This window comes from Aquila chrysaetos, chromosome 8 (assembly GCF_900496995.4).
Source record: "Aquila chrysaetos chrysaetos chromosome 8, bAquChr1.4, whole genome shotgun sequence".
Lineage (NCBI taxonomy): Eukaryota > Metazoa > Chordata > Aves > Accipitriformes > Accipitridae > Aquila > Aquila chrysaetos.
In genome coordinates, this window is record NC_044011.1 from 10,669,363 (window position 1) to 10,782,436 (window position 113,074).

At 42.6% G+C, this 113,074-nt stretch overlaps 3 protein-coding genes across 5 annotated transcripts; 2 read left to right on the forward strand and 1 right to left on the reverse strand.

Annotated features, from left to right (window-relative positions):
• The first annotated feature begins 9,330 nt into the window (after positions 1-9,330).
• On the forward strand, positions 9,331-42,889 carry LOC115344326 (plasminogen-like). Of its 3 annotated transcripts, XR_005932960.1 has the most exons (20): positions 9,331-9,461; positions 12,901-13,036; positions 13,677-13,783; positions 19,520-19,634; positions 20,721-20,884; positions 21,405-21,540; positions 21,664-21,782; positions 23,252-23,414; positions 24,307-24,437; positions 25,294-25,453; positions 26,938-27,128; positions 28,120-28,268; positions 28,981-29,074; positions 30,999-31,116; positions 32,182-32,256; positions 32,810-32,950; positions 36,328-36,434; positions 38,284-38,429; positions 39,438-39,655; positions 42,766-42,889. XR_005932960.1 is itself a non-coding variant. In XM_030021404.2 (19 exons), the coding sequence occupies exons 1-19, from the start codon at positions 9,413-9,415 to the stop codon at positions 39,594-39,596; spliced, it is 2,460 nt and encodes an 819-aa protein (XP_029877264.1). In that variant the 5' UTR covers positions 9,331-9,412; the 3' UTR covers positions 39,597-39,715. The 3 variants fall into 3 exon arrangements, 2 of the variants coding, with proteins under 2 accessions (XP_029877264.1, XP_040981174.1); XM_030021404.2 differs by lacking the exon at positions 42,766-42,889 and having other exon boundaries at positions 39,438-39,715; XM_041125240.1 differs by lacking the exons at positions 28,120-28,268; positions 28,981-29,074; positions 42,766-42,889 and having other exon boundaries at positions 39,438-39,715.
• A 6,092-nt stretch (positions 42,890-48,981) lies between these two features.
• Positions 48,982-74,439, forward strand: PLG (plasminogen). Its single transcript, XM_030021405.2, has 19 exons — positions 48,982-49,094; positions 52,386-52,521; positions 54,576-54,682; positions 59,143-59,257; positions 60,106-60,245; positions 60,840-60,960; positions 61,083-61,201; positions 62,077-62,239; positions 62,825-62,955; positions 63,701-63,866; positions 64,595-64,761; positions 65,671-65,819; positions 67,295-67,388; positions 68,902-69,022; positions 69,767-69,841; positions 70,208-70,348; positions 71,497-71,603; positions 72,496-72,641; positions 73,823-74,439. Exons 1-19 carry the CDS (start codon positions 49,046-49,048, stop codon positions 73,982-73,984), a joined length of 2,409 nt encoding a protein of 802 aa, XP_029877265.1. The 5' UTR covers positions 48,982-49,045; the 3' UTR covers positions 73,985-74,439.
• Positions 74,440-76,003: 1,564 nt separating this feature from the next.
• On the reverse strand, positions 76,004-111,969 carry SLC22A3 (solute carrier family 22 member 3). Its single transcript, XM_030021406.2, has 11 exons — positions 111,285-111,969; positions 99,331-99,434; positions 97,210-97,364; positions 94,115-94,280; positions 92,985-93,102; positions 84,892-84,989; positions 84,541-84,755; positions 81,185-81,293; positions 80,829-80,941; positions 79,311-79,410; positions 76,004-78,552 (listed from the first exon to the last, which is right to left on the reverse strand). The coding sequence occupies exons 1-11, from the start codon at positions 111,696-111,698 to the stop codon at positions 78,495-78,497; spliced, it is 1,650 nt and encodes a 549-aa protein (XP_029877266.1). The 5' UTR covers positions 111,699-111,969; the 3' UTR covers positions 76,004-78,494.
• Between the last annotated feature and the right edge of the window lie 1,105 nt (positions 111,970-113,074).

Genomic DNA, 113,074 nt, shown 5'->3' on the forward strand with positions numbered 1-113,074 from the left:
CCCAGGCAATCAATTTAGATGCTTTTTTACACAAATACCTCCTCCTAGTGTCTCTAGACAAGAAGCAGCAGAGCTAAAGATTGTATTGTTTCAGTCTCCTCCAGGAAAAAAGCATAACGTCTCAAGAAGGAAATCTGCATAACCTGACAGTCTGAAACTCCAGAAGCAGGGGAAAGGCCAGAGGAGAACCTGGGTGGCAGCTGAACAGAGGACAGAGGATCGTGGTGCTGAGAAGCTATTTGCTAACTCACCAGGGAAGAACGTAGCATGACCTCACATCAGAAAAGGGAGGAGAATAAAAATAGTTCATTACAGTATGAGTTGGCCAGTATGTCCTAATATAAAGGCCAGTAGCTTCTGCTTGTAGGAATTTAATGTCAAGTTGTTTCCAAGGAAAATAAAACTGTTATTAAAAGGGACTTTATCCAAAAACACGTATTCTAAAGTGCTTTTAGAGGTGGAACAGTTTCAGCTCTTGTGATTTCCTAAAAACACGTCCTTTACAGGAAAGAGAGTAATAGGCTTTTTTTTTTTTTTTGCTAGAAAGCCCAGTTGCCAACAATGTGAACTAAGATTTGCTGAAAAGAAGGAGCTGAGGATGTCTGAGATCGTTTTAGGCTTAATGTTACAACTGGTCAAATGATATATGGTTTTCATTTTACTGGACAAAACTAGCTCCTACCTGTGTTCTGAGCTGACTGCTGACAGTTCATTTAAATTAAATGTATGCAGTCATCAGAATTGTTTGGCATTTATTTTATGCTAGTGAATTTCGGTCACCAAAAAGTGACCTGTGACAGGATATGCAGCTGATCACTGCCATGTCTATTGGGGGAAAGGAGAGGTTTGGGTGGGAAATGTTCCCCTCAGATGAGAAGGAACAGGATTCCCTTCAAAGAGAGGCGCAGTTTAGGAGAGAAAAGTAGATTTCAACATAATACCTGAGAAATATGGAAGAAACAAGGTGAATGTAGGGCTAAATAGTCCATACATTGTGCATGTAAGATATTGTCCAGCATTATAACTTGTGGTGTTCTTATGTACGGTTTTGACATTTACTTTAAACCCAATAAAACATGTACTAATAGATGTCATAGCAGATTATTATCTCTTTGCTCAGTGAAATGCCTCCATGAAATGAGTAAGTTCTTCCCGAGGGCTGCAAGAGGCGATTGTGCCACTGCTCCTTGTGCCAGTCCAGCTCCCAGCCCTGCACCGTGCAGGAAAACTCACAGTGGACGTAAGTACGGAAAAAAATCAGGAAAAATGTCCTTATTGGTGCTACATTTGTGCATCTATGGGCGCAAATATAAGAGGCAGTCAAGTGTCCTAAAGTTTCAGTTTCTCTGCTGAAAGAAACTGCTTTTGCAGATTTTTCTCTACAGAAATGCCTCTGACCTTGGCCTCTTCCTCACAGTGCTGGATGCCAGCTTGGTCTGGAGAGAGCAGGAAGGGGTTTAAAAGACATGAAACTAAACGGGCTTCTTCTGTACACATGGCGTTGATAACAAAAGAAACTATGTGTGCAGAGGAGAGGGACTTCTTAGTTATGGCATGGGTGCAAGACAGGAAAATAAGCTCCTGTTACCTCAGTTCCCTGGCCTGTGGCTGTCAGGGCCCCAGGGGCACCGCCAGCCCCGACTGTCCCTGGCCGGCCCCCCGGGGCTCCCCCACGGCCCAGGACCCCACGTCAGCCCCGGGGCCGTCAGCCCCTGCCCCAGCGATGCCGCGGCAGGGCCGGCCTCCGGCTCCCCACAGCCCTGCTCGGCCATGGGCCCCGCCGAGCCGGGCCCACGTTCAGGCCCGGCCTCGGCCTGTCGCCATCCCCAGGGAGGTGCCCGATGCCCGGGGCTGGGGCTGCCCCGCTGCCCCTGGCTGTCCCGCTCCCGGCTGGGGTGGGACAGGCCCTGGCTGCCAGGGCCTGCCCCACCAGACCCATGGGGATTTTCTTAGGGAGCCAAACAGTTCTCTCCATGGTCCTTGCCATCAGGAAAGGGTCTGCGCCTTCCCGTTTGATCCCTTGCTCATACCTTGGTTGTCCCCAGGCAGTGATTCCCCCGGTGGGGAGGGTGACGAGTCAGAGCCTGTGCAGGAGCTGGTGCCCAAGAAGTGTCTGTCTTGTTCAGGTGGGGCGGGGGGTGACCAGCTCAGCTCTCCGGCAAAGCATCCTCCCAGCCAGCTGAGCAAGACGCTTCACAGGCTTCAGGACCTGTTGCACGCTACGTTCAACCCAGTAGTACTTACACTGTCTCCAGCCCTGCCTGAGCATGTTTCGCAGCAGGAGTAGGATAGACCCCCTCATGTGAAGTCATCCTGAGACAGGCTTTTTACTGAACTAAATTTCTGGAAGAGAGCCCTTAGCCCAAGGTTTACCATCTGCCAAGAGGGTATTTATCATCTAACATGTCAGAGAACCAGCAGGTCTAGCTTTGTCTGCAGCTACAACAAAGGTAACCTAGGACCACTTGTAGGAAAAGGATAAATATGAACAATGTGGGAAACAGCAGGGACATAGCCCCTCTTGCACTGGCTGTGTGCAAGCTTTGCTGGGATAAGGAGGAGCCTGGCTGGTACAACTGGAGCGCAACTGGAGGGGTAGAGTCTGGGGCCACATGGCACAGGGGTAGCTGTAAGACTGTGGCTCAGTAGAGGGCTATGAGACTCAGCCGTTGTCTCAATAATGTCAGCTCAGATATTTGTTCTCAAACAGCTTTTTGAGCCAGTAGTTATATGAATATGAATTAATATGTATTAGTTATACGTGTTTTACTTGAGGTGTTCTGCATGTAGTTTAAACTTAATATTGCATCCAGTTGTCTGAATGCATTTCAAAAAAGCCTGCTGTTATATTTGTTATGTAAACATAATCCATCCACACAGAGGAACTACTAGGAACTATTAGGCTTGTACTATCCTGGGTTATTTTTTACAACTCTGCTGTTCTACTTGAAGCCTTGCTAATTTCTCACATACTGTAAGATGTGAAAGAACTATACTACAGTAAAAACCTTTAAGTTAGACATCAGGAAAGCCTTAACTGTAAGGATAATTGTTAGCTGCTTTCCTGAGGAGGGTGTGGAGTTGCCATCCTGGGAGGTTTTTAATCTGTGATTGTTCAAGCAGAAGTCAGGAAGGATGTGGTAGAGTTGATTCTGTTTGAGGGAAGGGAGATGGACTAGGTGGCTTCTGGGGACCCATTTCCAGCCCTTCAATCGCTATAGTAAAGGGCACAAATTCGCACTTTGGGTATATGCAGTACATTTCAAAATAAAGTTTCAATTGTTTGTGTTCACATGCAGGAGGAGAAAATATGGGACCAAACAATTGCAGGAGGAAATGAGCTCTAGGCTTGTGCCTCAAACCTTCCTCAAAGGCAGCAAGCTATAGAGACCTTCGGTTTTGAAAGGAGTTAGGTCTAGGCAACCAGCTGTTTCTGACTATTAACAAGGACATCACTCCTCTGAGCATGCTCCATCAGAGTGCTCTGTCCTTCAGGTGAGTCTCGGTCATATACCAATATGTGCAGGTCATACAGACTAAAATGAGTATCAGTCTCTTATTTAGCAAGGTCATTCAGGTCAAGATGTTTTTCTGAAGCATTTTATTATCTGATAGTTCATTATCTGGCTATTCCAAATAAAGAGTTTTCAGCGGTGCTGGGAGCACGCTGGTAACACCCATGGTGCTGGCGCTAGAGAAGCTGGTTGGATGACAGCCTGAGGCGAGAGAGCAGCCACTGGGTGGGAGCCAGAACCCCAGTTTGGTGGGTGCCAGAAGGACACAAACTCTCCCTCACCAGCTGCAGGAGAACTGGCAGAGGCCAGGACATCAGGCCTGAACAAGTCTGACTTGCGTGTATTTCTCGACATAGCCGGGGGGCACTCCAGCTGAAAACAACTGAACTGTCAAGGTGAGGCAACTCCAGAAGTTGCAGTTATGTTGTGAAAAGCAGGGGCAAACCAACTGTGCTCAGTGTGCCCGCCCCAGGGGGAGCTGTCACTTGAGTGAAATGATGTTGCTTGTAGGTTCATACTGGAGACATTTTGAGAAAGGAGATTTCTGAGTGTTCCCAGGGTGGTTTGGAGAAGAAGACATTTTTCTTCTTTCTCTGAAGAGTTATTCTGCTCAATAAGTCTTTCTGGGGCAAGGATTCAGTGTGCTGTACTCTTCCCAAAGGAAACCAAAATGCTCTAAGAGATGACCTACAGCACTCAATTGCAGCCTACGAACCAAGCAGGGCATATAGATATAACCAAGGTGGTTAATGGGGAGAGTGGCTGTGGGAAGTTGAGTACATAAAGCTGTGGAGTCCTCAAAATGCAACATTTCCTCTTTTCATGTCTATGAGCTGTGAAAGGAGATCAGTGGAGAAGGAAGGCAGAAGGTACAAAAGCCGTACTGCAGAGGAAAGAGAAGGATTACCACCAATAGCTTGTGGAGAGTTGCAGTACAGCTGTTTTGACAAATTGTTTAGGTGTCACAAATCTAATTCACAGAATTAGAAGAAAAAGACAACAAAAAGGATTGTCTAATTCAACCATCATGGCGTAGGAACATATATAGACCCAAAATGTGTCAGACATTTATCAAACCTGTTCTTGAAACTTCCAGTCATGAAGATCCCACAACCCCCATAGGCAAAATTCCAGTGCTTCACTCACCTTCGTGTGAAAGAGATTTTTTTCTAATCTTGATTTTAAATCTCTTTTGTATATTTAAATCCATACTGCTTGCCTTATCCTCCACGTTTACGGTAAACAGACTATCTACTTTTCTTTGCAGTAATCATATATATATGCACACACATACATACATTTGTTATAATAGACATATTTATGTATCTCTATTTGAAGATTTTTCTTGTGTATTCCTCTAGTAATATAATCTCTAGCCAAAACAACCCACTCTCATTCTGTTTCCTTTCCTCTGACCCACCCCAAACAGCTTCCCAGCAAGTTCTGTCTGATTTGCAGTTCTTTAACTTGGGAGGAGTAAGATGTTTCTCTGTCAGTCAGCCTCATTTGATTTTTCAGGTGGATGGATGAGACCTCAAGTCAGTATTATTTATAAGATTTCAATACTTAGCTATAGATTTTGAACCATACCTGCCTCACAGCCTGGTAAAAGGATTATGCTTATCACTTATGCCGTCTTTTCCTTTTGACTCCAAAATAAGCCTGAATTTACTAACCTCACAGTAGAGAGGCAGTGAAGTATTTGCTGCCCCTGTTTTATAAATAGGAAACTTGCTGCAGTGTTTTGTCCAGGTGACACCGCCAATGTGGCAGGTGTTAACATGCAGGTGCCTCAGAAACAGTCCTGAGCTTCTGGTACAAGTTAAGCAGCTCCAGGTGGGGAAGGCACAAGCTTCTTGCTGCCTTCTCATCTCCTTTCTCACAGACACTCCCTATGCTAGTTAGAAACACAAGCAATAAGCTGTTGCACGTGAAGCCAAGAGCTCACATGCACCTATTTCTGAAGTGGGCAGGGCCAATGTGGTTTTCTGACCATGCCACTGCCTTGGCCATGCCATTTTATTTTTTCACCCCTTGCCTGCTACCAGAGTAATCTCTTCAGGGTTGAGAAAGTCTTATACCTCTCTTGAGCACCTAGTGCTTGGGCTCTGATTTCAGGTGGAGGCTCTGATATTAATAGCAATCATCATCATCAGTGCCATCCTCTGGAAAAAAAGTAAGTATTCGTGAGAACAAGCAAATTATCAGTAATGGAGCCCCCCAAAAATGAGGTACCAAAATTTATAAAAATGGCTTTCATGTGTTGCTGATGAATGGAGCTAGGTCCTGCTCTGTGCTCAGTGTATCTGAAAAGTGCCCTAATAGTCTACCTGATTCAGGTTTGTGTCAATGGACAAAATCTACCATGAAGCAGGAAACCTTTAGAGAGTTAGAGGACACTGTGTTCATTCCTCTTGGAAACCAGCTTGAGGTTGGGAATTCTGTGACTAAACATGGAAAAGTAGGAAACTGAAAAATAAACAAATTGGCCAACCAATACAAAATCTGTGCCCTCTGCTCACTATCCACTCGATTACTTCTGGTGGCTGATCTCTCACTTTCTACTCCTGTCAATGTGTCTTTACCAGGAAAGGAAAATTAGGGATTAGAGAAAGTACGAAGTACTTTAAAAACTGGTTCTTCAGAACATATTTGCATCTGGTGAGGAAACGATAATTAATTTATATTTCATGGAGCTTGTGATTTACATTATTTGGTTCAGGAAAGTATAGAGAGATGGGTTTCAGAGGAATTTTTCTGTTATTATTTACTCGCAGAAGGAACTGTCCTTGATGAGGGATATTTGATTTCTTACTCACTTGTTTGGAGATGTGTTCATTTTCTTTTCTATTCCTAGATTTGTTTGCTTCCCAAGAGTCTTTAACTTGATTTTAATAATTAAAAATTATACAAGGCCTGTCTAAAAGCCCTCTGAAGTCAGCAGAAATATTTATATTCCATGGACAGAATTTACTGAATCAGTGGCTGGAAGTATGTCCTTGATTAACTGACAAGTCTCCTGTTCATCACTTAAAGAAAATACATACTCCAAGCCAGTGCAGCAGAGCTGTGTGATGTTCCCTAGTGAAGGTGTAGAATGAGCAAGCATGTACAAATCTCGCTTTCTCCAAGCTGAAAGCCTAATGAAAGTATTTTATAATTTGACAGTTGACATTCAATTTTTTTGTCTTCATTACTGTGCAGCTGTATATCTATGTTTTTCCAAATTAATTTAAGAATATCAGTTTGAGCTCACAACTCCTTTATTTGTTTTATCCATATTCATTTTCCTTTTCAAGTGAGTTGTTTCTTTTCCATCTCATTTTTCTAATTGAGATGAAATCTGCACTATGCTGTCACAAAATTTGGTTTGGGGTTTTTTGTTGTTGTTGTTCCAAATAGGTGCCTCTATTTTCCCCTGTGTCATAACCTTTATTATGTTTTTCAGTATCTTACAGTGATAATGTTACACTTGGCTTTTTTCCCTCACTCTTTCTCGTTCTATTTTTTCTCTGTATTTCATGCTGGCATGCTGTCTTTCCTACATGGAATATCACTTTAAGAAAATAAAGCTTTAGAAATTAACCTAGAAATAGAAGAAATGGAAACAAACCTATTAATATTACATAAATTCAAACCAATCAACTCTAAGCCTCTTGTACTGTGGTGGGAAGGAAAAGGGAGAACTGAGAAAGAAAAGAAAAGCATATTTGCATAAGACAAATTTCCTTATAAGCTAGTGCTGTAATATGAACAACAAAATAATACATCCCTCAGAATTTTTTCAAGCTTATGGACAAACATCTCCTGCCAATGTATAAAGAGTGCTTACAGATGGCTTTGCTTATGCTGGGCGTTTACTGTCACCTACTTTGTCGAAAAAGTATCGTCTGCTGCACCCTTCTGGACATTACAAGGACAGCACATTCTCCAGAAAATCCCACACAAAATCAGGTAGGATTACAGCATCTTTTTCAGGAGCAAAGATGTGGCTTCCATTGTTTCTAATAGAAAACGGGCATAAAAATCTCTCTGCTATTGATTGGTCGAAGATTTAAATGAGATCCAAGAGAAAAGACTTTTCCATGCTATTTACTAGCAGATCTAGAGTGGCTTCAGACTTCTGCACCTATAGTCTATGACATTTGGTATCTGAGGGCAGAGCAAGTAATGCTGTCAGTGGCAGAACAGGAGAGGCTTGGCTCCACATAGTTCACATCCCTGTTTATCGTGTCCTCCTGCATCTCTTGGTGACCCCACTTTTCTCCTGTATCAAACTGGAAAATCTTCAGGTCCTCCATGCCCTTCTCACTCCCACATGGTCCCCTAACCCTGCTTCTTCCCATTCATGCCCCCATGATCTCTCTGTGAGGTACTCCTGGCTTCCAGTAGGACAGCCTGTCTCTTCCACGTCCATGTGTATGAGGCGGATGTTCTCTGGATTCACCTATGCATGTGCTGACATGCTGGGTGAAGGGTAGAGACCTGCTGACTGGCAAAGCAGAAGTGAATGGTGTTTGCTTCCACCATGAGTGTCCTTATGGAGAATAAATTGTGGGTTCTTTTCTCTGTCTGATCACTGATTTTCTGAAGCCTTGTAGGAACATTGGAGTTCAATCCCCCTGCCAGGTCTGGTGGAGGTTGGATAATATGCTCAAAAAGTGACCGTGGAGGTAGGGATGTGGATGAACTGTGGATGTGATGGTACATGGACACAGATGACCACAAAACAGTTACCAAGACCAACCATCTGTCTTCCTATTCGTGTGACTTCTGCCCATCCTGACTGCAGGCTACACACTGGCTCCCTACTGAGAACCCTCTGCAGTGCCTCAGAGCTGAGGCAGAAAGGCCAGTTCCCCACCAGCCTAGGGTGCATTTCCCACCTGGGCACTGGAGCCATCTACATTTTGACCACTGCTTTTACCCCAGGTGACTCGTCTAGTCATCAATGCTCACAGGGATGTGGCTGCTATGCGTGGACTTCCCAGAACCATCATTCTCCCAGCACAGAGGAGAATATGTGGGATTCCCACCTTGCTCCTAACTGTTGTTCTCTGCCCCACCAACCCCAGCTGATGGCTCTACAAACTTGCCAGGCAAACCAGCTGAAATTCCTGAGGGCACTCTGGCTAGGAATGCCTAGCTTGCCTTAGCTGAGCCCCATGGGGATGATGGATGTGGTGTTGCTGTAATGCTTGGGGCACCCCACATGCACCCTGAGGTCTGGGCAGACCTGAGATATCAGGAACTTTGCCTGGAGGGGCAAAGACACATTATACACTGAACCAAAGTGAACACTGCCTCCCAAGTCATGAACAAAAAACAACAACCCAGAAATGGGAAACAGCTGAGGGAAGGAAGGTTCTTTCTCCCAGAAAGGACACTGGTGACTGTTGAAAGAAATTCTGATACAGAGTTAGCATTATCAGGGTCTGGTTTTGGGGACTGGCTTACACAAAAGCATAAATCAGAATCAGTTCCAACATAAGCAGTGCAACTCTGTGACTAAAAACACAGTTGGGACCCAAAGCTGAATATACAGGACTGTGTAGAATTAGATTGTGCCTGGGTTCCCATACTTTCCACCACCGTGACCCCCATCTTTACCTTAGCAAAGTGAGGCCAAGCAATCTGAGAACAAAACATGCCCGAAAAACAAGAGAGTGCCTTCACATTTCCCAGCATCCAGTGCAAATCATTGAGTCTGATTTGGTAATCCATCCAATTCAAGGTTGTTTGAATGGCCACACCACGGCAAAGGGGGTCACAGCATGGGAGAATGATTAACTCAACCTACCTGCCTTGTTTGTTTGATGCCGCCTCACTCCAGTGCGAGTCAATAAAACTTTGTGCACCGACACACACAACTTCCAGCACCCACCAGCTGGGCCAAAATGGGGATTAGCAAAGCCGCCTTTCTCTTTCTTTTCTTGCTCAGCTCAGGTAAGAGTCCTTTGCCTTCCACTTGCCTAGGTGAGATGGGGGCCAAATGCTTGCAAGCTCCATTTGGTGAAGGGAGGTCCCCAAATCCCTGTGTCGCCACTCACCTGGACGATGACGGATTTGGGGTTTGCTGGCCAGCGAGAGTTGCTGTTGAGCAAAGCAAGAGCTGTGGTTGTTCCAGTGTTGTGTTCGTTAGAGACGCCAGAAAAGCAACAGCCTTGGTGTCTGTGTGGGGAACAAATGGCTCCCTGCAGCCATGGCCAGAAATGGGGGCACCCTTGGAAAGCAGCCCCAAAGCCTGCTACAAAACCCATAGCTGTCAGTGAGAAGGCTGTCTCTGGTTTCAGCAGGCTTTCAATCAAATGCTAAAGCTGTTTTTACTGCAAAGCATTGCTATGCAGAGTGATCCTGATTTTCATCCTTTATGATAGGAGTTTTAAAGTTTTTAAATGAAATATTTAAAACAAAATTAAAAATTAAAAACCTCCTTTATATTCCAGCAATTTCACATTTTCTGTTGACAAACACAAGAAAATACTCTCCCTTGTTTTCCTGGGGGCAGTAGGTAGAAATTTAATTGTCAGTAACCTGGATCAACATTTCCAGGAATCTGTCTAGAAATTTTTTTTTACAACTCCAAAAGAAGATAGGTGTTCCACTGAAGGTAATATATGAATTCAATCTCATCTACAAATTCTGTAAATAAATATTCCACATGTAGTATACATTTCAATCAGATTTCAATCAGATACCATATTCTCTAGTACTTTAACATTGCATGGCCCTTAAATGACTTTTAAAAAGTACTGATAAAAACATATCAGTACATTTTGTATGATTTTCTAATAGCTCAGACCTTTAATATGACAGAGTAACAGGGACATATGATTGTACGATTGTGCTGGGTTATAAAAGACAGATGATAAAGTTGTTTTTATTTGCTTATTGTTATCAGCTCTAACTCACTTGCTCTAAAGTTATGGTCCACAAAACTGCCTTAATACCAATTTTTATGTCTTCTGGATTAGCACTGGTAAAGTCTGGAAAGATACATATGTAAAAGAAGAAATTGGTTTGCTCACATATATTTGAATATTCTGTTCAATTATCATGTGTCATGTCTGGGTTTACAAAGACTTGGACTTTAGCCAGAATAATACATTCTCTGCTGCATTAATGGTTGAACTCGATGATCTGGAAGGTCTTTTCCAACCTAAATGATTCTATGATTCTATGATTTTTAAATCTATTGTATTCTTTCTTAAGTTTACGCTTTGCAGTGTTTTTCAGGCAACTAACATCACATTTTCTTTTCTGTTATCTAAGCCTCTGCCAATCTGTGCTGCCTTTTAGCTTATGCATGTCATCTAAAATCTCGTGTGTTTACTCTTAAACTGACTGAAATAAATCTTTTTTTTTATGATCACTGAAAAGGAATGGTATCCAAAGTAGAGCTCTTTGGACAAACATATAGTTTTAAGATGAGCCAATAAAGTTTGGAAAGTAAAATTTTCCTATTCTTGTCCCCTGCAATTCTGGAACAGTGGCCTCAGTTGGCTTAGGAAAAAGGTCAGGAGAGGAAACACTTGTTTGCTGAGTCCATCAGGAGAAATTGGTATGCTGTCGGTGCTCCATATAGTCCTACTGTAACAGTAAGATTAGATATGGGAGGCCTCAGTGTCAGGGATTTCTTAAGACATGCGATTTTATAGCATTGAGCCAACTCTGCAAACAGCCACAGAAGATTGCCCTCAGGCAATTCATCATCTCACTTTCATTAGTGGCCCAAATACCTTTTATTTTATATGAATATGTGTCATGTGGAGGTAGGTGATGAATGACCTATATGTCATGGGAGTTAATTACACTGGAGTGATGTTGCAGTGAATTGAGCCTAATATGGGTGTTTGCATAAAAGAAAGGTTTGTAACATTTATGAATTTTGTGTGTCTGTCAATAATAATCTAGCTTGAAAAGTGAAATAATTAAACCATATCACTCCTGTAACTTTGTAACCTGATGCTGGATGTGGAGATAAACTTTTGTAGAAATTAGGAACAGAAACATAGAATCTTTATAGCCATAAAAGGAAAAAAATCAATTAGATGGCAAACTCCATTGTGAGCAACAACATTTTGGAGCTAAGTGTTAAATGTATTAGCAGGTATATCATATACATCTGTCCTAGTTATGTCTGGGATAGAGTTAATTTTCTTCCTAGTAGCTGGTATAGTGCTGTGTATTGCATTTAGGATGAGAATAATGTTGATAACACACTGATGTTTTAGTTGTTGCTAAGCAGTGTTTACACTAAATCGAGGACTTCTCAGCTTCTCATACTGCCCTGCCAACAAGTAGGCTGGGAGGCACAAGAAGCTGGGAGGGGACAAAGCCAGGACAGCTGACCCAAACTGGCCAAAGGGATATTCCGTATCACATGACGTGCTCAGTATATAAACTAACAGGAAAGCTGGCCAGGGGCTGCTGCTCAGGAACTGTCTGGGCATCGGTCAGCGGGTGGTGACCAATTGCATTGTGCATCACTTGTTTTGTATGTTCTAATTCTTCTATTATTATTATTATTATTATTATTATTATTATTCCTTCTTCTTCTGTCCTATCAAACTGTCTTTATCTCAACCCACAAATTTTACTTTTTTTTTTCTGATTCTCTCCCCCATCCTACTGAGGGGTCAGTGAATGAACGGCTGTGTGGTGTTTAGCTGCCTGCTGGGTTAAACCATGACACCATCTTATACACATGTGGCTTTCAGATATAATACTACTGATTGATTTACTCATTTAAAATCTTGGGTTAATTTGTTGCAACAGAGATGCAGCCTGACAGATTTATTAGTAAGTCTGCTAAACCCATTACAACAAAAATAATGGTGGCCATTGTAAAAGACTATATAGTCATTTTATGATTGAGGGGTCTTGCTCCAGGGCAAGACATCTTAGGACACACAACTATTCAGTGACCAGTAAAACTGTAGTGATTGCACCATCCACATGGGAGGTCATAAACTCACATCCTCCCAATTCATGCTTCTCCAAAACTTCAATATTGATAACACTTCCCTTTATCTTTCTCTGACTGGTGTTTGTTTGACACCATTTAGTCCCTCTCTCCGGTCCCTCTCACTCTTGTTTCACATTTCTTGTTCTCAGTTTCAAACCCACACATAACTCCATTCAGAGCTCCTTCCCTACATCTCTCTTCTGCTGTTTTTTTCCTATGACATGTTCCGGTCTTACAGCTGTGATTGTGTCACGAGACAGAAATTTCCTCAGAGTTTATCATCTTTTACCTAGAATTACACAAAATAAATGGTGCCTCACCTGTCAATGCTACATGGAAAATGGGACTCAAAGTCACAGATCTTCTTAACTGCATCATTCTCATTTTTAATGTCTGATTCCTTTCCTTCCCTTGTAGTGAAAGGAGATATTCTGGATGACTATTTAAGAACAGATGGTGTTTGGATACTTACTCGAAATAAACAGTCTTACAAGACAAATAATGAAAAAGAATGTGCAGAGAAATGTGAAGCAGAAAGAAATTTTAATTGCAGGTAATTTCTGTTGAATCTTAAAACCATGTCATTGTGGGTGTCTGCATATCAATGATATTTTCCTGTTGTTGCTCAGAACCAACATCCCCATGCTGCTGCAGCTCTGCCTACAGCAACGTCTTCCATGACTGTGCCTTTAGCTTGTGGCTTATCTCCACCCATGAATTACCACAAGGTCAAGTAAAGGGTGGATTTACAATGTATTACTCATTCTGCAGTAAATGCTCAAGTTTGCTCTTACCTAATGTTACGTGGAGAGCTGCTTATGTCTCTTTAGCTGGATGCTGCCCTGTTTCACACAAGAAGAGTGAGCTATTTCTAAATCATTGTAGGGAAAGGCGGTAACCTGAGCAGCTAGGATGCTGTTGATAACATTTTGCCAATGCAGTAACAAGCTTCCCACACAGTAACTTATTCATGTAGTTATACATCCTGAAAAAGTCAGCCACTTCAGAGCAGTAGAAAATGTCAGTCTCTTAGTGTCTCAGGTATTGAGTGCAGTATCTAAAAGGTGTAAGTGGATACAAGAAAGTGCTAGTAAAGTAATAATTTACAGACAAATAATTACAAGTTGAATAATTTGAATTGAATTAAAAATATTGCTTCCTATGTCAATATTGCTTCCTTTCAATTTCAACAGGGCCTTCCTATTCACCAGGAAAAAGCTACAGTGTTTAACACTGGCTGAAAATGCCAAAATGACAGTGACGTTCAGCAGCACGGATGCAGTTCTTTATGAGAAGAAAAGTATGTATATAGTAAGATGCTACACATTTACATGTTAAGCCTATTTTAACTGCATCCTTGCATTCTCTGCTGCATGCTGGAGCAAACCGTTGCAAGCAGTGACAGTTTCAGTGAGGTGGGCCTGCACCCATTATGAACTGGGCTGAAGCTGCCTGAGAATTTCACATATAGCATCAAGGCTCCTTATATCTGAACTTATATTTCAGTCCTTTAGTCATGTATTACTGGGACCAGGCAGAATAAGCATACTCCAAAGCAAAAATCATACATTTCTCTGCCCTTTAAGTAATTGCAGTCCTCTGCTTTGTGGAGCTAGTGGAGTCCTTGGTCATACAAATTTTCAAGACTACAGGATTATCTACTTCTGTGTAACCACTTCTCTAATTTTCTGTATAACAATTCGGTCAGGAATTATTTGACTGAAATATTGTATTGACTTATAACTTAAAAAAAAAACCAAACCAAATGTTCATGTTTTGTAAGCTGTTTTGTTTATGCTTAATTCTTGTTTTAGGCCAGGCTTAGATAAGTGGCTTGGTTTTAAGATTATTTGTGGAATTAATTAATTAATGCTTTTCTAAGTTTTGAACAGATGCTATATAGCTGGAAAAATAAATAGATTTTTTTAACTAGACTATCTTCATAAGTTTTGTGGGAACATACATAAGGCAGTCACAAACACTAACTTCAGTGAGTCTTCCATGAAAAAGAAAGCTCCTATTACTAACTGATGTGTAAGATCAATAGTGAATATGTCTTGTAAGAACATTTCAGTTTGTTTGAAAAGACAATTCTTTTCAGTGTATTTACAATTCTGAAGCATTTGAAAGATATACAGAAAACTGAAACTGCATGAATAATCATGGGGCAGGTTCCCTTTGCTATATCAAAGTTTTAAAGAGAAAGCAGTTCACGTCCAAATTCCCAGCTAATATAAACTGATACAATTCTGACGAATTCATTAATGTCTGCTGGAGATCTGACCCAAACATAACGAAAAGCTAGAATGTTAACATTTAAACAGCTGTATCCTAATTCTTCTGCTACTAGACTGGATAATGGGTTGCCAAGTTCACGGCACCAAGTGCAACTTGGTTTGTAACAGATATCTTCAGTAAGTACTAGCTTAACCTCTAGCTGATTATCAGCCAGTTACATTTTGTTCTTATGGTGCAATATGTGTTCCCTGGTGTCTTCTTTCTATGTTAATCACAAGTGGATTTTCTCACCAGTTTTCCTGACCTTGCAGTTTATGTTTAGCTCGGACATATTACTAAAGCCTTAAAAGCTAGAATTTGGAGTGTACTGCTTGATTCTTGAGTGTTATTATGGTCAGATTCCTTCTTGTTTTAAAAGGCAAAACCACCATTGCAGTCATTTTGATCAAAAGACTTTAGCTCTACAGTCATGTCCCCCCTTGCCCCAGTAACAGACCTCACAAGACTAAAGCCTATGGAGACTTCTTCTCCACTTTTATTTTTCACATGTTCCTCATAGACCACTGATGTGTGAGTCACCACTACAGAAAAATATTGGAGCAGGTTCAGCCAGATCACTTCTGGCACAAGTGAAATATCTGTAGACATATGGGTGTAGCCAATGCCTCAACATTTTAAATGTGATTTTTTTTTACTGAAGTAAAAAGTGATTGGAATTTTCCTTTGAGGTAAGAACAGGATAAAGGAGGACTAAGTGCTCTGTAAATTCCTCTGCGTATGTTGAAAGCAAATAGACACATGCACAAGTCATTAACTATTAAGTTGAAATTAGCCCAAGTGAATAAATAATTCTCATTGACCCTAATTATATGCTGTCACAGAAAACCAGACAATAACTCAGGCTTAAATTGGTACAAATCAAGACAATATCCCTAACTTCATCAGGGCCCTTGTACATTGCTTGCTGTTGTCCAAGCTCTTCCAAAATTCTGAAACATCTGAAGAGACGCATCTGATCCTCATGTCAGTAGCAAAAGACTTGATTTTATACCCAGGAGCCTTGGACTCTCAGGAAAAAGAGAGAGCACTGCTTGGCTTCTCTTCTTTCTTGCCCACCTCCTCCAAAGCTATTCCCTGGAAGACAGGCCTGGTGCCTCCAGCCTCCATGTTCACCTTCCTGATCACATGTAATCTAGAAATTTAGTCAGAGCCTTCAGCTCTGCTGCATGTGCCCCCACTGAAGCCACCTTTTCCTGCAGAAAAAAAAGGCCTAGCTTGGCACCCTCTCATGCTTCAGGGTGGATTTTTCTTGTTTACTTTTTAGCCTTAACAGAAACTGTAGGGTGAGATATGGGTCTGCTCCCCTCTCTCCTCATCCTCTTGTAAGCGGAGCTTTTCCTTCCTGGCCATGACCAGGACTGAAGGAAATTGTCACCCCATGAGTCCACTGCAGGAGGAGACACTGTGTCTGGTTCCTCACACCCAGGGACCGGCTCATCAGCCCTGTAGGTGCCTGTCATGGCAGTGGGTCTCCCATGAATGGAGGCACTTGTCTGGGTGTCAGGCCCAGGACAGAGACATGGTTACCTGCTGTCCTTCTGCAGGGTGAAACTCTGTCCCACCTAGGCACGGCAGGCAGCCACCTCTCTGGCCTTCACTGCCATCACTGTGTGGGCTGTCAGAGCAGACGCAGTCATCCGCAGCCCTTCTGCAGAGTTGCCAGTCCTTTGATGTGACTGGGAGACCTTTTCTGATAATTTAAAGTAGAGGCTGTCTCTTCTCAACCCCCACTGCAGACTGAGCAGAAATCAAGTCTCTTTCATATTTAGCATCTATCAACGTCACTGAAAGCTGCATTCAGGCACTGTCACAGCTTGGACAGTAGGTGATGGATGCCAAATCCCTTCACGTGGAATCTATTTTCTCTTTCCCTATTTTATCCTTGTGCTAATGTTCGTGGTTCTTCAAAACTACCTAACCCATATACCCGAGCCTTAAGGCAGCTAGACACTAGCAAGGAAAAAACCATCTGCCTCACAGACTCTTCATTTTCATCTGAGTTATCAGGCATCATTTGCGTATCATCCAGCATTCTTACGATCTGCAGCAATTTGGGGACGGCCTGTCTCATCTTCATCTTTTGCTGCCTTCTGCACTCTGGGAGACCCACCCCTGACACCTGGGACACACACTGACTCCCTTGGCTACACCATTCAGCTCCTATGCTGCCACTATGCAACATACTACCTCTGCCTTCTTAGGGATAGCTCTTCAAGAGACCCTGCTTCAGCAGGAAGTGCTTTTAGCTCTAATAGCCAGAGAGTTGGTTACTTTGGGTTTTTTCAGGGGACAATTTTTACAGTGCCTGTTTTTTTCAAACAGAGAATGTAGAGTCACCGTCCTTGTATTTTTCACTAGCAGGAATACAAGACTATCTCATTTCTTCTGAAACTCACGGCTACCACTGCCAACATCTTTGTCTCTGGATAATCCAAACAGCAGCATTTTGTATCTGTAATGGCCCCAATCCACCTCAAACCAGAGATATTTTTCAAAAGGCTGTTAAAGTGCATTGTAAAAGTAAGACTTGCCTTCCTAGAAGCAACCTAATTATCACAACCAGCGTCACCCAGCCTGAGTTTGAATTTGCAAATAAAGGCATTTAGTTTCCTTAAGCCTCAGGAAAGTTTTCTGTCCCCACCATGACTCCTTAGCACCAGGAAATAGCTGCTGTAAAACTCCTTTCTGCTGTGATATGATGGAATCTGTTCTGTTTGGAGAAAGCAATCTCCAGGACATTTTGTGACTCTGCAACTCCCTTAGGTTCACGGCAACTGTACAATCACACCTATGCCTGACTTAGACCTTGGAGTTCGTAACAGCTACGCTGGCATCAGTCTTTGCCAGAGCTTATTTTCCTTGGGCATGGATTCAAAATATCTGTACAAAACATCTACTTTAAAACCAAAGGGTTCATCCCTCTGTGAGTATAAGAGTTTGTCTGGCTGTGCTGGGCCACCCAATGTTACGCACCCACATTTTACACCACCACAGATGCTTTAGGATCTGCATGCAGACCATACTCCAGATTGTCCATAGTTACAAAGGCAACTCCACGAACATCTGTCTGGCAGTTATAGTTTTACTTTCCTTATGTTAATGACAAAACCTTGTATGAGGAATCCTCTTCTGATTACATCTTCCTTGTTAATAGTAAGAATAATCCACAAGGCCCAGATACCTAGCTCTGTGGGCTATGCTCACTACATTATGTTGAGTCAGATTTCTTCCCACCCACACCTCCAAGAGTGCCTTTTCATTTGGTTCTAATTGGCCTCTCAGAGTTTAAGAACTATGGCATTTTTACTAGCTCAGTGGCCATCTGGGATGCTTACCCTCTTGTAGGGGTAATAAAGTTTTGGAACTTAGTCGCTGAAACATTTCTTAAGAACTTGGTTAGAGACTTTTCCTTCTTTACAGAGCAGTGTCCTCAGTCAAAACTTAATTTTGTCTTGACATATAGTTTGGCTTTTGATTCCATCCCTCTTCAGAGGAACACAGACTACCAGGTGTTACAGGGCAGCACAGCAAACTCCTGTACAGGACAGAAAAGTAAAAGAGACTTTGGGGGTCAAACAGAAAGAAGCCATGTTACTAAAAATGCTGTTTAAGAGGGATCAAATACCAAGGCCTAAATCCATGGTGGTCTTCATGTGCCATTTGAACTGGGAAGTTGCTTGTCTTCATTCCTGATCCAACTATACAGAGCCTCCACCACCTCTCCCCAGGTGTCAGATGTGTCCGGCTTTTTTATTTAGACAAACTAAAATCATTTAGGAGGAGCCTGGCAACATCGGAAAGTCCATGGGCAAGGCTATTGACCAGAGATGGTCATGATGAGACCTGCTACTGGGGTATCAGTGTTGCAGCAGCAGTGACAAGACTTTTGGGCGCTCCAGTAGTAGTACCCTGACAACCAGGCAGCAGCTCCCTTTTGGTAAGACACACAGCACAAACATTTGTAGTCCCAGCCACACACTGTGATGGCAGTAAATATTGCAAGGTGTCCAAACAAGGCTCAGCTTTTCCTATCATGTTGGTCTTCTGTTCTTGCTCTAATATTTCCATTTTGTATTTTGGGGTTTAGGGGGATCCTTCTTGTGCAAGCAAATTGCTGGAAGGGGAAATCAGGGTCACTCCCTCCAATAACTGGAGATTTTTCAGTGTCTGTTGCCAATAAAAGCATCATCAACATGCTTTGCATTCTGTCTGCCTTGGAATCCCACTAGAAAGTACCTGGGAGTCAGAGGCTAAGAGGAATCAAAGGTTTTGGGGACCACTTATGTGACAAACATATTTTGATAACTAAAAATTTTCTGGCTTGAAGGGATAGTTGCATGACACCCACACTGAGAATGTGCTTATGAACAATGCATTTCAAAGAATCTCCAGCTGCTGGTGAAAGACCTTCCTTTTTATCCCAGTAGTATGATAGTATAAGCATGTATTTTATACATGTCAAAAACAACTGTAACTTGTTATATCTGTTTTCTTAACTAGGTTTTATTAGCTTTATAAAAATGCTTCAGGAATTTTCCTCTGTAGTTGCCTAGTAGTTGGTAACTAATTTGTTTTAAAATACCTTATGGAATCACATATGTGTTTGCATGCACAAGAGGTTCAAAACATGGGTAAAACATGGTTCATTATGAACTTCAGAGTTGTACCTGCAGATTCTCAGTTTCAAGAGATGCAATATTGTAACACCATTGAATTAATAAAGCCAATTCCATTTCAGTTTACCTTCTACAGTGTAGAAGAGGGATTGGGAAGGACTACAGAGGAATGGAAGCCAAAACTTGGAGGGGTATTCCATGCCAGAAGTGGGCAGAAAAAACACCCCACAACCCAAAGTACGTCCTTATTTATATTTGTCTTCATGTTGTTTTGAATCTTTTCCAAGCTTCCCCAACTTCCCATGTATAAACAATTTTATAGTGCATGTTATCAAAGCCAGTTGTCAGGTGACTTCTTAAGACAACTTTATCTTCATGTGTCTTGTTACTTCTGACTCTACTGTCAGAGAACTGCAATGATCTGGATAGGAAAGGTTGCATTGTCAGCTAGAGAAGTTGTGTCTAAATGCTGGGCCTCTTAAGAAGATGAAATCCTTCTTTTATCAACACCTGATGAAAATTTTGCTATTGGTGACAGTAGGGCCACAATTTCTCTCTTCTTTATGAGGTGTGAAAAAAAAAAAAAAGCAGTAATATCTGTCCAGCTCTACGACCCCTTGCCTGCCATCCAGACAGTCAAGAAGAAACATACAGCAAAGCATCCAAGTGCCAAAGGGACCTGCCCAGGCAGGGATTTCTCAGGGCTGGCTGCCACTGGGCTCACTGAAGCAAGTGTAGAAGCAGAGGTCCTATTTTCTCTGATCTATGTTGGAGTTTTATCTGTTTAAAAAAAATATTTTTTGCTGTTATTCTAATGAAATTTGGATGCACTTGGTTAGATTTTTTGTTTAAAAGCTATTTAGTCTTCTCTGAGAGGATTACTATAGAAAGAGACCTATGGTCATTTGCTTCAAAATCTTTGCAAATTAGGTTCCAGTTGTGTTTGGTGAATAGTCTCTAGACATGCTCCACTTTTAAAGTAGCTCCATTAAGAAAAATACATGACAGAGCCACAGGTCAGAGAGCTGACTAGATCAGGTGGATGTAAGTATTAAAGACAATAATTGTCCTTTGAGACTGTCATAGTCCTTGCAGGCTGTAAGCTCACTCATCATTGGCAGCTGGGACCTAGGGAGAAAGCTACTAACAATGGCAGGTTATGGAATGTTTTTTCAGATTTCATTTACAGGTTACAATGGGGAATCTGTTTCTCTCATTTTTACTGTGAATGAATAGAGCCCACAGCTAGCTCAGCAAGTTGGACATTTCCCTTCTGCTCCACTAAATTACTGGAATTAAAATAGAATTTTAATATTGTTACAGTTATACACCTGAAAAACACCCCAATGCAGGGTTGGATGAAAACTACTGCAGAAATCCTGATGGGGATGAACGTGGACCCTGGTGTTACACAACAGATTCTGCTACCAGATTTGATTACTGTAACATCCCAGAGTGTGAGGGCCAGGTCATGCACACTGGAGAAGGTATATTTGTTTTTCAGAGGAGTGTTCAAGTAGGTAATATTATTCCTGCTATTTGTTCTTGCTTTAATATTGCAGATTGGTTTCAAATGTGAATTTAGATCAAGCTGGAACTTAAGAAGTTCTCAACACAAAGGTTGTTTTCCTAATTGGCTGTAGTTATCAAAGTAATTTTGTAAATATGGAGGAACTGAAATTTTTTAAACATTTGCTGATATTGTCCTGCTCTTACCCCTAGCAATTTATTTAATTTTAACAAGAGTAAAGATTGACCCAAGTGCTGTGTTATGTACAGAACTCCCATTGCTATCAGTACATACAGATATGTAACAAAGTCCTCCCTCCAAATGACCTCCCTAAAGATTTATTCATTTGGCTAGGCTGTAATGCATGGTATTCTGGATTCTTTTCATCATTAGCTGGAGCAAAACCCTCTTTTCCTTTCAGTGTAGTCCTCCATGAGTAGATCAGGATCAGAATTCACAGGCTGGTGTGAACCTTGCTTTATTTTCATTCTGCCTAGGCCTAGGCCCTACAACGGAGTGCATGCAGTGTAATGGTGAAGACTACCATGGAGAAGTTTCCAGAACAGAGTCTGGGCTTGAGTGCCAGCACTGGGATACCCAAGAGCCTCATATGCATGGATTTACCCCGAAACAGTGAGTCACGCTCGGAGCTGAATTCATTCCCACAGTACCTGGGAGACCCTGCCTGCAGACAGCCTAATTGCTACAGCCGGCTATAGCTGACTCACAAGCTTCTCTTTCATTTTCAATGTGCAGTTTTCCAGAGAAAGATCTGAAGTTGAATTATTGCCGTAATCCTGATGGCGAACTTCGGCCCTGGTGTTTCACTACCAGCCCTACTAAACGCTGGGAATATTGCAACATTCCTCGTTGCAGTGAGTCTGATTTCCTGAGATCACTCCAGAGGGTAGCTCTTTTCATTAAAATGATGCAGGGAGTGGAAAGACAAGAAATCACAGTTCTGAGTAACCTGAGGAAATCCTTCTGAACCAGGGAAAGTGCACATTAATAAGCAGAATCACTCACTAAATTTCTGTTACATAAAATCATGTAATGTCAGCGAGGATGCAGGTGTCGCAAAGTGCAATAATGCCAAAAATGTTATAGAAACCCTAATTTATCTTCAACCACCTTACTTTTCAATTTACCTGAGAGGCAGGCATTCAGGTTAAATCAGGTGGTAGTTTTCAGCTGACCTGCTAACTCATGGAAAACACATAAATAACCATGTGGCCATACTGTGATATTTTACCTGGGTTCAGCCAGCACAGCCAGCACTGCCAGCACAGCAAGGGATGAATCCTGAGAAACAAGTTCAGACCTCAGGAGAAAAACCTGACTTATCAGTGAGCTAGCTTGACCCATTAAGCTGAGCACGCTAAATATGGACATTTCCAAAGCACCAAAGAACGACATTAGCACTGCTGTTTGTAGAACTGGACTGCACTTTGAGAAAAATTTCTGTGTTTTTATCTCTAGAGCTTGCTTTCTGATGCATCTGCACTTGCCAGTGCTCTAAGCAGCAGCTCTAGCATGTGTTTGCTAGACGTAGTTCACCTCAGTATGCTCAATTACAGATGGAAGAGTGACCATTTATAGACTTTGGTATGATAAAGTAAATTGTGAAAGTTACCATAGCATCTCCATTTTGTGCTTAAAACTAAAAGAAAGTTCAAGGAACAGACCAACCTTTTAGAGTCATACTTGTCTCCTCAGGAAATTCCATATACAAAGTATATATAGTAGGTATGCACTGTAGATTCATTTTCTCTCTGCCCTCCACAGGTTCTGTGCCTCTGATTGTTACTCTTGCTTTCTTTGCTGTTCCCCACGTGCCAGACCAATTCACTTTCTTTCACTCCTCCTTCTGCCCCACTTTCCCAATAAACTGACTCCAGAGGCTCAGCTCTGAAGGCTGTTTTGCTTTCTCTCACAATTGTCTTGGCCTTTATCCTTATCCTTTCTGCCCTTCCACCCTACCCATGTGTATTATATTGTGCTCCCTTCATCCTGCTTGTTTTTACAAGACTGTACAGGACTACTTACGGCCTTTCCAGCTCTGCTCTCAGGGGACTGAAGGCACAAAGTCTGACTCGACCCAGAAAGTTATTTACTGACTGCTGTAAAAGGACAGACACAGGACATCTATCTGGCACGCCCGACTGCTTGTGAAAATGTTTGGTTTTGCCATGGCTTTCAACCAATGTTATCTCTGCTGAAAGAAAAAAATGCATGTGTGACATTACAGAAAACAAAGGGGTTTAAAATATATTTGAAAGCACTAGTTAGCAGTGTTTCCTTTTCTTTTCTTTTTTTTTTTTTTTTTTCCGTAATCCTGTTACAGCTATGCACCCACCAGTCTCTGGCCTGGGCTCCCAGTGTCTTTCAGGGAAAGGAGAAGACTATCGAGGCAGGATAGCCATCACCAAATCGGGAAATGCCTGTCAACACTGGAACACGCAGTTTCCTCACAGACATGGCTGGATTCCTGACAGATATCCCTGCAAGTACGCTGAGCCTCATCATTTTAACAAATACCACAGAACATAGTTATTCCTTATCAATCCAGATGCAGAGGCAAGAGGAGCACAGGTTTTCCACAGTTATGTTGATAAGCTGTTTTCTCACCTTTTGTTAGCTCTCATTACTTCTGTTCAGGTCTTGCTCTTCATTTTTTTCTGCATTCCTTTTTTTTTATCAGCTACTTTATCCTCGTGTGCTTTTCTCACCTGTCTCCTTCACATCCCACTGCAGTTATAAGTATTTACTACTTTTATGTTAAAAATCCCCTGGCTGTGTTTTGGCACATTTTCAATGTGTTACTCTTCTGAAGAGCAATGCTCCAAGTTCCAAGATCCTTGTGCTCCAAGGTCAGAGGAGCTGGGTTTGCAGAGCATTATCAAAGGGTAAGGGTAACTGGGACTGACCAGGCTTTTAGCTCTGTATTTTGATCCTGTGGGTTGTGAAATGGAGCCTGCAAGTTTTCCTGGGCATGTGAAACCCTGTCCATTATCACAGGGCACAGAGCAGCATGCACTGGTGCTCATATGCACATGCTTCCAGGATCAGTCTGTGACATCCAGCCTTGCCTGGTTCTTACCATAATGGTCAGGTACACCAATGGCTTGTATTTGGAAGTCAGCTTTTCCTGCCTCATCTTGGCCCCAAAAACAAGAGTGGAAAGTGTAAGCATTGGAAAAGTTCCTCATATATCATCAGCATTTAGCCTGTAAATTTAAAGGCTGTTGTTTAATCCCCAAATAGTGGTGCATGAAGTAATCTCCAAAAAGAATAAATGTAACCGCTGAGATGAGTTCTGCATGCAGTATTTATTAATAGTCTTGCACACAACTCCTCTGGATTTCTATGAGTAGTTTAAAGCCAGTGTTTCTGTTTCAGGGGCTTAGAGGAAAACTATTGTAGAAACCCTGGTGGAGAGAAAAGGCCCTGGTGCTACACCATCAACAGCAGCGTTCGGTGGGAATATTGTGCAATTCCCCACTGTGATGGGACAGAACAAGGAATTGCTGGTATGAGTAGTTGAGCATACTTGAGATAAGGACTTTAAAATAGTGACAGACTTATTTTTTCTCATTGTAAATGTGTTAAATCTTTTTTCAGTTACTCTGTCATTGTTGTTAATGCTGTTTTTCTGCTTGGCATGTTACAAAACCTGTCAAATATTGGACTTTCAATGGTTAAGGAAGTGCAGTGAAGGATGTAAATCACCAGCTGACCCAACAGAAGAATTACAGGATGAAAGAGATTTATTTTTTTAATATTCCTTTTTTTTTTCCAAAGGTAGGGCATTTTTAGCAAGTTAGTTGAAAAATGAAAAACAGGTTTAAAGAGATGAAACAGTGCTAAACAAAAGGAAGTCCCATTTTTGGAAAGGAGCCACAAAAGAGAGGACAGGAGCTTCCAAAGTAATAAAAATCTCATCTGAAACATCCATTCATTTAAGCACGAAAAAGAACAACAAAATCTTAGTGCAATCGAAAGGATAATAGAGACATTAAAGTTTAACATAATCTCTATTTTAGAAATATATAGGGGCAAAATCACTAGCATCTAATCTTTGAGGATTTTTTCTTGGGACCTTTCTGATCTTCAATTCAAACATGTTCACATATACCAAAATGAAACTGAGTGGTGAACCTTCCACTGAACGACATCTGACATATGAGGGTAATCTGTGAAAGTTTTCTAAATATCTTTGGAAATACCTTTCCACTTTTCATGCTGGCCATGATGCTCTCACTGGATGCAGTCTGTATAAACGAGTCATTCATTTTTGTCATCCTGTACATTTGATGCTTTCTTTTGCCTACTCAGTAAGAACATAAAATCGTGATGCAAAAGACCAGTTTCTGGGTTTTGCTGCAGATGTGCCTATGGAAGTTCCCCTGCCAGAGGAGTGCTACCGAGGCAAAGGCCAGAGTTATCGTGGCACAACTTCCATCACTGCATCGGGAAAAAAATGCCAGGCCTGGAACTCCATGTTCCCGCACAGGCATGAAAAAACCCCGGACAGATTCCCAAATGCGTATGTTTCTATCACCTTTTCTTGCTTTATCTGACAATGACTGTTGTTGACTGTATTATCTATGCTTTAAAACACTGCCAGGGAATGTATCTATAAAGGAGAATATTTCTAAAGTGCAGAGACATTTTCTGTTAGTCTCATTTTTAAAAACTGTGTTTTCTTGTTATTTAAATTCTGAGTAAAATACAGCTGTGTCCCTCTACTCTTAAATCTGAGCTTCTGTAACCAACACTGGGAGACTTGTATCCAGAGTCTGGGCATCTGCTGAAACATGCATTTTGTTTAAGAATTTGAGACCTTTGTGGTGGCCTTTCTACTTATTTCATCTGGGGACAACACAGCATTTATGCTGCAAAACACACAGTCAGATATATTATGATTAGAACTACCATTTAAATATTCTTTGTAGTTGGAATTGGGCACCCAGAACTGCATACACTGTAATTTTCCCCCTTGATTTGTCTTCTTCAGACTAAAAAACTGGATCAGCGATGACTTAGAGAGCTAATCATAATTACTAATGTGCCAGTTTTTAATAAGGGTAGGAAAGCAACAAGATGATAATTGCTTGGAAATACATCATTGCTTAGTGAATTACAAGTATAAGCAGGAAGGTTGATACTTTTCTATTTTTTTGCCTTTTTTATGATGTCATGCTAAATAATATTTTTTTTTTAAATTTTCAGTCATATTTTGGCGACAAAAATACTGATGTATTGAAACTGGAACATCCTCAGAGGGGATACTGTTTTTCACAAACATTTGAAAAATTGAAATCAAGCTGTGAAAATGTGGAATTAATGTGTTCTGGCATATTCAGAAAAAAAGCATTTCAGTTTTTTTATTCTGTGACTGTGGTGTGATTCACGATGGGGAAATACTGCAACTCTGCAAATTATTGAAGAGAGAAATTCTACTTCCCCCTGCCCCAGCAAGCACAGACATGGGGGTGCTCCCACTGTATTCAGTAGAAGTGGGTTTTTTTGGGGGGGGGTGTCATTTACATAAGTATTTATTCGCCATTCTTTTGAACATGAGAAAGAACCCTTTGGCATTTAAAAATAAGAATTTTGGAAAAGCATAATTGCCCACCAGCAGTATGGATCTTCCTGCATATTTATTACTAATTCACACATTCACACAATTGTGTATGCTTATACATATATAGTTAGAAATTAAATTATTGGCAGATTGGGCATTTATTTAGCTACTCAGCACATTGACATATTACAGCCAGAATTTAAGCCAGTAGTTGAATTATGTTTCCTTGTGCATGAATATATTCATGACTCTGATGTACATGTGAAATATAACTCTCCACTTGTATCACAGCATGTTTTTCTGGTAATAGGATATCTGGCAATAAGTAAAAAAGTAATAAATGTATTTATATCTACATAGTACAGATCCACGTCTTTTTGGCAAGATATTCCTATGATTACTTTCAGTCTTATGCAGCATGACTATGGTACTTATTTTGGCAGGGATTTGAGGGACAACTATTGTAGAAACCCAGACGGTGATAACAGCCCATGGTGTTTCACCACTGACCCCAGCGTGACATGGGAGTACTGCAATCTCAAGAGGTGTGATGATCATACACAAGAGCCCGCAACAAATGACCCCCCTGCAACAACGGAACAAAATGTTGGCCTGACTACACCCACCACATCTGGTAACAGCTGGCTATAAGCATCACCTCCTGTAGAGTCTGTGGGTAAAGGAAACAGTAATATATCAAAATTATTCTTGAGTAGAGCTGCAACATAAGTCACATCCCTCCTCCAGCTTTCATTTGCATACTGTTCAATTTTGCAGCAAGTACTCTTTAGTCAGTTCATATCCTGTAGCCTGTAACATTTTACAGTGAATTCTGCAGGATAACTTTTTAATTTAGGGGAACAAGAGGGAAATAGACAAAATTTCTAGTGTTTCTGTAGCTGTGTGCTATTGAAATATGATCACAGTGAATGTTGTTCTTATAGGAATTTTGCTTGTGGTGTGCTTTATGTTTTCAGGAGGTTGACCTTAGCTTGTTGTATTGTTCATAGGCAATCATGTTTTGCAAAATGTATGTATCAAGAGAAATAAGTTTTTGCTCTATCCTGCTTCATTGCTTCCTTAATTAATAGTCCATGTTGATCAAAATTGTGTGACTTTTCTGAATGTATGGTAGAGCTTTCCACAGATTATTTACTTTGCAAAGGAAGGTGGCAGGGTTGGATAAAAGGTTCCTAAATGGAGCCGTGTACTCTTACTCACATGCAGGAGAAGTACCTGAAACAATGTCCTTGGCAGCAAAAATTGCTCTTTCAGTCTAATGGGCTGCTAACTCTGAAATATGCTTCTCTCATGGAAGGTGCTTACTGATACCAACTCAGCAAGAATCCTGGAGTTGTTTCAGATATTTGCAATATGTTACAGAAAATGTTTAGCCTGAAGTTCCTTGAAATTTCTTCCAATTCATTTACTCTGGACATCCAGGAAGACATCCATCTTGACAAACTAAGTGATCACATCAGAGGGTACATTTTTGTTTGTCTTTCTGCTGTAGATACTAGAGAGTGTGCAGGTCCTAAAGGTACTTAATCTGGTTTGTTCTGCTTACCATCACCACATACAGATTCAGCAGCTAACAATAATTTCCTTTTCCTCTTTTTGCACAGACTGCATTAACGGTAATGGTAAAGACTATCGTGGCACCATAGCAAAAACTGGAAGGGGCAGGACTTGTCAAGAGTGGAGTTCACAGAAACCTCATAGCCACAAATATTTCACTCCTGTGACTCATCCAAGAGCAGGCCTGGATAAAAATGTAAACAGCTGCTAATGCCATTGGTGTCATTGAACATTGTCTTCTTCCTCCACAACGCCTCAGTAAACATTTCATGTTCAGTCTTTATAGACCAGGTTAAGCATATCTGGAAGTAATCTCGTTGATAGCCCAGACCTATAATAGTGCTGAAGAGGGAAGAATGCATTTTATATTACCTAGGATGTTGGTACTTCACACACAGAGGTACACCATGGGGTTGACGCTGGCAGGCAAGCAGCACAAAAGAAATCAGCACTTCCCTGAGTTCTGCAAACCCCAAAGCGATGCCTGTTGCTGTTTGTCACAAACTAAGCAGGCTTCTGGCAAATTTTCGGAGCTGACCTAACTTGCTGTCATTGACTTTAGGGTAAGAAGGATTAGGCCAACAAGAAATGTTTTAGTGCTAAGCACTTAGTCATCCTATGTCAAACTTCTCATGAAGCCTTAAAAAGCACTAGAGCTAGGGAGACTCTTGGTGGATGAAGAAAATGACAGCAATTTTATCATATTTTTCTAATTTCACCTAATGGTTTTGAGATGCAAGAAAGAAAGACTTTTGTGATCAGAGGAAATAGAAAGCATTTAATGTCCAGTGGAAAAGTAGTTGGGGGAAATTATTCAAAGTTTTAGTTAACACTTTTTTACTTACAGACTTTGTTATTCTGTGGCTAACATTTGGAGTCTTCATTCTCTGTTTTTGTAATTATTACAGTATTGCAGGAATCCTGATGGAGATGTAAATGGTGTTTGGTGCTTCACAACAGACCCAGAAAAAAAATGGGAGTACTGCGAAATCCCACGCTGCTGTAATTATCTTTGAAGACTCTTCTGTCCTCCCTTTCTACAACTTGTTATGATAGTTACAAAATGTTTTCAATCCAACCATAAAAACCACAGTAGGCAGTAGCTTTAGATTCGAATTTCGGTCTGTATGGAAGTTTGACACAATCAGGCACCTGTAACAGTCAGCCAAAGTTTAGATAACCTGGCGCTAAGAATAATCAGTAAGATTTCATAGATAACAATCTGTGTGCTCTTTATTGTCAGTGAAGATAAGCACTCAGAGTTGCTAGCTGAATTTGACATATACAGTGGAGCTGTGAAGAGAGGTATTCCTTCCCTGGGCTCCTCAAACACAGGAGAGGATTTCCTTGACGTTCATGCTAGCCTTTCCATGCACTTTGTGGCAGGACTAATGCTTTGAGAACCTGCTGATCCACCTTTCCTGTTAGTTGGGAGCATCAGAGATTACATCCTTTGAAACCCTTTTCATTCTCTGCTGACTTAATTTTTATTCTGATCTGGATGTTAAAATAATCTGTCCCTAGATATTTTGCCTTTCTTTTGGGGTAGGGAGTAAATTTGGTCCTGGATATTTGACACAGTTTTCCTTAATTCTTTTTTTGTATTTTGGGATAGTAGGTACACTGAGCAGGTGTAGTGCTTGCTGAAAAATTCAGCAGCAAGAGATTTTACCTTTTGTGGTGCCCTGGCAGGGGACATCAATAACAGCTGTAATGTACTGGGAGCACTGCTTGACACACCCGGCAGTCATCTCCTTTGCTTTGCTCTTCCCTTCCTTGCCTGCATTTTGACAGAATTTTTTTTTTTTAAATGTATCTGGCAGGGATATGGAAAGTCTATTTCTTCTTCATCTCATGTATTATTTTTACTACAGTAACATCCAGAGGCCAGGTCCCTGCTCTGTTGGACAGTGTATAAATACAAAATAGTGAAGAGTGGTCACTCCCTCAGGAGTATGTGATATTCTTCATGTTGGCCATCTAACGTATTCCTCTAAGCAGCAATACGTTATGATTGCACACATTAATTTTGTCAACTAGACCTAAGAGCTGCACAGGCAAAAAGAATAAGGAATAGCATAAAAACAACAAATACCACAGCTGTAAAAACCTGCTCCCTGAAACTGCTGTGGTGGAGCTTTACTTTGAGATCTGATCTCTTTTCAAAACAGATTTTGAATACTAGATTTTTAAATTAAGGTGTAGAGAAACCTTACACTCTCCTCCCTTTGATTACTTTATTAATTTTCTCATACTGCAACTAACAAATTTAACATCCATAGCATCATATGCAGCTCTGAAAAGAGTTACTTGGGTCCTTACTGAGCACTCAAGCTCAATCCATTTTAAAAACTGTAGAGAGATTCGGATTAAGAAGAAAGTAGAGTGAACAGTGTGAGAGCAAAATTGGAATATTTTATGACAAGGAGACACTGACTTAATTTTACTTATAATCTAGGGATTGGTTTGAACTCAACCAAGGTGTAGACTGTAATGTTTTAAAGAATTTAGAAATTGTTATTATTGTCTGGGCAATAAACTTTTCCACTTTCTTTAGCTCTCTTTTCCCTTCAACTTCCCTACAGCTTTTCTCCTGGGGGTGGGGCTCATGCTTTTACTTATGTTATCTGACTACATCCAAATACTTGACATAGTTAATAATCTTTTTCCAGGTAAATTAATATTTTGTCACGTCAAATGTGATATATTAGCCCCAGGTTTAAATGCTCAAGGTAATGATAATATAATGGAGTCTAAAGGTTCTGTTTTTTTCTTTACCCTTAGTTTCTATTAACCAATGTAAGGAGTGAAAGCCTAAGGAAGATAAAAAAAAGTCTTATCCCTTTCTCTTTTTAATCTGATTGTACTGTGGATGGCATTACAGAACTGCTTAAAATTCTCCATTGTAGCTTTTTTTATTCTGTAGCTTCTTCTGAGCATGACTGTGGAAAAGTCCTAATGAGGAGTGAGCGAGCCTGTGAGCAATATAGCATGTGCAGCGCATCTCCAGGGTCTTGGCCTTGGCACGTCAGTCTCAGGATGAGGTACTGGTATTCCAGACTGTATCACCTTCCGTGAGCACCAGGGTTTCACAGGGAACGGGCGTTAGAAAGAGACTGACAGGAAACAATGCATATGCTTCTGGAGACTGGCCTTGGTTTCTATCTAAAATGCTTTCACATGTAAAATAAACTTTTTTTTTTTTTTTTTAAATCATAATGTCCACAGATAGCTACTTATTGGGTCATTAATCCCAAACTCCCCACTTTCTCCTGAATTTCTAGTGGGCAAACTTGAACTGCAGACATTAAGTACACCTTTATTTACTGAAATGGGGAAGGAATAATTCCCACTGAGGATAGTGACAGTTAATTGCATTCTGCAGTGGGGGATTTAAGCCCAGGAATATACCTACCAAGCTGCAATGTGTACGAATGGATTGTGGTCATCCCTTTTCACTCAGCATCCAATCTGGTTCAAAAGTAAATTGATGCTGTGACCACCCTAGCTGTGTTAGAAGCCATAGGAAGACCATCATCTCTCAGTATAAAAAAAACAATTATGCATAGCATTTCCCCAGTCACAGTGAGAGTGGCTAAACAGAAGATGAAAAGGTGCTTACAGAAAGGCTAATGAAACTTTCTATAGAACTGTTGACAGTCACCATAATAAATATTATCCCAAGAAAAGTTAAAAGTCCATAGTAAGGTTTATTTAAAGAACCAGTCCAAAGCAACCCCACAAATCAGAAGGATGTATCCTTTTATTAATTGCTAATCAGGACAAACCCATTACATCACAAGTGAAATTGTTAGGAAATTTAATTATTTTTATTAAATTCCTGAAAGCAAGAGTGCCCTGTTGCAAAAATTTCACCTCAGTGTTAAATTTCTTTTCATGTCTCTCATGTTCTGGAGCAAATAAAGCTTGTCCTTTGAAAATCTGCATTTGATTTCTCTTGCTATTGGCAAAAGACAAACTGTGACTGGTAAAAGGTTTGAATAAGGGGCATATTGCTCGTTTGCTAATATTTCCCATTGTGCACAGCATAGATGGTGGAGAATTGACTATGCAGTCTTAAGTGAATGTGATTGTCTTCTCTCTTCTAGTACCAACATGCACCATTGTGCTGGCACTCTGATACATCCACAGTGGGTCCTTACTGCAGCTCAGTGCTTGCAAGAGTGAGTATCCGCTAGAACAAGTGACAGGCATTTCCTAAATCTGTGAGAAAATCAACAGAGGAGCAAGATGTACCTAATAAGGCACTTTCTTTACCTCTTATTTCCTGTCTTCCTTGCCAGCAAGCTGATTTTTATCTTCTGCTCCTGTCTCAGTCAAACAGCAGCAGAGCACAACAGAGGTTACTTCTATCATCTGCCTTGTCTCCTACCCCAAAGCACGACAAAAATGAGTGCTAATGATGTGCTGGTGCTAATTGCACTTGGAAAAACTGTGGCTAGCAGCTGACCCTTAGGGCTTTAAAAGTTGTGAACACTGCAAGAAGATGCCACATTATTTACAGCCCATGGGATTTTTCACCATCATAAAAATCAAACTTTTAAAAAAGCCACAATTTCCTTCTCCCTGAGAATAAATGAAGGTGTCTATGGTCAGAAGCAGCAGCCTGACCATCTTGTTAACTGCCGTTCTCCAGGGAAATCACTGAATTTTGTAAGAGTGATATTCCTGATTACAGGTATGGATCTATAACCTTGCCACTGTCATTTCTTCCAGGTCAACAGAGCCTTCTTCCTACAGGGTGTTTCTTGGGATACAGAATCTCAATGCAGCAGAGTCATCCCTGCAAATCCAAAGTGTTCAAAAAGTATTAAAGGAACCAAGTGGAGCAGACATTGCTTTGCTGAAGTTGAACAGGTACCATCTCAGTCCAAGTCGTCCACCCTTAACACCTTTATTCTGAAGGCAGAAGTTGGCTTAGCCTGGAGTTGGCTCTCGGGGGTGATTGTGGGTGATATGAGAGAGTGAGAGTCCCTCTGGGTATTAGTATAGGCATCTATTCAAGGGTGAACTCTGAGCATCTCTCCTGCTGAATGACCCCATTGGCAGAACCCTTGTGAGCTTCTTACACAGCTTAGGGAAGGCAAGGACCAGTTAGGATGGGAGGGATGGTCATGGGGAATTCCCATTCACCACCTGCCAAGAAGCAGCTCCACTGAAGCAGGGAGAGTGGAGGCAAACTAAAGGGGAGTTGTGTCTGGATGATCTTCTGCTTGGAGGCTTTTCCTGCTCAGCTCTGAGGCCTGTGAGCAAGGAGCAAGCAGAAGGGTCCAGTTTCCCTGGCAGTGCTTCAGGCCAGGCCACATGCATGTTTCATGGCCTGGCATGGCTTCAGGCTAGCAGCTCAGTAAAACCAGATCCTGCTTGTGTTATAGTGAAAAATCATGTGCGTAACTGTAATTGCCTGAAGCTCTCTTTAGTGTCTTGCTTAGATGTCTGAGCAGTCTGCTCTGAAATGTGTGCAGTTATTTCAACGTTATTTGTTCCCTTTTGGAATGCTCCTGAAACTTTTCTACTTACTCATTGGTTTCCCTCTTGTTCTTATGTTCACCACACATGGATTAAAGATCATGAAAAGCTCATGTTTGACCTGAGAGGAAACTTCTTTTTAAAAAGTCACGATACAGCTTTAATGAACTTAGAACAGTTTCACTTAAATGTCAAATCAGGTTCTCTGGTGCTTGATTAATCAAAATCCCACTGACTTCAGGTGAGTAGAAGGAACTCATGCTCCACCAGTTTTACTCTTGCTAGTGCTGGGAACTATGTCATTCGGTTCCTCTTTCACTGGGTGCCCTATGCACATTTGCACTGTAGATACATGCATTCTATAGCACTGTAGGCAGTTTTGCATCAGCAGCACTCACCATCTGAACACAGTCTGCATGTGAGGTGCCATAAATAGCAGGTATGGACATCATAACCCTCAGTTTCTGGCTTAGATCAACTTTGCTTGTTTTCAGCTTCATTAAATTCCTTCTTTACGTTTCTCTTCAGCTTGCTTTGTGGACCTTATTATTTCCAAATCTTCACTATTCATAAAACAGATCACCCAAGAAAATATGATGTGAGAAGACTGGTTGCTACTCCTATACCTGCATTTTGTGGCAATAGACAAGACTTGTCAGAGAACTGATGCAGGTCTGTGAAGATCTTGACAAAAATCACCCCAAAGGAGGGCTGATCTATTGAGGAGGACCACTGGTTTCAATAGAAGTCTAGTCCAAGGTGACTTATGTGCCATGCTCCTGAGAAGATGTGTGCTGTTTGGGACTTTATACTTCCCTTTCAATGTCATGTCCTCCATATTCTGGCATGTCTTCTGAAGTCTTCTTCCCTGTTCTCCTGTTCATTTTCCTACCCAGACATCAGAGGCCTCTGAGAAGGTGCCAGTGTCCACCCTGTGTTCATTGCAATCCCATTAGAAGGCCATTTTCTTGTGTGCCAATAGGTTTTTTAGGTGCTGTCTCATCTTAGGATGGATGTAGAATTTCCTTGGTGCAGAATAGGAGCATAGGTAGAAACAAAGTTAGCTTCTTGATGTTGGGGAAGCAGAAGCTGCAATGCTCTTTTGCTGTAGTTCAAAAATATTTGCCTGGTTACTGTCACACCAGCAGGCCAAACAGGAGCCAGAGTTTCTGTGAGGGCCATACTACCAGTAGAATTAGACCTGAGGTGCTAAATACAACCTTGAAGATAAAGGTACTAGAGGAACAGCACTAGAAACGTAGAGAAACCTGGACATCAAGAAACCCGGATACCAAGAAACCCCCCCACCAATCCAAGCTTTCTCACTTTAATCTCCTCTTGTCTTTCAATTTTCATTTGATAAAAATGGACTTTATTGAGAAGTGAACAAACTAGTTTTGGAAGCTGCAGAACTGATTTCCGTTCTTATAGGGGAAAGAACTCATGCAGGATATAATTTCATGGAACCATGTGAGAGTGGAGGTTTGAGATCACCATCTTGGACTTCAGAGGGCTGGAGGATAGAGTTCAAAATTATGATGATGGCATTGGCACAACTAGCTTCAGCACAGGAGCTGGTTAGCATCTCCTACCCTCCCGAACTGCTGTGTTCATGTTTCATTCAAATTTTTGTGCTGGAGAAATCTTTATTTTAAGATGGGTCAGAGTCAATTCCCTTTGGTCTCTCATTCTCTTGAAATGTCTTGAGACTCACAGCCCTGGCACAGCCTGATTAGGAACAGGGGAATTTGTTAGTTCCCTTTAACTGGACATTGAAGATCTAACTAGCTATCACATCACATACTTTGAAAATCATTCTGGGCCTGAAAAGAGATTATGAAGGTTCATTTTAGCCTGACTGAACATCTGGAGTTCATTCAGGTCCTTTTACTCTCTTTCACAATCAGAACTAACCTTCACAGGGTAGGTTCCTGACAGTGGTAGATCTCATTTAACAGCTTGTTCAGACATACTTTCACTGTACCAAAACTGTTTGCACTTGACTGACGATACACCTTCCAGAAGCCACGCCATCTTTTCACATCTACATCCGAAAGTCAATAAGGGATCAGGCAGTCCAAAGCAAAGACCTCCCTATGCAATGTTTTCATCTCTAGGGCCCTATCTGCTCCGTATCGAGCTTTATTCCAGTGCTGAAGCCTCCAGGCACAATGTTGTAATGAGGAAGAGTTTTATTTCGGTATTTACTTTATTGAGGTGCTAGACTTAGTAATGTGCGAGATACTGCATGGTGTCACCCACAGCTATATCACCCACGTAACCAGAGGAGAAAGGAATTTTCTGCAACTTCAGCTGTGTCTCCTTATTTACTCATTCATCCATCCATCCATCCTTCCCTCCTCCTGTGAAGTCCCTGAAAAAGTCCATGACCTCTGAGGCAGGGACGATCTGAGATAAGTCAGGCTCACACCACCTGCAAGGGTTGCTCGGGGCTGGGCTTGGGCTTGCACATGTTCCTGTGCACACTGCACACCAGAGATCAGCACTCTAGCACTATGCTGCAAATACAGTCACACTGTGACTGTGCCCACAAACATCCCAGAGAATTTCAGTTGCTGTAAGGAACCTCTTTTTTCACTAAATGACTAGGCACCGTCTTACAACCATTTATACAGTTTTAAGGCACCATCAGCTACTCCACCCTTCCCCACGCCGTTTCCATGCAGAGCCTTCTGAGTATGAAGACTGAACAAGCTGATGGTAATTTTTCTAAGGATCTTTTAATTATTCTGTTTGTTTTCCAGTCCTGTAACAATTACTGACCGTGTAAAACCAGTTTGTTTGCCTGAAACCAGTCTGATGGTAGAAAGAAACGCAGTATGTTTTCTAACTGCCTGGGGAAAAACAAGAGGTAAAGCGTATTCGGTGCAGTTGAAAACTTAGGAACGCTTTCAAATCTTATCCCAAAATATGTGCACTCATGGGACCTGAAAAACACATTTTACTTAAGATTTAACTAGGTCAGAGGTCACCAAGCAACATTATTATTTTTATTTCTTTCTCTCAGAGCTTCATTTTTCCCCCTCATTGCTCACATAAACTGAATTCATTAAATAAGAGAAAAGAGAGAGGAGAATTAGACTTAAGAGTTTACCACCTTTTATCTCTGTTTATTTTGGTCTTTCTTCAGCATAGGCATACACTGTATTTGCACAAATAAGGACAATACTCAAATAATGCCCTTGCCTTTAATTTTGATCTTCAGATATACATTTTTTAACATCTGAATGAAGCTTGCACTTGCCTTCCTATAGTCTAAACATTACTGTCTGCATAGACTTCTGTGGGGACCTACATTCACTCTAGACAGCTAAGATATATGGGCAAGCACCAGCCTTAAGCCCTTGTATCTGAGATAAGATGACACCCCGGGAACTGTGAAGCCTCTGAGTCAGAGCTTGCTCAGACCCAGCCACCTTTGGGGCATGGGCAAAATGAGTTCAAGCTGAAAGTTTTTAATGCCAGTAAAACCCTTACCTGAATTTTGTTCACAGTCTAGCATTAAAAACTGACCGTGTGGTCTCTTGCTGCCCAGGTCTCACTCCACCTATGCTGAGGGTTGAGAATACCCAGCCCTCTTTGACCCACTTTTGCTGCAGCGGGAGGCGATTCCTTGTCCCTGCGGCTTCCCGCAGTGATGCTGGTATCTGCCCTCATTCAGTCCCAGCTCCCACATACACATTTTTGGCCTTGCTGAGCTACACGCAAAGGACGCCCTTCCCACCCCATTTGCCAGACAGCACCTTATTAATACTTTACCTGTAAAATGAAGCCAATGGATTCTTCTTTGTGTGCACATCCACAGAATTTAGGGGAAAAAAAAAAAAAGACTAGAACATGTCCTTGTCTCTGAGTTTCACCATAAAAATCCTCCACATAGACTGCAGTACCTTTTTCCCCTTCTTGTGTCATTTAGATACAAACCTGATGCTATGAAAATAATGCTTAAGAATAATCACTCTACTATTAGTGTAACTCATCAGCATTATCAAGAAACACTTTTCTCCAGCATAGACAGTATTTACTGGGTTTCCTCGCACCTTTTTTCCCTTTCTTACCTTGCATTTTTTTCTTTATTGTTCAGCTTGCCACACGGTGGCAGCTGCTTCCTATGTGCTAGTGATCACAGCCACAAAAAATGGTACAGGCTAGATTTCTTCTGGCAGTGCATTAGGATGGAAAACTCAACAGACCATTGTTGCATTTAGGCAGTGGGAAAGAGGGTCCTGCCATGTCATGCAACTAGTTCATGAAATCAGCAGGGGAGGGAGAGCAAAGCCAGAGCCCCACATCTAAATAAAATGTGTTTGGGGAAAATTCAGCCTTGGCTTCAGAAAAATCCTCCTTGAAAGAGTTCAAATTAATGTAAAGTAAATCCAGGCTAACATTTTCCCTCCTGAAACAAGCCATTGCTACTGCGCTGTGATAAAAGCCTACAAACCGACACAACATCTCAGAATACTAGGCATCTGGTTTTATTTATTTAGTAACACTTTGCAAGAAGAATAACCTCTGCTTGTTGAGGGTAGGTATGTTCCAAGCACAAAAAAGTTGAAAGATTTAATAAGGTCCTTCAAGGAGCTCAGGGACTATAGTAGAGCTGGGGACGGATCCCAGTCCTTTCATTCCTGAGGCTTCACTGGATCACAATGCCCAGGCTACCATTTATAACTGTTATATTTTCTTGGTTGTTCATGAAGGTACCGACATGGACAACAGATTAAAAGATGTTGAATTCCCTGTGCTTGAAAATAGAATATGTAATCGCCCTGAATATCTGAATGGAAGTGTCAAAAATCATGAATTTTGTGGTGGATTTACTTTTGGAAGCATAGATAACTGCGAGGTAAGAATAATTTCGCTTTGAGTGTAAGCAGGTCAAATGACAATTTGTACTTTCAAGGCTCATAAATAGCTTCAGCGACTCAAGGCTTCTGCATGAAGCATAAGAACTGAGGCATACGTACCATTTTTTCTTCACTCACACAGTCAACCAGAATAGCAGGGAAATTGTGTAGGGTAATTTCGCCTTCTTTTCAGAACTGCGTGCTGACATATCTTACTCATAGTAGCCTAGGGTTGTGAATACCCCACCTCACCTGAAATAAAGCCTGTAATACGCTACCTAGACTTTCCTTTGATCCTAGAGACAGAGGGGAAACTAGTGACTGCTTCTGGTGCAGCCTGGAGTTGTACCACATCTTTATTTAATCCCTTGATTAAATAAAGCTGGAAGTGCTTCCAGTTTTCTAATTTTCACAAGTATAAGAAAAGACTTTTAAAATGTAGTTGTCTTAATGGAGGCTATCATGTTGGGAGCTTTTCAATAAAAAGCTGGTAGCTATTTGGTGACAGAGTCAGATAGCAAATACTGGTCTGTTTGAGCAGGTGTTCAAGACTGCTGGTGCAAATGATATCTCTGATAGTGTGGACAGTGCATTCATTGAGAGGCTCACAAATCATTGGACACAGGTATTCATGCCTGGATTTTAAGGAACAGCATTAGAACAATTAAATTCATATTGTCCAGGATCAAGTAGGTCAGAGGATGTAGAAAACTAAGAAATGTTTTTTCGTGTGTGTGTGTAACTGGGCTCAGTGATCTGGGGATGTTCCCACATCCATGATTGGTAGATCTTCAGACCAGGGGAATGGCCTGGATGCTTAGAAACAACTTTTTTTTTTTTCCTATTTTTTTTACTCCAGCAGGTCTAACAAAACACTCCCTCTCTCTCCAGCCCTTGCCTTAGTCCTATTTTGAGGCCTTCAGAGCGACCACAATATTATTCCTGCCAGTATTTTGATGTTTGCATGTCTGGTGTCTCTATCACTTATTCTCTCTTCTCCTCCCTAGGCTGAAGTTGGAGGACCTCTGGTCTGCAAAGATAAGGACAGATTTGTCCAATATGGAGTCACCTCTTGGGGACTGGACTGTACCCAGCCATCAAAGCCTGTTTTTGTCCGAATTCCTAGTTTTGTTTCTTGGATCAAGAATGCAATGGTTGCCCACTGAATCTGGATGCAGGCTACTTTTTCTGGAAAGCAGTCCCAGTGTCAGAAACAGCATTCCAAGTATGGTTTTAAAATTGTAATAATTCATAAGAATATTAAATAAATATCATTACTGGCTGAGCATAAGTAGTTACTGCAAAGAAATAGCCAAGCTGACCAATTCTTACTGTCTGTCAGTGTGTCTGTGTTGTGCCTGGTTAAGTCAACCATGTTGCATGTGGCAGCAGCTATAAGGTTCCTACTTCACCTCTCTCTTTTGAGACATGCTGCAACTCATGAAATTGGCTTCCTCTTCATGAAGACACCTGCTTTTCTCCTCTCTACGTGCAAGCAGCTGGCCTATCTCTGTGTACAAGGTCTTCCCTGTGCAAGAAACTTTATCCCAAATCAGGCCTGTCCCTGTACCCATCACTGGCATCTGCTCCAGGAATAAGAGTAGCAACCAAACCTAGCCGCTGCCTTGTGTAAGAAAAGGCCAAGCTAGACTGTGCCTGTGCTGCCAAGAGCTGGATGAAGGCCTGGTGGGGTTGCTTCTTGTTGGGGCTAATTCCCCCCAGTCACCACCCACGCAGCACTTTGTGCTGCTCTATGCAATCATCTAACTTTCCTAGGTTAGATGTTTGCATGGAAAAAACAACTATCCACTCCAGCGGGCAGAGCGGTATGTTAGATGTCATATGATACAGTTAACATGTTTGTGAGGCACTTGCATAGAAATCTGCTCTCACTTGTGATACCAACAGTTCAGCCCTGACGTAGAGTTCAGGAATTAAAATAAACTGTTCTTTCTGTTTATTTCCAGAAGAGGAAAGGATGTCTCAGAGGGCTGGACAAGTGAAGCTGGGTGCCGGGGTGCCAGTGCTTGCCTTATCAGGCTTGGTAGCTGGTGCTTCTGTGTGCTCTGTGGCAGGGAGTTGGAGAAAGAAAGGGCACCCCCAGGTTAGTCAAGCCTCCCAGAGCCACAGAACCTGGCCTGGTTGCCACCCAGAGCAATGGAAAAGGACTGCCACTGAAGCTGTCAGCAAAGGCTGGGTTAGAGAAAGGCTCTTCAAGCAGTACGGCAGTGACCAAAGGAAATTGTTGAGTGGGACATGTTCCAGCAGCAGCAGAAATCAACAGAAACCCATCTGTCCCATTGACTTCCCATTGGTTACCAAAGCTAATTCCAGAATTTTCAGCTGTTGTTCCAATCTTCTGCGTATCACTTAAAAACATATCACTTCCAAACAGTATGCGTATTGACCTAATAGCAGAAGAAATGTATGCCTCCTATGGATCTGTAAACTGAACAAGGATTTCTGTATTTTTTTAGTCTTCCATTTGTATGCCTGATTTAAAATATATTGTAAATCTAAATCTAGTATTGAGGTACTTTATTATTGCTATAAAGAACTCTACAGAGATCAGGCTCTATAAACTCATTTTTGGATTTTTAAAAAAGCTAGAGTTAAAAAAAATACATATATTTGTAGACTTTATACTCGCTCCTTGATCTTCTTCATCAGTTCTTTATGTTTCCATTATGACCCACTCATCAATTTCCTTTGCTCATCAGGTTACTGGTTGAATAGCTGTTCTTTAACCCAGTCTTTCTTAACAGCATCTTTTTCTTGGATTCCTTCCCGATCCTGAATGTTGTTCCTCTCTCCAAGCTTCTGCTCTCCTTCCATCCAGTCTGTCCTTGGTTGTGTGCCCCCATTGCAACCATAAGAACAGGCCACCTTTTTAAAGGTTGTGGCCCTTAGTGTGGAGTTTCTTACACTATCACAGATCTCTGTGCTCTGACCCAGAGGATCTGGAGATGGTGGTGGGTCTCTTCCACTTTTTCCTGTGCAAACAGCTGAACACGTAACAGGCTGTTACAGGCAAGCATGTTTCAGCCATCAACCACTTCTGCAGCCTGTTGTTACCTTTCTCCTCACTTAATTAACATGTGAGACAGGGTTGGTGAAAAACCTGAAATGTGAACCCAGAAACAGCTCCTTTTGCTCTGTCACCAATATAATACACTCTCTAGTTGCACGAGTTTTCTGCTCAAGTATAGTACTCAGTGCGTCTCTCCATAGTTCTCCTGTGGTAATACAGCCCCAAAGGCTTTTCTTGAGTTGTATGCTCAGTAAACTTGGATACTTTCAGAACCTGTTGAGCGCAGTATTTCCTGGAGCACATGAAAGGCTTGCTGCCATCTGGCACTTGCTTTCTATTCCCCATGTACTGTTTTTGTAAGTTCTGCCAGTAGTGTTGTTCCTTCAAAAAACATTGGCACAAATTCTCTGTAATAACTGGCCAGACCCAGAAATTGTTCCTGTTTCTCTTGGTGCCTGTAAGCCATTCCTTGGTTCTTATAGGCATTGCCTAATGGAAATTTCAGATATTTGATACCATCTTTTGCTAGTTGATGCTGAACTGTGCCTGCTGGGGGTCTGCCAACCTAGGCGATACCATTGCCTGCAGAGATTTTGTACAGTCTGCCTATAATTCACAGATCGCAGTAGCAGACGTGTGCAGCTGCATATTCCTCATGGAACCCAACAACCCCACACATTTGTCACTGAAATGCTGCTGCTGTTTTATGTAAACCAAAGGCTATTGTTGTTGATTTCAAGGTTTTAAAAAGGCCATTCTCCCTGGATGCTTCTGTCAGAGTACGTCTCAATACTATTTGGTTAGATTTGGGGTGACCATCAGCGTAGCTCTCCCTGGACACTCTCATAAATACGACAGTTTGCATGTCACACTCCATCACAGTTGGAAATCAGGTTTCTTTTCCAGAAATTCATGTGATTCATTAGCAGTCCATCCTCTTGTTACAGGATGTTTTCAGGGGCTGAAGACTATCTTTGGCCCTCACTTCACAATATTCTCTGAATCTTCTTTGACTTGGTTCCACAGTTATTTGAGTCTTTTCTGGGTGTCATTTTATGACTTGGGTTGGGTTTGGGGTTTTTTTTAGCTTTTATGAAATACAGTCTGGAAATCCTGCATTATTTTTACCAGCTGACAAAATGACTGTGGTTTTAGCTGTTCTCTTGCAGCATGGGAATTCTTGATTTACTGTCAGTCATCTGTCCTGGTTTTGCCACATAGTGATAAACTACTTCTGGCAAGGTTTCTTGCATTTTCCAGTCTTTTGGTGTGTCTGAATAATAAATCTATTTTTATATTTACAGTGTAACTCATTATTACTAGGACTGTGTCAATACATTGTCATAGAAGTTAGGAACTTGGACCCTGCTTCTGGTAATAACACCAGCACTTTTGTCATCGGATGGCACCCTGCATCCTTGGCACACAGGTACCATCCTCTTCATTTCATCTGTGCTTCTTGGGCCTGCTTTGGAGCACTGTATGTTCTTACTCTGTCACACTTGCAAATGTACCACTGCATTTTTTTTCTTTTTCTGTACCTTAAGCTCTAGACAATTGCAGCACTTCAAACCTTTCTGAGTGCTAGAAGTACATTTTCTTCAAGAAGCTATCTTATACCAGATGTTACAAGACTAATGGGCAGTTTGTAATGAGGGAAGGTGTTGCAGACTTTGAAAACAAGTTTGGAAAAAAGTTATGAAGGTAACTCCAGTTGCTCACAGCATCATCTGTTTAAGTTTTCACACCACTTTCATCCACTTCCACCTCATTGTTTGTGATGAATCTTATGTATCTGAACTTTCTTTGGCAAAAATAGAACATGATATGCTACAGTCTTTTGGACATATGGAATACGTAAATGGCATAACTTTCAGAACTTTACTTTGAGTTAAAATATAATAGGAGCAAATGATAAAGCTGATCAGCAAATTTTCCATGATTTCTAATGCAAAATTTCCAGATCTTAGCTCAGGAGTTTACATGAGAGTCAAGGAAAAAAAAAAACAGAACAACTTTTCCAATGCTGCCTCCAGCAAATGCAAGATGTGGAATTTAATGGCAACGTCTTTTTTGCATAGAGGCATAAAAATGATTAAAAAATAAAGGATTTTTATACAACATCTATTAAACTGGAACCATCATAAACACTTTTATAAACTGCTTGTAAACAAAGAAGCTGTTATTGTATGTTAGACACACACATAAACCACACATAAACATACACACTCAGACAGGCATGTGCGCGTGCGCACACACACACAATGTGCCCAAATATTAAACTAAATCTGAAGGTGATATTCTCATCTTGCTGACATATTGTTGAAGATCTCATTGACTGATGTGGCTTGAACTGATCCCATTTGACACAGCCTTGAATGGAATAGAACAACATCATTTGCTGCCCTGGCCTTTTAGCATTTCGTTTCAGTAAGACTAAACTAGTTAGAACATCCTTCCTTTATGCAAGTTAATGAGTCAAGAACAACCATGGACATAAACCTACATATAAGTGACAAGTAGAAACTGCACTGACAATTTCAATATATACATTGTGTGGAAATTGGAGGTTGCTCATCAATCTTTTCTGAAACTGCCATAGAAGCAATAACACTCACCCTATTTCAGCAACATTTCCAGACAGCCGATTTTATCACTAGCTGGAGCCATCAGTAAACAATACACTGCTGCAGGGATCATTCTATATAACTGTGTAAGTTTGTAGAAAAATACCAGAACAGCACCTTACAAATCGCAGGCATTTGCTGGGGTCTTTGGAAGCACTTGGGCAATCGTTGGGTAAAATCAAAATCTCTCCATGGGTTCTTTCCTCTGCTTTTCTAACCAGAAGTGGAATAGTGGTTATGCTTCTTTTCTTCATTTTCTCTTCTACATTCTGCTGCCAAATAGCCCTCACTCTCATCCAAGGACTCCCCAGTAACTCCAAACATTTTGAACAGAGTGGTCAAAGGGTTAAGCTGCACCATTATGTGTGAGAGGAAGGACTGATAAGAGTTCAACAACCCTCCATCTGCATGGGCTCAAGAACAGCAGTCACAGCTGAGTCCTCTGATTTGGGCCAGGGGAAACGGGAACTACTTGCCTGCTAAACCCAAAAAAGTGTAGCCATGACCTGCCAGGCATTAGTCTTTGAGGAACCTGAGTGCAAAAGATACTGACTTTCTTATAGATTCTTCCAAGAAGAAAACAGAATTAAAAAGAAAAATAGACACACGAGTTGAATTTCAGGCCCTATTATATGCTCTTCTCCGTTTCCGTTATGCAGCCCCACACGTAACACTCGCAGGCAGGGTGGCGATTGCAGTACACTAAGAGAATAACAAAATCAAGAAAGGAGAAGGTTGTGTGCAGGGCACATGCTCCCACTAACAGAAACGTGGAGTAGGCTACAGCATATCACCACAGTGGTTTTGCTGAATCATTTCCCAAAGCAGTGCTAGTGCTGGGCATTACATGCTAGGACACTCGAGCAGGACTCAAAGCTGCCCACTGGACCCGCTCTACTGTATGCTGTCCTTTAGCTTAGCTATGGTTTCTCCAAAGCTCCCTGTCTAGAAAATGGAGAGTGCTTTTGCCCTCCCTCTTACCTAGCAGCGTCGTGATGAAGTTGTCCCTTGTGTACAAAGAGTTCTAGAGCTCTGCATGCTAAATGCCACAGCTGCTGAACTGGGCACTATTTCTAAGTATTTACAGCTGAATTCACTCTTCAGCTGCTTACTTTTAAGGCGGGGAAAGGACTGCATGTTCTCTTAATCACCTCCAGTAAAGGCTGCTGTCAGATTCTCTATGGCATAATGCTCTTCACAGCTCTGTTAAAGGCAATTGCAGGGTCTCTGTTTTTCCAGATATTTTTTCAGCAACACAGAAACCCCAGTAATTAATTCTTTAGATCTTTCTACTATAAAGATGACACTCAGTTTGCTCACTTCCTAACCTCTCTGCTTCTCATATGTCTGTCTGACTTATTCTGCTGGTTTCTTATATTTGGCAGCGGCCAGAACAAATGAACATCCCAAAGACTAGAACTTTTACAACTGGAAAAACATCCTCTCTGTGTTTCCTTACCGTCACCGTCACCTTCCTTTCCTTGGATACAGTAGCATCTATGGCCAGAAATTGCAGAGATGAGCTTATCCACCAGGTCTTCTGCCCTCTGTGTTCCTTCATGTGTAGAGCAAGGACAGAATTTATTTTTAACTTGGCTACCTTTTTCCTTCCTGAACCCCTTCCCACCTTACCCGCAGCAGCCTCTGCCATTAGAAGCCGTCCACATTAACCCTCTGGGGTTGCTGCCCAAAGCGCTCTCTGGCTCTGTGAATCAGGGCTATGTAAGTCTCACTTTTGTCACTCGTTCTGCTTGTCTTTGAAAAGAAAGTAAAAATACCTTCCTTATTTCCCAGCTACCCATGGATCTATGCTGTAGCATTACCCTTTGGAGCTCTTACGTGATCTCCTTTGGTTCACACTCACCCCAGTCTAGCAGCTGTGCCCCTCCTTAGAGCTGCCTTTTGAGATTTCCCCTTTCAAGCAACTGAATCTTGCCTTTGGTCCTTTCTCCTCTTAGCAAATAACTGATATCTAAGTGGCTGTTTTCTGACTTTTTCTGATTCTGAAATTTAGGGAAATTATATTTATGTGAATTTATTCAATAAGATGTGACCTGTGTTCTGATATTGTTTGCAATTTCTTTTGCAGGGGATTTTTCTGAGCTTACAGTAAACGCAATTTCAAGGGTCAACTTCTATTTAAAAAGCCTCCTACTGTTGTTTATATTTTAACCACTGTGCTAACTAATGTACCCTGACTCTGAAATAAGGTCTGATAAACTTCCACCTATGGTAGGCCTCACAGTGGTCAAATAAATGAGAACAAACACCACAAGACCAGAACTGGGGAAAGATTAGACACTGTGTGGAACTATGAGGGAAAAGAGGAAAGAAGGAAAGGCACAAAAGGAGGCAGGTAAATCAACAGTTTACAAGACATCCTTGCAAACACGATGCCTTGAGAGGTCACATCCTTGTCACAAGACAGCAGTGAGGAGTGCCAGTCTGGTAGATGAAAGACACTTCTCCTGTTTTGACTTTTTCTTGTGGAAAACTTATAGAATGAGCATTTTTGTACCAGGATCAATTGCTGACAATATCCCCAAGTCCAGTTTTCCGGGATCACATCCATTAAGACAGAGATTAATAATATTTCTCCAAATCTGCATTGTCATCTTTGAAAGAAATGGCAATACAAGTTTTCTTTCCTTTCCTCAGGTATAAATCAGGAGCATTCACACTGATGTAGGTGCATTTTAACCAGGTTCAAGACAATGAGATTGAGAGAAGAACCAGACCCAAGCCTAAAAGTGACAACTGCTATAGACCTGAAGGAGTATATGAGGACCTTCAACATGAGGAAAGCTTGCAAGAGAGCACTTGCTTACATGATGCATGCAGATGTTCCCAAACTATCCTCGACACATATTAACACACCTTTGGCTACCACAATTAGCTCCTTTGGTTTTGAAAACCTGTAGGAAAAGCTGATCGGACTAAAATCTCTAAAATGTTGTGTTTATTAGAGTTTTACAAACTCAATTAAAACTCATAGCTTTTCAAACCTCTCCCATTTAGGAGAAACAGCCACATGTAACCCACATATGCAGCTTTTTTCTTACACTTTAACCACCAGTTGTGTACCATAATGCAGTAACCCAGCAAATACCTCAGTGGAAATGGGGGATACAGAAGGATGGAGAAGGTGCCAAAGGTGCTGGGGAGGGCAGGGCTGTGCAGAAAACAAATTTTGCATTGAAGGAAGGAAAAAAACACTATCTGATAATATCTGATGGGAAGGAGGCACGGGGACTGGCGAGCAGATGCTGGCTGTGGCTGGGGACATGACAGTGGCCAGGGAGTCAGGGGGTGTGGAGCAGGAGAGAGGGAACCCAGGATCTGGAGTGAGAATTGAAAATGGGGTTAAGATTGTTAAAAATATGTAGGGCTAAACCAGACTTAAGTAGCTCTCAAAAGCCCGCTTGCTAGTGAAGCCTACTTTGTATTCTGCTCCTTCATTTTATCCTTCCTTCCCAATGAGTAATTGTTCCTCAAGCTTGATAAACCCAATCCCACATATAATTGTGCAGTATCCAACCCCTTCTCTCTGTCACCCTCCAAGAGTTTCCCTGAGCTGAGTCCACCTCCCACCAGCTCCCTTCTTGGGCCCATCTGCTTTGTTTTTCTGGCCTAGTGTTAATGGTCTCCCAAGCCTCTACAGATATCCCACGCTTTGCTGTTGTTCACAAGCTGCATTAAAACGGCTTCAAGCACAGAAGACAACCAGATAACACGGTATTACAGCACCCTACAGGAGAAACATAGCACAGGACTACAAGCAGGGTCAGCTCCAGTTTTTCACATAATCTGTAAAATAACAGCTCATCTGGTTCCCATACTAGAATGCCTCTTTTGCATATTTATTCCTGCACCCCTAGCTTTATCCCAAGCCCTCAGTACAATGTGATTTCTACTTAAAGGAAGTGGGACAACAAGGAAGTGGATAGGCTCACTAGTTTTTAGAAGGAATTTAAGAATCTATGCACTTTTTGCCTTCAATTGCAGAAGACTGAACTGCATGACCCAGCACGCCCATTCAAGCCTGTTTTTCCTCATCCAGTATTCAGCCCCTTCCTGCCTCTGGTGAGTCACTAGCACATTTGATTCAACAAGTTGTTTTGAAGCAACACCAGTGACCTAACATGCAAGAGAAGCCATGAAATGGTGCTGCAGTGCAACTTTTCCAAGGCAAAGGCCACTTGGGAAATGTAGAGTGAGATGATGTTGAAATCAGGATAACACATGGATGAGCAAAGTCTGACACCCTCACAGGATGAGTTTATGCATGCCGTGTGAGGTTAAATGTCTTCTAAGGAAAAACACTAAATAGCTGTCTGTGGGACTTAAACCTAAAGTTATGCTATTGAACTAAAATGAATTCTAAGTCTTACTCCCAAACAGAAGAAAAAAAGCAAAGCCTAGGTCAATGAAACATAGGAGAGAAGGAATTCTTTAATAAAAAAGTAAAACTAAACTATTTTACAGAGTTAATGTTATCTGGACCTGATAATTGTGCTTACTCTGACATTAAAGGGAAGTTGGTCCTTATAAATCAATACAGATATGCATGGCTGAAATTACCATTGAGACTCTAGTCTCAGGAGAAGTTCAAATTCTGCCTGGACACACAATTTCCCATGCTTTCCAGCAACATTATTCCTATCTATTCTCTAGCAAAGAAAGACCTAACCATTTGAGAACAAAACATGCCCCACAAAACAAGAGAGTGCCTTCACATTTCCCAGCATCCAGTGCAAATCATTGAGTCTGATTTGGTAATCCATCCAATTCAAGGTTGTTTGAATGGCCACACCACAGCAAAGGGGGTCACAGCATGGGAGAATGATTAACTCAACCTACCTGCCTTGTTTGTTTGATGCCGCCTCACTCCAGTGCGAGTCAATAAAACTTTGTGCACCGACACACACAACTTCCAGCACCCACCAGCTGGGCCAAAATGGGGATTAGCAAAGCCGCCTTTCTCTTTCTTTTCTTGCTCAGCTCAGGTAAGAGTCCTTTGCCTTCCACTTGCCTAGGTGAGATGGGGGCCAAATGCTTGCAAGCTCCATTTGGTGAAGGGAGGTCCCCAAATCCCTGTGTCGCCACTCACCTGGACGATGACGGATTTGGGGTTTGCTGGCCAGCGAGAGTTGCTGTTGAGCAAAGCAAGAGCTGTGGTTGTTCCAGTGTTGTGTTCGTTAGAGACGCCAGAAAAGCAACAGCCTTGGTGTCTGTGTGGGGAACAAATGGCTCCCTGCAGCCATGGCCAGAAATGGGGGCACCCTTGGAAAGCAGCCTATCGAAGTCTTGCTGCAGAGACATGGCTGTCTCTGGTTTCAGCAGCCTTTTTTCCTAGGGTTATTTCTTTTCTCTGTTATTGCCAAGTACCATGATCCTTATTTTGATTGTTTTAAAATTGGTAAATGCATCGTGAAAAACAAAATCACAAAGAAAAGGAAAAATTGTTCTACACACTAGAGTGTCAGTCTTTTTCACAGCCACAGTCTTAACAGGAAACTTTTCATTCCATGTGATAGGGAGGCCAAAATCTGGTCAGCATTAGTTTCTGCAGTATTTTTGGTGCTGCAAGACTATTTTTGTAGAAGATAGTATAAAATAATTTGTAACTCACAAGAACTGAGTAAGGCTCTTTAAATACATCTTTTTGGGGTTAGTAGATTGTAACTCATACAGAAATTTTGAATAAATATTCTCTGTCCTGAAAACTTTAAACTTCAATGAACCACGGGATTTAGATGGCACATCTTCTTTCAGGCCTTCTGTATAACTACACAGACTGTTGTGATTGTATTTAAAAATATAGTTATGAGTGTGCCAACACATATAAAAAAAACCAACAATAAAATACACAAGCATTTTGCAATGTAGTTTTAAAATATAAAAAAGGTAACAGAAAAATGTATGGGTAGGTTTTAGCTAGATATATTATAGACATGCCCCAGCATAAAAAATTCTAGATATTATTTAATGTTAATAATTATCATCTAAATTTAAATTCTAGTTTCTAAGCTTTGTTTTGCAGAACAGCCTCATTCAAATCAAACTCACTTCTCAAATAAGTAAGAATTTTATACAGAGGAGGAAAATATAGGATTTGGGGTTTTGTCTGCAATACTCTGCTTTTGTTTGCAATTCCTTTATCAAATGGCGGTAAATATTTGCATTTCTGAATAAGGCAGTAATATCTTTCTAACACTGAAAAATTCCATAGACATAGGAAAAATGGTAGCAAGAAAATTTACTGCATTTTTATTCAGCTTGCATATACCTTCATTTTTTTTTCTTAAAGTATTATGCCCTGCATGTAATTATAACAGAAAAGGGGAAAAAATATTTTTATGACCCAAATCAATTATGACCCTGTCAATATTTTAAAAATCAAATGCTGTAATTATAATGACAATTTTATTGCAAAGTGTCAAAACAGAACACAATTAAGGTTGCACGGAAGCTGTACCATGATAGGAATTCTTTACTTGTATTTCTTGTCCTTGTGGAGAGCATTGCAGCATCCCTATGATATTGTTTTGACCTAGTTTAATGTTTTCTCTCAAAACTCATTTCTTCTTAATGTCATTTTTGTTTTGAAATAACTAGTGGAATCAGTGATTTCTGCGCCTGTCACATGAAATTTTATTGTATCCTTTTTTCGCTTATCTTTTTTTTTTAGCAGCTATCCTTTTCTTTCATGCACACTGTTAAACTGTTTAACCCTTAGGGCCAAACTTTTCCCTAGTCTACATGCAGCAAAAAAACCTCCAGTAACTTCTCTGGGTTTGCAATGGTATGAGAGGAAGCATAATTTAGCTTTTGTGCCTAATTTTTCAGTTCCGTCTTGTAGGTGCAAAATGAGCTTAAAAAAAATACTCTACTGCAGGCTGAGCTAGCACTCAGGTGAAGGAATTTAACCGTACCAGGAGGCACACAAGCCTGCTTCAGGCTACAAAAGCGTGTTACTCAGGGAAAGGAGTAGCTGCCTTCCTCAGCCTGGAAGACCTTTCACTGAACACCCCCGTGGACCCCCCGCTCGCAGGCTGTGGGGCTGGCTGGGACGAGGCTGCTTTCTGTCCCTCCTGCTGGCGTTGGGCGACAACCGAAGAAGAGAAGGGTCAGAAAAAGATGAAGAAAGAGGTCCGTCTCTTCAGCATGGCCGTCACGCATGAGGGGGAAGCCGGGGTGTGGTTCATTCCCTGTGTGCCTTTTATTTAGCAATTGCTTAAAGCCAGGCACAAAACCAGGGCACAGAGCAGGACTAAGGTGCGTTGCAAAGACCATGGGCCAGCTGTCGGTTTGGGGTTGAAACCATGCAGAACAGATAACTCCCCGAGCCAAACAGCTGGCAGTAGAGTCATACGCTCATCTGACAGAGAAACTGTAAAAATGACAGGACTCATGGAACAACATGACCCTGCAGCTGGAAGTCATGAAAGTCACAGTGCTGTGAACTATACCGAAGCTTTCAGAGATTGCGCAGCTGTAACAGAAAAAGAAAATACTAAACGGCAAAGTCCTTTACAAGAAGAATTGTCCTTGAACATTTCTGGCATTTACCACTAAACGTAGCTATACTTTTTAGTATCCTATATATTTCACATGCAGCTGTAGCCCAGAGGTCGTTAGGTGAATTTATTTACCAGATTAATGTCTTGTGTTAATTCATGGCAATGGAGGGCAACATCTGCTACTTTGATTATTAAGTAAGTTCAATACAGAGTTATTACAAAAATGATAAACTGAACATGAGCACAGTGATAACCCCAGTGACTGAGGATGGCTTGTTTCTTGCAAGAGCATTTGAATAGAGGCAGCTATGGGGTGGCTGATAAAACTGAAGTCGTTCCATCTGGGTAGATATCAGCAAAAGACAATCATCGTTTCACATCCTTCTTGAGTTCCATTTCTCCACTTTCTCCAAAGTATGGGTGCCCAATATTTTCTTTCTGAAATACCTCACTTTTTTTCATTCCTTGGGTCATCTTCTTTGTTCCCATCACTTTATACTCTAGGTTTGTGTTACTGGTTATGACTTTCAGAATGATAGAAAGCACTGTTCAGGCCAATTCTCTGTCCTGCCCTACACTGGGTATTCAGTGATGTTACCCTTTACCATAATAGGAAGGCAAGATTTACCCATATTTTGTCACCATTTACCTAATTATTCCAGCAATTAAATGATGATGTTACTCTACTAGGTGACAAAGAATTTAACATGAACATTTGAAATAAATCATAGCAGCATTCACATTTTTACCTCTTTCTCTCTTTTTTTCTTTTAGTGCAAGGAAACATACTAGACAGCTATGTGAGAACAGAGGGAGCTTGGCTGCTCAACCCAAAGAAGCAAATTTACAGGACAAACAGTAAAGAAGATTGTGCGGAGCGATGTGAAACTGAAAATAAATTTACTTGCAGGTAATTTCCACTGGTTCCCATATATATCTTTCATTACAGATGATGGAGCAGTCTGTCTTATTTATCAGCGGTCTGAACGTTTGAGGGATTTCTTAGGAGTATGTTTGTCTGAGGTTTGCTGGAAAAACAAAAGACATATAGAAACAGAATGCCTGGGACATATGGATGAAGACAGCAGAAATAGAGAAATTAAGAAAATTATGTTGAATTTTTATTGGAAAACATTATGATATCTTGATGCACAGCTTGGCACGCTGAAAACCAACTTGACACAGTTTGATCAAGACTTTTGCACTCCTTTTGCAATAAAGAGTCATAATTAATTGCTTGGAAATTTAGGACAGCAATAATGGCATTGCTTATGTTTGTTGCATTACCTATTATCTTGCAGATACCTCCATTATTCTGAATTTTACTAGAATTTGGACTTACGTAATTTCAAACAAAGTTTTTGTACTTGGCAGACTGACTGTCTGCAGGGCTGTTCCCAATACTTCGTTCTCCATCAGGCTTTTATTCAAGGCAGGGATACCCTGGTGCTGACTTTTTAAATGTATTTATAACTTTGTGTTTCAAATCAAAAGGGAAAATGAGGCTTATTTTAAAGAGTTGTAACCCTGAAGGATGACAGGGGTTTGCTGACTGTGTGCGTGAAGTGTCACCCGTTCCCTTTGATTTGACTCCCTTCTCTGAAAACTCCCTTCTCTGGAAAGAAAGGGCAGAGCTTCAGTAGTACTTGGCTCAGGAGGGTAGGGAGGAAGGCAAAGAGGGCAGGTCTGTATATTCAGATTATATATTTACAGGTTGCAGAGGATTATTGTTCCCTTTTGAGGCATATTCAGACATAGTATCAGTCCTTAGCCTCTGCCTCGGGTCTGAGCCTACCATCACCTGACACTGGAATAACATCAGGGTGTTTTGTCCTTGCCTCCCTAATTAATGATGTGAGATCTATTACAATCAATAAAGAACAGATGCTATCTGGCAGGGAAGGATCTGGGCGAAGAAAGGTAAATGTTAGGCAGAGCTTTAGGACCAGGCCAGCACTGCAGCACGCTCACATTAGTGCTTCAGACCAATGAGTTCAGATCAATACTTCAGACTTGTTATCCCACCTTAGCAGTGTGTTGGACCGTGCTTGTTAGCTACATCCCTACTTACAAATTTAACATTACTGAGAGCTTGGGCAACAGTTCCCCGTGTAGTTTTGACCCACGACAAGCAGCACTCCCCAGACAGCTCATGGACCTGGTTGCCAGCAGTGAGTCTGGATGTGATCCCTCTCCTTTGGGGAGAAGCTGTGTGAATTTACAAGTACAGGCACACTGGGACCATGCCAGTTGGTCGCAGGGCTACAGAATGGGATTTGTCAGTATTTGGTTTTCTGGTATACACCTACCCACTGAATGCCATGTTGCTATTGCTTTTTTTTTGGTTCAGAAAAGCCAGCTGTAGAAATTACTTAGCCTGTCAGGTGTTTTCCTTAGATGTTATTGTAAAGGTTACACCATCTGCTCCAGTTTTGCAGACTTACAGCCTAGGTGCTTGCTGAAAAGATAAATGGCAGTGTTTTCCAAAGTGCTTACATTGCTTCATGTACGATGACTCAGAATGGTTATCACAAGGTAATTTAAGGTCCTGGCTTGATGTGTTTTACTTGTTCTGTGGTAACTGCTGAATACTGTAGAATATCTCCCTTCTTGAATGACCGCTAATTTTTTTGAAATAAGGTCAAGGTCCCTTGTTCATGTATCCCCTTCAGCATGTTCTCTGGAGTCTCTGGCACATTATAAACCTTTTTTATCCCTTGTCATAATTTGTTCATGTAGCTCCCTTTCAAACTAAGCTTAGTATAAAGACTTAGGAGTCAAAGTCACCACTGAAAATGGGAGCTGCAATACTCAGTGATTTGTGAAACATCATGCAATCCTAAATATCACTGAAGTGCAGTGCTTGCTAAAATTAAACCTGAACACTAGAAAAGGTGTTCAGGAAAATAATGCACACATTCAGCTGTTGTTTCTTACATTGCTCTCTCCTCTTAATCTCAACAGGGCCTTCTTATTCACCAGTAAAGACCAACAGTGTTTAACATTGGCTGAGAACACCAAAACAGCAGTGATATTCAGAAGAACAAATGCAGTTCTTTATGAAAAAAGAAGTATGTCTATGTCCTTTTTATATTATTTCACTGAGATATGCTTTCCGGTGGGACTCACATAACCCTATTTTAAATGGGGGCTAAGCCTTCACTGGGTCAGGTGGGGCGGGTAGGTCAGCCCTTACCTAACACCTGGGTTTTGCCACTTTGCTGGTATAGCAGTGGTACCATTTCTTTTCCCAGATTAGTGCTCCGACATCTTTCCTGCTCCCTAAATCCTCGAGTCCGTAGGCAGAAAAGACCACTGTTGCTCAGGCAACACAGAAGGTGCTGGGAGTAATGGAAATGCTTAAGCGTCCCTTCTCTCCTCCTTTTAAACCAGGCAACAACCTACAGCTGCATCTTCTCTATCGCTGCTGAGGGTACTAGGAGGAGCTACTTGTGCTGGCAATGGTTTCTGAGACAGACCTTTGCCCACAGGAAAACTGATGGAAACTACCAAATAATTTCATTTGTATCACTAAAGAAAATTCACAGTTTACTTGGGTGGGACTCAAATCAACTTTCTTTTGGTTGCACACATTGGCAGAAGTATTAGAGTGTTAACTATGCTTCAGTAAAAATGATCTATTTTTATAGTACTTTTATATCATTATATGAGGTTTGTACTCTTCAGTTAATGAATTTGGTGAAACTTTTTCTGAAAATAATCTGTATTTTTACAGTATAATTAATGGATGTGGTGAATTTTTGTATTCTCCTTTTGTACATGTTTTATTTCTGAACATTTCTGTCATAGATGAGTATTATTTGACTGAAGTGTATTTGATCTCCTATTTTTTCTGAAAATAGGAAATCTGTCTGTAAGAAATGGTGACTACCCATTTTTTTATCATCTCAAAAATCTATCACATTATGCTAGATACAGACAAATGATTGGGTTTTAAGACTATTTTTGAATTACGTAATCAAGCACGGAGCTCTTGCTATATACAGGGAAGAAGGAATGTGTTTTATTTTTAATATAACATAAGTTTCATTGTGTTGTTCTCTGACTTTAGTAATAAACAAGGGAGAAAAGATCTCCTTACTGATCATTCAGATGTAAGATGATGTGGTAAACTTTGAAAAGAATTACTACTCGTCTGTGTTAAATGACTTCGTGAACATTGTCTTTCACCGTTTTCTGATTTGTAACTTTAAAAAAAAAATTAATGCATTTGAGAATATTCAGAAATTGGAAACTATAGTATCTACCAACTTGGTCTCCTCCAACAAAGAAAGGTGCATGAAAAGGAAAAATGAACCAGGTTCTCAGCTGCTGCAAGTCATGCAGTGGTTTCAATAGGCCAGTTTCTAACCAAAAGTCAAGAATCACAATAACTAGAGTGTAAATACCAATGGGCTCCAGCAAACTGCATCCTTACTTCTCTGTTGACCTGCAAAGACTTGTAGGATAAGATAATGCTATGCGTATAGCACCTGCAAGAAGACTGTATGTAGTAGTTCAATAGCTTCAGCTGGATTGCAGCTGAGCATCCAAATGAGATTTTGTTCAGACATTGTGGGTATAAGGAAAATAATTTTTCACAGGAAGGGGGGGTAAGCACTGGACCACATTGCCCAGAGAGGCTGTGGAGCCTCCACCCTTGCAGATATTGACTGGACAAAGCTCTGAGCAGCCTCAGCCAGCTCAGAAGCTGGCTGTGCTTTTTATGGGGGTTTGATCAAAGACCACTGAGGGTCCTTTTCAGCCTGATATTTTCTGAAGCCTACAGCCACCTTTTTTTGTATATATAACTAATAGGTAATTTAATGTTTTGAACATAAGATATTTTTGTTATATCCAGAAGCTGGTGGGAATTTCCCTGAATTATGATTAAGTAATGCTAAGAAATCTTCTGCAGTTCCTATCATAGAAGGAAAACTGAATGGATCAATTGGCAAGTAACAAAGCTTAAAGACTGAACAAATAATTTACATGTAAATAATCCTTACTGATTTTGCTTCAGTACTGTGATCTGGAGCTAGACTGTGATTCTGGTTTATTTTTGAGACGTCCCTTAGACTTGCTGAGGTTAGAACCCGGATGAGAGTCCTGCAATATTCAGTGAGGATTTGTTAGTGCATGCTTTTAAGCCTTTTGAAGTCATAGGCATGGATTTTAGTTTCTTGAAAAACAGAACTCCATCAGTAAAGGTGTGAAAATCTGTAGTTTTACATAACAGAGATGTCCCCAAACTGCACATCTACCTACTGAAAACAAAAGATGTGCCTAGGTATCATGAACATCAAAAACAAAGCCTATTGTGTATGTGTCAGATGGTTTCTCTGTTGCTCATCTCTTCATTAGCAAAGAGTCTCAAATAACTATGTGTCCATTCTAATGTTAACATCCATTTAATCTGTTGTTACAGAACAGAATGGAAAATGTAGCTTTTACCTAGGCAGATTATGTCACTGTCTCCAGCAGCTGCTGCTGTGCTGATACTTCAAGGAAATTCCTTTCACATGCCCAGATGCTTTTGCAATACTATTGCTGAAACCAACTTTATTTTTTTCAGTTGAAGCAATTACTTGACAAGACCTAATTGCTTTTTATCACTGCATTCAAAGAAAAGGATGACAATTGGTATAAAATTCCCAGTTTTTAAAATTATTTTTTCTATGGTATGTGCTATAAAAGAGAAAGTTAACCTTCCCTGGCTTAATAGAAAAAGTAATAAGAATTAAAGTTAGCATTTCGGAGTTGTTATCCACATATCTGTTTGTAAATAGTTAACCCAAGGGACACGGGTTGAGTTTGGGGATCAAAGTTAGTTATTTATCATCAGACAGAAAAAAAACCTAAAGGTTATATAAACGGTCAAAAGTTTACGCAAACAAAAAGAGTCAGCACTTGACTGATTCAGTGTTCAGTTATTGAGGCTTTTAATGTTAATTTATTGCAAAATTGTTTGAGGGAACCAAATGGCTTCCAGCTAAAGTTCCTAGAGTAAACTTGCCCATATATATATATATTGAAATAAAGACGTGCCTAAAGGTACATCTATAAATCCACATCTAAACTATCTATCGGCCCACAGAAGAGCTGGACCTTATTTCAGATTCAAATATTAGTTCTTTTCACTTTTGACAAGACAGATCTGTGTAAAATGGCATTATCTCTCCAGATTTATGTTAAACTTCTGCTTGTATATCAGCTTTGGTATAACTCTGATGCTGAGAAAAGCTGATGCATAACTGGGTCTCCACAAATACCTGATCTGGACACTCCTTAAAGACATTGAGACAAGCCAGGTCACAACCTAAAAGTCAGATTGCTTTATTGCAGCTAGAAAGGAGGAACTGGCTGATGAAATACGCCCTGTGCATAGGGAAATGCTAAAAGAGTTTCCTGCTTAGTTTTCCAAGCCAGAGGACATGCTGCCTGACAGTGACTGTCCCTAAACTGCAGACATAGAAGCTCTGAGGGAACATGTCAAGGTTGGAGTTCCTTCAGCCGTGCCTTGGCAGAGCCACCCCTTGCAAGCCTGCTCTCCCCGCGCAGTCACCAGCTCTTTGCTGGGAAAGGGGATTGTTCAGTCCTCCCAGGAAAATCTTGAAGGGTCCAATGGGGTTATGGTTGCTCCCTCCTCCTGGGAAAAGATTACAACACTGGGCTTTCAGTTGTCATTTAATTTAATGATTAATAATTTAAAATGATTTAATGTTTTTAAGGTTACCGATACAAACCCCAGGCTTATTCAGCATTAAAATTCCGCTTGGCTTATATGAAGGCAGGATTTCATTGCTGATTCTTTCACTCCTTCTTTTTCTTTTTTTCATGAAGGTACTATTAAGTTCCAAAATCTCAGAGTACAAAAGCATATATAATATGCACCTTCAACCAACTATCCATTTTAACTTGTACAGCAGAGAGTCCTTGTTTTAGCATATCATGAATTAATTAAATCTCATTCATCACGTGGTGAACTTTAATGAAACAATGTCATCCGCATTTATATGAACTTAAAAAAATTTGCTTATCAAACTGGTAAAATGCTATGTGTATGCATCTGTGATTCTGTCCTGCTATCTTCTACAGCTGAATTCAGGTGGCTGTCTTTTAAGGTTTGATTTTAATTGCTGTGCATAACTATAACATCATAAGAGGCAATGAAAAAAGAATGTGTTTCTATTTTGTTATAGTGCATATTTAAATGTTAAAAGCATATTTTATTATTTAAATGTACTATAGCATGTTCTGAAAAGGGCTGGGTTGTATTACACTTATTTCTCTGGAATTCTGGTTTGGAACTTTTGGGCTTTCACATAAGTTTTTCAATGTTAATTAATTGAACTTAGACATCAAATAACTAGTAGGTTTTTACAATGTGAGCTGTCTACTTTTGATGGTGTAAGAAAGTCAAAATATGACCAAATGTATTTAAATGTATTAGCATGAAAATGGATTTTGTATATGTTAAAATCCAATGGGCATGTCATGATACTGATTAATTAAGCACATATCTTTTCAGTTTATCTTCTAGAATGCAAGAAGGGCAAAGGGGTGGATTACAGAGGAACAGAAGCCAAAACTCAGAAGGGTGTGCCATGCCAGAAGTGGGTTGCTAATGCCCCCCATAAACCAAAGTAAGGCCTTTTCGTATATGTTTATATGTTTTTCTGAAATTTTGCTAAGCCATTTATATGTGCTAAGTAGTCTTATAAGCAATTTGTTTGGTGTTCAAAGTCTTCTTATAAAATATTTTTCTACACTTACCCAGAATAAGATAATTCTCTAATCTGAGTTGTAACTCAGAGACCTGAAATTGGGGCTACATGATCAACAGGGACATTGTCAGTCTTGGCAGTTGCATTTAAATTTTGTGTTCCTTACAAGAGCAAAATATTAGACAGGGAAGCACCTGGTTCTGCTGAAATAAGAATTTTCCATTAATCTCACCAGGGCAAGAACTTCTTCTCCTAGCTAAAGGTATAACATGCGGCAGATGAGATAGAGGTACATCGTTTTATCAGCGAATCCACAGACAATTAACAGTGCAGTATTTATTGTATTTAATGAAAAACACCCAACTGGGTTTATTGAGTAACCTCCTATTAAGAAGGCATAGCATTCAGGTTACAGAGAACTCTCACATTTCAGCAAGTATCTTCTCATCACATCTCCTGGCGAACATGTCCCAGAGCAGACTTTTCTCTACATGCTACCTCAGCTGAGCAAAAATTACTGGAAACTGAATAGCTGGAGGAAATGCAAGTATTAAAGTTATGACTGGCCTTAGAGACACCATAGTTCCTGAAGTCTATAGCTATGGCACTTCTAATGCTTTAGCAATGGCACACAGTAGCAATTAGGAGACTTCTAGTGAACAGCATCTACAAAATGGTCCTCAGATAAAGATTTCATCTTTAGAGTCCTCAGCTGAACAATTGGGACACCTTCCTTATTCTCTAATCCCATTTAATTTCTGTTCCAGTTACACACCTGAAAAATATCCTACTGCAGGACTGGAGGAAAACTACTGCAGAAATCCCGATAACGATGGAAGGGGACCCTGGTGTTACACAACAGATCCTGCTACCAGATTTGATTACTGTAACATCCCAGAGTGTGAAGGTCAGAATACATTCACCAATTTCTTACCCTTTTTGGAAGATGTGTTAAGAATGTGAAGTTTTTCAGGTATTTTTATTTCTAATCAAGTATTTGTTCCAAACTTGAGTTTAGTTCAACCTGAAATTTCCAAAGACATTTTCAACACCAACAAGAAAGATATCAAAAGACCCCCAAAAGAGCTATACAAAGTTGGGGTTTTTTTCTCTAGATAAAAAAAATGGTATGAGTGTATTCAAATATCATAATACTAGAATTGAGCCAAATTACAATTGCTAGTGCCAAAGTCAATAAAACGTGACAGCAGCAAGGCACAGATTTTCAATTATAGCTTAGCAGTTTTAATTTAGGTCTTTCAAAAACTATAGTCTATAATGTTAGGGGTTTTTTAAATGGAATACTATAAATGCAATCAACCCATTGAAGTCATCTTACCACGAAAAATAAGCTTTTACTTTGCCAAGAGAAAAGACTGTCCTTCTGCTTTGCGCTCTGATCAGGCTCTTGAGCTTCATGTCAGATGAGTATGAGTGTTTATGGACCAGTTCCTCAGGGACTTTCTGTCTCTCTTGTCCTCATTCTGCCTTGATCCTACAGTGGAGTGCATGCACTGCAGTGGAGAAAACTACCACGGAGTAGTTGCAACAACGGTGTCTGGACTTGAGTGCCAGCGTTGGGACTCCCAGCAACCTCACTCTCACGGATACCTCCCAGAAAAGTGAGTCAGACTCTGTGATGGGTTTTTTATCATCAGTGGTGGCCTGAAGACCACCCTGCCCCAGACAGGATAATTGTTACAGCCATTAGTGACATTTTTAAAAAAATATTTTTCCTGTTCAGTTTTCCAGAGAAGGATCTGAAAATGAATTATTGCCGTAATCCTGATGGTGAACCTCGGCCCTGGTGTTTCACAACCAGCCCGACTAAACGCTGGGAATATTGTGACGTTCCTCGTTGCAGTGAGTCTGACTTCTAGACTTCTAGACACAAAGATGTCTAGGCACAAAGACATCTAGACAGTTTCCATTCAAGGTGGTGCAAGGAGCTAGAACAAATAGAAGAGGGCCCAAAGATAAAGGAAAGAATAAAAAACTGCTGACTTTTACCTCAAAGAAAAGAATAAATAACCTTGAAATGAACCTCTGATAGCTCTTTTGAGACTAGACATTTCTGTCATAGGCTTTCCTAATGGTTTTGCGTGGAGCACATCTCTGTTCCTTGATGTGTTTTTCCATGACCAGGCATTTCAGTGGTTCTGATGTTTCTTCTGATGTTCCTTTTTTGATGTCAAACAGTTTCACTCTTCCTGAAAATCTTCTGGCTTTTGTTTTGCTCTTCCAATTCAATTCTTCACCTTTTCAGTTTCCTTTTCCCCAAGGCCTGTCCTTGCCACGACACTTTTCCTTGGGTCTTCTCACCAGACCTCATCGTTGCTGTCTCTGACTGTCACCAGTTAGAGTACATCTCTTTTATATCTGCACCTATATCTGTACCTATCACTGATGGGCCTGCCACTTTCACCCCAGTTTTATTCACAGTATTAACTTGCTCACTTTCCAGCTTTGTTCTGATGGGGCTGCTAGCGCTTGGTTGTGTTGTATCCCAGCTGCTGTAAATGCAAATGCCTTGTGAAGATGTTAAAATGGAAGAAAAAAAAAAGATATTTTTAGATTTTTTTCTCTACCTTTTGGACTTTCCAAACGTTTTGGTCTTTAAACCTTACCTGCAAAGAAAGCTAAAAAGCCCGCTTAATTAAAAAGCTCACAGTGTTTGGGTTTGGTTTTTACTATGTCTGGAAGGCAGTGCTTAATTTCAGTTCCTTTTTCTGTAATAGCAACACCCCCACCAGTTCCTGCACCAGGGCGTCAATGTCTATCAGGAAGAGGAGAAGACTATCGAGGCACGATATCTGTTACTGAATCAGGAAATACCTGTCAGCACTGGAGTTCTCAATCTCCTCACAGACACGCTCGCACTCCTGAAAACTATCCCTGCAAGTAAGTGAAACCTCTCCATTATTCAGTGTCCACGAGAAGTACTTCATTTTTCTTCAACTGTACTGCAAAGTTCTTCAGTTACACCAGCAGTCATCACCTGCTGGGTTCCATCTTTTCAATTTTTTTGCACATTTCTTTTTATTCACTTCTTTGTTCTTGGATACTAGTGTCTCCTCTTCTGACTTTCAAGCTCTGCTTGACTGACTTTTTCCCTCTTCAATTCATCCTTTTACTGTATTGTTGGTCAGGTGAAGCAACGTAGGTAAGAAAGTTACAATTATGATATTTGCTTGGGGCTAGATTCTTTCACCCTGTGTTTCTGCTGTGCTGCTCTTGGCCTCAAAGTACTACATGAAATACAATCTCTTAGTTCATCCATCAATCTACAAGGTGTCTGGTTTAGCACATCCGAAACACCAGTGCATTGCAATTATTCATCTAGTAAATGGCATCAGTAAATTACAGCAGCAGTTACCCACCCATAAATACAACAGTAAACTGGGCAGAGAGGTATATTCTCGTGTTGTTCATAACCTTTACCAGGTTTCCATGAGAGGCTTTTCTTAGCCAAGTTTTCTGTTTCAGGAGCCTAGAGGAAAACTACTGTAGAAATCCCGATGGTGAGAAGATGCCATGGTGTTACACCACCAACAGAACCGCCCGGTGGGAATATTGCACCATCCCCTCCTGTGATGGGGCAGAGCCGGAGGCCCCTGGTAAGAACAACAGGGGACATCTGGAAGTGAAGGGTCATCACGGTTTATTTTGAAAAATCTTGGGTGGCTCTGCTTAGTTGTGTTATTGCTGTCACTCTCAGTATTGCTATGTATCAGCTGAACGCCTGAGCCTGGTGTGGAGCCCAGGATGGTATGTTCAGTCTGGTGGATAAGTGCAGAAGTTTTAAGTCACCCACTGACCCAGCTCAGGAAAAATTGCAGTAACAGAGGTCTTTTCCTTTTGCCGAGTGGTGGTTCCCTCCACCTCCATGGAAAAGTTAATTAGCTTTACGTGCCAGCTCCTGAAAAACTGAATCCAAAGCAAAACCAAAGATAATTTAAGAGCACTGAACCAAGACTCCATAAAAAGCAATCAAAAGAAAATTCTCCTTACACAAGGCAGGCTTGTTCCACACGCATCTGTGGCAAAGCCACAGACATTCCCCCACCCTGGAGAAGTTTTGATCCATATGTGAACTGTTTGGATCATTAGCTGAAATAAATCACCATGCATGACAGTTAAATTGATGTACGAGTGCTTTTAATCTAGCATATCATGACATTTTTACAAATATTTTTCAAAATCTTCTTTTGATCTACAGTCTGGGAAGGATTCTGTTACAGAGAGCATGCTGTGGCGGTCAGTGGAATACTATGGCTTGTTGTTTTCTGTTGGCTTTCTATGCTCATGTATAAATATCAAAGTATGCAGATGCAAGGGACTGGTTTCTGTTATTCACTACAGCTGTTGATGTGCCTGAGCAGGCTCAAATTACTGAGGAGTGCTATCAAGGCAATGGTGTGACTTATCGTGGCACAGCTTCTTTCACTGTCACGGGAAAGAAATGTCAAGCCTGGAGCTCGATGTCACCGCACCGACACAATAAAACGGCAGACCAGTTCCCAAATGCGTATGTGTATTTCCCATTTACGTGTTTCATCGGACAATGACCATTCATGAACTTGTTTTGATTTGGATCATCTTTACACAACAATGATTTTAAAGCTGGGAAGGGAGTGTACTTGATAAAAATAATCCCTTCCTTTTTTTTTAATGTGGAAACATTTTCTATTAACCTCATCTTGAAGCAAACCACAGTTGTCAAAATTATGCTTTAGACTAATTAACTGTGCGTTTCTACATTGCTTCTAAAGGAATTAAGAGTTATCATAAATTTTCCCTTATACTGAAATGAACTGTTTCTATACATGAGGTTATTCATGAGTTTGTCTTTGCTTCCTAGTCTGCAGTTCATTAGAGCTTTGAGGAAAGGATAATATTCCTAATATTTACTATCTATTTATTCCAAAATGCAAAAAATTTCTTCTTCTTAAAAGCTATTAATGTATTTCAAAAAGTAAAAAGAATTATATCTTTAATATACATATGTGCATTTACATCTGGATTTGTAAACGGTATTCTACTATAAGCATTAATCAGTGAATAAGTATTTGACATATTTAAATAGTCTGCACATGTTTCTTGATTTCTTTATGTTGGAAAAAGGATTTCTGTCACACACTGTACATAATAAATGATCTGTGCTAACTCTGTAGCAGATCTGCTGTCTAAAATGTTCTTTCAAGTTCTTCTCAGCGCAGTGGCACAGATGGGAATATATTATGCTTACATTTGTAGGGACCTGAAGCAGAATTATTGCAGAAACCCAGATGCCGATAGCCGCCCATGGTGCTACACCACTGACCCCAGTGTGAGATGGGAGTATTGCAACCTGAAGAAGTGTGATGACCCTGTACAAGTGACTTTACCGAAACCTCCCCAGACAACACTGGAACCAAATCCTGGTGAGAATACTTTGCACCTTCCCTGGAAATGCTTATAACCAGCAAGCTGTTTTTTAGGGAAACCTCATCAAGAATTTAATGAGGATGAAATACAGGAAACTCCAGATAATTACAGAATTTAATATAATACTGTATCCACTCTCTTCATTTTCTGAACTTTCTTGTAGAATTTTATAGCAGGGTTTCTGTATTTGATTTTAGATTAATGTCACATCTTTTATCTACTACATCTGGCAATATTGGAAACACAAGGAAACAGATGGCTAGTAGTCTCCAGGCTACTGTGGGAAGGCTACTAGCAATGACAGCAGATATAGAGGTGATAGCATTTTGCTGGCAGCTGTTCTGAAAAAGTCTTTTCCTGTGCCATGCCTTCACATTTCCAGGGTTCCATTTGCCACCAGAGGATGGCTGGCTTTTTTAATTCAGTTCAGATGCAACTTTGTTATGCAGTAGATGGTTAGAGCACTGCAGCTTTAATTGTTTTGCTATGACATGTTCTTCTCATTAGAAGGCTATTAATTTTGGCTGAACTCGTATTACTGCTTTTTACCTACTGTAAAATGTCGAATTGGACAGATATCAGTGTCCGTAAGGAAAAGACTTTATGAGTGCATGGTCTTTGTGGTCCTGGCTTCTGGAGTCACAAGGGGTCAACTGAATCTAAGCCTCTTTGATTTATGACTTTCATGATCATGAAGAAAACGTTCAAAACGCAAGGAAATGAAAGTGTGATTGTTAGCCATCACTGACACTAGGTTGTCCTTCTTTCCTTGTATACATATTATGTAGGACGTGTGAGTCCTACTAGTATTTCCTCAAATTTAATTCTGCTTCACCACCACCAAGTATGGACGTGGCCCAATAGCTCACAGCTAACAATCATTTCCTTTTCGTCTTTTTTCACAGACTGCATTAACGGTAATGGTAAAGACTATCGTGGCACCATAGCAAAAACTGGAAGGGGCAGGACTTGTCAAGAGTGGAGTTCTCAGAGACCTCATAGCCACGACTATTTCACTCCTGTGACTCATCCAAGAGCAGGCCTGGATAAAAATGTAAGCAGCTGTTCATTTAATACTTGTCGTCATTGAGCTTCACCCGTCTTCTTCATGGTGCCTCAGCAAGCATTACATGCCAGGACTTTGTAAATTAATTTATTTTCCTCAGTTCAATCCGAGAACCTGATCGTGCTAATAATTGTTGACATGAGCAGTCTGTACTTCTGTGGGACACACAGATGCCCAGAAGCTCTGTTGAATGCTTCTGCAGCATGTCCAAGGGGCTTCAGATGGGCACTCGCTTCTCCTTACTACTGAGGATTAACTGGGGTTGGTCTGTGGGCAGCACCTCTGCCTCCTCTGCCAGAAAGAGCACCTGGGGTCATGGGTTTCAGTAGTAACAGTGACAGGTGAGATGGCGGTGGATCCAACGTTCAGTGCAAGTTCCTTCAGATATATAGCTGACGGATTGCAGCCCCCATCCTCTACTAATTCCCCCTCTAGCCCTCCAGCTTCTGCGCAAGCCCATCATACAAGGATATACATGCATCTGACCCATCCTGTAAGTCATCCTCCGTCTCTAACCTTCATCCCCCTAGTCCTAACACAAATACTCATCACTAGTTCTCTAGACTTGTAACATCCCATATACAATACTTGCCTGGTCTGTGAACAAGCTCTGTATGTGATATAAAAAGCTTGTTTGATGTTGCCAGCTTGAACTATTTTTATTCCAGGTACATGATTGTAGAGCTTGCTTTAGTCAATCATCTGATGGCATCACATACCCTGTATTGAATTCCAGCTCAGATTGGGGAAACTCCTTCCGAAAAGCTGCCTGACAAACTTTTGGTTCTTGCAATTGGCAGGGACTCTTGGGGAAGGGAAGCAGATATTTTCTCCTTTTTCCAAAGACATGGGGTATATTTCAGAGTAGGGAAGGGAACTAGAAAAATATCTGGTAGCATGCGGTTGTATGAGGTGCCTGTGCTGAGCAGAGATCAGTCAGTATGGCCAGTGAGACCTAGAGAGTGATTCAACTAACCAGGCACCCCACATCAGGGCAAACACTGCACCCCTGCCCCGGGACTCATAGGCATCACCAAGTTGTGCAAGAGCAGCTTACACAATACCCACTTGTCCCGGAGTCCTGCAACCAGAGTGGGTGTGAAAAGACATCAGGGCTGACCCTACTGCTACTAACTGCAGTGGAAGCAGGAGCAAACAGTTTAGTGCTTTAGAAAATCCCATCCTAGGTCTAGATCTCCTATTTTTTGAGAGGTCAGAGTCCAAGCCTGCACTAGTGAAGCTTACTGGCTGAAGACAGTTGAAAAGGCTTCATTTTTATTATCTCTTTCTAAACTCAAAGAGCAAATAGAAAAATGAAACAAATTTTGACAAAAGGAATTGGAAATAGCTATCAAAAAGGAAGTAAAAAAAATATTTCCCAAATTTATTTTATTTTGAATCATGCATTGGTAGGCTTTTTTTGTCACCTGGTTAACAGCTGGTGTCTTTATTGTTTGTTACAGTATTGCAGGAATCCTGATGGAGATGTGAATGGACCTTGGTGCTATACAACAGACCCAAGAAAAGCCTGGGAGTACTGTGACATTCCCAAGTGCCGTAATTATTCCTTTAAAAACTAGAGTCTCCCTTTCCTGTAACCTTTTAAGACAACTGGAGGACATTCAGTGATTAATCTGAAAGACTGATCTAAGACAGTGCAATAGCTTTAGATTGGAAATGAAGGCTGTGAGGAAGTGATGCTCAAAATCTGTGCCTGAAGTCTTAAGAATGGTGTTTATTCCTTGGAAGCCCCAAACCCAGCACAAGATGTACCTGAAGCTCATGGGGATTTTGCCACGTGTTTCAAAACAGGGCTGTTCCTGCAGAAATTTCCCCTGCTCCTGCCTGGTCACCTGGCATACCTGCGTGTGTGTGGCCAGGCTGAACAAGGGATGCTCTTAGCCCAGCAAAATTTTTGCACTCCCTGGTCATGTGGCTCTGTCCTGGGTGTAAACAGATTTTCCTTCCTCTGATACTGTACCGTATCAGATGTCTGGAAAGTGCACCTGGCCCTAAATATTTAACCAAATGCCCTTGTCTTTGTTACCAGCAATCAAGGCATTCAGGACTCTGAATGAGGTGGTGCAACTAAGTGTACAATGATGAAGTTTTACAACATTTTGGTTTCAAGTCCTTTCATGTCCATCAACAATAAAAGCTATGCCAGGAAGAGAGGTAGTTCCCACTTGAAAGAAGGGTGACTTTCTTGTTGCTCTATCCTCTCAGCTGTGAGTAGCAGAAAATATGCTCTGATCAAAACCCCAAAATGGAGCAAACAAGAAAAAGGAAGATGTTCTATAACATGCATATACTGTAACTAAAAATACTGCTGCATTGAAGTGTTGGGCTGGGACTCTTAGGGGAAAAAATGGCATTTTCACAGGGTTATTGTATTCATTTTGAAGACCCAATTTCTTTTTAAAATTCATAATTTTTTTGTTCGGTTGTTCAGCTAAAGAAAATGTGCCTATTGCCTTTAATTTCATAAGTTAGTTCCTTTTGCTGACAACAAGTTCTAAATTCTGTGTTGATAAAAGTCAGTTTCCCATGGCTAAATAGGAACTATGCTTTCTGAATAACTTTGAGACATCTGAAGTACCAAAAGATCCTAAATAAGAGTGGACAAAATTTTGCTCCACGGAGGCAGTGATTGAATTTCACGTGCTGTACCACCAAGATTAGTTGGAAAACAGCTGCCAGTGCAGCTTTTGCATTGTTGGCATCTGTAAGAGTACATTTAAAGATGTTGGGAGAATTTCTTTTTTCTTTCTCTCTGTTTCCTTCTCTTTGCCCTTCTGTTTTTTTCTATCTGACTGTAGATCTATTCATGCTTAATTTGCTGACTACTGAGAAGTGTATGTGAAAAAAATTTGCCAGGCATTTTTAAGTGTTCCAGATGAAGGTAACCTAACAAAATATAGGTGGTGCATGGTATATAATTGCCTGCAGAGAATCAAAAGCTGAAGTGACAAATGTAGCAGGTTCACCTTCTAGTTTTCTGAACGCGTAATGAATGTATAGCAAATACACTGAAGTTCCTTACAGTGATTTTTTTTTTCTTATTCTGTAGCTCCTGCTCAGTATGAGTGTGGAAAATCCAAGTTCAGACCAAAGCTGTGTGCTCAAAGGATTGTTGCTGGGTGTATTTCGCATCCACACTCCTGGCCCTGGCAAATCAGTCTCCGGACAAGGTATGGCCATTCCCCATTATGTTAGACTTTACATGCAAGGAAACTTTGCCTCTCATAGGATGTTATAGTATGTGATTGCAGCATTCTAAACTTGATTTTAATTTAAAAATAGCTCAAGGCTATACATTATGTGTGTTAATCTTAAAGAACATCATTTAGACAACCAAGAATTCTGTTTTGTGATAAATACCTATAGAATCAATACAACCACTAATTTCAAAAACATTTTCACAAAAAAGCAGAATGACTTTAAGTCTGTCACTATATCCTACATTAGAATCAGTATCATATCAGTAGAAGCAACAGTTTGAAGTACGGCTGGTACAGATTTTGATCGGTCCTTCCATGTAAGCATTTGATCCTACTGGCAAAGTTATTAGCAAAACTAGGAATCAAGGCCAGTTGCAGAGCTTTCTGACTGTAATCAGAGCTAGATAAAACCCAGAATCTCTAAAATGGTATACATCGCTGCACATAAGGTTTTCCAGTAATAGAAATACCGGTTAAGAACAAAGATCTAGTTGTTTTCATACAAGGCCTTATAAAAATGTCCTCACAACACTACTGTCATTGTAAGAACTATTGTTCAAGGAAAGTAAAATGTTGATTCTTAATGAAAATGTGGAATAATGTCTTTAGTTTGTAAAGGCGTACATGTTAGAAAGATTGGCTGATGAACTGCAGTAAAATTAACTTTGCCACCTTAAACTAATGCCCTTTTCATGCCTTTCTGCTCTATTACAGTTTTGGCATGCATTTCTGTGGGGGAACTCTGATAGACCCTCAGTGGGTCCTTACTGCCGCTCACTGTTTAGAAAAGTAAGTACCTGTTATAGCCTGCAGCAGCATTTTCTTACACTAGATAGAAAATCAGAGGAGAAACAAAATGGAACCAATAACAAACCTGAGCAGTCTCTCAACTCAGCTTGCAAACAGTTGAGAATTGAGCCAAGTCTATTCATCATTCATTAAAGCAGAGTTTTGACTGAGGAAACAAAGAGTGAGAGTGATAACTTTTGCCAACTTGATTTCATGTACCATAAGAAGGGATTAAGAAATCAAGTTTGTGCCAAAGCTGGCTTTATTTTTCTAGCTTTGACAGAGCAAGTTTTCCAATAGCATCATAAGTGGTCTACATCCTGGATGTGTGTTCATCAGCTCACCATGTGCAATCATTTCCAATAGGTCCTCACGGCCAGCTGCATATAAAGTATACCTCGGATTACACAGAGAAGGAGCATCAGAGGCATCAGTGCAAAAACGAGATGTTGAGAAATTGTTCAAGGAGCCATACAGGGCAGACATCGCTCTGCTAAAACTGAGCAGGTACCCTTTCACCTGAAGTGTTCCTTCGTTCTGCTGGGACAAGTTGACTAAATAGTGGTTGCTGGGGTCATGGAAATGTCTGTTTCTGTACACACTGTGTTCAATCAGTGGTTTAAGGCCCTCTCTTTCTTCCCTTTCTGCAGAAGCTCCAGTGGAAACCAAGATGATTCAGCTGCAGGGCTTCAGAAAGGGAAAGGGCTGCCTTGGGAGGGGAGGAGGGCGAGGGACAGTGACCCAGGCTGGCAATTCGCTCGTTGCCAGCTGCTGGGAGGTGAGGCAGTGGCAGCAGAGTAGGAGGAGGTAATGCCTAGAGATTTCAGTCTGTGTTTTTACATGCTTCTACCTTGATAAGGTAATGAGGATTGAAAGTTGCAATATTAGCGTGATGTCACCCCATACTCTTCCTGTGCTGTGGTGGGGAGATTCCTTCTTCCAGCAGGTCTGGCCGGCATGCAGGCAAACAGAATGCACATTTGATGCAATACCTAGTATGGCCCTTCTTGCATCTGTTTCCATTCATCTGAACTCTCACTGAGGCACTGTGCAATCAAAAGGAATACGTCCATAAGCTGCAAGCAGATGTGAACATATGGTGCTTGTGCTTTGATTTCCGTGGCTGCAGTGCAGGTCCAAAACAGATGCAGGGTCAGCACAATTAAGGTGGCTTCTTAATTGAGCCTAGCCTTAGCTGCACCCAAAGGCAAGTCAGACTGACTTGGGTTCTGCTGTGTACTACGTGTCCAGTTTGAAAGTGATTTATAGTCAGACTCGATGCAGACAGAGCAAGCTAACACCTATGTGTTAAATGCCACTAATTCATACCCCTAAGTAGTTTTGTAATTAGGTTTCGTTGGCTATGCATTAGCCTAAGTCAAAGCATTGTCCTGCATTTATGTTAGTAATTTTAGTATTAAAACCTCTAACTGTTCTCCATTTCAGATTTTTTCCTTTTGTGTATCACATTCTGAGGGATTAGAGCCTAAAACAAAAGCAGTTTTGCACATCAGAAAAGCCCTTTACCTGAAGTTCACGATTTCAAAGAAAAAAGGCTGACCGTATATAAAACCTTTTTAGAAACCTGAAGGTGGTATCGGGGAGAAATGTGCTAATAATTGTTCCTGTATGAGTCTCTTGTTTGTTTCTTTCAGCCCAGCAATCATCAATAATCATGTTATCCCAGTTTGTTTGCCAAAAGAAAATTCTGTGTTAGGAGGAAGAGAGGAGTGCTATGTCACGGGCTGGGGAGATACAAAAGGTGAGACAGAGTTAACACAACTGAAAGTTCTGTGTCTGGAGATTGGTATGTACTTGTATCCAAAGTGTATTCTCTTTGTGCCAAAAACATCCCACACAAGCTTGCATGCATACCTATTTCATCAAAATTCATCAGGTACTGCCATTCTTTCCAATGTCTCCCTCTGATTTAGATTCTCCTAAATCACTCAGAGCCATGTAAACTGAAACCCCCTAAACCAATACTAAAAGAGGAGAATCAAACCTAAGGAGCTGCTAACTCTCATCTCTCCGTCCATTCTGCTTTTCCCCAAAGTGGGCTTTTACACAGTCAGAAGCAAAGTTTTTCTAGACTTAAGCTATTTCTTAAGCACATGAAGGTGAGTTTGCTCATTGTCCTAAATGATTTTTTCTCCCAGCCAGCCTGGTTCAGAAGATCTCACACAAATATAAACATAACTCTCACTTTCAAAACCTCCCACTCTGTCTTGGTTGAGAAGAGCATCAGTACCTTCTCTGCCTCCTTGTTTCTGCCCATCATGCCATTTTCAACTGTTTACTTCCTACCTCCTTTCTTCCACAGAGAAGAAAAATCGGATACAAAGAAATAAATTGGCTTTGGAATGACTCCCACAAATATCAGTGGGTACTGGATCTGTATGGGTGTACTGTGGGAGCAGGAAGGTCAATCAGTGCAGCGTGGATTTTGATGGGTGGTAGAGTGGGATAAGTACCATGATACTGTTAATGCATACTGATTTTGGTATCACTTCATATTATGCATGGAAAGTATATGCACAGTGCACAAATACTAGGCTTATTTTACTGCTTATTGATATCTTGATGTTTGTTTTGTGAAGATGTTCGTTACCTTTGTCATTTATTGTGTTTTGGTTTTGGTTTTATTTGCAAAGGAACTGGTGGTGATGGCTACTTAAAGGAAACTGGTTTCCCTGTAATCGAGAATAAAATATGCAACCGCCCTGAATTTTTGAATGGTAGAGTCAAAAAACACGAGCTCTGTGCTGGGAATATTCATGGTGGCACAGATAGCTGCCAGGTAAGGAAGTCTGTGAGCATCAGAGTTCGTTGTAAGCACATTCAAATCAAATAGTGCTTTGCTTTCCAGCCTTTAGAGGCTCAGAATTAGCCTTAGGATGTTGCCACACCATGTGGCATGTGAGCTGAAAAATGCACATGGATTCTGCTCCTCCCTTGCTCCCTTGTCTGCTGCTAGGAAGTGGGGCAGGTAATTTTTCAGATAAGCCTGAACAACAAAGCACATGGCTGCCCGAGCCAGGTGTATGGAAGACAACGGTCTGATTTTTTTTCCCAGACCACTTTGCTTGCCTCAGCTACACTAGCTCCAATGTCCAAGCTAGCTCAGTTAACCACCTGAGACATCTCCTTTAGCAGTCAAGGAACAACGCAGTAGAGTCTGCCATGCAGGCATACCAAGGGCCAAAGGAACTACTAACTTCCAAGTATCAGTGCCAGTGCCTGTGAAAATCACACTGGGTGAGGCAAAATGCATGCTGGACTTCCCTTTTGCTGAAAAGGAAGAATATGGTTGGCAATAGCTCACCTCACAAGTGTGGTATGAAGGCTTTCTCCAGAAGTCTAGGTTTTGAAATTGAGTTCTTCAGTTTCTTTAAATAGTTGAAAGGGCTCAGAAAAGCTTAACATACTGAATCAAGATGGAAACTTCCCTCCCTGAAAAGCTAGAGATGACTCTGTAAAGAACTGTGAAAACAGCAGACTGCCTGCCCCAGCCGGCAGGTCAGCACCATTGCCGACACAGCACAGATACCCTATGCACAACCACTGTGATGGGCAAGCAGGCCATCGAGGGGTGTGCACTCATGTCTTAAGACACACGGCTTGAATGCATGCACTCACTTGGTCTTGGAACATCTAGTAACAACAGGAAGCCATAAAGACCTCAGAGAAGAGAGTGAGGGAGGAAGCGCAGTTTGAGTTACTAAGGGCAATCAGGTTCCTTCTCACCAAATCCCCTTACTTCAAAAATAAACGTACCACTTGGATGATGGGAAGAGATGACTTTACAACAGTGTTCAACAACATGAATAGAGAACTCTTCTCTGGCTAGAGCTCCAGTGTTGTCCTATAACTTGTGTGCTCTTCACATGCGAGAGGTACTTCTTTTTCTGTGCCTCGTGTGAGAAGGCCACTCTTACACATGGGGCTGTGAAGGAATCATCCTGTTCTTTCTCTTTTTAGGGGGACAGTGGAGGACCTCTAGTCTGTCTGGACCAAGATAAATTTGTCCAGCATGGAGTCACCTCTTGGGGTCTCGGCTGTGCTCAACCCATGAAACCTGGTGTTTACGTTCGAGTTTCCAATTATATTCCTTGGATTAAGAGCATAATGGAAAACCACTGAGCCTGGGTATGGACTGCCCTCTCCTGGAAAGCAGTATGCACGTTAGAAATACAAGATTCCAAGTGCAATATTAAAGCTACAATCATTCATAAAAAAATAAAATAAATATAATCATCCATTTTAAATTGCTATAAATTAATAGTTATTGCCAAGAAACCCAACTGACAGTGTGTTACCCTCTTTCTGTATGTTCTACTGTTTGCTATGTTTGACAATAGACTTACCCACCTCTGAAATACGTGTCAAAAATCCCAAACTCAACTGTAACTGGACATCTGTATTTCTATCTTATATTAGGCTCTACAATGACTTTTTTTCCTAAGGTTGACTTTCCCAAGATGTTATGCTTCCAACAAATTAAGAAAGGAGAATACTTCTCACTTTCTATGAGTTGTCTGAGCCTCTTACCGATTCAATGATATAAACCAAAGAAGAATCTCACTGTACATATCTTATATGCATGTGAAGTTTTATTAGATATGTCCGATAGCATTAAATACACGGGATGAAAAAAAAAAAAAAGAAGCAAACACATTTGTTTGTATTTTCATATTTTTATTGACATAGAAATCTGTGTGTCAGCAAAAGTGCAAATATTGCATCAGAGATATAAAATAGTGAATAAAAAATAGCCTCACCCTAAAGTTAGTCCATAGTGAAGACAGAGAAATAACTGTCAATCATTACAGCAAGTAATGACAGTGTGTTTAACGTATTATAAAATTTTGTTGTCCATAGTACACATCCTGTTTCACTATATAACTTTATCTCACTATATAACCATTACATGTACATTTTTCTTCTCTAAAAGAAAACAATGTACACATTCCTGTGGTTATAGGAATGGAAAGCTTAGACCTTTAGAGATGCTTTCCAGGAAAAGCTTGGCTCACACTTGCCAAAATGAAACACTTGCTAACTATGAACCTCCGCTCTCATCCTGCACCACTGGCACATGAGCCAGGGAGGACCCCACAGGTGCCAGGGGACCCCCGGCTCCGCATGGTCTCCTTCCTGCGTCCCCCACGTGTGCTGATTGCGCCCCAACTAACACAGCCACTTCCTGGGCTGGGGTTTGTCTTGCCCACTTTCTGCAGCGCAGAGGTCCACTCCCAGGCATGCCAAGCTGCACGTCATTTAATTTGTCTTTTTATTTTTTCTATGCATGTATGTATAAAAGGGATGGGTTGCATCCTAGGATGCAACCTACTTTTTTGTTTCTCCCATAGGCTATAAAGGGAGATAAGAGCTATAAAACAGACTTAAGGTGACAGGATTGTCTTTGCAGCTTCTACATCTGGAGTGTGATTCTGTGAGAAGCAACGATCTTGGGGCATTGTCTTCCTGAGAAGGAACAGCTCTGATAAAGCATTCCCCATCCACCTCTCTGGTCAGGGGGGATTCACTAGGCACAAATACCCTCCTGCGTATCTTCTGCATCTATTCATTTGGATCATTAAGTCAGCCAAGAAATACGCACAGTACTTCCGTGACAACAGAAATTCTGTGTTGTAGCTGGATCTTGGATTTGTAAAGGTCTTCAAATAGGAACTCTTGCAGGCATAGTTAATACCTGGCTTGTAGGCAGACAAGCCTACTCCTGCTGTCCTTGCCAAACACACCAGAAATGCCTGGACATGCCTGAGCGACTACAGAAGCCCCACCTCATAACCTCTTAAAGCATGTAAATTGTGATCTTTTCCTTCTGCGAGAGTGTCAATGGCAATAAAAATTGCCACTTATCAGTAACCACTTGCACAGACTAGATGAAGTAACAAGGCAAATTTGGTGGTGGTGGCACATTTGGACCAAACAGCACATTTACTTGTTTGTTGGTCCGGGGAATCTCTTTGCAGGCGGGAAGAACACAGCTCCTGGGTTTCTGAGGTCATGTTGAACATGCATCTTTGGCGGTGATAAGGCGATCCTTTGTCTGCTATGTATATCACATCTCTCACTGAGCCTCTGAACTGTAACACATGCAACACAACTAAAGCTGGTAGCGTTTGGCCCCTCCTGAAGCGATGCCTCTCGCTGAGGTGGGTCACAACAGCCTTTTTATTGTCAACCCATGTACTTTAAGAGAACACTGCTTTGCCACCTGAGATGTTTGTAGGACTTTCCTGTAAGGCTCAATGTATTAAGTGGTTTGAGGCACATATGAATTTATAATAACTCTTTTTAAACAAGCAGCCTGCCCCGTGGTCTGCACGACCCTGGCAGGTTTCCCCTGGGGTCCTCCCTCACTGAAGGTCTCTCTCTGCTTCCACCACCTCATTTGTCCTCTCTCAGCCAGAACAGTGTAACCCCACAGCCACAAAACCGCTGGTTGTACAGCAGGTTACGACCCACTCTACAGCCTTCATGAGGCAACCCAAAGTCTCACAGAGATGGGAGGATTTTCCATCTTACAAAATCACCATTAGGGCTAAAAGCACAGGAGCCATTACCAAATACAAACTCTACTTGAAGCTGTTAAGTACTATCATATTAGAAGTCAGGCTTTTTCCTGCTGTCCTGCACATATGAATTTTTAGAAAATAAATACATCCAAACTTCTGACACTGCTCCTAGCCATTTTACATACTGAAATATTTCACTGATATTCTCTTCTGAGCAACATATGATGCTATGCAAAACAAAGAACAGTCTGAAAGGCCAGAAACAAGTCTTTGAGTCTCTCACTTCTCAACGTATTTTAGTTGCCCACAAACAGCAGCAGCTGGCAAATAATATTGAGATCTCTTTGGCAAGCTGTAGCTTTAGATGATCTCCACAGTCCTTCTCAGACTGCTGCAGCGTTTAAGAAACCGACTGAAAAAATTTAAAATTGACAAAGAAACGTTAAAAGGAAGAGGGAGGCTCAGCTCACGCAACATCGCACCTGATTGCCTCACGCCGGCTCTCTGAGGGCCGTGCCTGCGGTGCAGGCTGGCCGGGTGCGAGGAAGGCAGGGCTGAGCTCTGTGGCCAGGCTCCCACCCTGTGCTGAGACACAGCACCCAGCCAGTGCAAGCCCACAGCTTCCAGTTCAGGGCTGGTCTCTGCCAGCCAGCCCCAGGGGAGTTTACAGCAGAAGACCCTGTTGGTGTAGGAGGGGTTTTCTCCCTGCAGCAGTAGCTCCAGTTTTGGGTGTCTTCTAGATATTGCCAATTAGCCAGATATATTATGAGAGGCTCGTTTAGTTTCATCTCTTTCAGTCACTACTGACTTTTACTAAGCATCCCATTGACCTTTAACTATGCCTCAGAGGAAGTTAGAAACAGCCTTGAAACACATCCCTTTATCGCTCACTGCTCAAAGTATGCAAACATTGGGCTGAGATTACCAGTAAAGGTCCTGTTTTCCTCCGGCAGGCAGGGTTGGTGGTATGGGCAATTGCTGGGAAAAGGCAGGGAGAGCTGGGGACTGTTGAAATGCACAGTGTACTGCCCACCACAGGAAACCCCCCTGTGCAGGCACCTGCCTTTATATGCTCTCAAGGTGGTGAGACTGGAGCAGTAGTCATTCAGCTGCACTGACTATGAAATTAGCACTACTCATTTGTGCTATGAACCTTCAAAACCCAGTCCTATATTTGCTTATGCCAAATATGTTATTTTCTGAGGTTATAAGGCCCTTTACAAGGCTTTCTAATGTTTATTTAATTCTCTGTTGGTAACAGGATACCTTTTCAACACCACATCTTTTCAAGTCCTTCACTGTAATGAGTGTAGTGTTTACCTGTCAGTGGCCAGTACCCAGTGCTTGATGAAGAAGGTCATACAGGTGAAAGGGAAGGCAGGCTGTCCCTGCTACCTGCTTGCAGAGCCACAGATTCAAGCTAGTCTGCTACATGTCAGCTTCAAACAACCAGGACCAGCTAACGCTTCATAACCAAAGGTCTTGCCCCATCCCTGCCCATCTTTCCAAGACAGCTTAACATCCCTGTCAACAAACCAAATAATTTATCTGCAAGACAGAAAGATGACAATCATAATAATGGAGAGAAGACAGAAATTGGAGGTCCCGTTGGTGGTGGTCAGGGCAAGGGAATTTGGCTTGTAGGGATGGGCAGAGAGCATGTTTTAGAAGGGAAAAAATCAGCATGCTCTTGAAAGAGAGGGTTGGAAAAGCACCTGACAGGGGAGAGCAGGCAGAAGCCCTTCCCTTGGAGAAGGAAACCCTCCCCACCCAAAGGTATATGCTAACAATAGAAATAAAAAAATGGCTCAAATATATAAAGAAATAAATAAGAGCTCACTGAGCTGGATAGTGCATCTTTTAAAAGCTGTTCTGTCCTCTGCCAAGAACCACAGAGTGCTCCCTTCCTGCAAACAGCATACTCAGAAAAAAATGAATTTATTCCATATTTATAGAAAAATACACTGCTTGTTTTAAACGTCCTTATGCTTAGAAGAAGAACATGGAGTTTAATCCATACCCTGCAGCAAATTTTGAAGCGGTGGCAGGTGGAGAACAAATTCCCAGTATGGGAACACGGTTCTTTGCTCTGTGCTGTCCTTCAAAGGTCAAATATAAGAGTTGGTGGCCTGGTGTTTCCGTTTCTTGCCACATTTACCAAAATGACTGAAGAAACAGAAGAGGAGAGCGGTATAAGGGTGAAAGAAACAGGAAAATATGTAGTCCAAGTTGTAGTCCAAACTTCAGTACTGAAACATTTACTTTCTGCATAGAAAATTTCCTCTTTCTTTAGTTTGTACATTGAAGCAGGCAAAAGTTGTTGATGTAATATTCAAAGCTACTGCTTGAAACATTAATGTATAGCACTAGGTCCTCAGGAAATTTGGTCAAGGCGTAAATGTTCCCTGCACACCTGCAGTGCAGTGAAGAGTCTGGCTTGCTGTGTGCCAGGAGTGGGAAAGCTGTGCCTACAACTCTTCAGCTATAATAAATTCATCTTGCATGTGACTTTTCAATGACTTCACACATTGTGGAAATGCTCCCATGATCAAGGGCCCTTCTTTACAGGGTGCTTTGATTGAGGTAAATGGCTGGTTTTCTTGAGCAGAGCGCTGCAGGCTATACTTTGCAGTCTCTCTCTTGCATGCTATTACTTTCTGCTTCTAGAGGTGCATAGGACAACTTTTTGTCTCTATGAGAAAAATACAGATTCTATTCCCATACTTTTTTAACCACCTGCCTTAGTGGTACTGAACACTCATGTTTCTATTGAGGAAAATACCACCTGCTCCCAACATCAACCTGACTAGGGAATTTACTCTGGTACTTGGACAACATCAATAATTTATGAAAGCTGATAAAGTTGGAGGAGAACACCTTCAGGAAACCTCACCCAAGTAAAAGTAAGAAAATACAGATCATACCTTGAAAGCTGCTCCACATCCTCCACTGTCTCTGGTAAGGAGATTCCCTTTGTCTCTGGTAAAAGCAATACTAGGAGCCCACAGATAACTGCGAGAATACCTACAATGGACATTGAAGAAATGCAAAAGCAATAAGAAAATTGTTACTTTTCTTATTTTCAGGGTTTATACACTGAGAAAAGTTTATTTAAATTAAGGCCGAAGTGAGATTTTTAAAGTGCAACTGCTATTTCTGATCACCGTACTCTTATCAAATACCTTTATGCTACATTAATTTAGCCTATTACAAAAAAACACTTGAGGGCTAGGGCTGCATTTGCAGCCTGAATTGCCCCAAAAGGGAAATCTTAGAAGTCAAAAAACCTGAGATAATTGTGCATGGGCAAGTTCATACAAATTGCACTGGAACCAGGATGGTATTTCTCACATAAGACAAATCTGCCTTTGTTCAAGGGGCTCTATCACATAGATGCATCTGTGTTTCTTAAGACCATTGAGATTTTCCTGAAATACTATGTTCATGTATCAATGGCCGAAGTAGATTATGTGATTCAGAATAAAAATTCATCCTTGGGAAAGAGCATTCAGATACAGAGCCAATCTGAAATAGTTCATCAGGAATGGTTCTTTTGGAATAATTTATTGCATAGATATAATTTAAATAATGTAATAAGTCAAAAATAGAAGGGCTGGAGCAAAAAGTAAAATGTTCCCTGACTGTTGCACAGTCCTCTCTGATCCTCTCTGAATTTGTAGCTCTTTACTCAAGACAGAGGGAATTCATCCGTCCTTCAACAGCAGCAGAATTTCAGAATTAGATAATGTGAACACCGTACTTCTATATGTCTATTCTTGGAATAATGGTAATCTTTTAAAATGTCTTTTGTCTTTTCATTTTTGTTTTCAGCTAAAGTTGTCATTAACATCAATTCTCCTTCTTATTCTATCCTATCCCTTTTGCTTTTTTCCCAGTCACGTGTATCTCCTAGGAGCCTGGTTTAGTCACAGACTCCCATTTCCTTGTTGGAAAAAACTAATTTTTTTTCCACAGAATTACTCCACAGAGCTCATTTTTTCCAAAATACAGCCAAGGAAAAGAGTTTGACAGGAATACAAAGTTATGGTTAATACAACATCCATAGTCATAACTGTATCTACCAAAAAACCCAAACCAAGTATTTTTTAAAGGACATTAACCTCTACTTTTGGGAGACTAAGCTTACTTCTCTGCTATTACAGAACTCAGCTGTAAGATTTCTCAGTCTTAAAACACCTCACATAGTTTCTTTTATGCTCCTTCAGCCAAGTTACCCAAGCAGACCTGACCTCTTCCATAGCGTGCTGTGAAATCACCCACATTTCACATATTTGCTGTTCAGCCTCTTGCTCTAGGCATGAAGGTTGAGAGGGGCTGGTCTGACAGGGAGATGAGGCCACACACTACACTTTGCCCCGAAAGAAAAGCTCTGTTAGGAGGAGGATACTTAAACTGAAAGTACATTTTAAATCAAATCTTACTGAAAATAATTAGAGGTAGCTCCAACCAAATGGCTGCTAATCGGAAAAGCAGGAATGGGGCTATGATCCCACCTAGGTCACACAAACTCGAGCACAGGGAAACACCAAAGTTTCTGCAAAAGAAAAATAGTGCCAGATATTTGAGAAGTGCTACCAAACAGATGAACCAGCAGTTTAAGGAGCAGAATGTAGACTTAGCTCCAAAATTATCTCATCAGTATATGCCATCCACATTGAGCAGTGGCTATTCAGTTAGGAAACTGGAAAAAAACCAAATTTTACTAAACAGCAGTGAAATAGGCAATGGGGAAAAGCAGAGGGAAAAGTTGAAAGATTCCTGGGAGCTTCTGACGTACCTCAGTGTCGTAGGGTACAATTCAGTGTTCACAAGATAGACGATTTCAAAAGCCATTGTGATGCCCAGTCTTCCCAGTGTGGCAACCGTCGTTTTGAGCCATGGGATATCTGTTCATTCAAAAAGAAACGCGGGTGAAGTGTGCTTTGCTGCACCAGCAGAGCATTTCTGAGAGCCCAAGCACTGTCAGGAGAAGCTACATCACAGAAACTCCGGATCAGTGCAAATCAGACTGAAAGGCCACTGCTGTAGATATCAATCTATACTGGCATTTATTGCTTTCCAGCATCATGCAAGGCTGCTTTGGAGAATCAGAAATCACTTCTAGTCGATTGATTCAAGATGCTGGTGGGACATAACAGCATGGGTGGGAGAATGACATTATAAGCTTCTGTGACCATGTCCAAATTGTCCAAAGGAGCATTTATTTATATAGGGATGTTATGCTGTAGGAAACGCTGTTGAGTCACCTGCCAAAGCCCTCTGACCACAAACGAGCTACCTCTAAAGGTGCATAGAATCATAAAATCATAGAGTCATTTAGGTTGGAAAAGACCTTTAAGATCACCGAGTCCAGCAGCAAACCTAGCACTGCCAAGTCCACCACTAAACCATGTCCCTAAGCACCACATCTACACGTCTTTTAAATACCTCCAGGGATGCTACAGTAAAATAATCCTGTCTAGAGCAGGCCAACTACGCTTCATAATTTGTCTAGCCATTGCACATTAGACACACTCTGAATAAGGCTATTCCTGGCCATCCTCCCCCTTCCCTGGTGCTTGTCTTTGTACCTGACACAACAGGCCCAGGGGCCTTACGCTGCCCCAGTGGCTCTGCCCAGCTCTCCCAGCACCGCTCGAGCCCTGGTGCACAGCCACTGCCCTGTACACATCACCGGGAAGCCTTTATACATCAGCAGGGATGCGGTGGTCACATCCGTACCGCAGAGCAGAGCCATCCCGTCTCGCTGTGTGCAACCTCTCAGCAGTCCGAGTGCCCTCTCTGGAGAGCCGGTGGCCTCTGGAGGAGCATCACAAGGAATGCACTAAGCACTGCTGCAATGCCCTTGGGAGAGGACAGTCTCCTGTATGGTCTAACCACGAAACCACGAGCGGGCAGATGGGGAGGCCAGTGAAAGAACAAGCTTGAGCCTGGCACAAAGGGGAGCTCTGCCACTGGAGAAGGCTCTGGCAGTGGTTGTGTTTTCTCAAAACTTCAATAAGAAGAACAAGAAAACATTTCCGTTTGCTCTGAACCAAAAAATGAGACATGTGGGGTTATTTCCCTTCCAAAACAACCAAACAAACCCCCATCAAATTTCATCCCATGTTGTGACACACTGCCTTTGCCCCGAAAAGTTCTGTTTTCAAACACTTGTAAGAAAAGCAAAGGCTGGAAAGAACAAAACAAACCCACTTTGCCTCCCTGGCACCCCTTCGGTCCATCAGACCCCTGAGGTGAGAGTGACGTCCGTGTGCCTCCTCCCTCTGCCAAGGGACATGAACTGTGTGAGCGGCCCAGCGTGACGGAGCTCTCACAAGCTGCCGCTGCAGCTTTTCCCATCTGTATAAACAGACTTCTCTTGAAAGCCGACTTGCACCTCAGGCGTTCCATCTGTGAGTATCTTAATCGCCAGGCTGTCCTCTCCTCACCTGGGCAGGGTCCCCTCAGCACTTCACCACCACTGAGAGCAGGCTGGTGGCAGCGTCCTGCTGGCCCCAGGTCACCGCTTTCTCCCCTCGCTCAGGCCATCCCAGCCCCACACGATACTCCTGCTCTAACCCCAGACCCGCTGCACCGTGCTCAGCATATGGTGTGGCCCAAAATACATGAGGGTGCTGGAGGCAGGTGTCCTGCAGGAGTAATTCCCCAGTGCTGCTCTTTGTTTCCCCCTCCTGCAACAGCCCTAGGTCCAGGTGATCAACAGTCCCCAGTCCCTGCTGTCCCAGCGGGACCTTTGTACTTTTTTAACAGGTGGAAAACGATGCTGGCAAAGCCAGCGGATGAGATGGTGACCAGGCCCTCTGTGCCTGAATTACCATGCCCTGTATCGGGGGAGCTGCCACAGGGGCACGGGGCAGCTGGCATCCAGTCGCCGTGTGGTGGCTCTTCTGAGAGGCACGCAGAAACGGGGACCTTGGGAAAATCTGCCGGGACAGCATAGTCAGTCTTGATGGGCTTCAGTGGTCAAACCGATGAATGCAAACAAGTGATAACAACGTGATATCCTAAGGCACGATTGCACAGTCACCAGTGCTGGCATCAGGAACACACTGCTGATCTTCCCTCTCCCTTCCCCATCATTTCTGCTTCTACTAAAGCAATGAAGCTCCTCAAGCATATAGTATTAATTTTAAGTACTTTTGGAGGAATCCCTTTAAAGGGAGCTTAACTGAGACAGAGGTGAACCAACACACCTCTTTGAAAGATTTCATTTGGCACTCACCACAGACCTGCTTGTTTTCTTGGGCACATCATACTCTTGAATTGGCTTCTCATGGCTCTTCTCTAGGAAAACAATTGCCCCACGATATAACTTTGGGATCTAAAACCTCTAAGTCTGGCCAGGACTGTACCTTACTTTGACAGGAACATCCCTGGGGAGGAATAAGCCTCACTAATGTCTGTTCAGCTGCCAGTCCCCAGCTACGCTAAGGCAAAGCATGCTGATACAGTAATATTCACTTCAGAGCACCTCCAAATTCTTCCCCAGGGATTAAAAAAAAAATACACAGGAGGGAAAACAATTTAAAGAAAAGATAGAAGTGCCGGGAAGCCTGTGTGCAATATCAGACCTTTTAGTTGTCCTTGAAACCAGATAAAAATGACTTAATCAAAAGCCATATCTCTCTTCCAACCCCTTAACATCGTCCAAACCCCTGGGAGAGTGAGGGCAGGGCAACAATCTCCATGTTGTCTGCCACAGCCCCTATAGCATGTTGTGGTTTGCATTGTTTTATTTGTAAATGAGAAGACCACCAAGCTGCCTCAGCTAAATCACCGATTTCTGACATCATTAAGTGTCTTCCAATTCAGGGAATGTATTTTCCCTTTATGTTTGTGTACTCTTGCCTTGCATTTGCCCTCAAAAAGAGTACAGGGCCTTTATACACATTTTTTCTAAGACTACACCCAGCCGCTGCTCGCCACCCATCAAAGATATGGCCATTACATGTCCCAGGGCAATCTATAAGCAAATAAGGTAAGGTATGTTGTTCCATGACTGCGGTGCTCCTTGCATCACCAGACGCTTTTTACTTTTATCTACAGTTTTGTATGGCCTGCTGTCCTTGCTTAAGGGGTGTCAGAGAGAAGTCATTGACCTAAAGAGCCTGATGTTGGGAAGGGAATTACCTTCTGGCAAGAAGGCAGTAATGAGGCATGCAATTCCTGCCACGATGTTGCTTATTGCAAAGGGAAGGCGCCGGCCAATGCGATCAATTGTCACTAAAATTAGGAGAGCGGCAGGCAGCTCCACAGCTCCTGAGATGAAGAAGTCTAGGTAGAGGTTTCCTCCAACAATTCCTAGGCGCATCACAAGCCCTTGGTAGATCAGGGCACTTGTGAACCTAAACAGCAAAGGGGAAAAATGTTGAGAGACAAACAAATGACTGCAAGCAGCTGGAAAGACCCTAAAAGGCACAAGGGACTTTTTCTTCAAAACCCACCATCCTGGTAACAAGCTGGACTGATGTGAGCACTCACCAGGCATACATCAGGATGAGCGTGTTCCTCCTCATCCGGGGAGTCCTCACCAGGTCGAGAAAGGAGGGGTTGCTGACCTCCTCATTGCTAATAGTGATCTGAGGAGAAAAGCGAGCAGTAGAGTCAGCTGTCGAGGGTCAGGCAGGTGCTGGGGCAGAGTTTCTATGTAAACACGGTGCTCAGCAATATTCCAGTCCAGCGAGCAAAGGTGCTGACGAGCCAGCTTGCTGCTTTTAGCACTCCAGAGCAGTGCGCAGATATGGGAAATAGCTTATCACTGAACACAGCCGTGGGCTCTCCTTAATGATGATCATGCGAAAATTGGAAAAAAAAAATCCCCAATCTTGACTTGAGAGTGGAAAAATTATTTCCTTCTTGTAAACTGAGAGATGTTGACTTGGAATTTCTTGGAAGGCAGTAAGAGGTCGTTGTCACATCAGGGTCACTGGGAGCAGAGCTGCCTTCTGCCAGAGGTGACAGAGAGGAGGAGACCGTGGCAGGAAGGGCAAAGCGATGGGCTGAGGGAAGCAGGGAGAGAGGGGGTGAGCAGCAAGCGATGGGCTTGGGAACATGGCTGGTGGCACAGCTGGGCAGCAGGAAGAAAAGAGGAGCGAGAGAAAGAGCAGATCTGTGAAGGCACTTGGGTGCTACAAAACATTCAATCGGTGAAATTCAGAGGGTCTTAAAATACACAAGCACTGTGCTGAACATGGCTTTTACCCTGGAACAAAAAAATCCTGCAAAGTATGAATTAATGGTCCTCATAACGCCTACAAAGTATAGTAAATCTGTTCACAGCTTCCTCCAATACAGTCACAATGAGGCACTTGATGAAATCATTAGTTAAAAGGTTTAGCAATAACAGAAAAGGGCACGATTTCACACAGTCTGTGTTTACACATTCAAGTTCATTGCCATAGGATATTGTGGAGCCAGAATATTATCAGGGCCAAAAAGGGTTTAGGCTCATTGATGGAGGCTTTTTTTAACCGTGGCCAGCAGTTTTTAACGGTGATGTCCAAGCCAGGTAGCAGCCCTTTTGTTTTTGTGTTCATTTGGCAGGCGAGAAAGACGAGGTAAGAGAAGGCAGAGGTAGTTTTAGGCAGGGGCAAAACGTGAGACTGCCCAAGAACTGGCAGCCGCCTCTGGGATTGCCGTCAGCTCTCCAAGCAGCGGTGGGAAACATGGGGTTAAACCTGCTGCACCCTTTTTAGGAGGATTTCAGGCAGCCTGGCTGCTTTGACTCTCAGTTATTGCCCCCCTCCTGAGAGGAGGCCTAAGAGAGCAAAGAGAGGAGTCAACCCCCCTCTACCACCACAGCACCCGCTGCCCGTGCAGGAGCCCAAGGAAACGATCCCGGCCGATGGGGAGTCATGGGTGAAAGGATGGAGAAGCACATGGGAACATGCAGATCCGTGATGAGAACAGGGGTAAAGCCAAAGGCATTGTCTGAGAGGCTTGTCGGCTCAGCCAGGGCTATGCCCAAAGCTTTCGCCCTATGTTTGGTTTTCATAGCAGAAGGTAGCACAGATGTTTTTCAGTGAGATTTGGCTGGATGTATTTACACTTGGCTTTTTCATAACTGAGTGACACAAAACTATGTAAGTGGACAGAGAAACCCCACATTTCTGTGAACCCCCTTTTTACTCCCTCTTGCTTTTCTTCTGTAACCAGAGCCAGAAGTTTTCTTCAAAGCACTGCCACTTCTGCCACATGCCAGAGCCCTTTGTGGGGCAGGCGGAGGTTGCTGGGTTTCTGCACTGCTCTGGTCTCTCTCATATTATGGTTATAAATTTGCCACGACTGTGTTTATAAAAGCAGGCTGCCAGCCATCAGTTGTGACTTTGTGCAAATATGGTTTTAGTTTTCCAAAGGACTAAAGATAAATTCAGCATGGCTGCTACCATATATTTTTATGTCTTAATAAAGTAATAACAACCCCAAGCATGACTGAGCATTTTTTCATGAATGAAGAAAAAAAATCACTGTGGAAAGTCAACTCTTTGTAGGGAAAAAAATCCTCTTTTTGTTCTTTGAAGTCAAGGAGAGCTTTGCTATTCACATCAGTGCAGTCAGGAATTCAATGACAGGGCCTGTGTTTCCAAAGATACACTATCTGAAAACTCTGGAGGAAGTTTTGTAACCAACTTCCCTGACATTTTTACGTCCCAGCAAAATTATATATCAGTTTTTCTGCAATATTTTTTAAAGATTCCTCATAGCACACACATATGGTTCTACACATGCTTAATTCTGCACAGGACACTACATCCGTGCATGTTTATAATACATATGCATGTAAGTTAATATATACTAGAAATATATATGTCTAGGTATGTCTATATAGTAGAAAAAAATATATATAAAGGGACAGGGGATTTTGACCCAAAAGTCTCTCAAGAAGCAGCTCTTACTCAGCTGGTTGCAGTCCATTCTCCTTTTGGACAGAGACGAAGAATGAAAAAAATATCTTGAAAAAAAAAACATGCTAAGATAATTATGAGCAACTGGGAAAAAAAATAGTTTATAACTTACAATTAATTTCATGAGTTCTAGATGGACCTGAACTGTATCAGTGTCGTAACTCACAGAGAAAAACAAAAGAAGCAAATGTTTATCTGTTTTCATTCAAAGGTCATTTGTGGCTTCTGCATGCCAATAAAAATGCAAGGTTGCTACATCCAGAGCCATGTAAGGGACTTGACCAATGAAATTGTTACAGACATATTGGAAAATCTTAGCCAAAATGCATTGATGGATAATGCCTCTCACTTCTCCCTGTCCCTCCACACCTGCAGCATTTTAACTGAAATTCTGGAGTTGCTTTGTGAAAGAGAAGTCTGACATGAGAAATACACTTGATCCGTGACTAATGCGCTTCCTGGAGATGTTCTCTTTCCTCTGGGCACAGCACCAAGTATGACAGACATTATATATTAAAAAGGTCACAGGAACAGATCCAGTATGAATCTGGATGTGTGGAGGTCAATCTGCTGCAGCTGTGGGTGGCTTAGGGTCATGAGCAGGGACACTTCTGAAAAAAATTAAATGTAACTTAAAACAAAAAGCAGGGAAAGACACACATCTCCATTCTGACGTGATGCTTTGAAAATGCTGATGTTTAGAGAGGGGAAGTGGGTGTAGGAACACAGGGCTGAATGTGGAGGGGGAGCTGCAGCAGCACAACCTTCCTGCTACATGTCTTGGGCCACACTTGGCACTGGGTAATGCTGACCAGGACGAGGGAATCTCACTGATGTATATGCCCCAGGCAAGGACAATAAATCATGGAATGGTTTGGGTTAGTAGGGACCTTAAAGATCATCTAGTTCCAACCTCCCTGCCATGGGCAGGGACACCTTCCACTAGACCAGGTTGCTCAAAGCCCCATCCAACCTGGCCTTGAACACTTCCAGCGATGGGACATCCACAACTTCTCTGAGCAACCTGTTCCAGTGCCTCACCACCCTCACAGTGAAGACCTTCTTTCTTACATCTAATCTAAATCTACCCTCTTTCATTTTAAAGCCATTACCCCTTGTCCTATCACTACATGCCCTCGTAAAATGTCCCCCTCCAGCTTTCTTGTAGGCCCCTTTAGCTACCAGAAGGCTGCTATAAGGTCTTCTCCTCTCTTCTCCAGGCTGAACAACCCCAACTCTCTCAGCCTGTCTTCATAGGAGAGGTGCTCCAGCCCTCTGATCATCTTCGTGGCCCTCTTCTGGACTTGTTCCAACAGGTCCACGTAATTCTTATATTGGGGGCCCCAGAGCTGAACACAGTACTCCAGGTGTGGTCTCACAAGAGCAGAGTAGAGGGGGAGAATCACCTCCCTCAACCTGCTGGTCACTCTTCTTTTGATGCAGCCCAGGATACGGTTGACTTTCTGGGCTGCAAACACACATTGCTGGGTCATGTTGAGTTTCTCATCAACCAACACCCCCAAGTCCTTCTCCTCAGGGCTGTTCTCAATCCACTCATTGCCCAACCTGTATTTGTGCTTAGGATTGCCCCGACCCATGGGCAGGACCTTGCACTTGGCTTTGTTGTACTTCATGAAGTTCACATGGGCCCATCCCTCTAGCCTGCCAAGGTCCCTCTGGATGGCATCCCTTCCCTCCAGTTTGTTGACCACACCACACAGCTTGGTGTCATCAGCAAGCTTGCTGAGGGTGCACTCAATCCCACTGTCCATATCACTGACAAAGATATTAAACAGCACCGGTCCCAGTACTGACCCCTGAGGAGCACCACTCGTCACGGGTCTCCACTCACGCTTCATGCTGTTGACTTCAACTCTTTGAGTGCAGCCATCCAGCCAATTCCTTATCCACCGAGTGGTCCATCCATCAAACCCATGTCTCTTCAATTTAGAGACAAGGATGTTGTGCGGGACAGTGTCAAATGCTTTGCACAAGTCCAGGTAGATGACGTCCATTGCTCTTCCCTTACCCACCAATGCTATAACCCTGTCATAGAAGGCCACCAAATTTGTCAGGCATGATTTGCCCTTAGTGAAGCCATCTTGGCTGTCACCAGTCACCACCTTATTTTCCATGTGCCTTAGCATAGTTTCCAGAAGGATCTGCTCCATGGTCTTGCTGGGCACAGAGGTGAGACTGACTGGCCTGTAGTTCCCTGGGTCTTCTTTTTTTTCCCTTTTTAAAAATGGGGTTATGTTTCCCCTTTTCCAGTCAATGGGAACTTCCCTGGGCTGCCACAACTTCTCAAATATGCTGGATAGTGGCTTAGCCACTTCATCTGCCAGTTCCCTCAGGACCCATGGATGCATCTCATCAGATCCCATGGACTTGTGCGCCTTCAGGTTCCTTAGATGGTCTTGAATCTGATCTTCTCCTGCAGTGGGTGGTTTTTCATTCTCCCAGACCCTGCCTTTGCCTTCTGCAACTTGGGCAGTATGGCTGGAGCACTCGCTGGTGAAGACTGAGGCAAAAAAGTTGTTGAGTACCTCAGCCCTCTCCATGTCTTGGGTAACCAGGTCTCCAGTTTCCTTTCAGAAAGGGCCCACATTTTCCCTAGTCTTCCTTTCATCACCAACGTACCTATAGAAGCTTTTCTTGTTGCCTTTGACGTCCCTGGCCAGATTTAATTCTATCAGGGCTATAGCTTTCCTAACCTGATCCTTGGCTGCTCGGACAATTTCTCTGCATTCCTCACAGGCTACCTGTCCTTGCTTCCACCCTCTGTAGGCTTCCTTTTTGTGTTTGAGTTTGTCCAGGAGCAGCTTGTTCATCCATGCAGGCCTCCTGGTGTTTTTGCCTGACTTCTCTTTGTTGAGATACATCACTCCTGAGCTTGCAGGAGGTGATACTTGAATATTAACCAGCTTTCTTGGGCCCCTCTTCCCTCTGGGGCTTTATCCCATGGTACTCTACCAAGGAGATCCCTGAAGAGGCCAAAGTCTGCTCTCCTGAAGTCCAGGGTAGTGAGCTTGCTGTGCACCCTCCTCGCTGCCCCAAGGATCTTGAACTCCACCATTTCATGGTCACTGCAGCCAAGGCTGCCCTTGAGCTTCACATTCCCCACCAGCCCCTCCTTGGTGGTGAGAACAAGGTCCAGCATAGCACCGCTCCTCATTGGGTCCTCTATCACTTGGAGAAGGAAGTTATCATCAACGCATTCCAGGAACCTCCTGGATTGCTTATGCCCTGCTGTGTTGTCCCCGCAACAGACATCGGGGTGGTTGAAGTTCCCCATGAGGACCAGGGTTTGTGAATGTGAGGCTGCTCCTATCTGTCTATAGAGGGTCTCATCTGCTTGGTCTTCCTGGTCGGGTGGCCTGTAGCAGACCCCCCCTGTAATGTCACCTGTCCCTGCCCTCCCTTTAATCCTGACCCATAAGCTCTCGGTTGGCCCCTCATCCATTCCCAGGCGGAGCTCCATGCACTCCAGCTGGTCATTGACATCAATGGATTTACCCTTTTCTCTCTCTCCTTAGTCTTTTCAGTTTGTTTCCCTCCCACCAGTTTCAGTCTGCAGTCCTCCAGCTGCATAAGATGCTACTCCAACGTGACTAGCAAAGCTCATTCTGCGTTGTGGGACAGCTGAGGGCAATTTCCTGACCTTGGCTGGTATCACAGAGATGCCTTGGCTTCCATCGGAAAAATGGTTCACTAATTGCTGGCCTAGCTTGTTATTGCTCATCAAAACTCCTTCTGTCATGTTGCTTCACTAATGTACAACAGTCTCATCCGGTACATCCCATTTCTTGGCCAAGGAAGTTATATATAACTTTCTTCCCCTGACAACCCTCCCTCCCCATCATTAACCTTTGTGTGCTCCCCTGAGCAACATAACATTCATAGAAATGCCATTATAGCAATGTTATGGCACTTGAACAAGTTGCTTATGAATAAAGCAGCTGGCTGTGGAAATGTATGTTTCAGCATACTCATCTCTGCTGATAGGTCTAGTTTTGACTTTACAAAATCATTAGTCCAGAGTCATATATCCTAAGAGGCATAGCATAAGTTAGGGCCCAGCTTCTCTGTGGAACCTGTTGTGTGAACTTTACCTGGCCAGAACTGTCATTAACATATACTTAATGAAGTGGAAAGATAATGGAATACTGGTATAAATGAACTGGCCATTTCTATATTTCTTCTGTTGCCACATACCTCTTCCTGTGTGCACTTTATGCGTCTGTATTTATAGCAGGAATGATCCTGAATAAGCAGAGCTGCTTAGGCTGGCTAGGTGACTTATGGAGCCTGTTTCTCACCAGGTAAATAAAATCCTATGGATTTGGGAACAGCTATCTGATGTTTCAGAAGAGTGCCAATAATTACTGATTGGGTTTCATCCAGAATTATACTCTAGGATTCTAGTGAAGCAACCCCACTTTTTTGGATAAGCTGGGCTAAATTCTCAGGTTCTCCCTTGCTCAAGAAGAGCAATGAGAAAGACCTAGGTAAGATAACAAGCTGTGAGAACCCAGGTTGCCAACTACCTTTTACAAAGCACACACATCATGATGTTCGTTCCTGACAGAATGGGACACATCAGTCTTCTCCAAACACTGCCATCCCAAAGTCTTTGCCTTTAGTCTCAGTGAAAAGTTAAAGTCACACGTCATAATTTTGTATATGTATAAAAATGGATGTATATGCATATGCATGTATGCAGGCATAAAGGATACTACTGTGTACTGATAGATGGACATTTTATGTAGGTCTTTTCTTTTCAATAAGAAAATCACAATTTCTTTATGAAATACTTGTAGTGTATTCAGTATGTCACCTCCAGGCTGCTGTGTGCTAACAATTTGCGGCTGTTTTCCTTAGTTCAAATAACGATTTCTAACATGACTATTGCTGGCATTTAAGCTCTAGACCTAGCTTGTTACAGGACAGGAACCTTGTTCACATCTGTTGTCGTCACTGAACCATAGGGCCAATGCCACAGTAAATATGGTCTGAGAGCCAGGCATTGCTACCCAACGCTGAACAAGGCAAACGCTGCAATGACACGACAGTGTAATTTGAAATGCATCAGTCCTTTCAGTTCTGTCAAGACCACTTGTCAAAGGACTGTAATTCTAACATACATGGTCCTATTTTGTAAATAGTGATCTTAGACAGTGCTTCTCCTATTTTGAATTTTGGGGCATATTTTGCCCCTATTGGGATGGAAGCAAATTTTTACTTAAATTCCAATTTTCTACATCATCTTCTCTTTGAGTTATAAAAGGAAGTTCTAGCAAAGAAGCCAGGAAAGTGAATCCTGCTGTCTTCACTCACTTTGTCAGCTAAAATGGCAGCTGCTGTGAAATACCATTGGCCCTCAGGCTAGTTTCTGATGTTTCCCACAAGTTGTTAAAGTAGGAGTGTTGCAAATGAAAGACCTGACTCATTGTTTTGCAAACTTCTTTTTCTCAGCCCATGTCTTTCCAGCCAGTTCCCTTTTACCCTCTTGCAATTAACAAAGTAGGTATGGGACTGACAGTCTTGTTCGGGTGTGACACTTCGAGAGTGTTGCCCACCACATAAAGAGAATGCATTTTAACACAACTGAACCTGCAGAAGATTAAGAAAGTTTAGAAAAAAAGATTTAGTTCAAACAGATGACAATACCTCTGAGTAATGTGGTGAGAGATATTTCCCATTGTGTTTTGCAATGCTGTGCATGATTTTTAAGGCCTTCTCTCCCTTTTTGCGTGTCAGGAGCCAACGTGGAGATTCAGGAACCACCCTGTTAAGAACACAGAAGTGATAAATAGGGAGGTTGCCCTTCAACATCATAAGTAAACCAAAGTGCTTCGCCTTTTGTCTGTGTTAATACACAGCACACCGATTTTTCAGTCTTTGGGATACAGAAACTCTTTTGTGGACTGCTTTTCCAGGCAGTCTCCTGTAAAATATCTGATCCTTGTGAGCAAGAAAGAAGAAAATAGACTGTATCAATACTCTATAAAGCTGAAAGAAATCTAACTATTATATTTGCACAATTGATGTCCAAAGTATGATAACCAACAAGCAAACAAGGTGCCCGTAGAACAGCAAGGAACAATGAAAGTCAATACTAACCACACATAGTACCAAGTACAGGCAGATGAGGAAACTTCTAGCTATATCGTTGTAAGATAGACACACACACACACTCAAATGTATACATATTTTATAAACTGAACACAAAGCAATACTACCGATCGGTGTTTCAGTTTCTGCTAGCCTAGGGTTAAGGCAATGTTTAAGGAAACGATGTGCAGGAAGAGGGTATGTGGATGAGTTTCTTTGGATCCAGCCCACAGGATGGCTGCACTCCATTGGGACAGATGTTCACCATGGCATAGTGCTCTGCTTTCTCATTAGCTGTACTGCCCAACTCATGGGACCTGTAGGGCAAGTTCAGGCTTGAACTGAGTACATAATTAGAGGTAAAGGTGGGGTGCCATGGCTGATGGGAAAAGCAGACTTTGGTCAAGCTAACCGGATAAGCAGCCCTGGGCTAAGCAGCCGCAGAGCAGGGTTTTGTGGAGGGCCAGCTGTGGCTGAGGAAAGAGGCAAACCTTGGGCAGAAAAAGGAAAGTAATGCATGTCTGCGATTCACAAAAAAGAATTTAAAATGCCAAAATCAACAATATGCAGGTATCCTCTTCCTCACTACAACATCTTGCACACTGGAGACTTGGGACCACAGCAGGAGTCTCAAGGTGCCTGAATAGCAATAGCAATAACGACAAGAGCAACGACTGCAACGTTACCAGTAGTAGAGCAGGAAGAGGAAGTTTGGCAGTGAAATGGCCAGCTGGATGCCCTGCCAGGTGGGAACCAAGTATGCAATTCCAGGGAGAATCATAATTCCCAGGGTGAAGAATATCTGAATCACGATCCCAACAATCCGCTGGTCAGAACCAACAATCTCCGTCACTGAGCAGAGAAAGCCAAAATAAACAACACAGAAACAAACGTAACTCCAAAGAAAAATATTAGTGGTGGAACATAAGGAAGGAGAGCACTATAACAGGTCACAAGTCTGTCTAGCCCAGCGTCTTGCCTTCAGCAGTGTAAGCATGTCATTGAGACTGCCCAGGGCAAGCACGGGTGACATCTCCTCATCAATTCACCGACTGTTCTTCAGCTAGAGGGGTTTCTGACAGTATGTTTGCTAATGAATTAAATAGGACCAGAACAGGGGTTTGAGACTGCATCATGATCATGCTTAGTAGCAAATTGTTAGCACTCTCCCTGGCACAGTTTTGGCCCATGCCCCAGACTAGAAGATGCTCCGGGCAGGTAATATGGACAAGGCATCTGTGGGTAAAAGAGTTGAGCCATACCACGCTAGTTGCTCTGAGGGCTAAGGTATGGTCCACAGTTTGTTTTATTTACTAGAACAAACATAGACTTTGCTGGGGTTTTTTTAATCATTTGGTGGATTTTTTAATTTTGTGAATGTGTCTAATCGCTTCTGAAACCCATGTAATCCTAAATTTCAGGCAATATCCCATGGCTGTGAGCTCCATGGTTGATATGAGCAGTGAATCAAGAAGTGCCTCTTGTTTGCTTCAAAACTGTCACCACTACCTAGCCTTCAGAGTAAAAGCAGAGGGTTTTACCTTGGTTTATAATACATGGAAAACACTTTTTTTTAATTATTATTTTACTAAAGGAGAAACAATTTTACAAGTAACAGTGATTCATTTCAGCTGGCAATGCAGAAAAATATGACACCATTACTATATTTATTGACTATTCATCACATCTGCATGGCTCAGGGGCAACTCTACTGCCTAAAGGTAGCTGCTCAGCACCGGCCCGGGAGGAGCTGGGTTGTATGTAAGAGCAAAGAGAGGTTCTTGGGGCAGCCTGTTGTGGTTCTGAAGCACAGATCAGTACCTTGGGAGATGGGCAATCATCATCCTGGTGCAACCAAACTAATGATCTGTACAGGCCTCTTAAAAAATGCTGGGTTGGTAAATACTCTGGGTGATCCTGGGACATAAGAGTAGATCCCTGAAGGAATCTAGATGGAATAACTCTCTCCAAGAATTAAGCACCTTGCTTAGGGCTGTGGTAATACATTGTCCCTCAGGATGCTGTATCTCTGAACCTTTCCCTAAAGTCAGGCAGTCTGATCTGAGCATTGCAAAACATTCCTTTCTGTTAAAACTTGGCCATTTTAAGGAAGCCATGGGTCTGTCATAAAACATTTTGCTGGTTAGAGCACTTGCCAAACTTTTAGGATAAGATCTCGGTTTCAAATTAGGCCATGTGCTTAGAAGTGAGGGGAAAAGCAGCTTCTGGCCCTTTCACTGGATCTTGGACCTGAGTTGCTCAGCAGTGTAACTTTGCCCAGAAAACTGAGGTGCTTCTGGGCTTTAGATGCTGAGAGGGCTAGACAGGTATGTTTGTGCATACATCACTGCAGCGTTCCCAGGTCTCACTGTAACTGTTTACATCTGGTTGCAATTCTGCTCTCACTCATCTAAATTCCACTAGGAATTTTAAAAAATTGTCACAGGCCTCACAGACTACAGTGATGGTACAAGTTTTTGCACTATATAATGATGCTATCACTGTGTTTTGGATTATCACAGTAGATTACTGAATGGTTGATTTTCTTTTTAAGCAAATCTGATGTCTCATCTCTAGTAGGATGCTTTCCTCAATGTCTTGCTATTTCATGCTCTAGAGAGGAGTTTCCCTTTCTGAACCCGGCAGTCATTCAAGATGCCACAACGATACCCTTTTCTCATGAAAAGTCAGCTTGCTATGCGAGGAGCTTCATCGCTGGGCCATGACTATAGCCTATGAAAGAGTCTGGATCCCTGCTGTTTTGATGCTATTTATAAAAAAGCTTCCCTTCCTTTTCCCTTTTCAGGAAATAATAATCCTAACATGGACCCTGGTGTCCAGCCTAGCACTAAGCAAATTCTCCCAGCTAAAGAATGAAGAGCAGTCATCCAAGTGTCTGTTCTCCCAGTGAGGAAAAGCAGTTAACTCCTCTGAGCATCTGTGGAAGATGTTCAGAATCTGCCAAAATTAACCATGTCCCTCTTTGTGTATCCGGTTTATTCGGGGCTTGCTCTGTAGATTTTGATCACCTTGGTGATCTTCTATGTAATAAGAAAACCTTTATATATACACATTCTAATAATCCACTTCTTAATTATTTATGTTAATCCCTCCCCATTGGAGTCCATACATTAGACAGCCACAAAAGTTCTCAAATAACATCAACAGAAAGTGTTGGCTTGCTACTGATATTGCCTATGGCCAGCTGCTCACAGGCGTATTGAAGTTCCACAGTGCTGGGTACAAAAGGAGAGCTTGGACAGTTCTGAAGGAACTGTTAGTCTGCCCTTGTGCACTTCTTCCTCACTCTTCTCCATGGGATCCTATGAGGTCAGGCAGGCACATACACTGCTGCTCATTTCCATCCTATATCAGTACTGAATAACAGAAAGAGTTTGCACTTGCTGCCATTCTCAGAGGCCACCTCTGTACCAGTAAATTAACAGACATTGCCAGGTAAGGAAACACTATACTGTTTAGTTGCTAGAAAGGTCCTTAGCATGGTCTGGACAAAGGCCAGTGACTTCTTCCCCAAACATTCAGTTCAGGCATGAGCCCAGACCATGGATGCCAAGCTAAAATTTGCATGCAGGCACCTTGTCTTGGAGGACAAATGCATTAACTAGGATGGACTTGGGTTATTCATTGTCTGCTGACCTCAGGGCCAGTGCTTTATTCCCAAGAAAAAAATATTAACAAGAGCAGATGTAGCCAGACTCCTTGTCCTCCAAAAATCCCTCACTTTTCCTAACCGGAAAAGAAAGAAGATAACAGCTCTCACCAATCACGTAGCATGTCATCCAGGTTCCCTTGCCAAACACGCCTTGGAGAAAACGGAAGATCAAAAATACAGTAAAGTTTGGTGCGAATGCCACTATGATACCACATATCCCAACCCCGAGACAGGAGAGCAAGTAGATGAGGATTCTGCCATATCTGTTGAAAAAGGAAAAGAAAGTGAAAATCATGAAAAGACACAAAGAATTTTTTTTTTTCTGGCATCTCATTTTAATGCTAGATCTGGAAGTGTCTTTTTGAGACTGGCCTTGTTCTGAAGAGAGGCTGCCTGAAACTTTTTATTGTTGGCCCTTGGGATATGGGACTCTTTTCCCTGTGGCAGTTATCATTGCCTTTATGTCACTAATTTTAAAACTGGTGATGTCTGCACCAGGCCCCCTTTTATTTTAGAAAACAATTTGTATCTAAACTGTGGCCCATATGTTAAAGTTCAGATTTTTGATCCAGTTGAAATAAGGGCAACTTTGTTTGTGGATTTCTGTTTTCACAAATTAGTTTCCTAATAGTAATTACAGCCAGCTCTGTGAAAGTAAGTAATTTCTTCTTCAATTACTTTATGTGATTTTCCAGTGTTTTGTTTAGGTTTAGACGGTTTGTTTTCAAAGTCTGCCTAACATATTCATGAGTCTCATTTTCCACCAAAAAACATCATTATTAATAGGTGTCCCTGAGGTAAGCCATAATTCCAAAAAAACTGCCAACAAAACTTCCCTGTGGTTTCATGGCAACTGTGTCCTTGGAACACAACTAGAATTTCCATTTTGATCTCTTCTCCATTGTTATTGTTGCTGTTTTAAGAAGAAGAAACTTTGAGTAGTGATGTAGCTGTTTATCTTACCAAAAAGTATTTGAGAGAATATTTGTTTTTTCATTTTGTTCAAAAGGTTTCATGAGAAGAATTTATACAGGACAAAAATCAGGGTATTTTCAACCTGGTCCATTCTTTTGAGTGCTGTCAAGGAGACAGAAGTCTAATGGTCTGGCTGTAGCACATCCCCCCAGTGTAACCAATGTACAACATTCATAGTTGTACAGTAGTTACATTATCCTTAAAACATAAGTACTCCTAGACATATTATTTTATTTTAATAATTAGCTGTAATATCTCTACTCTTACACAGTCTTCAGGTGCTAGTAGGCTGCCCAGCCAGACACTGAGCAGAGATATCTTAAGTTAGCCAGTGCCATGGAATCTTTTCTGCCTTATTTTTTCCCTTATTACTATATCCCTTGGAAAGATGAGGTTTTCCTTGAAAGTACTTTTGTTTGCTAGTTCAAAATTTGTTATCTGAGATGACATTCCAGATAATTCTGTATTTCTGCCTACAAAGAAATCGTACTTCAAGTTATTATTACTATTATTACAGATATCAAAGAAAAATAAAACAGGCAGAAAGACAGAATTTTATGAACTGAAGAAATATGCTAATATGCTCTGCCATTGAAAGCATCAGGGGTGCTCTCAGCCAATGCATAGGTTGACTACTGTTAATTATCAGCACAAAGCACAAACCAGGCTCCCTCCTTCGAGAGCGAGGTAGACCTTACAGGAGCTCCCGGCTCTGGGGCTGCTCAAGCCTGAGTATCACCCGCATCTTTTCCTTGGTATTCATCCAGCTCTAACAGAGTTGAGGACCAGCTGGAGGGAGCTCTGACCTCGGTGGTAAGTGTATGAGTCCAGCCTGTGAATGGAGAGAGTTACCATACTGAGTCCCTTCCTTCTTTCCTCAAGTAGCTGCTTTCTTCATCAGTGGTGCCTATTAAACATACCCCAGTAAACACCAGTCCAGAAAACTCCTCTGAATGCTTCCTTTTCATTTCTGTGTACTTCTGCCCTTCCTGGGTCCAGATGTGTACAGAAAACATCGGAAACCACAACAAAAGCTCTTTTCATGGCATTGTAAAGTCCAAACAGGATCAGTAAGTATGATCGTGTGAAGTTTCCAGCCCAAAAGGAAATGAAGATTACATTGGCTGGGTTTTGTCAACCCAGGCAGGGGATGTTTATCCGAAGTGAATTAAACCTCTGAAGTGTTGATGCATGCATACTGCATGCATATTTCACCTCTGAACAAAACAAAGGACAGCAGCATTTATACAGTACCTGTCTGCAGCGTAGCCCAGGGTGAACGCGCCAGCCAGAAACCCCAGATTGAGGACAGCCTGTGAGAGATCCAGCATCCAGGCATTGCCACACACGAGGTTATACTGTGGGAATAAGGGAGAGGCATAAACACCCCAGGTGGGTCACTCATCATCCTCAGGTCAAAACATTATAGAAACTGCATAGAGCTGGATGGGAAGGGGAAGGGAAAAGAGAAGAGGAAGGGAAAGGGGAAATTCAAATGTGCTTGTTCAACGCCAAGCACCAGTGGGCCAGGGAAGTGCAACCATAGCAAGCACTCTTCAAGCTATCGTGAAGATAGGGGGAAAGCTCCTCCTTGCCAAAAGGATGCTGTGTTTCATACATCAGTTGTCCGGATATGGAAAGCAAATCGGTCTTTTGCAAACCAAATGCAATGCCGTTAAATATGCTGCCAAGGCAAAGCCATGACTTTGTTTAGTGTAGAGTAAGGGTGCACAGCTACAGCCAATGAAAACATCAGTTTATAGAAATGGTTCAATTATTTTTCTTAGTGCCTTCTAGATAAAAGCAAAAACATGTTGTCTCTGAGGAAACTGAAAACAGATCTCAGATCAACTTCTGACACACTGAATATGTATTTTCTTGGTGTAGCTTTCCCAGACTTTTCTACTCCTTATGCTGCAGTAGCCATAACTCCCTAACACAATGTTACATTGGTGCATATCTGAAGAATTCATTAACAGGGATGGGGATGGGCAGGGGTGAAGGGAAGAGGGAAGTGGGGGAGAGAAAGGAATTCAAAGAAACTAGGAATTAACACTAAAATGAAACCAAAAATAGTTATCCAGACAGCATGTCATTGGAAATTACTTTAGAGGTTCTTTGAGCATAAAGAAATACCAACTGCTGCCTGCCAAGTTCTGCAAGACCTTATGGGAGTCAGAAGGTTTCGATCCATAGTTGGGGTAACCTTAGGAACAATGCGACTTCAGGACCAAGGGAAGTCACAGACAACAGCAGCTGCTGCCATTTACCTGAGAGAGACCCTTTTGCTTTCAGGCATGAGCTATAAGAAATGTTTTCATTGCTAACAAGGTGCTGGTTGTTGAAGCACACACAGCTTTGTCTCATTTGTGCTCACCAGCATACGTACCACAATACCAGTGCTCAACCACTGTGCTTGGACAAAGTGGCCACAGGGGTGTTTAGAGAGAAGATTAAAAGCCTCTTCTGCCACTCACAATTCTCCAGACTCTGAAATTTAGTGCTGTGAGCCTGAGCTCTGTCTTAGCCCATTTGCCTGCTGTAACTCCCAGCAAGTATTACCTCGGGCTGGGATTTCAGACGTGCTTACACCTGAGACACAGCAGGCACCCAGACTTAAGATTTCACTGAGCTTGAATCTGGACCCTTAAATTTTTATTTATGTACCTACATAAGAAACAGTTTCTTTTAATATTCTGAACTCCACACAGGTGCCATTCACACTCATTTCTACAGGCTATTCTTCACTTTTTAAAATGAAACTCCTCAGTTTTGGTTCCAAATGTACTATTAGCACTGTCACTGACAGTAACTACAGCAGAATCATTGTTGTTAGTTATGATGATTTTACCAGAAGTCCAGGATTTGGGTTTGTTTGTGGCTTTTTTTTTTCTTGAAGCCACAGGTCTGGAAATTTTGTGACTGAGAACTGCAGTTTCCAGCCCTCACAACTGTGAAGAAAAACTTGGCTAGTAACTTCATAGGTCCCCAACCCGATAGATATCCCACCTCCACTGACTTTAAACAAACTCATGGTTTTGATGTCAACACGGTGACTCTGCGGAGCCAAGCCAGGCCATCAGCACCTGGCTTCCACTTCTGTAAATCTTGAGCAGGAGCTGCAGAAACCTCAGCTTCCTCCGAGAGGAGTAAAACCTGCTCTCTGCTGTCATATTCAAGGGCTATCGCAATGCTTTCCTAAAATAGCCTGAACATGGAGCAGCGCTTTCAAACTTCAAACACTGCTTAATCTCTTGCTTCTTGAAACTATGACAACCCTGACAAATAGTATAAAAAGTTGCAGCTTTAGAAAGGAGAGTTTTTTCGTGAGAATGACCATTAAAAGAAGATTTTAGAAGGCAATGCAATTGACTGCACTGACGGCACCGGCTGGGGCTCTCAGAGGAGCATCTGAAGCCACCTGTACAGGGCAATACAGCTTACCAGAGAGCTAAAGACTAGCTATGAGAAAATACTGTCTTCAAAAGTGCGCTGCTGAAGCATAACAAAAAGAAATAATCACATGAAGAGATAGGCAGAGAGGGCAAGCAGGAAAAGCAGCTTCACATGGGCTCAGGGAAACCGCTCGGACTTAGCCAGAGCTGTACTCAGCTAGACACCTCACAGGACACGCGTCTGGTGCGGGTCCCCCAGCCAGGCCTGTGCTGGACACCCTGGCACTGCCACGTATGCACCAACGGGACCGTCTGGGCAGCTGCTGCACTTGTTATATTCGCGAAGAGGTATATACGTTGCCTGGTCGGTGGGTCACCGGCACGGCTCCTCTGGCCGGCTTGGCCTGCATTTCAGGCCCAGGTGTTACGTTCAGGTGCTGAACGTGGCTGCTCAGCTGCGCTGTCGCACCGCGCAGCCACAGCTCTCCCGCGACCTCGGAGCGCAGCGCGGGTCTTTGCCTCTCCTTGCCCGTCTCTCCACACAGCTGCACTCTTCCCTGCGGGTTTTTGGTCAGAGCAGTGGCAGCAGGAGAGACCCCGCGCTCTGCTGGGGGGGTGACGGCTCTAGGGAGAGCTCAGAGCCCGATGCCACAGGCTGTTTTACAAAATGCTCCGTTATTTCATGCCGTTTCCTACCGGTGGTGCTGGCTGTGGTGCGCTGGCTTTTCCTAGCCATTTACAGCGACGGAGTGTGACAGAGGCCAGCCTCAACCTGCGCCTGTGCTCCAGCTCTGAACGCTGTTTAACACGAACCTTCGCACCATTATTTTCTGCTTCCAGCGGACGCTTGTGGAGTGACCCTGGGAGCACCGTTCCCCAAGAGGAACCCTCACACCTCCCTCCTAGCAGTCCCCAGGAATAACAGAGAGGTCTGAGCCCACGGTCTACAGGGTGAGTCAGCTCCCTGTTGAAGGTTAAGGTCACTCAGCACCTCACAAGCAGCTTGGCCCCTTGACAGATCAAAACCTTGGAGAGAAATATCAGGCTGATTGATAGATCAGCAGGGAGGGCTTCTTACAGGACCAGGTTTAAGAGCCCTGCACAGAATTGCCCGTCAGAGAGCAAAACGTCCTCCGACACTTGCGATTGCTACTGAAGAAGACGGTCATGAGAGAGGACTCCCCCTCATAAGCCAAAACAGCCAAGGAGAGAATGGGAGAGTAAGTGCATTATCGTCTCTCCAGAATCATCAATAAATTAGCGTGAGAACAAAACTGAAAAGTGCATGTAATAACAAAACCTTTAGAGCAATGTCAAAATGAGACGATGCTTACACGGACATAAAATCCATAAGTAAAAACATTGTAGATCACTTAAAATCTGCTTGCCCCGATTTCAGTTGTCGATTTCAGAGACCAAGGCCCAGATTTCTAACACCTATAAGGTGCATCGGGATTACAGCTCTCCCTGAGGGGAGAAATATTCTGGGAAATAGGAAAACACAGAAAAATTCTAAGAAACTATGAGCTCTTTCTGAAGAGATTAGTGACAATACGCTAACTGTACTCTCCTAAATTAGTCTTCCGCTTTGTTATTTTCTATGTATGTAAATAACTTCTGGTACAGATAAGCATTCTCAGACCTTTTCTGTTTGCTTGAGTAGCACCTAGCATTTAAGTCATCACCCTGCTAATGTCTTGCTTTTCGTTTGCAAACATAACCTTTAGAGGGGAATGTAACCTTTAAAAGAGAATTCCACACCCTGCAGAGATCTTTTTTTGATCCAAGCTGCCTGTCAGACCCACATCACCCCTTCAGCTGTGACCTGGTCTGATTGTGCCTGATAGTTATCCCCATTTGCATCACTTGGAGGAAGAGCATCTTCGTCTGTTTACCCAGGATTTCGGCCTGTCTGCAGTTAGCCAGTAGTCCTCCTATATGACACTCCTCCAAAACATCTCCCATGTCCCTTACTAGCAGCTTTCACAAAAGGGAGCAGAGTGGTGCCTCCTCTCTCTTTCTGAATGGTCATATGCCCGTCCATGCATGGGCTGATGTATACACTCCTACCACACAGGCTGCTCCTATGCCCAGGCAGATGCAGTCCACATTGCAAGGGGCTCACTGACCAGGAGCACTTCCATGCTAATATCCAGTGTCATCGAGGAGCAGAAGAGCTGTCCCTGTTAGTAACCATCTCCCACTGTGAGTAATAGGAGATCCCATTCCCTGAAAGTGCACGTTCTTCTCATGACATACCAAAAAAACCCCAGCATATGGTCTTTAAATGTCACAGACTACCCTCCCGTGATCAAACTTGGTTTCCAAAATTGGTAACATTGAGAATCAAAACCTCTAGGGCTCTCTATCTGTCTAGACCACAGCTGCCTGACTTTGGTTTTCTTTGTTTTCTTCCTGAATGTTCCAATTTGGCACCTCCAGGGAAGAAGAGCTATAGCTCACACCAATTGCAAATAAGCTGTAGAAGAGATGTGAGACCAGTGGCTCATTGCTGAGCATCACACAGCCCTCAGCAAGCCGGCACCCAGCTGAGGTTTCCCTCCAGAATAATCACCTCTACAGCTGCAATAGCACACCCCTGCTCCTTTTGCAAAATTTGGGACACATTTTGGACAAACAGATGCTGGGGTGAGCAGGGCTTACTGCCCAGTCCTCCCTATGCGTTTGTCGGTGTCTCTGTTCACAGTGTCCTCATTGTGCATGTTTATGCCGTGAAGTAAACATTTCTGCTTTCACTTGAATAAGCTCACCCAGGATAACAGAGCAGAAAGGGAATGTCACCACGTCCTGTTTTCAGTGCCTTTTCCTCCACAGACTTGAAATTTAATTGCTAAAACATTTACTGCAGTGGGGGGCGGGGCAGGAAGGATGTGGAAAAGGAAAGGAAAGCCTTAGGTTTTTTTGCCCCTGATCTTAAGCCTATTTGTTGACCTGTATAGCTCTGGCTACACCTAAACCTGTTAAAGCCTAGCTAGCCAGCTCCTCATTTCAATCAAGCGGGTGAGCTAGCTCAGCTGGCCAGATCCAGCTAAGGGCATGTCCTCTTCCTCGGCCTTGCCATGCTCCCTGCTAAGCCCCCCACTGCACAAGTGCATGCACCCAGCACAACCCCGCACCTCGTCTCTGCATTCAGTGCTGCACTCGCCTGCACAATTTCTGTCCTCTCTATGACAAAAAGCAATGTATGCCTGGACACAGCCTCCTTCCATTTAGGGAGTTGGCTAAAAAAAGTTGTACTGCCCAAAGTGAGAAACAATCCACATCTGCGCTCCCTTCCTCTTAGCCTTGCCGATGAGCTGCCACCCTGAGCAGAAGTGAGGGGTTGCCAACAGAGAGAGGCAGCAGGAGCCAGCTCCTTCAGGACATCCCCTTCTATAGTGTTCTTAACAGAGTGGGGAAAATCAGTCCCTTCCACCCTAAGGGCCTTGCAGTATGGGCAGGCATACACTCCTACCTGGAAATATATCCCTGTGATGACTGTTTTCCCACCCGCTGGAGGCTTGAACATCAACGTGAAATCCCAGTGCAGATTTACAGTAGCAGTGGCGTGGCTGGAAGGAACTATGCTGGTGCATTTTGCTAACCTCTAAAGCAGCAGCAAACTGCCTGAGCGAGATCTCCCTGGGAGAACGAAGAGGTTTTGCACTGGGCCTCCACTGTAGTTCATTAGTGGAGTAATCTCTATAGAAAGAAGTGGGAACTGGCTGAGATGGGAACAGAAGAAATGCTCGTACATGACTAATGACTGGGAAACACGGGGGCTGTGGCAACTGCTCATTTCTTCTTAGCCTTGGCAGAAGGCAAACATTTTCCATTTTAGTTTGACAAGCAGACTAATCGCAAACTTGTAATTCCTGGTACTTGAGGAGCCTTTGTGCACCAAGGAAGTCCCGAAACACTTCAGTACACCTACCCCTGCAGAAATGCATTTCTTTAAATGACAACATGTCATTAAAAGCTCCTCTAAATGCAGCAGCTTTGAGTAGGAGTTTGGAAGCATTTTACTCCCTGTTACAATTAAATTTCAAAATGGTGGATGAGACTCTTTGGTCAATAAAGAGATCTACAGTGATTCCTCAGCCCAATTACAACAGCATATTGGGAGCCCACACACACGTTTTAAGTGGCATTCACACAAGTGGCCAAACAGAGGCTAGTTTACCCTTCCACTCCCAGTGACAAAGGGTTTAGGGCAATATTCATTGTTTAGGGAAACCTGGGGAGATGCAGACTGTTGCTGCATGTTCCTCATTTGTTGCTGGGCAGCTCTTCTCCATCTCTCTTATCCTCTGGGCTGTTAAACTGCTATCTTTCACACATCCTTACTGCAACAAAACACCCTGCAAGCGCATGCAGAGGACAGGGAGAAATTACCTTTTTTTTCTCTTTCTGTCAAAGCTTCTGTCAGAGTGCGAAGGGACTAAGCAAGGACACTGTTCTTCTCCATGTCTTGTTTCAAGCTGAGCACTTAACAGGACAAATGGAGTCAGCCTTTAGCCCGCTCCCAGCACGCTGTGGCTCAAGGCCAGTGGAACGGCTTAGTTCTGAAAGCTTTGGAGGTTTCTCTCCTGTGCATGGCCCAAGGCCCAGCTGGTACCTTTGCATCCCTGCCACTCAGATCACCTGGGCTCATTGAGCCTCCTAGGACAGAAAACCTGTTCTGTCCTCCTTTTTTTCTTATGTCTATCCATGGCCAAAGCAAGAGGGAGGCAGAGAAACTTACCATCTCCTAAAGGGGGGAAAACAGCAGCTATCCTAAAAACAATAAGAAAAACCAAGGCATGAACCCTCAGCCAGTATCAGCTGGTTCGATGGCAGTCACAGAAACGTAGCCCCACTGGTGTAACCTGTGCAAGGAACTGCTCCAGCCCCTCTCATATGGGGAAAGCTTAGTTAGAGCTTCACAAAAAATTCAGCAATTGCTGCTCCCTCTGCTCCTCTGTCTGCCCTTTCTCCCTTTCCCTCCACTACTTATTATTAATCCCACCATGATGGTGGAAATAAGACAGGGTACTGCCATGCCAATGACAATAATCACACTAGATCAACACTTTGAGGGTGAATTGCGTTGTTTATCGCCTTGCAGGAGGACAGCACAAGGACCAGCTGTGCTTTCTCCATCCTGAGCTTGTCTGCCATGTTATCTCCTGCTCTGAGGAACTGTAAAAACTCTGAGACAAACATTATTGCTTTGCTTACAGGTTTCTCTGCAAATGCTGGCTGACTGTTATTTTCTGAGACAGCTGGCAAGCAGAGGAGTAAGAAGATTTATTCCCAGCAGGTGCAATAGGATATGTTCAAATGATCATTTGTCCACCTCAGACCTCACACTTTGGCAACAAATTGTTGCCGGGTCTCAAAGTGACATCATCTACGGCGTGAAGACTCGCTGCAGACAGGGCATATTGGAATCGGTCCCTTCTGCTGAACTCCTGCCAGCAAATAAGCCTGAAATATGCCAGCTGTGCTGTAGCTTCTGATGACCATGTAGACTTCCCTCTTGCTTTCGTCCACCACCACAGGCCATTCAACCTGCAGACGCAATTGTAATTCACGCACATGCCTCTAGGAGTCATCACCGCCAAAAATGTTGGAATAAAATGGCTATCGCTTTGCAAGATATCACCAGCCACCCTTTTGCAGAGTGCTAGACTTTCTCCGCTGAGATGAAAGTACAAAGTGGCAAGCCCCAGCAGTATTAAAGGTCAAGTGACTCAGCCTTCAGCACAGTTTCCTGGGGAAATTAGGTTTATTGACTTCCGTATGTCCCGGGTATGTCCGTCCCTTACAAGGCTCACCCGGCAGGGGTTGGCAGGCAGCACGCATCCTACTTCAAGTGTTACGGAGTGCAGGGGGTGACCTGGGCTCTCTTCCAGACCCCCAGGCCAGAGCATGAGGCTGCAGCCCCCCCACTCCACCACAGTCCCCCCGCACCCCTGCTTTTCCTTCTTCTCCATCTGCTGCGCAGAAGGGCTGTCCTTTCCCGCCCTCCTCCCCTGTGAAAGGTGCTGCTGTCACCAGCCTTCCCTCCCGAGCAGCGCCAGCCACCTGCTACGACCAGCATCATTTCAGATGGCACCAGCTGGCATGAGCCAGGAATGGATTTAGCTCGATAATTACCCCCACAGCCTCCCTCTCCAAGCAAAATCTGAGAAGCCACTGGGTTCCCGTCCCGCCGCTGACGCACGCAGCTGCGTCTTCCAGTGTCACAGGGTGCTGCGCGAGACCTGCTCAATTAAACGGGAGCAGATTGCTCTGGGCCAAGGTCCTCCGCGCAGATCCACCACCTGCGACACCATTGCGTCGGAGGGGTCGCTGCCAAGTTTTACACATAGCGGAGGACTTTGCTGATATCTCGAAACCTTTACATCATCCCAGCTCCAGTTTGCTCAACTCTAACTCAGGCACCACAGTGCTGGGCTGTGTGTGCAGCACCGGTGGACAACTCCGCCTCTGATCTGGATTGCCCTCACAGAAAAGCCTGACCTAAAGCAATGGAGCACAGAGACCCTTAGGCATGTCACTGCAGAAGTAGGGACCTCCTTTCAGAGCCTGCTAGACATCAAAAGAAGATCTTAAAAGGCAATCTTTAGCAGTGCTTTGTTGCCTGTCACTAGACCAAGCTAACTGGCTTTGCCACGTGTTGCTCCTGTGATGATTTCTTAATAAATTTTACTGTTCTCCTCAAATGCTGAAGGAGGAAAGCCCTGGTACATTCTCCCAGCACCCCACTGTACCCCAGCACTGAGACTCAGGAGTCCTGCAGCAGCAGGTGATGCAGCAGGCATCCCAGGTACTGCTTACAAAGCAGTGGGTGCTTTTTATCAGTCCACATTCCTCCTTTTTCCTCTGCTTCCTTCTGCTGATGCTACTGTGAACACCTTCACAGAAGATAGCTAGGATGAGAGTGGCCAGTGAGCAATGTGCTCCAGTCACGCACAAATCAGAGCAACAAAGTCAGGTACTGCAATAGCTTTCATTTCACAACTCCTCATAAATCAGTTCCTCCAGCCATATGATTTAGCTTCTTTAGGGTGCTCAGAACTGATTGCAATAGCCTGTGGATTGGCTGCCAGACCTGCTCTGTGATACGACACCTTTTTCCAGCGAAGGCTTTACATGCCTGCATTTGCCCTCTGCCACGCTGCAAATCTACACCAGATCTGTGCTTGCCATAGGCCTGGAAGAAGTCCTTCAGTATCCTGACTTTTTTCTTTTTTTTTCCCCCTTCTCTCTCTTTCTCCCTGAACATATGTCCTTCAGATTGTCATATAACTAATCCTTTTAACTTTGTCTCCCTGGTCACTTCCACTGTTGATTCAGCCAGACATAAAGTGCCAGAAATCTTAAGATAGTTCAAAGAAACAGAAACATTTCTGCACACATGGACAAAATGAAACATTTACAAGTAGACACATGAGAAAAGACATCTCTGGTGATTAAACAGAGCACAAATCTGCTTAAATTGAGTCATGATTCGTTAGAGCCTCAGCTGAGCGAAAGGAGACTAAACTAAATCAGGGATTTAAATTGTCTTTGCTGGACGTATAACACATTAATAAGATACCAAGCTCCTTTTAATAGCTGAACTCAACGCAACTGAGCCAGGATGTGATGCCACAAGCTTCCTTTTTAGATGAAGAAACCAAGCCTCACGGGATGTGATTTATCCAGCAAATGTTGCAAAACTTGGAACAGGACGCAAATGCCCCAGGTCACAGCCCAGCACCCTCCGGCCGAGGTGCACCCAGCCAGCAAGAGTCCCTCTGGGAGCTGCAGTGACGGTGTTGATGGGACCTGCTGCCCTGGCACAGGGGACAGAGAGTCTCAGCCTGTCGCTCCTTGCAGACTGTTACTGCCTGGTTTTCCTAACGTGCACCTTTGGGAGCACAGGTGGGGAGCGCTTCCCCAAGCATCCCTTCATCCCTCCTCCCTCCCTTGGCCCTGGAGGGTCTCCCCAGGAGAAGAGAGGAAGAAGGTGCAGATGGACGAGGTGTCTGCCAGAGAACATTGAACCTTTCACTCCCATTTATTGCTGCAACACAAACACTGGTTTCCTTTTCTCCTAGTACGCAGTGGCTCAACACTGCTGGAAAATCACAGTGGCTTTGCTAGATACACAAACTGCTGCCATAAACGGACTCTGAGCACAATCTTACGGACACAACTTACATGCTTTCACCAACCGCAAGGCTGATGGAAAAAAAAAAGGAAAAACAGAAGAAAAGGAATCTCTATATTTTTATTTTTAAGCTCTGAGGGGAACGGCTAGCACAGACTGCCCAGGTAAAAGACACCATGACCTAACCCCTTGCCATCCCCTAGCAGAGATACCTCGGAGGCAGCGGCATAACCTTCCCACTATGGTCACCTCCAGCAGTTCGCTCTGGAGCCAGGCTGCAGCTCCCAGGCAGCAATCGTCCTCCTGCCCACCCAGCCCTGGCTGCCCCTGCCAGCACAGTCAGTACTGTGACATACGTCATTCCCAGGGACCAAAGTTTGACACCAGCTCCCTGCATGTCACTTGCGGCCCTCCAAGCAGCCTTGATTTCGGCAACTGCACACAAAAGCCAGTTCTGAACCTTTGCTCTAGGGCCAGGCAGGCGCTCTCATTTATCTTCTCCTGAGCATAGATCCTGGCTAAAGCTGATCAGGTCAGACGCGCTGCTCAGGGCACAAAGCTGCTGCTCCGAAGAGCCTGAAGCCTACAAGCAGATCCAGTGGTCCCAGCCGGATGGGGGAAGGATGGTGAATTGAAAGGTTGGGATAGGCACCCCTTTTCAGTTCGGTGTTTGCTCAGGGCTTTGCCTGCTCTGCCCTGCTCCGTGTTTCGGAGGGCACTGCTCCAGTGCAAGAAGCACCCAGTTAAAAACCACAGCGGGAGGCTCATGAGACAGGCAGAAGCCAGGGCCCATGGCTGTGCTAGCACATTTTGCAGTGCACCTTGACGATTTCCTAGACAACCCCTCTAAGCACACTTCATATTGTTCATCACTGCATGGGTGAGAGTTACTGTCAGGCTGACCTTAAAATGTACACACTCCTAGTGTGCAGAGTGTATGCTGGAGCCAGACCACAGCACATCCATGGCACAATTACAGATTACACAGAGGATCTCCTAGGAAAGCATCTTAAATGGCCTTTTGCAGACTCATTAAAAAGCCACTACATTTGCCAGCGCTTACCACTAGTAGTAATAGTCTGCGGTTCTCTGATGCTGACATTTCAGGAAAAGCTGAATGATAGCTTTGGGCAAAAATCTTTGTTTGCTTTTTCTTTAGTAAGCACAATCATTTCTGCTGACTCCTGTCAGATCTCAGAAGGGCAGTCTGCCACCAATTTTTTTATTACCTGCAGACTTAAATGCTCACTACTGGAAATAGAGAGAACAGATAACATACAGTGATCCAGATCATCAAGTGGTATCAGTCAGCTACACTTGGAGTTTACACCACCAAAGTCGCTGGCCCAAAACTGAGCACCAGAAGCCTCAGCTGCAAGGACTTAACTCTTTATTTTAATCAGACATTCCTCTAGTGACAGAGCAGTCTTTGTGTGGGGTGCTTGGCTTTGGAGACCCACCCTTCAGATCAGCTCACCTTTCCCTAAAAGCTTGACGCTGACACTTGATCGTACTCATTATCCCAATTTGCTTGTGACTCGGAACAAAACAAATGCAGAAAGGAAACCCAGCCACCAAAGCAACAACCCTTGCAGCAGCAGTCCCATTTTGCTGCTGCAATCCCACACCGGGATGGAAGCCGCTGATTAGAGGACGGGGATTTTCCTTACCTCACTGACGATGGAGGAGTGGGGCTGTTCATACACCCAGTTATCATGGCACGGGGTGAGCGGCAGGTTGCCCGCGCTGTGATTGCCGTAGGGGACGAGCAGGCTGGCACAGCTGACGGAGGCGTCCCACGCGATGTCCAGCCTCTCGCACTCCCCGCCGGAGGACCCGTTCCCCAGGCGCAGGGGCAGTACCGTGAAGTTTCGTTCCTCTTCTAGCGTCCAGCCACATCGTTCGCTTAATTCAGCTGCCCCAGGGATCCTGCACCAGTAGTTGTCAGGTGCCTGCCCAAGGAAAACCACGCTGGCGAACAGGAAAGAAAAAGTTACGCCTGTCTGGCAAAGGAGGAAGAAGACCCTCTTTTGAAATCTTCCAAACTCCCCGGCTTCCTTCAAAACCTCATCGAAGGATGGCATTATGTGAGGCGCTCTGTCCACTTGCAGCAGTCCAAGAGATGGCAGAGTTTGCTTTCACACTTGGCAACGACTGCTGGCGCTTCCTATAAATGTGACCGTCTCGCCTCCCCTCGCTCCGCTCTTCTCATGTGCGCGCACACGCGCGCACACACGGAGACACGCGGGTGTGCAACGCCGCCGGTAGCATGAGCGGAGCCAGAACAGGGCAAAGCTGCAGGCAGGCATGCAGACGCGCGCCCAAGCACACACGCGGAGGCTCAGGGCATGTCAAGTGGCGTGGGGCTTACACACAGCCGGGGAGGAGTGCGATTTAAAGTGCACAAACATATTGTAGGAGAGGAGGGGCGTGCATTTCCTATTCATCCCGAATGTTAAACAGATTATGTAATAAACCCGGTTAACTCCTTCAGGGCAGGCGAGCTGCAAATGCCAGCTCCCACCGCGGCTGTGATAAATTAATAGGTGCAAGGATAAAGCAGAGAGTTAAATGGGAGAGAGTGCAGAAGCTGTTGCAAAAAGCAACAGTGAGTGATGCAGCCTCTCTGCTGGATGGCAGGGGCAGGAGGAAAGTTGTTTCAAAGAGAGCTATAAAGTCTTTCCTTCAGCAAATAGAAATGAATACTGCGGCAACGTTTAATTACTTCCCCAAAGCGCTACTTCTCCATCTGTACAGATTTAATTTGCAAGAGTCTTTCCTTTCTGTAGTGTAAATAAAGTGAGGCTCACAAACTGCATCAGTCCAAAACCCCGGATTTTTTTTAAAAGTTGGACCTACCTGTTCAAGAAGGCTTTTATATGATCTTGTTAATTTTAATTTCACAAAGTCTTCCAAATATTTAAAAGAGAAATGACTAGGTTTTGTTCCTCAAAAATGAATAGAAAACAAGTTATTTCACTTTTCTGTGAAAAAAGCTGTTTCTCTGAGTGGGGGGAGAAGGGAAGGGGGAGCCAGGACTGGGGTGCATTTTGTGTGCACATAAGCGCATCATGTGCAGAATTCCCTGAATCAAATCAGACATGCAACGGCAGGCGTTTTGCACTTTGTTCAGGATCATGGGGTCCATGGGCACCCTATTCTTTTGCGAGAAGGAGCACAGGGACAGCACCTATCAAAGATGTCTCCTGTAATCCCTTGTCTCTGGTTACCTACAGCTTTGACCATGGATGCCTATGGTTTTGAAGTGAAGTACGATTTCTAAAACAGATCCAGACGAAGGAAGGCTTTGATTACTATACAGACTATCTGACGCGGACTTTGTAGCAGACGTGAAGACTGATGCTGTGGTGTGAGCTTGGCAAAGATGCGCGTTGCTAGGTATACGTGCTGCTGTGCTTGCATCAGGAGACGCTTTTGAGGGAATTTTTTTTGACTCCTG

What these genes read in the sequence shown, in the direction of transcription:
- LOC115344326 (XM_030021404.2), top strand. Translation starts at nt 9,413, where the DNA reads ATGGGGATTAGCAAAGCCGCCTTTCTCTTTCTTTTCTTGCTCAGCTCA. An exon ending in CTGCGAAATCCCACGCTGCT is followed by an intron (nt 29,075 to 30,998) that starts GTAATTATCTTT and finishes TTTATTCTGTAG; the next exon opens with CTTCTTCTGAGCATGACTGT. An exon ending in GCAGCTCAGTGCTTGCAAGA is followed by an intron (nt 32,257 to 32,809) that starts GTGAGTATCCGC and finishes CATTTCTTCCAG; the next exon opens with GTCAACAGAGCCTTCTTCCT.
- PLG (XM_030021405.2), top strand. Translation starts at nt 49,046, where the DNA reads ATGGGGATTAGCAAAGCCGCCTTTCTCTTTCTTTTCTTGCTCAGCTCA. An exon ending in TAACATCCCAGAGTGTGAAG is followed by an intron (nt 60,246 to 60,839) that starts GTCAGAATACAT and finishes TTGATCCTACAG; the next exon opens with TGGAGTGCATGCACTGCAGT. An exon ending in CCTGAAAACTATCCCTGCAA is followed by an intron (nt 62,240 to 62,824) that starts GTAAGTGAAACC and finishes TTTCTGTTTCAG; the next exon opens with GAGCCTAGAGGAAAACTACT.
- SLC22A3 (XM_030021406.2), bottom strand. Translation starts at nt 111,698, where the DNA reads ATGCCATCCTTCGATGAGGTTTTGAAGGAAGCCGGGGAGTTTGGAAGA. An exon ending in GATGACATGCTACGTGATTG is followed by an intron (nt 94,281 to 97,209) that starts GTGAGAGCTGTT and finishes TTCTCTGCTCAG; the next exon opens with TGACGGAGATTGTTGGTTCT. An exon ending in TCTCACCACATTACTCAGAG is followed by an intron (nt 84,990 to 92,984) that starts GTATTGTCATCT and finishes TTTTCTCCTCAG; the next exon opens with ATCACTATTAGCAATGAGGA.